This window comes from Ochotona curzoniae, unplaced genomic scaffold (genome assembly GCF_017591425.1).
Source record: "Ochotona curzoniae isolate NIBS_2020 unplaced genomic scaffold, NIBS_Ocur_1.0 contig_1274, whole genome shotgun sequence".
Lineage (NCBI taxonomy): Eukaryota > Metazoa > Chordata > Mammalia > Lagomorpha > Ochotonidae > Ochotona > Ochotona curzoniae.
The window spans coordinates 4,257,045-4,401,223 of record NW_024465023.1 but is presented as its reverse complement, the minus strand read 5'-3'; the positions used below and the strand labels follow the sequence as shown (position 1 = coordinate 4,401,223).

The 144,179-nt window shown below is 41.1% G+C and overlaps 5 protein-coding genes and 1 non-coding gene across 8 annotated transcripts; 4 read left to right on the top strand and 2 right to left on the bottom strand.

Annotated features, from left to right (window-relative positions):
* Nucleotides 1-22,271: 22,271 nt before the first annotated feature.
* On the bottom strand, nucleotides 22,272-23,212 carry LOC121170271 (spindlin-2). The gene has a single exon (XM_041001341.1). It carries the CDS (start codon nucleotides 23,208-23,210, stop codon nucleotides 22,437-22,439), a length of 774 nt encoding a protein of 257 aa, XP_040857275.1. The 5' UTR covers nucleotides 23,211-23,212; the 3' UTR covers nucleotides 22,272-22,436.
* A 6,384-nt stretch (nucleotides 23,213-29,596) lies between these two features.
* Nucleotides 29,597-89,946, top strand: FAAH2 (fatty acid amide hydrolase 2). 3 transcript variants are annotated; one of them, XM_040997806.1, is made up of 11 exons: nucleotides 29,597-29,843; nucleotides 41,310-41,392; nucleotides 49,050-49,186; nucleotides 57,500-57,709; nucleotides 66,199-66,318; nucleotides 73,330-73,465; nucleotides 76,309-76,426; nucleotides 81,274-81,393; nucleotides 84,272-84,383; nucleotides 87,185-87,379; nucleotides 88,861-89,946. In XM_040997806.1, the coding sequence occupies exons 1-11, from the start codon at nucleotides 29,652-29,654 to the stop codon at nucleotides 89,034-89,036; spliced, it is 1,599 nt and encodes a 532-aa protein (XP_040853740.1). In that variant the 5' UTR covers nucleotides 29,597-29,651; the 3' UTR covers nucleotides 89,037-89,946. The 3 variants fall into 3 exon arrangements, with proteins under 3 accessions (XP_040853740.1, XP_040853755.1, XP_040853747.1); XM_040997821.1 differs by lacking the exon at nucleotides 57,500-57,709; XM_040997813.1 differs by lacking the exon at nucleotides 81,274-81,393.
* Nucleotides 42,074-42,177, top strand: LOC121171837. Its single transcript, XR_005886167.1, has one exon. It is a non-coding gene; the product is annotated as a U6 spliceosomal RNA (small nuclear RNA).
* A 15,203-nt stretch (nucleotides 89,947-105,149) lies between the features above and the next one.
* On the top strand, nucleotides 105,150-106,911 carry LOC121171136 (germ cell-less protein-like 2). The gene has a single exon (XM_041002638.1). It carries the CDS (start codon nucleotides 105,150-105,152, stop codon nucleotides 106,587-106,589), a length of 1,440 nt encoding a protein of 479 aa, XP_040858572.1. The 3' UTR covers nucleotides 106,590-106,911.
* An 11,303-nt stretch (nucleotides 106,912-118,214) lies between these two features.
* On the top strand, nucleotides 118,215-121,130 carry LOC121168027 (zinc finger X-linked protein ZXDB-like). Its single transcript, XM_040997793.1, has one exon. The coding sequence runs from the start codon at nucleotides 118,230-118,232 to the stop codon at nucleotides 120,678-120,680; it is 2,451 nt and encodes an 816-aa protein (XP_040853727.1). The 5' UTR covers nucleotides 118,215-118,229; the 3' UTR covers nucleotides 120,681-121,130.
* A 16,868-nt stretch (nucleotides 121,131-137,998) lies between these two features.
* Nucleotides 137,999-141,362, bottom strand: LOC121168023 (zinc finger X-linked protein ZXDB-like). Its single transcript, XM_040997789.1, has one exon. It carries the CDS (start codon nucleotides 141,326-141,328, stop codon nucleotides 138,878-138,880), a length of 2,451 nt encoding a protein of 816 aa, XP_040853723.1. The 5' UTR covers nucleotides 141,329-141,362; the 3' UTR covers nucleotides 137,999-138,877.
* Between the last annotated feature and the right edge of the window lie 2,817 nt (nucleotides 141,363-144,179).

Genomic DNA, 144,179 nt, shown 5'->3' with positions numbered 1-144,179 from the left:
TGTGTGCTCAGTTTCTGTCCAACTCCCTTGTTGATGTAAGTGCTCATGGCCCTCTTTTGATTAGTTGGTGATATGTATTTTAGCGAATTTTTATGATGGTAAAGTGGACTCCACTCAGTCTGCAGGGTATATACAGGCAGTAGTTATAGTTTGCTGGAAAAGAATCCCCCAGGACAAGATGAACTTCAGGTGCCATCTCTAGGAAGGAATAATGACCTTGTGAGTGTAAAACAAACTGCACCTGTTCCTGAATTTGGTGAATTAATTTTAGTAAAATCAGGGCAAGAAAATTTTAAATTAAGAGAGGGAGGCTTGGAGACAGCAGGAAAATAGGACTCAGTCGCATATAACATCTACATGAAAGGCACTGTATTGGGGTTGGTTTACTAGAGGATGTGATGTGGTATCTCATTGTGGATTTAATCTGCATTTCTCTAATAATGAATGATGATGAGTTTCTTGTACTTATTGTACAACTGCATAATCACAGAAAAGTCTATTCATACCCTTTGTAATTTTTTAATGATTTGATGGATGTGTGTGTATGAGAGAGAGAAAGAGAGAGAGAGAGAATGTCTTCCCTCCACTGGTTCACTTGCCAAATGCCTACAAAAGCAAGGGTTTGGGTGAAGTCAAAGGCACAAGCCTGGAACTCTATCCAGGTCTACCACACGGGTGGCAGAAGTACTTTACCAGCCATCTGCTTGTCTCCCAGAAGACATGTCAAGTGGAAACTGGATTGTGGAAAGGGTAGCCAGGATTTGAACTTGACACTGTCACTGGCAATTGGGCACTCAGAGATTCTTGCCTTCAGTCAAGAAGGAATATCAGGTATGAGACATAGTGGTGGTAAACAGGGTAGCAGGGTTTAATGGGGTAGGACGTCTGTCAGAATGGGTGGGTAGCCTCTAGACACAGTGTTAGAGAGAGGAGTCATTCAGAAGGGTAAACAAGTTACATAACCTGAAGGAGAGTATACCTGACAGACCAAGCAGGTGTCTCAGGACAGACTGAACATGAACTCTACATCCATATTGGGGTTTATTAAGAGGTTGAGATTCAGCCCATCCACTATTTTTCCTTCCAATCATCATCATCATCATCATCTTCTTTATCTGAGATGATGAGTTTTCTGGATGTGTAGTGGGTAAAATCCCACCCAAGACCTCATTGGTCGATGTTATTAGGATAAATAACTCAGTTGGTATTGGGAGGAAAGGATTCTCTTGTGATTTTTTCCTTGCGTGGGGGAAACATGTTACATGTTACATATGAGGATATTTTTATATTTACATGTATACAATTGTTCTTGAAAAAGAGATATTAATTTTTATACAATGTATGATTTATGACAATTATAAAGAAAGGAAACAAGAATATATTCATATATAAATGATGTTAGTGAAGACAATACTTATAGCTATGTATATGCAAACAAACTCATTCACACATATTAATACTCTGTGTTAATTTCCACATATGATACAAAATGTGTGGTATTTGTATTTCTGTGTCTGGCTTATTTTGTTGCAAGGGTCAGGATTTCATATTTTTTGGCTGAGTAATATTCTTTCTGCAGTCACCAAATGATAGGCATTTAAGTTGATTCCATGTCTTTGCAGTTATGAAAAAGTGGGATAGTTGTTTCATAGTTCATTTATTGAAAACTTTTTATACTGTTTCCATAATGATTTTATTAATCTGCACTTTATTTAATTTTAAACTCTTATCTTTATTTACTATTTTCCATAAGTTTAACACTCTATTAGGCAATGATAACAGCACATGGCAAGTAGAAAATAATAACAAAGAACAGCAACAAAACCCTGAAACAAACAGAAAACCAAAAAGCCCTACTATTCCTCAGGTGTATAAATAAAGGTTGTACATAATAATCAAACACCAGAATGTCACTCTCGCATCTATATATATTTTGGGGGGCTCTGTGTATTAGTTATTACAGATAAGGGAAAACATATTTGTGTTTGAGGGGCTGGTTTATTTCACTACCCATTTATTTAGCAAGTCATCCATTGATGGACATCTGGGTTGATTTCATTTCTTATCCATTGTGGACTGAGCTTTTATAACACAGAGTATAGATAACTCTTTCATACGATGATTTAAATTTGTTTGGATAAATTCCAAACAGTGGGATTACTGGGTCATGTGGTAGATCTATTTTCAGATGTCTAAGGAATCTTCAGAGTGTCTTACATAATGTTTGCACCAATTTACATATCCACCAAGGGTGAATTAGTGTAACTTTCCCCCAACATCCTCATAAGCATCTATTATTTTTGAATTTTTGGATTTTAGCCATTCTTACTGGGATAAAGTAACCCTTCATTGTGTCTTTTATTTGTGCATACCTGATGACTAATAGACATGATCAACAGTTGTGAGCTGCTGCCAATCTCACCACTACAAGCAGGATGAAATCTCTCCAGAACCCACTGGTTGAAATAGCCCACCTTAGAGTCTCCATTTGCCCATATATGTTCACTGCCAACACATGGCTGGGGTAGATGATCAATTTGTTCTGTCTTCCATCTTCTGTTGTGGTACCAGGTATTCTCTGCAGGCACCAATGTACTGCCATGTCCCCCATGTGTATCTGGATATACTGCCCACTCACTCATCTAAGCCACTGAGGAGGCCCAATTTTGACTCATGCACTCTACGGCCTGACCATGGAATCTCTCCATGGTTGGGGTTCTGAGTCTAGCAATTCAATTAGGGGGGATTCCCAAAGAAAGTTCATCTGAGGTGATCCTAGACCTGATTCTTGGGTGTGCATGCCAATACAGGGTCTGGCACGGTCCATCACCCCAATCAGCTTATGTACATGCTGGTGGTTGCAGTTGCTGGGTCAGTTCTATCTTCAGCCCTATCTTCCACGCAAACCAATAGGTATTGCAGCCCAGCCAAATCCTGCTAACCACACACTCGGTCCTCACATACACCAGTAAGAGCTGAAGACTAGTCAGAGCAACTCTCAATAACCCCCACTAGGCCCACCCCTTGCACTGATTCCCATGCTTGCCAGTATGTACAGCAGACTTGTCCAGTCTGTCCCATATCCCATTCAGCTCTCATATACTTCAATGGGCTTTGAAACCTAGTTCAACCCAACCAGCCCCACTAACCAGCCCACACACATGCTAGTGGGTTCTACTCTCTGTCTAGTCATGCCTGCCCCAGTTGTGGTTCTCATGCTCACTAGTCAGAGTGGCAACCCAGGAGGAAGTGCTCACTGTTTCTCTAATGATCTCAATCCCACTCCTGGATCTTATACTCTCTAGGTGGTTTTGCAGTTTAACTTGACAGAAGTTGGCCCCTGTGCCAGTATCTGCCACCTGATGCTGCAGCAAAGTCCAACCAACCCATACCCACTCTGAGTTATGTATGCACTTATAGGAACAGTCAACTCAGCCTGGCTTTTCCTTGATCCAGCTCACATGAGGCCAAAAAGTATTGTAGCCCTGCCTGGCCTGGTCTGCCCCCATCTCAACTCACGTTCTTCAGTAGGAGTGGTGATCCAGCAGGGGAGCCACAGGCCGCCCCCTACAGGGTTTGCTATCTCCACCACTGGGTCTCATGTGTGCTGGTTGTATGCTGTGGCTCAGTCTGGCATTGCCCACCTCACTTCAGCATTTTCTAGTGGGTGCTGTAGCCTGGCTGGGCCAGGCCAACCCTCAATTCCATCTCATCCTGGTGGGGGCTACAGCCTAGCCAAGCCCAGCTGTCCCCAGTCCTGGCCCTCATGTGAACTATGTTGTGTTGCGGCCCAACCCGGCCTGACCCACCCTCCATTCTGGTGCTCAGATTCACCAGTGGGTGATGTGAACTGGCCCTGTCTGGTTCATCCCCGACCTGTGCCAAATGTATGCCGTGAGTACCATTACCTGGCCTGGTCTAGGCTGCTCCCTATTGTGGTTCTTGCACTCACCTGAAGAGACTGTGTCCCAACACAGGAGTTTCTCAAGCTCCTCCATCAGAACCTCTCCCAATGCCAGATCTTGCTCACACTGGTGGATCCATGGGCCAGCCCTACTTAGTCCACCTCCTGTCCTAGCAAGAACAGTGGGCATTTCTTAAAGGATTAAATTCAAATGGTCAAGGGATACATGAAAAATATTCAGGATCACTAGCCATCAGGAAAACGCAAATAAAAGCCACAGTGAGGTTTCACAGTGGCTAGCATTGAAACATCAAAAAAAAAAAAAACAATAAATCTTAGTGAAGTTATAGAGAAAAAGGTATGCTAAGCCACTCTTGGTGTGAGTATTAACTAGTAGAATCCTTATGTAGGACAGTATGGAGATACTCAGTATCTCAACATAGAGCTACCAAATGACCCAGCCATCCCACTCCTGGGAATTTATCCAAGGGTAATTAAATTAGCATATGAAAGAACTATTTGCTACCTCATGCTTATTGCAGCTCAAGTCACAACAGCTAAGACACAGAACAAATCCATATGTCTCAGTTTCCAACTGTAGCATCTTCAGTTGTTCAGTGCTCATGCATGTATGTGTCTGAAACAGTGTTACACACAGAAACATAGATCCAGCCATTCAGAGCCTACTAGTGAATGAAAGTTACACCTTCAGAGAGTGTAGCAAGCACCACTAGCCATTCCAAATGCTGTGGGACACAGAATGGATTGCCCCTGGTATCCACAGGCAGGCACTGTGACTCTGGGATTGCATCCTAGCCCATCAATACCCTGTGCAGAAGGGCGCTTCCTCAGATCTGCTTCTCTGGTCTTGTGTATCAGCTGCTACTTGTCCCAAGCCTCAAGAAGTTGAAGGGACCATCCCTGGATCATTCAGAGTAAGTGCTGCTTTAGAGATTGTGTTCAGAAATCCTATAACTCTGGAATGTAAGGTGGCCTGCTCTTTGCCCTTCATCTTGCGCTAAGCTTTGGCTCTCAGGGTGGTGAATGAACTGTTTTCTGTCTCCAAAGGAAAAATGGAGATTAGCAGTGACTACACATCAGAATCTCTAATACTGGGCTTTGGAGCAGTGGAAGGCAGTGTGGGTTCCTTTCATAGAGCAAAGTTGCTCAGATCCAAGTCAACTTTGTAGGCTGTATTACAAAGCCATTGAGGACTTCTCTAAATTCTCTTTTTTTTTTAAGTTTTTTTTTTGTTTGTTAATTTTTATTGGAAAGGCAGATATACAGAGAGGAGAGACAGAGAGGAAGATCTTCCGTCCTATGATTCACTCCCCAAGTGAGCACAACGCCGATACTATGCCGATCTGAAGCCAGGAGCCTCTTCCGGGTCTCCCACGTGGGTGCAGGGTCCCAAGGCTTTGGGCCGTCCTCGACTGCTTTCCCAGGCCACAGGCAGGGAGCTGGAAGGGAAGTGGGGCCGCCGGGATTAGAACCGGCGCCCATATGGGATCCCGGGCGTGCAAGGCAAGGACCTTAACCACTGCGCTACCGCGCTGGGCTCTCTAAATTCTCTTTGTAGTCTGGGCTTCTGGTCCTCAGTGATGGTGGGGCTCATGGAAATTTGCCACCACTATTTCCCACAAAAATGGAATCTTTTCTGGCCATGATGCCAGTGTAGGACCTGCAGTGTGCTATCTTCCTCGTTCTGCTGAATTTCAGAATCTGCACTGTTTAGAATTCCTGTTGCTTTTTTTTTTTTTTGATACAGTTTAGTTGGCACTGGGGTCTCCCTTCCCCCTCCCCCAAGTTCCCTCCCCTCCCCCCTCTTCTCCCCTCCAGTTTCACAGTGGGTGTCTTTCGTGAATTTTCCCAAATCCATCATGCTGCTGCTGGAGTGTCTCCAGCCATGTCAGAGACTGTCAGTCATTTCGTTGTGAGTTCATGCTTGTATCCAGGGCCCTAATGAAGATACAAGGAGGACTAGATCTTTGTTATTTATGGGCAGTAGCAATAACAGTGATAAAGGGGACATTGAAAAAATGATACAAAGGTTCATCTAGAAACACAAAAACCATGAGTAGCCGGAACTATCCTGAAGAATAAGAACCTACTGGGAGGGATCACAGTCCCAGATCTTTGGGCATATTATAGGGCAGTAGTTATCAAAGCAGCCTGGTACTGTTGCTTCCTTACTGATGTTTTGCTTCAGTCAGTCCCTTGGAAAGAGTCATTCCTTTGTTTTTCTGTTTCTTCTCTGTGGTGGAGGAGAGTACATGACGTTTGTACCCAGCTATCTTGTATTATACATCCTGTAAAACATTTTAAAGTCAGATAGTACAATGATTCTTTATTGCATTTTTCCCTCCTCAAGATATAATCTTGTAAAAATGTTATTTGGGTTCTGCATGATGGTTCAACGGCTAAATCCTTAACTTCGAAGGGCCAGGATCTCATATGAGCACTGGTTCACGTCCCAGATGCTATACCACCCATCTAGCACCCTGTCTATGGCCTGGGAAATCAGTAAAGGATGATACAAAGCCTTGGGAGCCTGCACCCAAGTAGGAGACCCAGAAGAAGCTCTTAGATCCTGGCTTCAGACTGGCTCCGCTTGGGCTATTATGGTCATTTGGGAAATGAACCAATGGAGGGGGAATCTTTTTCTCTGTCTCTCCTGCTCTCCGTGAATCTAATCTGCGTTTCCAATAAAAACAAATACATCTTTTAAAAAGTGTCATTTAAAGTTTGGTAAGAATTAGTTTTGATTTGTACATTGATATGAATATTGTATACATCTTAATAGGTTGATTATTCCAACCTATTAAAGTAAATGCCTTTATATTCTTTTTAAATTTTTTGTAATTATTTTATTTTGAAAATCTTTACATAGCTGATTAGGGCACAAAGGGTCAAGGGCTACAGGAAAGTGGGTAAGACCATTGTTTCCACATTATCTAGGGTATATTCTTTCTATCATCTTCAATTGTTTTTCCTCAATGGCTACAATTTTCATTGCAGGGAATTTTCCATCATTATATTGCATTTATTACTAGGTAATTTTTACTTTCATAGCATTTTATAGCACTGAAAATTGGATTGATTAATTTTTTCAGATGACTCATTCTTTTGTGTAAAAATGCTGCTGAATGAGGCCTGCCTTGGGATACATCAGGGTAATCTCACAGCTGCATGGCAGCACCCTGAGATACAGCTACTCTGCTTGTGGTCCAGTGCCCTGGTGTGACCGGGTTGGGAACAGAATAGAGGGGAGACCCAGTTGAGGTTTCTAGCTCCTGCTTCAGCCTGCCCCAGACCCGGCTGTGGTGGGTGGCCACTTGGGAAGACAACAAATAGTTGGAAAATACATCTGCTTCTCTCTCTCTGACACCTTGTCCCTCCTTTTCTGTCTCCGTGCCTTTCAAATCAATCAATCAACCACTCAATCAAATCAATCAATGTTTTAAAAGCACTGTTGAATGTCAATTTTGTATCTTCTGAGCTTATTAATTCTAAAAACTTATCACTGGTGTGCTTGAGAGTTTCTCTGCATACTCTCACATGATATGAGAACTTTCTTGAGTTAATTTTATTCTTTTTCCTGCCTAATTATTCTGACGAGGGCTTCCACTACTATATTTGAATGAAGTAGTGAATATCCCTGTCTGTTCTGCATTTTAATGACAAAGCCTTCAGGTTTTCCCTGTTCTGTATGATGTTAGCTGTTGTCTTGTTACATATAGCTAGCCCTTAGCCATCGGTGTAACAGGGTACTTGGATTTAGTTCTAGTTGTATGCTATAGTTGTAACCTCTCTATGTGTGCCTTTGTTGTCATCAGTAGCAGTGGTGGTAGGAGTCTGGGACACCCCTTGAGCCAAGGAGGCTTTTCTACTTTCCTGCTATAAAACCCTCCATCCAACCACTGACCTTTTGTACTGTATCCTTTATTATCTGTAGTTAAGAGCACCATGTGGACTGCTGTGCGGGAGTCATCGTTGTTCTCCTGGGTTGAATTGGGCTTACAAGGCTGCACTGTTTTCTGTCTTGTGATGGAATGTCTGTGCTATTACAGTGATAGAGATATAAAGTAGTTTCTATCCCCTATGAAAATATATACCGTAGCGCAATACTGAGTGACTAATTTTTCTATATTGTGCAACATTGCTACAGCCTGTGCTCTGTAGATTGGGTAGATGTAAGGTGAGTTCCTCTGCTGTGTCAAAACTACCATGACTTTTCAGGCAACTCACTTTTCTGGATTCCTAGTCTTCCATGAATAAGGGTTCTTCTGTAGCTAGATTGCTAGGCTACCAAGTTATTCAGAAGAGCTTTGCTGAGGCTCTCCTGTCTGTCCTTCTCCTGCCAAGGTGGTCTCTGCTCCCCGTCGTGCGAGTTGGGTGTCGGTTGTTAGATGACTTTGCTCTTCTCACTGCGTTTTTGTTGTCCACGTCCACATCCTACTGGGTTTTCATTGTTCCCTTCATGAGTTCCCGTGTTACTCAGGCAATCATCTCAAAAATACTTGTGTTTAGGCACATAATTAGGCAACCTCCTCCATCTCACATGCTGAAATATATGTTGTTCAGGCAATCTCTAGTTCAAAATATTAAAAAGTCTATTTTATTATTACTTTCATTGATTTGACAAATTGATGAGTCCAAACAGTGGAAAATATAAATATGAATCATTTAAACACCTTTCATTAGATTGTTTCCACTCAAAAATAAACATCTCAAAGTGGATTTTCTTCCTGAAACAGAAATTATCACCAAAATTAATATCCAAATTTTCTGTTTCTAAATACCTCATTCTGCTTTCAGCTGTGAATCACAGAACTTCCCTAAGGAAATTAAAGATTTTGAATAGTTATAATCAATAATGAACAGGTAATGTTCCACAAATAATTCTTAGGGAATGGAGGAAGCTGTTTTCTGTGGGTTTTTTTTAGTAAAAATATATAAAGTTGTCTTAAATGTATGCAATTTTGCGAAGTAGTACAAAGAATTCCTAAGTATCCTTCAGCCAGGTTATCAACTTGTATTGATTAGTCATGGATGATTTTAAACCACTATTATGAATGTGGGTCCAGCACGGTGGCATAGCTGCTCAACTCCTCGCCTCGCATGTGTCACGATCCCTTATGGGCACTGGTTCTAATCCCGGTGGCCCCACTTCCCATCCAGCTTCCTGCTTGTGGCCTGGGAAAGCAGTGGAGGACGGCCCAAAGCCTTGGGATGCTGCACCTGTGTGGGAGACCCGGAAGAGCTCCTGGCTTCCAGATTGCCTCGGCTCTGGCTGTTGTGCTCACTTGGGGAGTGAATCATCAGATGGAAGACCTTTCTCTCTGTTTCTCCTCCTCTCTGTATAACTGATTTTGCAATAAAAATAAAATAAATCTTTTAAAAACTGAACTTACTGAATGCCAATAGGAAGTGATGCACAAAACCAACTCTATCTTAAACAGGTGTAAACTAGGTTCAATCTACTAATAATGATTCACTCGGAGCATGAGATCTGAGAGTGCCCATTTCTAGGTTAGGGTTTTAAGTCCAAGGACATATGGACTGATTTTGAGATGCCTGTGGGCATGTGTCAATTTTCCTGGTGTTGCTACTTATTTTTTTACATTTACATCTTGTTTCTAATGATATACATTTGGTATAAATTCAGTGATAAGTCCATTTCTAGGGACAATTAGGGGTAAATATTAGCCATTTAAACTGAGCGGTTTATCTTTGAAACACTATATTACAAAGGAATTAGGAAATAACTATTATCTTGTATTTAGCAGTCTGAAAAGAGCCAGTGATTTTCTATCAGATAGATTGGGTTCAGTTTACACACTTATATAGAAATTCTCCTTCCCATTGAGTGATTTTTGTGATAAAAATATTACTTAATCTCCTATTTATTTCATTCTTTTTTAAAAGTTTTTTTATTTATTTTTATTGGAAAATCAATTATACAGAGAAGAGGAGGGACAGAGAGGAAGATCTTCTGTCCACTGATTCACTCATCAAGCGAACGCAACAGCTGGAGCTGAGCCCATATGAAACCAGGAGCCAGGAGCTTCTTCCAGGTCTCCCATGCGGTTGCAGAGTTCCAAGGCTTTGGGCCGTCCTCTACTGCTTTTCCAGGCCACAAGCAGGGAGCTGGATGGGAAGTGGGGCAGCTGGGATTAGAACCGGGGCCAATAAGGGATCCTGGCACATTCAAGGCGAGGACTTGAGCAGCTAGGCTACTGCGCAGGGCCCATCTTCTATTTCATTCTTAAAGTTGTTGTAAAATGTAAGGTACAGAAAAATGTTTTCTTTATACTAGAGTGCTATATTTAAATCAGATAGAAATTTCTAAAGTAAAAACATTTTTGTTTATGGGAAAAGCAGATATACAGAAAGAAGGAAAGGTAAGAGGAAGATCTCTGTCTGTTGATTCACTCCCCAAGTGACCTCAACAGCCAGAGCTGAGCTGATCTGAAGCCAGGAGCCAGGAGCTTCTTGCAGGTCTCCCACACAGGTGCAGGGTCCCACGGCTTTGGGCCGTCCTCGACTGCTTTCCCAGGCCACAAGCAGGGAGCTGGATGGGAAGTGGGTCCACCGAGGTCAGAACTGATGCCCATATGGGATTCTGGCACGTGCAAGATCGTGCCGCGCTCTAGAGTGAAAAATATTTTAATGAGTGTTTTAGGAAGGCCTCCAGAATGACCATTTAGTCCAAGAAATAGTTAATGTTCTTGGGAAAAACCCAGGTGTTGGTAAAGTAATTAAAAAATAAAATAATATAGTCAGGAATAAGAAAGTTATTTAAAAATTGCTGTGAATTTTCTAAGGACTAAATTATAGGATGACTACACACATCTTTAATTCAGTTTCTCCAAATCCCATACATATTGTCAAAGGTTCTCCAGATCATTACTCTTCTAAAAGTGAAACAGGGGCTGGTGTTGTGGGGCATTTGGTTAAAGCCACCGACCGTGCCTTCAGCGCCCTCTACTGGAGCAATGGTTCAAAGCCTGGATGCTGTGCTTTTGATGAGTCTGAGAAGGTAGCAGAGGATGGCCCAAGTAGCCAGAACTCTGTAACCCATGTGGAAACCTGGTTCAGTTTCGGTCTCTTGACTTCAGCCTAACCCAGCTCTGGCTGTTGAAGGTATTTTAGAAGTGAAGCAACAGACATAATCTCTCTGTGTGTCCTTCTCCTTTTTAAAACTAGCATAAAGTACGGCAATAAAATTTAAGTCACAATAGATGAAGCCATTATTTTCAAGTTTTAACTAAATTAAGTCAGAGAAAAAGAGAGAGGCAGAGAGAGAGAGTGAGAGAGAGAGAGCAAGCTCCCATTTGCTAGTTTGCTCTCCAAATGAATGAAACAGCCAGGTCTTGGGGGAGGTCAAAGAGAAAAGGCAGAAAGTTCATGAAACACTCCCATGTAGGTGGAAGGGCTCAAATTCTTGATCCAGCTTCAGTTGTCTTCCAAAAGCACCTTAGCAGGAAGCTGGATTAGAATCAGAGCAGCACGGACTCAAAACAACATCAGATGTGGAATGTTAGACTGCAGCGGTGGCTTAACCCATGGTACTACAAAGGTCCTGCAGCTACCATTGTGACTTTTTCCAGTGGCTTACTGCTTTGTCCTCCTTCAGTGGTAGCCAGTTTCCAGAATTCAATTATTTTCTGTTCAAGGTATGCATTATACTTTTAGTATATGTTTGTGTTTATAGAAAAAGAACACTCTTGAAAATCTTAAATTTTTATTGATGTTACTGTTGTGCTTTCAGGTGGAGAGCGCATCCTTTTGTTTCAGTTTCCAACAGTAGTATCTTCAGTTGCTCAGACTGAAAGAGGGTCTCAGCTCATTGTAACACAATTTCTGTTATAGATTATTATTTTGTGTGCAATGTAAAAGATGTTTGTTTATGAGAATCTGATATAATGGACTAAGCTGAATGCCCAAATGCTTCCAGTGTCCAAAAGGCCCAGTTCGGCCCTATGTGTCTTTGTGTTTGTGGAGTTGATGAAAAGATGACAATCTTCCCTCCGTTGCCTGAGGACCTTCACAACAGTGATACAAAATATTTAGAAGCAGAATTTTAAATCTTGTTGGGAAACTTTTGCGACTCTTTCTAGATGTGACAATGCTATAGCTAGGGCTGTTGGGAGACTGACTCTTCTGATTGTCTACATCAGGTTATTATTTACAAACAGAAAGTTGTGGAAATAAGAATGTAGAAGCATTTGTGCTAAATTACAGTCTTTTGATGTAGTGAGCTTTGCAGCAAACTCGCTGGACTCAACTCCAACCATGCTGAAAGTCCCAGGATCTGTGGTCTGACCGTGGAGTGCAAGTGTCGGAAGTGGGTCTCCACGCCTGCGCAGCGGACCGCATTTCCAGATGCTCACTGGGGACGTGACAGCCAGTTCATTGAGGCTTGCAGAGAATATCTAGTACCATGGAAGGCAGAACAAATCAGACAGCTCTCACAAACCAATATCTGGGCTAATGGAGGCACTGAGGTAGACTGTGTCAGTGGATGGACCTTGGAAGGATTTCCTCAACCTTGGAGCAACAAAACCAACAGCATCTCAGAAATATCAAAACAAGCAGCATCTCCGGAACATGCCCCTATCCCTGTGTACTGATGCAGTTGGGTTGTTGGCAGCGACCCTCCCCTCTTCTCTCCCAACCTTCCCCATATACAGGAAGAAAAAAAGAGGTTGGAGGCAATTGTCTCATCCATGTTCCTCCATTCCTCAACCCTCCCCACCCTAATTGGAGGTCCACATGGGCATGCGTCCCTCTCAACTATGTAAATATCACCAAAAATAAAGTTAATTTATCTGCTATTGTCCATGCCTATAATGTCAGGACACACGTAAATAGCAGAATGAGAATGATGGACTCATGGCTGATTGTGAAGCACTATACTATTGTAACAACATAGTTGAGATTAGTGGGGAGGGAGGAAGGGAAATACTGAAGCCTATGGAACTGTATCATAGAAAAATAAATGGAAAAAAAGCTAACACACACACACACACACACCCTTAGAGCACCATCTAGTGTTGAAATAGAGGGTGTATCCATAGGCTCAGAAAAAAGACTAGAATTTCTGTAAGGGTAGTATTATGCGTTTATCTCCCCAGAATTCATGTAGATGTTTACATTGATGTCTCAGTGCTAATAGTTGATGGATGGGTTAAGCGTGGAGAATTTGTTGTATGTTGATATTTGAGAATTACATCTTTAGGTCACTGGTGACTTATAGCTTCCCTGGTTTGCTGCCTTGCAGCTGCCTTTTTGTGGAGTGTCTTCATACCTGCACTACACGGTGAGTTTTTCTCTATTGTGATTTCCTTGTGCAGCAAGTACAGTACTTTCCAACTTATTCACACTTTCAGTTGTGATATTAGATATCAAGCTAATCTTTCATGTTTGCTTGCCATGCCCTCTTTGCACGCTGTTTTCCTGCACAGGAGAGGCGTAGAGAGGCTGTGGTGGTTCTGGTGGTTGGCACGCCAGCCAGAGGCTTTTCTGCATATCGTGTGATTCTGTCCCGTGCAAGTGCTGCTCCCCCATTTCTCGGTCTCCACCGACTGTCTCAGTTTTGAACGTGTATTGCAATGTCATTTGCTATGGCCTGTGCTGTCCGGCCCTCTTATTTGTTTTAGCCTCATGCTCCTTGCTGCAGTCGCCTCTGTTCCACAGCTTCTGCTGCTCCTCCATCTCCCCGATGTGCTACAACCACAAACTTGTTCTTTCTTTGGTCACCTTTGTATACCACCGCGATGTGACTGGGCCTTCACCTCTCCAAACCCCAGGCTGCAAATCATTCTCTTTAGTTTCCCTATTCTTCCATCTTTGCTCCCACTCGAATTTAGAGCCTGAAACACTCCAACCCCCGTCCCTCTGTGTTGCAATGTAGTAGCCACCTCCCCACCACCCTAGATCTCAGGTCTCATGTGCCCCAGTCGGACTGCTCACTGCTGCTCCCCTGGGAGCCCGTGCTGAAGGGGATTCGCAGGTGACCAGTCGAGTGAGTGGTTGCGAGAACTCAGAGGGGATGATCCGTACATGAGGAACTTGTGCAAGAAGGTGGCAGGGAAGGCAGAGGGCACAGTGGCAGTGTCCTTGGCGCTTCATTCTGTGTCCTCCGTCTTCCTTGCACCTACTAGAGGCCCCTCTGCCACACAGGGCTTCTACCAGCGGTTACAGCAGCTGCAGTCTCCTGCCTCTTCCTAGCGCGGCTTCCTGCTAGGAGCGAGGCCTGCCCTTCCCGCCCAACACTGCACTGCACGGCACCCCTCCCCCAGCAAGCCGCCAGTGCTGGGAGTGGGGCTGTGCTCCCGGCTCCAGGTGCCGCTTCTTTGGAATCCGGAGCCCCTCGTCGCATGATGCCATACAGGTCCTCCGAAACAAAGCTGTCGGGCTCCCCACCCCCACCAGTTTAATTCATTCAGTGCCCCTGCCCCATGTGCTTTCCATCTTCCAGGCGTTCGCTCTCTCCTTTGGCTCCATGCCGTTATGAGTTACTCCTTCTGTACAAAAACCTGCCTTTCTTCACACTAAAAGGGGTTTGGGTGAGAAAAATGCTCTAGTGCTCAGTGCTCAGCTTGCCAGCTTCACAATCTACTACTGATGGTAACTTTCTAATATTTCATTCTTTTAAGCAATACTGAATTTCTTTGTGTAGTTGTACCAAGGTTTCTATAGAGTACATCCTAGAGGCTGAATTGTAAGTCTAATCAGTTCATATATCATATAGATCACCAAATTGTAGTTCACTGTCTGGACACCCCCATGCTTCTGCTTTCTGGGCAGGGTGTCCAGAAGACTTCCTGTTCCAAAATGTATTGTTACCGCTGTTGTTGCAGGTCACTTGGCTGTACCTACACAGGCTGACGGCGGAGCTCTACTCCTTTGTCCCGTGTGTCTGTATTTCCAAAGCTGTGCAAACGGGCAGTGTGCGTCACTACAGGGTGTAATACCTCCTTGCTGCATTCATTTAGCTCAACATTGAATATTGATTTGGCTTTTATAAGTCGGTGGTTTCACATATACTTTTTAGTAGTTTCTTTTCTTATCTGTGAAAAATATCATTACTGTTCTTAAAATTCATTTATGTAAAGAGAACAAGTTTTTTGTAATTCATATATAGTTTTTGTTAAAGATTTATTTATTTTTATTGGAAAATCAGATTTACAGAGAGGAGAGACAGACAGATCTTCCACCTGCTGATTCACTCCCCATGTGGCCACAGCGGCAGGAGCTGAGCTGATCAAAAGCCAGGAGCCAGGAGTCTCCCACACAGGTGCAGGGTCCCAAAGCTTTGAGCCGTCCTCCACTGCTTTCCCAGGCCACACGCAAGGAGCTGGATGGGAAGTGGGGCTTCCGGGATTAGAACTGGTGCTGAGGAACGTCAGAATCCGGCTTGGCTAAGGAGTTATGTGACCGAGCTTGTAGGCCTAGCAGCCTGCATATGTGAAGTCCCGATGACAGAACATTTCTCAAAGAGAACAACTCTGATGTGCCTTTTAAATAAGACTTGCTCACTTAAACCGTGTCCCCATAGCCCTTCCGTCTATGCAAATGAGGGCGTGAAAAACCGCAATTCTGATTGGCTGGTCAACTGCAATTCTGATTGGCTGGTCAACTGCAATTCTGATTGGCTGGTCAACTGCAATTCTGATTGGCTCGTCAACTGCAACTCTGATTGGCTGGTCAACTCTAATTCTGATTGGCTGGTTAAATGTAATTCTGATTGGCTGGTTAACTATATATTAAAAACAAAGCCCTACACTGTTCTGTCTGTGGGCAACTGTTGCGGAGGTGCTGACTGGGTCTGCACGATTGTATGTTTGTATCCACATTCACCTGTTGGTGATTCGTTTGGGGAGCTCAGGACTGTAACGCTGCTGCCGTAATTGCTGTTACCCCAGCGCTGGTGGCTTGTCCGGGATCCCGTCATCAGAACTCGACTCGAAGAGCGTGTATGGTGAGTGTCACCTTACTTTAATTGTTTTTCTTTGCCGGCTAATTTTTTGGTCTCATTTTATCTTTGAATTGTTGCGTTGTCTGTGTTTGGCCAATTGTTGAGTACCAAATTGGGTTGCTGAATTCTGAACTGTAATGGACTGTGAGAGAGCTCCTTACCTAATTGGATTAACCTAAATTGGGACTGTGACACCACCAAATTAGCTTTTGGTTTCTTTACACCCAAGGAGTGGGTCTCTGCGTGGAGTTGGTCTCTGGTTCAGGTGTTTGAGCTCCAAAGTTTTAAAAAGGCCGAATACTAGGTCTAGGTGGACGCGTTTGTGCCCTTTGGCCTGGGGGTACTGAAAGAACATCCCAGGCCGCTATAAATATTTAGTAAGGAGAGGCCGTGCTTAGAAGGTGAGTGTTTGTGCCTGGTGGTTCCCCTTTAATCCGTACACCTAGGGGAGTGGGTGAATCCCCTCTGGTTCAGGTGTTTCTCTTCCTTATGGCTCCAGTTCAGGTGTTTCTGTTTGATAGGTTGTTAGCTTAATGTGGCACCGTTAACTATATTGCTGCTTTATTGCTGGTGCAGCGATGTGTGTACAGACGAGACTAAATGATTATGTCTCTCTGAGTGTTTAGTAATTGTTGTTGTTTAGTTTTTCAAAGTTTCTTGGTTTCTAGTGTTCTAGCTGTGATCCGATCTGGCCTACAGTGTTAGCATGCTCAGTTGAATGTACTTTTTGATCAACTTATTTGGACCTCTGAATTCTAAGTTCTAGTCCAAGTCTCCCGACTTTGGGACTTAGAGCAGGATCCCTGGGTCTCTCACAGAGTGAGACAAACTTGGATGATAGGATGGTCACTGGGGTAATTTAGATCATGTGGAGCAAACCCTGCATGCGAGCTCGTATGTGCTATGGAGGTAAGCTTTGTGTTCTTTGTCTCATTAAGTTCTTTGTTTAAAAGCAGCCAAAGTTGTAAACTCCCTGGAAGTACCTGAGTGATCACTGTTCAGCAATCAGTGATCCACCAGTCATTTTACGCCTGCTTGGCATCCTTAACAGCGTTTAACAGTCATGTGAAACTACAAAAGCTTCAAACGTGCTGATTTGATTTCCCATGTAGGCCTCATGGGAACGTCAGAGAACGCATCTCACTATGTAGAGATGACCACTGATTAGGCTATTCGGATTCTATTAAAAGGTATTGTCAAGATGTGAAGTGGCATAAACTTTGTTACAATGAAATGTTAACAAAACAGACTGCGACTGGTACAAATGTCAAACATCACTAAAGTCTAATGATTTTATTGCATATGAGTCACAATTGTTATCTTAATGAACAAGACCTAAGGCCTAAGCAGTACAAGTGTGTGTAAGGTCTTTGAATTGTTGCATTGTCTGTGTTTGTGGCCAAAACTATTAAATTAGGTTGCTATATTTTGAATCTTCCATCTGCTAGTTCACTTCCCCACGTGGTCACAATGGCCTGAGCTGAGTTGATCCAAAGCCAGGAGCTTTTTCCAGGTCTCCCAAACAGGTGCAGGGTCCCAAGGCTTTGAGCCATCATTGACTGCTGTCCCAGGCCACAAGCAGAGAGCTGCATGGGAAGCGGGGCTGCCCAGATTAGAATTGGCACCCATATGGGATCCCGGCACATGCAAGGCAAGGATTTTAGCCACTAGGCTGCTATGCCAGGCCCTACCCTTATTTTTTGTTCTCTGTAATTTTTGGTAATTTTTTTTGTAATCCACTAAATCTTTTATCTCCTCTGGAAAGAGGGCTTCCACTTTTTTTTTCTTTTTCCCTTAATATTCTTCTAAATTCAAAGATTCCTGTTATAAGGTGTTTTCTTTTTAATATTTCAAAGCACAACCTTAAATATTTTAACTTCATTCTGAAATTATTCCAGTCTCTTTATCTGTTAGAATAACAAATCATGGGCCCGGCATGGTAGCCTAGTGGCTAAAGTCCTCCCCTTGCATCCACTGGGATCCCATATCGGCTCCGGTTCTAATCCCAGCTGCTCCACTTCCCATGCAGCTCCCTGCTTGTGGCCTGGAAAGGCAATCAGGTCGGCCCAAATCCCTGGGACCCTGCACCCGTGTGGGAGATCCGGAAGAAGTTCCTGGTTCCTAATTTTGGATAGGCTCAGCTCCAGCCATTGCAGCTACTTGGGGAGTGAATCATTGGCTAGAAGATTTTTTTCTCTGTAAATCTGACTATCCAATAAAAAAATCTTTAAGAAAAAAAATTCATTTTATTTTTTCCAAATCTTGAATTTCCATAAAAGAACAATTTCAAATTTTGCATCTTATAATTTTCATTTTATTTCTTATGGCATCCTATTTTCAGTTCATAGTTCCCTGGAAATACTTGATTTTTTGTTTTCAACATTATATACACATTGGAGAAATGGGAGTTTTTTTCCTCCAGGCCTTGTCATGGCTTCCTCTCTCCCTCCCTCTCTCTCTCCCTCCCTCTTTCCCTTTTTTTCCTCTTTGTTCTTATGGATGCTTTGCAGATTAAAATGTTGCATGATCTCTGGAAGCTTCTACTACTTCAACATTAGATGGCACCCTTGTCTTCCATTTTTGAAATACTATAAGGTGAGTTGGCGTTCTTTACACTTTTAACAGTGGAGATTTTAGGCCCTGATATGTACTTTGCAAAAACTTTTTAATGATTATTCTTTTAAGATTTTCTATTTAGTATTTGTGGGTTATGTTTCTGTAAACTGATGAATCTCTTCTAAATTTCTTTTTTAAAAAGACTTTTGATTTTTGTTGGGAAGTCAGATACACAGCGAGGACAGGCAGATCTTGCATCTTATTCACTCCCCGTGGGCCACATCGGTCAGTGCTGCACCCATCTGAGCCAGGAGCCTCTTCTGGGTTTCCCACGCGGGTGCAGGGTCCCAAGGCTTTGGGCCGTCCTCGACTGCTTTCCCAGGCCACAGGCAGGGAGCTGGATGGAAGCAGGGCCGCTGGGATACGGACCAGCACCCATATGGGATTCCAGGCAAGGACTTTAGCTGCTAGGCTACTACATTGGACCCTCTTCTAAGTTTTTTTCAATTCAGAAGCATATGTTTTAGTGGCTGAGATGAATAGTAGTGGTCAAGATGCCATTAGGATTGCATCCCACATTGAATTGACTGTATTCAAATCTCAGGTCTGCTCCTAATTCCAGCTTCCTACTTATGCACATCTTAGGAAGCATCACAAGGTGGCTTTAAGTGGGTTCCAACCAGGACCCATATGGGATCCCGGCTCATGCAAGGTGAGGACTTTAGCCACTTAGGCTACTGTGCTGGGCCCCTCTCCTGTTTCTTGTTATAATTATTTCTTTAGTGCATGTAATTTTTACTTTAGAAATTTTCACATCCTTGACTGCACTGATGCAAAGGCATTTCATTATTGGTAGCAATTGTAATTAGAATTGTTCCTGTAAGTTGTTTCCAAGCTTCCAGTATACTGGTGCTTCTTTGTTAATTTAGTATCAAGCTAAATTTGTTGAATTTTCTTAACATGAATCAGGCATGGCTAAAATCCTACCCTTGCTCATGCTGGAATCCCATATGGGTGTTGGTTCGTGTCCCAGCTGCTCCACTGCCTATCTAGATATCTGCTTATGGTCTCGAAAGCAGTAGAGGACGGCCTAAGGCCTTGGGACTCCGCTTCTGTGTGGAAGACCTGGAAGAATTTCCTGGTGCTGGCTTCAAATCAACTCAGCTCCAACCATTGTAGCCATTTGTGGAATCCCTTCTCTGTAAATTTGCCTTTTCAATAAAAAAAAAATCTTTAAAAACAGTTAAGACTAAATTGTGGTTCCATCACATGTAAGATCATGTCATCCTCAAAAAATTTTCTTCCTTCTGTCCTACTTGTATTTTTTTTTTATTTTGCTTGCTTCCTTGCCTAGGACTATGGCTATATACTCCTAACTGTTGGAGGAGTGGTTAGAGCGGACATCCTTTGCTGGTGCCAGATATTGGCAGATTTTCCAAGTTATTCTCATATCGTGTTCTCTGTGGGCTTGAACACATAATCTGAGTTGGTTTCTTTCTTTCACACATGATTTGATGATCTTTACCATGAAAGGATGCTATCTTCTCTCATTTTTTTTTCACAGCATATACTAATTTTTTCAGACTTTTTACTGTCAAGCACTCTTTTATGCTGCAGTTAAGTATTACCTACTTGGCTATGCCACATCAGGTCTGCATCAGACTGCTCATTTAAGTTCCTCCTTCTAATCCAGCTTTCTACTAATGCAACAGTGGTGCAAGTACTTGTCTTCCTGCCACCAGTGTGAGCTGAATGTTGCAGACATTTGGAGAGTGAATCAGTCGATGGGAAGATCTGTCTCTTGCACTTTCTGTCACTCTTTCAAATAAGTGAAGCAGTTTTCTTAGCAGAATCAGGGAACAGTTAATTTTACTCCAAAGGTAGAAGTTAAATTTGCCTTTTTTTTTTTTTTACTGTGTCATCACTACCTTTGTAAGAGCATCTTACAAGTTGCTGTGAATACACAAAAGAAAGCCTGGTCAACAACTATAGTATAAAACTACATTCCATTGTAGAAACCACAGGCTTTAAGCTATCCGCTTCTCCTTCATCCCCAGCATCTCTCAGAAACGACCACCTGCTATTCTCTAGTTAATTCACCTCCAAAGAAGGCTCCTGACTATCCCTTGAACATTTCAGAACTTTTGGTGATACCTGAACTGTTACATGTAAAAAACTAAACCAAACCAAACCGTAATTCTGGCTATGGTGAAGAGCACTTGTCTTGTACAATAAACTTCTTTCATCTCTTGGATTTGCCACTCCTAGAAATTCCTGCCATTCCCCCACAGGGGCAGCAAGGATCTGCCAGCACTTCTTAGGATAAGGATTCGGTTTCTTGAAGGGTGAGGGTACAGAGAACGAGGAGAGAACTTTAGGGTGATTTCAGAAGTGCTGAGGAGTGTCAAGGAGAGGAGGCAGAGAAGAACACAGATCTGTGGATTGAACATCATAATTTTGAGGAACTTTATTAAGTTACCTCTTCACCCCCTCCCCACCATGTAGCACTGTACAGCCAAAAAAGTTATACAAAGTCACAACTCCCAGACTGACAGCCAAAGACATCTACCTCATGTGGAAACAGACAGCTGCACAAACGTCCATCACAGCTCCCCATGACTTTGGTGGACAAGACTGGCCAGAAGACACGTGTGACAGGCCAGTATCCATGGGTTTTGTGATCTAGCCAGAATGAGGCTTCCAGGGGCAGAGGACCTCACTGTGGTGGAGCATGGGTTGGAACCACCGGTGGTTTCAGGCAGCTGCCAAAAGAAGAATGGACAGTCAAGTACTCCACACATCCTGGAGAGACATAATGCTCAGGCCTCTTATGTGTCTCTTCTGTAAAATGGAATTCCAGCACGAGGAAGGACAGGGAAGGGACTGCTGATTCCCATGTTTCTGGTTAAAGCACATTTAACCAGAAGGTGGCAATGGATCTTAAGCTCTGAGAACCCCACTAATTCATTCTCCACATGTATCCTTTATCCAGTGTAGGGAAGATGAACCAATACCTTCAGGTCCAAGCTTTTTTATGGGATACTGTGTTAAGCGTGTTAAAGCTGAGTTTTGGGGTTCTGCTCAGTTGGGTAGCACAAAATCCCTGAAACAAGAAAAGTCTTACAATATAAACCTGGCTCCTACTTAAGTTGACTGGGTCTTTGTTGATAGTTGCCATTTCCTTTGTGCTGCTATCAAGAGAGGGCCAAGTGGATTCTCCCAGAAGTCCCAACATTTTCCTGAATAGTCCCATCCCTCTTGGCATCCACTCTCCATGTCTGTTTCCATCCTCACGTCCTGTCTTCTCAAAATTCCTTCTTCATCAACCCCTCCCACCTTGTAAAAATCCTCCTCTTGAATACCATGTACACCTCTGGTCCTTTCCAAACCTAGTTCTGCCATCTCCCCGCCAACCCCATCCTGGACTTCTCCTATGCCTTTTTTTGTGTCCTTTTCTAATCAGATCTTTCTGATGCCCTCTAAGCCTCAAGGTCTCACTCTGTCTCCTGCTACTTTTACGCTTTCTCAGTTGAATGTTTTCCCTTGATAGGACGCCCCTCCCCTCAGGGAGCCTCTCCTTTTTGGACCCTCTCCATTTCTTCCTAGCCAATCATGTCTCCCCTTCCTTTCCCCACAGACCATTTCTGGTTGCTCTCCCTCCCTTCTCCAGATCAGATTAGCAAAGTCTCCATTCCATTTTTACATGGCTGATTATGATACGAGCTGAACTTTATTCATAGTCTGAATTGACAGCTGTTCCTTCCTTTCATGTCCCCTCCTCCAGTCTTTTCAACAGGACACAGTGCTTACACACAGCATGTCAATTCCATACAAATTTGTGTTTTTTAGAACAAAACAAAAATTATGCTGGCAAAGATGCTGGGTTATCAGGGACCCATCAACTCTCAGTACATTGAAGAGGAACTTATTTTCTCGAAAGTATAAATTTTATGTTTGCATCCACAAATATGGTCAAGTGTGCCCCAACAGTTAGAACTTTTTAATCAAATCATAGACATAGATGTGGAAATCATCATCAAACTTGATGAAATACACAGAGGGCTTGGCTTCCACTTGGTGAATGACCGTGCCAATCCTTTTGGAGCCATCTTCTTTGGTGTACTCCACATGCTTCCCTATCAGCCCGTCTACAAGTCCTGGCTCCCAGTCTGCAGGAGGAGACTCATTGGACTCGGGCATGATCCGGAGGTCACCTTCTTTGTAATCATCTAGAAGCTGGTACATGTACAGGACAGGATCTTTCTCATAGGTGATATAAAACCAAGCTTTCATGATAGGGGCTTGGGCCAAGACCATCCCCCTCCATTCATCCTTAGTCCCATGCTCACCCTCAAACATATGTTCCACTGCTTTGCCTATGATTGTATTGGCAAGGTTGGCATCACTAACTTGGGATGATGCCACCCTGTCGGAAAGAATTTTGAGAGACAAAACTCTCTCGTCTCTGTGAAGTTCCAGCCCATAGACACAGTCAATTCCATCATATTTCACCAGATAAAGGGAAGGATTGATAGGCACCTGATCCAGAACGGTTCCTTTCCACTGGGTGATGGGCTCATCACCTTCCTTCCATCCGTGAGAAATTCTGCAGCCCACAATGTTTCTGCGCTGTTGTGACAAAGGTCTGCCCCTCTGCTTCTTTTGGGAAGCTTTTTTCTTGGTCATGTTTGCAGGCCCTGTGCCCCGTCCTGCAGCTGCACTGCTTGGTTGCCTGTCGGGCTCCTGTGCACAGGGGGTCTTCATGCCTGCAGCAGCTGGAGATAGGATAGAGAAAGAGCCAATATGCCATAAGCTGGACTTCTCACCATGGCGATGTCTTTTGCACTCTGCTGGTGCTAAATTTTCCCCATGGGGCCATCAGCAATGCTGGAAATCCTGGCTGTGTGCCTGCAGTGCTCTCCCTATTAAGCTCCTTTAGGCTGCAGGGAAGGACTCAGTGGTAGTGCTGGCTGGACTTAGGAATTCTGCAGAAGGGGGCGGGCCACCTCTTTCTTGCTCAGAGCTTACTGCTCCTCCCCCCGCCCCCCCCCGTGCCCCCTCCCGCCACCCCCTTGTCCTCCAGCCACTGGTGCCCCATGCTGATTCTCTGCAAGGTGCCTATCCCTCCACTACCAGAATCAGTAATGTTTGCCTTCCTGCCTTGAGCGTCGTCCACCTTGTTGTCCACATCCCTCTGCCTACACAGATCGCTTTCACAGCCTTTGGCTGCCTGTTCTCACTCTTCTGATCACTTAAACACCACCCAATTTTCCTGGTACCCACTGTACTCCTGCTCCCACCATTAAGGGACGACCTCTCCCCTTCCTCTCCCCTCCCCCGCATCTTCGGAAGGATTCCATCCCATCCCCCCTCTCCTTTCTGGCGCCCACTAATGCTTTTTCCTGCCTGGCATTTGATGCTGGGTATATCTGGCCTCACGTGCTCAAACCAGATACCGCGCTGCTGCCTCTGCTGTGATCCTGGTGGCGAGCGAGGATTGGCAGGCGACTAACCCAGTGAATGCTTGCCAGAGCTCGTAGCAGACGACTCGTAAGGGAGAAGCGGGTCTAGGAGGACATCCGAGCTGGCGAACCGGAGGGCTGCGTCCTGAGGGCTTGGCTAGTGTCACACCCGCCTACCCAGTGGCGGCAGAGGCCACTCAGCCTCATCAGCCGCAGTCTCCTCCCTCTTGCCGTAGCGCAGCTTCCTGCCAGGAGAGAGGCCTCCCCTTCCTGGCAACTACTGCGCCCCCCCCCCCCGCGCCCCCCTCACCCACCGCCCCCTCACCCACCGCCCCCTCCTCTCGCCCATTGTGGCCCTGCACCCTGGAGGAGCGATTATCTCAGGCTCCGCCTCCTCACTAATCCAGAGTCTGCATTGCTGCACGATGCTATTTGCAGTTCCTTCAGTTTCCCAGTTTGGGGCTGCCTCTTGATTTTTCCCTCTCAGTGTTCCTGCTCCATATGTTTTCCCGGGAATTCGATTTTTCTTTGTGTTGGAACCTTTATGGAGTTACTTTATACACAACTTCGCCTTTTCTGGTAGTTCAAATGATTTGGAGTTGGAGGAAAGAAATGTACTAGTGTCCAGTCTCTAATTCTTATAATCTGCTTTGTCCTGGTCATTTGGTCAAAACTTTTGTTTTACGCTGCCCTGCCTGTTTCTTTTTCCTTTATTGCAGTTACTCTGGGTTCAATGCATAAAACTCAAGAAATTGATAAAAAGGAATTAATTCCAATCCCACCTAACATTCTTATGGCCTCACACAAACCAGTAACTTTTTTTTTCAAGTTCAGTTGAGATTCTTTCATTGCAAGCAAATACCAAGCATAGAGTCCAACATCTTATTGCCCAGATAAGTTCAACGGCTTAAGGTAGAGCCAGCAGAGTACCATCCCGATCAATTAAAAGCCCCAACATAACATCAGCAACAATTTATAATGTTATGGAATTAATTGACATAGTATTGAGTAACCAGTATGTTAAAAAAAAATGCAAGTTCTTAACCACATCCTGTGACTTCTTCATTGACATTTCAATTTTAGTTTATATACAATCGGGTTCTACACGCCTTAAAATGGCTGTAGATTACTATTCAGCTTTCTCATGTCTATTTTCATTATAGTATTTAGCATTTTATAGCATTGAAGCATAATTTTGCTGAACCTGGCTTTTTTCAGGTAGTCTAGACTGGCTTATAACTCTAACAAGACATATGTCGACAGTTTAGGTGAACAGTTTTAGGAGGGGTGTGCAGAGAAATCTTCAATACCCTAGTGAGGAGTAACTAATCTTTGTGTCCCACCTAGTAAGGTATAAGTGAATCCACGCTGACCATTTCCTGTCTGATTCCAAGCTTTCCTTGTTCCTTGATTTGTTTGTTTGTTTGGTTGGTTATTTGTTTGTTTTGAGGGGTTTCCGGTGCAATCCTGATAGTCATTGCAGGAGAGGGTGGGGACCCAAAGTTGGAACCAGAGGCCCAGAGAAATCTCCCCTCCCTAGTCCCAAAGGAACTTCTGTTTCTGTGGACCGCTCAGGGCTCCTGGCTGTTGTTCTGATGCCCTTGGATTTGGACTGGGCACAGCTAGGGACTCCCCTCAGTATCCACCAGCAGGTACTGCAGCCTGGCTGGGCCTGTTTTGTCACCAGTTCCAGCAAATGCTGGTTGATGCTGCAGCAAAGCCCAGCCCAGCCAGCCCCCAGTCTTGGCCCTAATGTCAACTGGCTGGTATTGCAGCCTGACCTGGCCTGTCCTATTCCAGATCCTGGTTCTCGCATCTGCCACTTGGTGTTATGAACTTGCCCAGCCTGGCCTGCCGCTAGACTTGACCCACACATATGCTGGTGGGTACTATAATCTGGCCTGGTGTGAGCTGCTCCCAGCCTTGATTCTTGTACTCACTTGCAGAAACCACATCTGGACAGAGGAATTTCCCAGGCTTCTCTATCAGGTCTCCTCCGAGTGACAGATTTTTTTATCCACATTCAAAAGAAAGCTTGCCTGGGAACACTGCTGTCAGGATGATATTACACAAGACATAAGTAAACATGCTAAATTCCCTTACCATACTAAGAAATTGTAAATATTTTTAAAAATGAATAGAAAAATAGATGGTGGACACAACCAGGAAATTCACAATAAGGCAGATAAAATGATTCATTATCATACAAAATGGTGTTTATTTCCTTACATTAAGAAATATTAAATATTAATGTTTTAAAAAATTAATAGAATAGTGGATGTTGAACATAGACAAATAATTTACAATAAAACAAATGAAATAATATTTAAAATGGTGTTTATTATTACTTTAAATCAAATATGAATTTAGTCCACACAGAAAATCAATTTCCACCTATGAGAATTTTATTCAATTTCATGAAGGTACAAAAGTCAGTCCAAAAATATTTTCAAAGCAATTATGTGTCTAGTTTATAAGTACTTAAAGTAGTAGCATTTGGAATGAATGGGTTGCAGACACACTAAGGACATGAGATCCATAGGGTATATTAAGGTTTTGGAATGTGTAGGTGTAAAAAAATTATTCCTGAGTATGCTTTGATTTCTAGACGAATGACACAATGACATAGTAATCCTGTTTCTTTCTTTTTGAGACAGAAAATAATTGACTTAATCTTTTAAGTGCATACTCTTTCTTTTCCCAGTACAAATGATTTGGATTTATATATATATTATTTAATATTGATAATATCAGAGATATTCCACTGTAGAGATGAAAAATGTATTCAGAGATGAACATTTGTGTAAGTTATAAAGTGAAATAAATGAAGGGTCTAAGATTTGCATTCGGGTTTCTTGTGTCAGTATCTAATCCATGGACATTCTTTATATAACAGATACTTACGTTGGTCTTTTATAACTTAGATAAAGCAAAAGTTAGGCAATGAGAACGCGTTCACTTTTAAAGGGCTTTCTGATAGATTTGCTCAGATATGGATTTTGCTGACAACTATAATGGAACCTAGATTATAGTACATCCTATCAAGCATGTCCACTGGATCTGTCAGATGTGCCTGTCATGGTTAACCTGCATTCTGCTATGTGTTCCTTTTTTTAAAAAATTGTGTTTTTTTTTTAAGATTTATTTATTTATATTATAAAGTCAGAGAGGAGGAGAGACAGAGAGGAAGGTCTTCCATCCGATGATTCATTCCCCAAGTGAGCGCAACGGCTGATGCTATGCTGATCCGAAGCCAGGATCCAGGAACTTCCTCCAGGTCTCCCACGCGGGTGCAGGGTCTCAAGGCTTTGGGCTGTCCTTGACTGCTTTCCCAGGGCACAGGCAGGGAGCTGGATGGGAAGTGGAGTTACCAGGATATAAAACGGCACCCATATGGGATACCAGCATATGGGATCCCGGTGCATTCAAGGCGAGCACTTTAGCCACTAGGCCATGCTGCCGGGCCCCTACTATGTGTTCCTAATCAGGCAGAAATTCTGTGAAGATACCTTTCAGTAGACACTAGAGAATGGCGTATCAAAAGATAGTACTGGGGCAACTTTTCCATTGTATGTATTCAATGTCTTAAATGCCAGCTGTGTTTTAAAGTCTTATCTTTAAAAAGTCTTTAGCCGTCATCCTTTGATAAACTCATACCTTACACCTACAACCTACACTGTTGACTATGTCACAAATTACGTTGGGCCCTCATGGTAAAAATATGATTCAAGGAGTTTATAGCTACTTGGAAACGTATATACAAGAACCTTAAGTGTAAACTTAAGATTTTTAAATACTGTGATTTGGTTTATGTATAGGGCATAGTTATAAAAGTGTTGCATTAAATCTAGTTGAGAATTCTGGAGAGTTTATGCAGTAAGACATACTTGCTTTGAACCAAATGGAATAGTTGGGAAAGAATATTCATAAATATGTGAGGGAGAGACCTTTCAGCTGAGTTCAGGTAGCAAGAACTTAGGAAAGAGCTAACAACATGAGCAGGACTTCTCAGGCACGAGGCACACGGTTCCTGAGTGAACGAGTACATGAGAATTTAACCAGAGGAAAATGAGAGATTGTGGCAGAATCACTGGTAGGGAATAATGCACTCAATTTTGCTTATCTAAAAATAATGCTTCTTAAATACAGGCTGATTAGCTACATTATTTTTAGGAGTTCATGTAAATATCAGTGTGATCTCAGCGAGGCTGATATGGCAGAGGTCGTCATTGACTGGGCTTGGTGATATTCATGAGAATGAGAGAAGAAATTATTTTCAAATTTTTGACATACATAGCTGTGTAGGTGAAAATGCCACTTATGGGACGTGAAAGAAAGCAGGGTTGGGAAAAAAAAAAGGTTTTTGGAATGCTCAATTAGAAGCATATGTGAACCAATTGTAAGAAGATGTAAAAAAGGACATATTTCAAATATCTGGAGTTTGAGAGTTGCATGATGAAAATTGGGCATTCATGGGGCCCGGTGGCATGGCCTAGTGGCTAAAGTCCTCGCCTTGAATGCACCAGGATCCCATATGAGCGCCGGTTCTAATCCCAGCAGCTCCACTTCCCATCCAGGCCCCTGCTTGTGGACTGGGAAAGCAAGGGAGGATGGACCAAAGCCTTGGGACCCGGCGCCCTTGTGGGAAACCTGGAAGAGGTTCCTGGTTCCCGGCTTCAGCTCACCGGACGGAAGATCTTCCTCTCTGTCTCTCCCCTCTGTATATCTGACTTTGTAATAAAAATAAATAAATCTTAAGATCTTCCTCAAAAAAAAAAATTGGGCATTTGCCACCACCACCTTGTGATGTTTTAAATAATATGCATATGGATAAAATGTATACTCTTTTTATTTAGTTATTTGTCTAATGTATTGAAGTTTTACATGCAAACATAAACCTACAACACTTTTTTCACAGGCACAACTGAAACAAATTACAGTGACTACAGATTAAAAATTATTTCGGGGCCCAGCGTGGTAGTCTAGTGGCTAAAGTTCTTGCCTTAAAAAAAAAAGTCCTTGACTTGCACACTATTAGTGGCTAAAGTCCTCGCCTAGTATGCACTGCTGGGATCCCATATAGGCGTCAGTTTGTGTTCCAGCAGCCCCACTTCCCATCCAGCCCCCTGCTTGTGGCCTGGGAAAGCAGACAAGGATGACCCAAAGCCTTGGGACCCTGCACCTGTGTGGGAGACCTGGAGGAAGCTCTGTTTTGGCCGCTTGGGGAGTGACTCTTGGGAAGAACTTCCTCTCTGTCTCTCCTTCTCTTTATATATCTGACTTTCCAATAAAAATAAATGAATAAATATTTTAAAAATTATTTTCATAAGTTACACTGCTCTGATTTATTATGTGTGGTTTATCATGACTTTGTGATCGAGATGTGATTATTGCAGATTCTCATATGAACACAGAGTGTGAAATATTACATAACATGGAGACTACACAACAGCAGAGCTAGGCAATGCCAAAGCCAGTGTTCTTCCTTACATCTCTCTGGGTTGAGTTACAGCAGCACTAAGTCACTTCGCGTTCTCGCAGCTCCTGGGGAAGGCTTCAGCTCCGCCCCCATCTCTGGCTGATAGCACAGCAGGTGACGACATTAAGCTCCTCTGGAATTGTGGGTAAATTCCGGAATTGTAAATTCAAGGACTCCTAAGCACGTCTTTGCTTAATCTTTTTCCTCATTTGCTCAGGGTGAAGCAACACGCAAGCACTAGGACCTTGCGGAATCCAGCCGGCTATGGCGTCTCGGTTCACAGCCCGCGTTCGGATGCTGCTTCTGCAGGCTGTAGGTTTTCTCATCGGCCTAGTAGGCCGAGCAGCTCGAGCTCTAGGCAGTCCTAAGTTTGACTCAAGAACCACCCGTCCCGTGACTGAACCATTGCTACTTCTCTCGGGAGTGCAGTTGGCCAAGCTGATCAGACAGAGAAAGGTGAGCTTACAATGCGATCTGATTGAAAGGAAGCGGAGCGGGGTGCGGAGAGGCAGAGGTGGGGAGACCAGCTTCGGGTGCAAGTCTTTAGGCCAATTCCGGGATCACCATAATGATTGTTATGGTGGTAACATAATTAAATTCAGCGAAAATCAGTTACACCCTCTACCAAGACTAAACAGAAGAGGAGCTCACTGGGGATAAGAGGAGACTCCTGGGAATTGTAGTATGCTCGTTTAAAGCCTGGCCTTTTGCTGCGAGCACCTGGTGGGTTGTTCTGGCACCCTTCATAATCCTTCCTATACACTTTCTGTTCGTATGTATTATTGTGCAAGGATCTATCACATACAATTTTCGAAGCGATTCTCAGGCATGGAAAGTCTGTCACTCCGTCGGGCTCCTCCACACCTTTCCTCCTCCTCGCCACTCTGCTTGTCCGTTTCCCACTCCAGACCTACGTGCTTCTTTCTGTCCAAGAAATCTTTTTTTCAAGTTTATTTTTAAAATAGCACTAGATGGAACAGTAATAGCTACAGCGTTGATATGTCTAGTGCATAGTACTCATCAGATATTGAGCTGCCTACTTACACATCGTGTAATTCACTGACGCGGTCACATAGGAGATATTCATATTTTATGCATGAAGAAACAGGCAAAAGACTTGTGCAAATACAGAAAAATGGTGGACTTATTTTTTAAAGTTTTATTTATTTGAAAAATAAAGCAGGATAACAGGAGAGAGAGAGAGAGCTGCAGAACTGATTCACTACTGAAATGACTGCAGTAGCTGGGGCTGAGCCCAGAATCCTAGTCTGTGTGGGTTACAGAGACTTAAGGACTTGAGCCATATCCTACTGCCGCTGGGTCACAAACTAAGCAGTGATTCAGACCCAGGCGTTCTAACTTTGGAGCTGTCTTAACCAGCACGGCAAACACCTGTCCTTAATTCAAATATTTACAGTGCAATCATTCTTTTGTACAGAAAACACTATTTAGATTGTGGGCTATAGATCAATGTTCCTTTTAAAATTCCATTCTTTATCTGCTGTTTCATTTCATTTGTTTATTATGTTATTTCAACAATCATACTTCCTAAAAAAGAATAGCTATGCAGTAAGTACTTTTGAGTGTCTGACTATGCATTCCTATATGCATGAATGAATTATGCTTTTTTTTCTTGTGTTACTATTCACCTTTCAATGATACAACCTACCTTACCTCACCCCATCACTTTACCACACATGAATGCTTTTGATAACAATTACAGAGGCAGGCAGATGTTCTGAAGAGATTATAGATTTTGCCAAAGTCCAGCTCCAGCTGAGTTCAGAACTCGAGAAGGGTGCATGGATAAGGCACAAAGAGGAACAAAACACGGACCACTACAATCCCAGGATCATAATGGACAATGCAAGAGAGCTTTCCACTTATTTGTACAGAAGCAGTCACAAGCTCTGGCACAGACCTTTTGTATCATGGTCAAGTGGGTGTTTCCAAGGAGAATTCTGCCGTTTGTTTCACCTTGGGGCAGGATATCAGCCGTCCTAACCCTGAGGTCAGGAAGTTATATTAATCAGTAACATATTCCTACATTCTACAACTTGGTCTTGAATCAGTGAAGGGAGGAAATGCATCATAGAGGGAAGGACCTAAAGATCAAAGAACGAGGGAAAGAAGAGATTCCCACTACCCTAGGGACGGAGCACCCTTGATTAGCATATGGTCAGTGAGGGCAGCCAAGACAGCAGTAATAAAAGGCCCTTTTGCTAAAAGAGTGTCAGCAACATCAACTTCCAAGCTCACATTGGTAGTAAAGACCAACTCTGCAGAGGCAAATGATGCCAAATAGATTACAGAAATCTCAGTGGGCTTGTACGGTGTCCGTGCAGAGGGAAGTGGAAATGCCTTCAGGTGGATGCAGAGACATCCGCAGGGCCCTGCAGTGCAGCAGGAAATTCCTTGCGGCCCTGCCTGCAGTGGAATAATACTCTTCACACCTTCGTGTCCTCCACACCCACCACACGGACCCCAGCAAGATTTCAAATTTTGGTCTCTCCCTTCATAGCTTTGTGATCTTGGGCAACTACCACACATTTTGAGATAATACTTAACAAACATCTGGCAAATAATAGTTGATTATGTATTGATTACAAGGATGCACTATGGAGTGGCTATAGAGTATTGGGCTTCAGAAATCCTCTCATTTTCAGCTGTGAGATCTTGGAAACATTGCTTAACCTTTTGTGACTTCAATTTCCTATAAGAAATATTGCTTGATAATAGAATATAATTTACAGAGTTTATATAAGATGTTGAAACAGTGCCTGACTCAATATTCTTATGTAATTCTTAGCTATAATTACTGTCATCATATTTTTATAATTATAGCCATTATTAGTAGGTTTGTCCTTGCCCAAGAGAAGAGGTTATCCAGATATAGTTTGTATGAAAGTATTCTGAAAAGGACAAGATGAGAGAATACAAAATTTTTTTTATATCATTTTTCTTTAAATGTCTCTGAGGTTCTGCATTTCTTTTTTAACTTGTTAATTTTTAAAATGATTTTCCATGATACAGTTTTGTAGGTAGAGGGATCCCTTCCTTTCCCTCCCATTTCTTCTTGCCAATGATCTCCTCCTATCATTTCCCCCTACATTATTACAGGAGTATAGTCCTTCAGTGACAGTCACGGGTTTAATATTCTGCTATTTAGGTGCATTATGACATTGTAGGCATAGACAAAGATAGGTCTACCTTTCACAATGAACAATTGATTTTTACAATTTTTTTGTCTTTTACACTTATTTTCATTAGAGCACTAATTTTTTAATTTTTTAGTTTTATTTTAAATTTTGAATTTTATGGTATAATTCTGTAAGAGCACTAATTCTTAACTGGACGAAATTTCGGCTCCTAAGGAATATAAAAATGTCTAGGGACATTTTTGGTTGTCACAAATTAATATATATGCAATTTGCATCAAGCAGGTAGAAATGAGGGATGTTACTAAAAATGTTACAAGGTATGAGACAATTCTCCCCAAAACAAACAAAAATTACCCAGCCCCAAATGTCAAAAATTCCAAGATTAAGAAACCCTGCTCTAATGTGTCTGGGCATGGACCGGGTGAGTCTAAGCTGTAGTACCCAGGAGTAAGATCCGGAATGGGTGTGGGTCAGTTGGGCAGGGCCTCTGTTTCTGCCAGGACAGGAGGTAGACAAAGTCAGTCTGGGACAAGAACCCACTGCTGTGCATGAGATCTGCCACTGGGAGGAGACGTGGTAGAAGAGCTGGAGAACTCCTTTGTCAGGACAGTTTCTGCAGGTGAGCACAAGAAGCAAGGCTGGGAGCAGCCCAGACCAGGCCAGGTTACGGTACCCACAGGCATACACTGCCTCAGGTCTGCAGGCAGCCCAGTATCAGCTGCAAGTGCTGGGACTGTGGGGAAATCCTATTAAACTAGGCTGCAGAACCACCTGGAGAGTGCAAGATCTGGGTTTGGGATTGGGCCCAGTAGGGAAACTATGCACACCTCTGATGGGCTGAAACTCCCAGTGGTGCGTGAGAACCAGGGCTGCAGGTAGGACTGGCTGTACAAGCGGTTGCAGCAGCTGGCATGAGTGTGGGCTGGATAGTGGGCTCAGTTGGGTTGAACTAGGCTACAGCACCCATTGATGTGTGAGATCTGAATGGGATGTGGGAAGAACTGGACCAGTCTTCTGCACATACTGGCAATTACAGGAATCAGGGCAGTGGTAGGGAGTTGCGCCAACTAGGCTGCAGTTCCTGCTGGTGAACCTAAGGGTGGAGTGTGTGGTGGACAGGATTGGGTTGGGCCACAGCATTCATAGATTTGTGTAAGAGGTGGGGCTGGAAACAGAAATGACCCAGCAATTGGAACTACCAGCATGTGCAGATGTGGGTGATATACTTAGTTGTACCTCATACTGGGAGTCACGCACAAGTCGCAGCTGGGATCTCCTCAGGTTTCTTTGGGGACCCGCCCAAACTGAACCATTGGACTCAGAACTCCAGCTGTGGGGAGAATCGCAGGATCTGTGATTTGATTCTTGGAGTGCATGTGTTATAACTGGGCCTCCTCAGTGGTTTAGATGGAGCAGTGGACAACATACCCAGATGCACATGGGGGATCTGGCAGTTCTTTGGAGCCCACTGAGAATAGCTGGTGCCATGGCAGAGGAAGGAAGGCATGTGCCCAGATCCCATATTTGCACTGGTTTTTGTCCCAACTGCTCCACTTCCCTTCCAGCTCCCTGCTTGTGGCCTGGGAAGGCAGTAGAGGATGGCCCAAAGCCTTGGGACCCTGCAGCAGAATGGAAAACCAGAAACAAGCTCCAGGCTCCTAGCTTCAGCTCAGCTCCAGCTGCTGTGGCCACTTGAGGAGTAAACAAAAACAAAACAAAAAACAGAAGATCTTTTTCTGTGTCTCTTTCTTATAATCTGCCTCTCCAAGAAAAACAAGTTTTTAAAACAAAAAGGAGAAAAAAATAAGGGGCTGATGTTGTGGCTCAGCAGGCTAATCCTCTACCCTGTCATACTGGGTGCTGTCCACTCATGTGGACAACTGTTTTATATTCTGCCTGCTCCAGTTCAGATCCAGTTCCCTGCTTATAGCCTGGGAAAGTAGTGGAGGATGACCCTAGTGTTTGGGACTCTGCACCTATGTGAGACCCAGAAGCTCTAGACTACTAGCTTCAGATGAGCTGAGCCCTGGCCTTTGCCACCATTTGGGGAGGGAACTAGTGGATGGAAAGCCTCTCTCTGTAAAAACCTGCCTTTTAAATAAAAAGTGGTTAAAGAGTAAGAATGTGATGATACTTCACTCCTTGCCTTTCGTCTCCTTCCTTTCTCCTTTCTAAATGTCTGCATGTGCTTAGCTTTTTTTAAAAAAAGATTTATTTATTTTATTGGAAAGGCAGATGTGCAGAGAGGAGGAAAAACAGAGAGGAAGATCTTCCGTCCAATGATTCACTCCCCAAGTGAGCACAACTACCAATGCTATACTGATCCGAAGCCAGGAGCCAGGAACTTCTTCCAGGTCTCCCACGAGGGTGCAGGGTCCCAAGGCTTTGGGCCGTCCTCCACTGCTTTCCCAGGCCACAAGCAGGGAGCTGGGTGGGAAGTGGGGCTGCCAGGATTAGAACTGGAGCCCATATGGGATCCCGGGGCATTCAAGGCGAGGACTTTAGCTGCTAGGCCACGCTGCCGGGCCTAAATTGCCCTTTTCTTAATAATTTGTAATGGCTTTTTCTACCACTTAGACATTTTGTTTACATACAAAATTGTTTTTGAAATAGTTAAGCCTATTAAAAAATCGTATGTTTTATATGGAATTAAATGATGGACAGAGAGGGAAAGTCAGCCAAATAGAAATCTTCCATCTGCAATGGCCAGGGCTGGTTCAACTGGAGCCAGTCGCTCAGAATTCTGTCTATCCCATGTTAGTGGCAGGGTCTCACTAGGTCCATTATCTGGGAGCTGGATAACAAGTGGAGTACTCAGCTTGAATCTGTGCTCTAATCTGGAGCACCCCTGTGAAAAATAGTGGCTTCAACTATCACAGAGCAATGTCAGCCCCTGCTTTTTTTTTCCACAAGGAAATTTAATGTTTTTGACCACTAATTAGGGGGATAATTCTTCAGAAGTGATATGACATAATTGAATTATTCCATTTAAGATGTGTGGTTTATTATACTTATTGTGTCTTTATATTCTGTTTACAAGATTTATTCATTTATTTTATTTGAGAGAGTAAAAGTGAAGGAGTGTACCGGCCAGCTTGGCCAGTGGCATGGACACGGCAAGGGTCAGGGAATCAGACACCGACAGGAGACCAGTAGTGGTGGAAGAGGTCTCTCCGAACCTCCCTTTTTTCAGCCATATATACCTTTTCCCCAAGCCTCTAGCAGAACAATAGGATGCTAATGAGTCTGACAGACAAGGTGCCACTAGCCTCCAAGCCCATTTCCTGCAGGAGCCAAGCTTAACAAATGCTAATCAACTCCTCAGCCCACAACAGTATGGCCTTCTTTGTTTTAAAGCAGACTTGTCTGCGCCTGTCTTAGGTTGTGGACTCTAGGTTACCAGCCTTACCCGTCATTGGGAATCTCCGTAGCATGACGGAGCCCCTGTCTTAGGTTGGTCAGTGCCCGGTCCATCTTACCCGTCACTGGCTGCCATCCAACGCGTTGTCTGCTGCAGCTGCACAAACCATACTTGGGGAGGTTGGTTACCCTGTTCCATGGCTAGGAGTGATTTACCTCAGTAGCAACAAGCAGGCAGCAATTCTTGGGTTTGGGAAAACAAAGCACTACACAGGTGAAACATACATAGAGGCATAATGGGAGACAAGAGGCCCTGACCATAGAAACATCTTAGTTCGGTAGCAATGCGCAGACAGCAATTCCCGGGCCTGGAGAAACATACTGCACTACAGGGGAGTTCCACACAAAGAGGCATATGATGGAATACAGGAGGCCAAACCAAATCTCACAGCATCTGCTGTTCTATGCCAACAAATCAACCCACAGTTACAGCGTAAGCGTGCCCACCCCTCATGTTTATAGTAAAGTCCTGTTGTTCCATAACTCTGGCAGTCTGATCTGCGACTTCGATCACTGTCACCACGATAGCTGCTGGTGGCGGCTGCGGATGTACTGGCTACGATGGTCGCTGTTATGCCAAAGTCTCTTTTGAGCTTATCAGGCCAACAGAGGCATCTCCGTCAGTCCCAACAGGCACAGCAGGATTCAGGGCGGCTGCAGGATAACAGCAGAATCACAGTAGCCATTCTCACATGCTGTCAGGGTGCACTGGAACTCGGCGTCATTCACTTTAGAGGCCTTTTCTGTATTTAAGAGAGAAACATAAGGAAAATACAGGCAGACACAAGTTCAAAATTCAAGGAGTTGAGGTACATCCACGTGAGCGAGTCCTCAAGTCCAGAGGAGTGATGGAACTGATAAATTCCATAGGAATAACTGCATTCCTAAAGAAGGAATGATGGGGTGCGTGCCAGTGCATGTCCACACCCCACAAAACTGCCACATAGAAAAGGTGGGTATTTTCCCCGTGGTAATAACAGGGGAATGATAAGAAAAAGCACAGGCAGAAATTTAGCTAATATAAAGGTTGGGCCAGACCCCCAACAGCTGGGGTTGCACACCAGATAGTCTGAAGTCTGGTTAAAGGAGAAACTAACATGAAATCCATAAACAAAGAAAATTCCTGCTTTCCATGGCACTTTGCCTTGGGACAAAAGGCCACAAATGTGCCAGGCATAGGACATTCCAGGCCTAGGGCAGATGTGTATTACTTCTTCCTGCCCTCCTTTCAATGATAAAGAGATCGGCCTGAGGCCCTCCCACAATGGCTTCAGGTGGGGAATTTATATGTTAATAGCATCCTTGTCCCTTGGGAGAGATGTGCTCTGGTAAATCTAAGACATGGTGGGGGATTTTAAATTTTTTGAGAAAATGACTTGGGTACCCAATCTAACTCCTCTCGCAATAAGACAAAGAAAAGATAAAGAGAGGGGTGCTTACCAAATACTAATATACTTATATAAAGGTCTAATATACTTGCTTGTCCCGTCGATCTTCCGATTCAAATGCCATCATCTTGGCTAGTACCCGAGCTTTCACAAGACTCAGCAGCAGGAGCTTGCCGGACAAGCCTCTCAGGAATCCACTTTGGAGCATTTTCGTTTTCTGGGAAAACACAAACTGAACCTCGCCCCCATATGAGGACGGGATCTGGGCCTTGCCACTGACCAGTCAAGGCGTCCTTCCACATCACATAACCCTTCTCCTTATGAGACAGACTCAAATGATGATCTGCAGCAGACCGTCCTTCAGCATCCAATGTTAGGAAATTTAAGATAAATAATACAAGGTTCAAATGATCTCGGGCAGTGCTGTACTCCCCCTTTTTAGTTTTAGTAAGATAATCCTAAATAGTACGGTTGGCACTTTCCATAATATCTGTCCTTGAAGATTGTAAGCAAGGAAGGCTTAGATTTGAGCTACCAGGTTGCTTACTCTAATGGGGACAGTAGAGAGTGAAAACTGTCAACTAATAACTTTATTCAAAGTAAATGAGTTTGTAGCAAAGTTTTAAAATCATTTAGATACTTTCACAGTCCTATCAGAAAGCTCTGGGAGTATCTGTAGAATTCAGAGCTCAAGGCAACCTGCATTTACTATTGATATGCAAATTATGTGTCCTGGGTTTGCAGCTAAGGATCCAGATAGCTGATGAGACAGATGTGTAAATTTACCTGCTTTTTAAAATGTTTCCTACAGGAAGTTTAAACTTAATTCACAAAAAGAGAACATTTTCTGACTAATAAGGAGACAGTAATATATTATTACAATTCTAAACAACTTATACAGAAGACAAACTTAAGACACACATGTGCGCACGCACACACACACAGAGACACACACTTTTAGAGACTTGAAAAAAAAATTGTTCTCAATTAAACTTAGTGGTGGTAGTGTTCACCAGAAACTAGTAGCTGAAAAACCATCAAGTAAATAGCTTTGAACCACGATTTTGAGAAAGAAAAGTCACATTTAAGAAATTCTTTTATCATAATAAGAATGCGAATTTTAGTCTTTTCAGTAAAATAGCTATGCTAAGAATACATAGTGAATAACCAGATACAACTGCAGAGCTAAACCATTAAAAGTGTGTAAACTAGGATTTAAACTTTCACAACTCCATAGATGTATACAACATTTTGACACGACAAAATTTTATTCCATTTAGCAATAATCTTAATCCAATCAGCCTGATCAACTGTCTCCACAAAACGGGAGATAAATTTGTTGGCATTCTTGAGGCTTTATACGAATACCAAGGGAAACCCTAGAATTGGAAACTTGAATTCTTGGATGCCTCTTTAAGGATGGCTAAAAATATCTAAAAGAAGGTTTTTGTTGTTGTTAGTATAACGCATTATAGATTAGACTCCGTTATTGACACGAATCATCACTCAAATACCTTTAAAACAAATACAAAACCTTTACCAATTTAAAGCAGTGAGAAATTTGATAACCAGCCAAAAACACAAGACTTATTTAAAAGTATAAAAATGCTTTGTATACAATACCACATTAATCTAACTTATACCTTGAAATAATTTAGTACTGCGTTAGAGTTTACTTCTAAAACAAATTATTTGCGATAAAATTTCACATTTTTGAAAATATCACAAATGAAACTTAAGAGATTTGCCTTGCATTACTTGTATTTCTTTAGAATTCTAAAACCCCAAAAGTTGCCATGGGCCATGGATATGCAGATGAAGCTAGCTTGCCAAACATTTATCACAACAAAAGACCTACCAAAGTACAATTTGCAAGCCTACAGGACAAGTTCTGTAAAATCTTTTTTCTTGACTGTACCTATTTTCCTGATCATATTATAAAAATATGTAACAGGTGGACAACCAGGCAACAGAAAACTTAAGATTCAGGTATTAGAGGTCTGGATGAATCAAAAAGCAGACAGCAAAAGCATTCAGCCAAACCTCCAATGGGCGGGGGATCCTCGGAAGACTCACTTCCATCCTCTACCCCTTCCTCGTCCTCAGAAGAGGACTCTGAATCTACTTCGCACAATTGCTCTAGACTTTGTCTGTTCTGCGGTTTCTTTTCCTTATTTGCCTTGGTTTGGAATTCCTTCTGTCTACTTATTCTGGTTCGATGTTCCTTCTGTCTGCTATTCCTGCCTTGCAGCTCCTTCTTTGTTACCCTGGTTTGGAGTTCCTTCTGTCTACTTACTCTGGTTTGCGGCTCCCTCCCCCTTCCTACAGATAATTTTTGAAGGAAGGGATGCACCACCGCTTGACGGGATGACAAAGCAATATTTACCAAGTGCCAGAGGAAAAAGGTGGCTACAGGGAGAGCAAACCATGGGGATACGTCACAGATAGTTTCAACGAACTTCTGCGAGGCCTTAAGCTTACTGTCGGTGCCTTGTGAGTGGAGCAGATCTCGGACTCCCTTAATTACCTGCATTTTAGCGAATTATTGCTCCCTGATAAATTTACTTATGTTCCTGCGAAAATTTTTAAACCTGCCTCTACATTTCCGGGGTCCCTCAGATTGTCCCTCGTGCCCCTAAACAGGGAGAAGGTCTGGGGATTAAATCAATTATGCCCCTCCAAAGTTAAATCCTAAACTTGCCTCTGCATCTCCGGGGTCCCTCAGATTGTCCCTCGTGCCCCTAAATGGGGAGAAGGTCTGGGGATTAAACCAATAATGCCCCTCCAAAGTTCCAGGGGTCCCTCAGATTGTCCCTCGTGCCCCTAAATGGGGAGAGGGTCTGGGGATTAAATCAATAATGCCCCTGAAAAATTCTTTTTTTTTTTTTTTTTTTTTTTTTTTTTTTTTTGCAAAATTCTTAAATTCTAAACTTACCTTCGCAGGTCCAGGGGTCCCTCAGATGTTCATGCCGTGCCGTGCTGTGCCGTGTCGTGCCCCACGTTAGGCGCCACCTGTTCCGGCCAGCTTGGCCAGTGGCATGGACACGGCAAGGGTCAGGGAATCAGACACCGACAGGAGACCAGTAGTGGTGGAAGAGGTCTCTCCGAACCTCCCTTTTTTCAGCCATATATACCTTTTCCCCAAGCCTCTAGCAGAACAATAGGATGCTAATGAGTCTGACAGACAAGGTGCCACTAGCCTCCAAGCCCATTTCCTGCAGGAGCCAAGCTTAACAAATGCTAATCAACTCCTCAGCCCACAACAAAGGAAGAGGGGGAGAGAATACCAAGAATTCAATGTGGTGACCCATGTACATGGTAAGAAACCAGTTACTTTAATTATTACTTGTTGCCTACCATGGTGCATCTTAGCAAGAAACTAGAATCAAAAATAATGCTGAGGGGCCCGGCGGCATGGCCTAGCAGCTAAAGTCCTCACCTTGAACACACCGGGATCCCATATGGGCCCTGGTTCTAATCCTGGCAGCTCCACTTCCCATCCAGCTCCCTGCCTGTGGCCTGTGAAAGCAGTTGAGGATGGCCCAAAGCCTTGGGACCCTGCTCCTGTGTGGGAGACCCAGAAGGAGTTCCTGGCTCCTGGCTTTGGATCCACATAGCATCAGCCGTTGCGCTCACTTGGGGAGTGAATCATCAGACGGAAGATCTTCCTCTGTTTCTCCTCTCTCTGTATATCTGACTTTCCAATAAATAAATCTTTTTAAAAAAAAGTAATGCTGAAACTTGAACTCCCTCCTCCTTGTCTTGATTTAATTTTATGTTTGTCTCTCCTGTTGATTTGAGAGTTCTACTTTGTAATTTTCTAATGTTTACTGTGTTGTGTCTCAATTACTAAAACTGCAATTATATGTTAAAATTAAATAATAATCTTCAATAAATGTATATTAAATTGATTGTTCCATAACTAAATCCCACTAACTTACTGTTAATTTCAGGTGAAATGTATAGATGTCATTCAGGCTTATATCAAGAGAATCAAGGCTGTAAACCCAATGATCAATGGAATTGTCAAGTACAGGTGAGCATTTTCAGTGTCTGAGCAGTTTTCGATTTTTTTAAAAAGTGTACCTTGTTAGTACACAAGTTTATTGTATTTCCCAGTCTCCTGTCGCTCTGTCCTCCTTTCTGCGCTCACTGGGACATACCTTGACTTCTAATTAAGCACATTTGCCTCTTTTTAGCTTTCATACTTTTTTTCTGCCACTCTTCCATTCCCACCAAGATCCTTGAGAGAAAGTACTAAATTTCATGGGATTTGCAAATCTAACAAACAGGACAAGCCCCAAAATGTAGATATCATTAGCTCCTTACTGAATTAATGAATATTCATTCAGTGGTGACTCTAATGGGAACCCTCTGCAATCATACACACATACATTAAAACACAATGTGAATTTAGTATATTAAGGGTTTTTTTAACAGCACCAACACTCTATGTGGTTGCTAGCTCTAGTCACAGCTACTGCACATCTGATCCAGCTCTCTACTTATGCCCTGGGAAAGCAGCAGAGGATGGCTTGGGTCCTTGGTTCCCTTCACTCATGTGTGAGTCCTGAAGAAGCTCCTGGGTCCTGGCTTCGAATCGGCTCAGCTTTGGCCGTTTGGGAAATGAACCAGAGGGTGGAAGATCGCTCTAGTTTTTCTATGTAAAATTGTCTTTCAAATAAAAATAAATAAGCCTTTTAAAAATATGCATCCAGTGCTTGCTTCAATAGCACATATACTAAAATTGTAACAATACAGAGAAGACTAGCATGAGCCCTGTGCAAGGACATGCAAATTCATGAAGCATTCCGTATTTTTTAAAATATCCATCCTGTGTATGACTTCTGTTTTCAATAAGTCAACACAGATATTTTCTAGGCAGCAGTGAAATACTAGCAGTAACATTTTTGAATAATTTCTCTGCAACATCTGGTTCAATGGTTAGCACAGTTCTTAGCACAGTATGATATAGAGTATCGTTGTGAAGATCTCAGTCATTTACAGTCTGCTTTCAAAATTTTGGTCTTGTTTGCACATTAATTCTGTTATTAATGTGCATTAATGTGTTTAAAATAGCTGCATGTTTTATTTAAACCAATCATTTTAAATTAATTTGCTACTGCTGCAGGATTTTTGTAAAGATTTATTTTTATTGCAAAGTCAGATGTACAAAGAGGAAGATCTTCCATCCGATGTTTCACTCCCCAAGTGGCCGCAATGGCTGGTGCTGAGCCAAGCTGAAGCCAGGAGCCAGGAACTTCTTCCAGGTTTCCCATGTGGGTGCAGGGTCCCAAGGCCTTGTGCCATCCTCCACTGTTTTCCAAGACCAGAAACAGGGAGCAGGATGGGAAGTGGAGCTGCCAGGATTAGAACCATAGTCCATATGGGATCCCGGCATGTTCAAGGCGAGGACTTTAACCTCTAGGCTACCATGCCAGGCCCATTCATGGCACTGTTTACAAAAGTTAGTTGACCAGAACTTTGGCGTATAACTTAGGATTATGATGTATGACCTTATGATGTTTTGTTGCTTTCAGTTGTCTAATATTTTATTGAGATTTCCTGCATGTATGTTCATTAAGGGCATTGTAACTATAGTTTTCTTTTTCTGTTGTGTCTTTGCATGAACTTGGTATCAGAGTGAGCATGCCATCCTTGTCAGCATTTTCCAATAGTGTTGATTACTTTCTCTTTCATGATTTGTATTATTTTGTAGTAAAGCCTTCAGATCCTTAACTTTTCTTTGATGGGAGACTTTAAATTACCCCTTCAGTCGCATTTTTTTTTGTAAGTCTGTTTAGATTTTCTATACTACCTTGATTTAATCTTTCTAAGTTATAGATATTCAGGAATTTATCCATTTCTTTGAGTTTTTCCAATTTTAAGGTCTACTTCTTCAACATGTCTTCCTAAGATCCTTTATGTTTCTGAGGTATTCATTTTAGCGTTTCCTTTTTCATCTTTAATTTCTATTTATTTGAAATTTCTCTCCCTTTCTTAATTATTTTGGTTAAAAGTTCGTGCATTTTTTGTTATCTTCTTAAAAATGAAGCCACTTAGTGTTTCATTTCATTAATCTTTTGTACTTTTTTTAGTTTAAATTTCATCTATTTATGTACTGAACCTTCTTTCTCACTTCCTGCTAATTTTTGTTTGTTTTGTTCTTATTTACCTAAGTCCTTGAGATGAATCATTACATCATATATTGGAACTCTTTTTTAAAAATATGAACTTTTATTATTATAAATTTACTTATTTTAAAATTTATTAACTGATCTCTTAATACTGCTTTCAGTATATCCTCAAGTTTTGGGATGTTGTTTACATTTTCATTTGTTTTGAGAAAAACTGAAAAAAATTTCCTCTGTCATCTGTGGCATGACAAAGATTTCCTCATTCACCACTTTTGCAATATGTACTATTGGAAGTATTAGTAAGAGCAATTAAGGAGGATAAGGAAATAAAGGGCATTGAAACTGGAAAGGAAGAAATTAAAATATCCACCTTTGCAGAAGACCTGATGTACACTTCACCAAAAGGCTGCTAGTACTGATAAAACAATTCAGTAAAGTTTCAGATTACAAATCAAGATACAAAGAACAGGAGCTTCTTGTATACACCAATGATGAACTTGCTGCAAGAGAAATCAACGAATGAATCCCATTCACGATAGCCACAAGATTCAGATATCTAGAAATACTCTTAGCCAAAGAAGTGAACTATTGTCACAGTGCAAGTCATAAAGAGTTAAAGCAATAATCATGTACACAAAAAATGGAAATGCATTCCTTGTTATACTGAGGCAATCTACAAATATAATGCAAATCCTAACAAAATATCATTTTTTTGCGGAATTACAAAAACGAATTCTAAAATTTGTATGGAACGTGGACAGTTAAAGCCACTGCCTCCTAGCAAATGCCTGATTGAAACCCTAGATGTTATGTGCTTTTAATTCAATTAATGTATCTTCTAATTCAGTTGATCAGTTCAGCTGATGCACTTGGGATTCAGTGAGGTCTTTGGGCTACTGCCTCCTACGTGGGATTCCTGGGTGGAGTGCATGCTCTTGACTTTGGCCTACCCTGGCCATGGCTGTTGTGGGCATTTAGGTAGTGAACAAAATGGTGGAACATAATCTCTTTTTCTTTCCATGTCTATCTCCCTCTTGTCACTCTTCCTTTCAGATAAATAAATAATTTTAAAAGGGGTGTGTTTACCATCTTTGTCCACACTCCTGAAGAATACCATTTTTTTCCTACTTGCTATATGTCATTATCTTTGTACGTAATGTAGGGTTAAGCCAGTGATTGCAAAGTGAAGTGAAAACACATCCTTGTAAAAATTAGAAAAATTAAGAAGAGAATGAAGGAAGAGGGTAGGTGGGGAATGTGGGCAGGAGGGAGGGCAGGTGAGTTATCAATATGCTTCTAAATATGCATTGTGAAATAGATGAAATTTGTTCAATTTATGTAAATATATATTTTTAATCTTTCTGTATAAATATAGAGATGAATTTTCAGGGCAAAAATAAATTATCCTTGTTGAAAATGATGCAGTTGGATTGAGAGGGGAGACTCTAGAAGCTGCTTGTGACTGAATAGGTGAGCAGAGAAGGACAGTGGTTGTCCGAGATTTGGAGATTCAGAGAGAGAAGCAGTAGTAGCAGCTTCTCTGTCTGAGACATTAGCTAAAATAAAGGGATGTTCAGCAATCCCTGCAGAAGGTTTGTTAAGGCTACTCATGGCATGAGTGTTTTAACCCCCTTCTCTATAAAGGTATCACCCCACCTAATGGTCTTATTCTCCTCATAATTATGTTCTTACCTCACTTGAAAATTAAGATATTGCTATTGAAATGAAAGAATATATTTTTAAAAAGCTATCAGAGAACCTTTTACCAAACACTCAAAGTTAGCAATTCTCTTGTTATTTCAATTGTAGCTTAACTGGAGTACAGATATAAAAATACACATATTGACCAATTTTGTATGAAATTATTCTTCTATTAGTTGATATGTTGCTTTATGCATGTTCTGAGCTTCTCTGAGTCAACTTCATAAAATATAATATGGATACTCAAGGTTTACAATTTTGCAATGATGAATGTTTATGAAGTGTTATGACTTTTATTCATTTATACCACAAATGCTACTGATAACTATGAGAGATATGTGGGAAGTCTTTGTGGAAGAAGTTATGTAAAAACGGAACTCTGGGAAATCAATGTGAATTAACCAGATGGTAATACCATACAATGTTAGCAGGAAGGGGTTTGCATAGCTCCCCATCAGAAGTATGGTACTGGAGACCTGCTCTGGCTGACTTGAGCTTGGGAAGGATGCATGGATTTGTGAGATGATAAGGCAATAGGACAGAGAGGCAGAGGACGCATGGACCACTATGGCATGATGCTCAGAATGGACAACTCAGAAAAGTTGCCTTCTTTATTTATACACAAATCATTACAGGCTTTTGCACAATATCCAGTTGTTTCATTTCTACTTCATTATAAAAGTGATTACAAAGTCAGTCCTAAAAACATTATTATTTTATTTCAGAGAAAATATTTTCAGCAAGCTATTACTCATTCAAACCTGCAATGACCTGGCTGAAGCCAGGAACTCCTTGGTTGGCAGCACATGCGATTTACATAGTGACAAGTGATTTACTTATATTCAAAATCAATTTTCACTAAACACAAGCTAACTAATATTGCTTAAAATATCAAGAGTACAGAGTTAAAATATCATAAATGAAAGGAATTTATAAAAGCATATAACAGATTCTTTATTAAATCTTATAATCACTCATGCACTATTTGCCATCGCCTTCACCTGGTACTGATTCAGTTGTCTTTGTTCTTTTGTTAAAGGTCAGCGGAAGAGATCAGGGCAACTCAGCCATTCTACAGAGGGCTTTTACAAGAAACTTCTTTTTATCTTTATAAACTGTTTTCTTTCCCTAAATATAAGTGCCAATATAAAGTAGAAGTTTTTATAAGCTGTTTTCTTTCCCTAAATATAAGTGCCAATATAAGGTAGAAATTTTAAGCCATTTTTAGGGGGGTTCACATTTGTCTCCCTTTAGAAGATGCCCCATATACTTTCCGCTTTCCGTGGTGAGAAGCCAAAATGTGTCATATCATGTGTTGTAACAATTTGGGGTGCATGGTAAATGAACTCTTTGTACTGCCATGATTGCCATGTGTTCCAAGATATTATCAAGCCGTTTCTTAAGGAAAACATTACTTATACTAGGGCAGACTTCAGGACAAAAGTGGGCACATAACGAGATGTCTGGAAACATTGTGGGCTCAGTTGTACTATTGTGTACTTTTAGCTGTGTGTCATAGCCTTATGTTACTAAAGGTGTTTTTATCATAACATGATTGATCAATTTGAGGTGTCATACCAGTTACAGGAATCACTTCACATTAGCAGAAAAACAACAACAGCACCCTCAGAAGAATTCTATGAAACATCAGAGAGGTGATTGAGTTCCATACAATGGGGTGAGACAGCAATGAGGTGACCAGAGACATTCTGCTGGGCCTGCCATGCAGTCAGAAACTCCTTGCAGCCTTGCTAACCGAGGAGCGGTGCTCATCACACACCCATGCCATCTGACCCTACTGCACGGCCCCGCAGTATGGGAATAGAATGTTTCTCTCATTTTGTTTCCATACCCCACATTCTACTTAGATCACTTGATGAACAGGGGTAATGGATATATAAAATTTTAAAAAGGCTTCTCAGGCATGATTAAAGTGTTTTGTTTTCTATACATTGACAAGCCTAAGCTTCAGTCTGGGAATACAGTTAACATTAGGCCCCATCCTATTTGTGTCTCTACAGAGGCAAGGTTAAGAATTCTGCACAAAGTGCCTGGTTTTGTCATTGATATAACTACAGGGAGTTTTCTCTGTGGTGCCTCTTTGTGCCTGTGTCAGCTTTCTCTTACATCCCTCCGTTTTTAATGACTAAGTAAAAGGTCAAGTTTGTGCAGTGTTAATGAAGGAACTTTCAAAATCTTAGAGAAATATCCATAGTGAAGGCACCCAACCTTTGAGAAGAATAGGAGTGGGGACACTGACTGCACAGCTCTAATTGGGAAGCTCCAGGGGACCGAGTGCGCCAAGAACCTCATTTTAATGTCAGTAAATGGTGCTGATGGACGTCAGCACTAACTGCACATGTTGAAATAGTTGACATAGTTTTCTCATTGTTTCCTGATGCAGAAGCTTGTAGTCAATGTTGTAACAACACTACAGTTGCTCTAACTTTTATTCTTTGATTTTTTCCTGTTGGAGAATGTTGAGTTTCAGGAGAACCAGATAATGTTAGTAATGATAATCGTTATAACCACCATTTATTGAAAATCTCCTGTGTTTCGTTGGTACTGTTTTGTGCACTTAGACGACAAAGTGTTTAAATTCTGCTGATATCATGATTTTGTATTTCTTGAATCAGATTTAGAAGTTCCTCATTTTCAAAGTCACAATCTTCCCAGAACAATCTTACTAGAAACTGACCATTCTGGAACTCTGCCGTTTAGTTGGCCAAATGCTTTACTACCAGGGGCCACACTGCATTTTCTGATTAGTATATTGCTTTAAATTTCAGATTTACTGCCATTTTTCCAACGCAGCTAAGCTTCTTGAAAGTGCAGTCAGCATTTATTTCCTTTGGATTCTCACACCATCTCTCTTTGACACAGAAATCTAGATTCTGTTCCAATTATTAAATTAAAAATGATCTGTTAACTGTTAGTGTGGGTGCTTTTCACTGCAAATAATGGAAAATCTGATCCTCAGTTAACCAGAAATAATAGTGAAAAGTATATTGTCCCCCCAAACGTGCTATCTTTGCTAAGTCAGTTCCAGAATTGACTGACTCGGTAGATATAAAAACGTCATCATTAACTTAGTATTCAGTCTTTTAGATGCCTTATTTCTTCAGTTTTATTGTCAGATTAGTTCTGATTTTCATAAGATAGCTGTCATGTCCCCTATCTGCAGAACCAATTTTATTAAAATTAAATCGCATTACATTGTGTAAGTTTTTGTAGAAAAAAAAGATATTTTAATTCTTTTATCGGAAAAACAGATTCACATAGAGGAGAAACAGATCTTCCATCTGCTAGTTCACTTCTCGAGCGGCCACGATGGCTGGAGCTGAGTTGATCCAAAGCAAGGAGCCAAGAGCTTCTTTTGGGTCTACCAGGCAGGTACAGATTCCCAAGGCTTTACGCCATCCACTGCTGCTTTCCTAGGCCACAGGCAGGGAGCAGCCGGGACACAAATTGGCACCTGTATGGGATCCTTGCAGATGCAAGGAGAAGATTTAGCCACTAGGCTACCACACTGGGCCCTCATTGTATGAACTTCTGAAAGACAGTGGACTTTTAATCAAAATGACTTATTTTGGTAGTACAATTGCTTCTTGCATATATCTATTATGATTTATTTAGAGACAAGTTGCTTTCATGAGTTTTTTTCAAGACAAATAATTGTAAACCAAGCAGCCTCACATACTGATTTTAGAATGTATGTACATTGTAGCTCTTACAATGGATTCTAAAAGGGAATCAGTGGCTCAAATGATCAATTTGATGATTCTTGACATATACATAGATCTTATTATATCCCTTTAATGAAGTTACGTTTCCCACTGGTTCACTTCTTCCTAGGTTTGAGGCAGCTGAAGAGGAGGCTCATGCTGTAGATCAAAAACTAGCAGGTAAAGAGGAAGATGAAGCCACTCTGGAAAAGAAATGGCCATTTCTTGGGGTTCCTTTGACGGTAAAGGAAGCTTTCCAGCTACAAGGTATTGTTATTTGTATGTTTAAATGACATAGGCTTATCTCAAATGTCACCAACATTTTCCAAACTTATAAACTGAAAAGGAACTGATCTGAAGTTTGAACTGTGGGAAAACATTTGAAAATATTATTGGAGAAATGATGATGGTTGTTGTCTGCCAGCATCAGTGGCGTTTAGACGCTAAATTCATCTATTTACAGCAGATTTGCAAGAACAGTATTGTTATCTTATTTTTGTGATTAATAACTCCACGCAACTTATACTAGTTGGTCTGAAGCCAAATTGAGTTTATGACTTATTAGTCATTGCATTTTCTCTGTAATACAACTTTTATTGTTTAACCTTCTATTTCCCAGAAAATAAGTGAAAAATTAAAACTATTTGGAAATTAAACAGCATGCCTTTATCCATTATTCAAAGGGAAGATCACAAGGGAACTTTCAAGTTGAGAATAAAAATAAAATAAAGATTATGTGACACAGGTAAAGCAATAATATGAAGCAAATTTATTTCTCAGAAAATAAATATTTCAAATGTATCAGGTATGTTTCTGTCTTAAACTAGAACAAAATGGGACCAAGCTAAACTAAAAGGGAAGAAAACAGTGAACACCAACATGGAAATGAAAGAAATATGAAACACTAAATAAGTGAAAACAATAAAAAGATTAGCTATGATAGAATGAGAAAAAGAAACAAATTATTAGTAAAAAGGAAAGAAAGGTCATGATACAGTTCCTTAGCATATTTAAGAAAATTCAAGATTGTATCTTAAGAACTTATTCCAGTAAATCAGAGAAAAATACTCTTAGAAATGCAAATAAATAAGACTGATTCAAGAGGAAAGAGGAATGTAATTGGGCCCATTGAATTAATACTTAACATCTCTACAATTGAATCCATTTTGTTGTAATAGACATTTCATTCTTTTTTGAAGACTAAATAGTATTTCATAGTATACATATACAACCTGTTCTTTATCCTGTCATCCGTTGATTGACATTTGGGTTAACTATAAATCCTAGCTATCATGAATTGAGCTTCAATAAATATGGGAGTTCATAAACTCTTACATATGCTGTTTTCTTTTTGTTTATGTAAATTTCCTGGATGGAACAATATAGTCAATATGGCAGAACTATTTTCTGATTTCTAAATAATCTGTATATTGTGTTTCATATTTGTATTAGTTTACATTCTCATCAACATTAGGGTACTTTGTCATTGCATCCATGCCAATATTTATTGTTTTCTGATTTCTGAGATAATTTCTGGAGTGGAGTGAAACCTCATTGTGGTTTTCATTTCAATTTCCTAGATGTCTAGTGATTCTATGCATTTTTTCATGAATTTTTTGACCATCTGTAATTCATCCATCTCACTCATATACGTTACATTTTTCAGAGGAGTTAGGTATTTTAATTGTTTGTCTTGAAAAATTTGGTAGAAATTTTCAATAAAGCCAACTAGTCCTGGCTTGTCTTTAGTGGGAGGGTCTATATTACTGATTCAAGCTACATCTTATTATTGGAACATTTATGTTTTCCATGTCATCATAACTTAATTTAGATAAATTATGTGTGTCCAGAAATTCATCAGTTTCATTTAGATCCTCCAATTTGTTGACATATAATTGTTGCAATTCCTACTGATTCTTTAACATTTGTTGTTGCATTCCTTTTTTTTTTATGATTTTTTTATTGGTGTTGCTTGTTTTGGTTTTTTTCCCTCTTTTTGATTAGTTGGGCCAATATTTTACCAAGTATGTTTACTGTTTCAAAAATTCAAGTGTTCAGTTTACTGATCCTTCATATCATTTTGGTTTCCAATTCAGTGTATTTCTTCTCTAATTTTAGTTATTTCTTTTTTTTTTCTACTAAATTTGGGTTTGGTTTATTGTTTTCACATACCCTTGAGATGCCCTGACAGATAATTTATTTGATGCCTTTTCAGATTTCTGGATATAAGTACTAATTGCTCTAAAGTTCTTTCTAAACATTGCTTTTGGTGTACCTCAAACATTTTGATGTGTTATGCTGTCATTTTCATTTCCAGGAATGTTTTGATTTTTTTCTGTGACCAACTGCTCATTCTTAAGTATGTTGTTCTGTCTGTTTCTTTACATATTTATAGGGCTTAATGAGCTGTTGAATTCCAGCTCCCATTCCTGGTTGAAAGAAAAGATATATGGTACAATTTTTACTGTTTTTTTTTTTTTTTAATGATCTGAGGCTTGTTTTATTGCCAAGAATATAGTTTATTCTAGGGTAAGTCCCTTGAACTGATGAAATGAATGCGTGTTGTGCAACTGAGTGATGAAATGTTCTATGGGTATGAATTAGGTGCATTTGGCCCATAGTATAGATTAACTATGTTAATTCTTTTTTTTTATCTAGTTGATCTATCTACTGATGGATATGGGGTGTTGAAGCCAGCCATTATTCCTGTATTGGCATCTGTGTCTCCTTTAAATCCTTTAACCCTTGTTTTAATTTGTCAGTTACCCTGGCATTAGGTGCCTATGCATTTACTATACTCACTTCTTATTGATCTCTCAACCGTTATGTAATGCTGTGCTTCATCTCTTTTACCAGTTTTCTGTTAGTCTGTTTTTTTTTCTGATATTAGGAAGCCCACACCTATTCATTCCTTTCTGTTATCATGGAATATCTTTTTCTATCCTTTCAATTTTTAGTACGCATCTTTGTTGGTTCATTTGTTCTTGCAGACAAAAAATAAAAAGTCTTGCTTTTAATCTATTCAGCTAGTTTGTATGTTTTGATTGGAGGGTATATACCATTTCTGTTCTGGATTATGATTGAACGGTAACAACTTTGCCCTAGCATTTTCAATACATATTTTCATTGTTTCCTTTGGATTTTCTTTGTGCCTTTACTTGGGGATTTTCTATCTTCATTTTCTTTCTTTACTATAATTATAATTAGCAGATCCTTAAGAATCCTTTATAGGACTGGATGAGTGATGGTAAATTCCTTCAATTTCTCTTTGCTTTGAAAGGTTTTTATTTCATTATCACTTATAATAATTAACTGTGATGTAGAATGAATACTCCTTTAAATATCCAAATGTCCCTGTTAAAAACTGTCCCGTCCAGCAGGACAGTCAACGGGGGTCGCAACCACCTAGGAGAGATTGGGGGACAAGAGACACGAAGAATGGACAGCAAAACAGGATGTCTAATCAAGCTGTCAGTTTATTGATTTTAATTGAGGGTTTTTATATTCTTCAGTAATTAAGGCTCAGGGAGGAAAGGAGAAACTGGGACACAAGCCATGGTCTCAAGACCCATTGTTCTTGAGCAGCCACCATATCAACAATAGTAACCACCATATTAACAATAGCATAGGTAATCAGTAACAAGATGTCGGCAGGTACAGCATAAATCACATTCTAAGACAGTTGCTAGAAACAATTGAAGCTAAGCGTGTGATTAGTTTCATAACTTCTTTCCCGAGCATCTAGCCAGCCGGGGATTTTCCACTGGCCTATAGTTCTATATTCAAAATGGCTTCAGTGTGGCTATAGTACACGGCTCCTGACAAAAAACTACTTATAAGGATGTGGGAGAAAAGTATCAAAATTTACTGTTGGTTGGAATGTAAACTTGTAGAATTTTGGAGAGCAGCTTGAGGATCCGTCAGATGTACAATTAGATGTACCTTATGAACTAGCCATCCCACTCCTGGAAGTCAGTACATGATGAGTTATTTTTCTGCCTAGAATATTGCAGTTAAGTGCATAATAACTAAGGTATGGGATTGTCCCAGATGTCTACCAACAGATGCCTGAATAAAGAAAATTTGGTATATGTACACTATGGAATAGTATTCAGCCTTTAAAAAAATAATATCCTGTCTTTTGCAAAACAAGTATGCAACTGGAAACCATCGTTTTTAGTGAAATAAACTAGTCCCTGCAATACAAATGTATATTTCTCCCGATCTCTGGTAAGTAATTCACACAGAAAAAAGTAACATTTTAAAGTGAGATTAACATTTTGAGATTTGATGTTTTTGAAGCAGCCTTTGTCCCACACAAAGTGTTCTGTCTGGATCAGTCTATGCTTGCTCTCCAGCTTCTTCCCCTTGTGCCCAGAGTGCTCATCTTCGCCGAAGCAGCCCTCGTTGCCCCTCTAGTCTTGCATTCACTTGCAGGAGATGATCTCTGTGCCTTAAGTCGGCTGACACAATTGCGTTTGGGATTTAATTCTGGCTTGCCCGTTAGAATCCTCAAGGCTGATCCAGATCCAGTCTCTGCTCCCATAGCTTCCCATATCACCCTCTTGGGTGACCCTTGTATCTCTCATGGGGTTAAGGGAGCAGTCTCCCTGGGTCTGGAGAGGAGCCATTCACTGCTTTCATTTCCCAGGTCCCTCCCTCAGCTTGTTGGCTCCGTAATGGTTCACTTCCCAGTGGTGTGGCTGCACTGATTTCGGGGTTCTAGCTCAGCAGTCTGTATTAACTTTACTCAGCTTTTCATGTGTGTTGAGAGTTTTGTGTGCTTTTTCTACTTGTATGTCCATCTCTTTCTCCAAGTTAGGAAGAATTCTGCTATTACTTCACCAAATAGCTCAGTCTTGTAACCCATTTTATATTTCCGTACCTTCAAGAACTCCTACAACATGTGTGTCTCATCTTTTGAGGGCATCTCTTGTATGTCTCACAATGTTTTCAGTTTTTCTATGTGTGTGGCAGGGTGTTCTGAGGTATTTTAAAAGATCAGCTCTCTTGCTCGGATATTCATAATTCTGATTCATTCTTTTTTTAAAAAAAAAACTTCCTTTGTATTTTTTATTTAGAATATTGAATTCTTCATTTCTAATATTTCTCCCAGTATGATTTAATAAGGATTACTCAGATATTTGCTTCTCTGAGTTTTAAAGTAGTCTTGTTCGCATTTTCATTTTCTTTTCAGGTATATTATCTGTTCATTTTCACATCTAAATCTTGGAGTTGTATGTTCCATTTTGGGAGTCATTGTCTTTTTTACTCTGTTTATTTTAGGTGAATGCCTATTCCCCGCTGCTTCACTTACAGTCCAACTCCTTGAAAGGAATGAGATGTCCCAACCACTGGGACATCTGCCACCTACTTAGGAAATATAGGTGGAGTTCCAGGTTCCTGACTTCAGCTTGACTCAGCCCTGGCGTTTTACAGTCATTTGAGGACTGAACAAGTGGATGGAAGTTCTTTCTTTCTGTGTTCTCTCTTTCTCTGTCGAACTCTTCCTTTCAAATAAGTAGATATTTCAGAAAAACAATATGCACAACATTTTGCACAATTTTATGGCACATTTTTGTGAACAGATGCCTTCAATTATCTTGGGCATACATATTGCAGTATAATTATTACGCGATGTGGTAACACTATTTGAATCTGCCAAAGTGACTATACCACGTTTAATTTTCCATTGATGAAAAGTTGTGTCTGAATATTTCTGTATTTCTGCATCTTCATAAATATTTTCTTTTAAATTATAGATATCCTAGTGCTTTAAATTGTGTCTTATTGTGGTTTTAATTTACATTTTATAAGTTATTTTTCTTTTTAAATAAAGTAAAATTCTACAGAAAATATTTATATCACTTTTGTTACTAAGTACATGCTCCTTTTATACCATGACCATCCAACAGCAAAAAGTAAATATTACTTGGATTTTTTTAATTGTGTTAGTCTGCTTAATATCTTAGAATAACAAACATTATTTTGTATATTGTTTTACTAAACTCTATCTTAGTGGATATCCATTTTTTCACTAAGCTTTATCTTTGTGATTTTATTCATCTCCTACCTTGTTATGTCTGGTTTGCTTTTAAAAAAAAAGATTATTTGATTTGAGAGGCAAAATTACAGATGTGGAGAGCAGAGAAAAGGAAATAGATTTTCCGTTTGTTGTTTCACTGTTCAAATGGCCACAAATGCCAAAGTTGGGCCAGCCTGGAGCCAAGGGTCAGAAGTTCATCAAGGACTCCCACATGGGTGGCAGGGACCGCACTTAAATGGGTCATCTTTCACTGCTTTCCCAGTTGTAGTAACAGGGAATGGGATCAGAAATGAAACAGGTGGTATTTGTACCAGCACCCATAAAGGATGCATCAAAGGCTATGGCTTACCCCACTAAACCATAATAACAACCCCTAGTTCCTTCATTTTCAGTTCTGATCATCTTATCATCCTAAGAACATACAAAATCTTATTTTCCTTTCCACTGTCTTTAGGAGTTTCTTTTTTCCTTTATAAGAAATATATACATGTAAGAGAGTTTCTTTTGCAATTAATGGTGTTATTGTTTGTATGATATGAAATATCTCCTATTTCACTAAGTGTTGTGACATTGCTTACCATAGAACCTTATCAGTTTATATAGAATAAAAGCATATGACAACTTTGATTTTTCTGTTTTTCCAGTAATTGGTGGTGTTAGATCTTCACCTTTTGTCAATGAAATCATTGAAAATCATAATGTCTTAATTGTCTTAAGAATGTTCTTGATTACTTTAATATTAAATTGATTCTTAAGTTGATTTGATCTTCCATGATTCTTTGTCTATAACATTTTCATTAATTTTCTCCATCCATTTTTATATTGAATTATTTCAGTTCTTTATGTTTAAATCACCAATTCTTTAATGAATATGTAATAAATAACTTTTCTGTGTTTTCTGCTTTTATCATTTTTGAAATTTAATTTACAAAATAACAATCTAAAGCATATCATATTTCATAATTTTATGTTCCTTTCCTATTTCTCACTACCATAACTATGAAAATCTTTGCCTGCATCTTTTCTAATATTTTAAAAATTATTACCCATATTCTGTTTGTGGTGTGATGTAGGTGCATGTGCATGTATTTACACATAGAAAGTCAGTCTCCTTTAGCATCACTTCCGTATCATTCTTTCTTGAGTGACATGAAATATCATTTCCATTTTACACCAAGTTTCCTATACACCAGGTGTATTTTTTTAATTCTTCTTGGGCAAGTCTTTTCACTTTGTTAACTTACTGATTGCTAAATGATTTAACAAGGTTGCTAACCTCTTGTGTTGTTGGATGGTGAAATTTGTGATATTCCTTTTATGAATCCAGTATTTAGACGCATAAGTTTATTCTCTTATTTAATCCCCATGAAAACTGAGATTCAGGAATGGTAGTAGATGACAAGCCTACTATCTGAAGAGTTGGTTAGATACAGAGTTGGAGTTTGAATGCAGTTTATGACATTAAATGTATTGCATTTTCATTGAAAAATTATTTTACTTCAGTACTTTATAAGACATGGATGTTTACAGCCATCATCATTCACTGACCCCAACAGGTTTAAGCTAAAGCTACTGTGTGGTCATTTAAAACTATTTTCCCTTTCCCAATTTATTATAACACATTTTTCTACAAATCCATCATACATATTTTTAAATATATTACCAAAATTAAAGGATAGAAAAAATTCAGAAATAGTTCAGATGCTCATATTTAGAAATTGGTATTAGGTTAAGGATCATGTGACTTAAAATCAATACAACATCCTTTTCATTCTGTCTCCTTGTAGAGTAGGTTCTGGGCTGCTCTCCAACAATTTCCTTGGTTTTGTACCTGGTGTAACAGCATTTGGAAATTTTTTATTGGCTCTTTCTAGAAAAAAGGAGTCCTCTGGAACATCAAAATGACCTTCTGTAACCTTGGCTACTTTTGGGCTTGTGTGATGTAGTCAGACTTTCTTCCTTGAGGAGAACTTGCTTTTCTCAAACAGTGACACAGTAAGGGTAATCTTGTGGCTCTCCATGCAATTGAAGCGCAGTGGCTAGGTTGCCACCTGATGCTTGTTTCAGTCATAATGGTAACTGTGGCAGCATCCATAGCTCCATTACACTTTTCAACATTTCATTCCACATTTCAGTACTAAGAATATAACTAGATTGGTTTATTGTGTTAATCAATAGTAGCTAATTTTTAATTCTTTTTTAAAGGAAGATTTACAGAGAGGAGAGACAGAAAGACCTGGTTCAATTCTCAAATGGCCTCAATGGCCAGAATTGAGCCAACCTGAAACCAGGAGCCAGGAGCTTTTCTTGGATCTCCCATGTAGGTGCAGGGTCCCAAGGCATTGGGCCATCCTACACTACTTTCCCAGGACTTAAACAGGGAGATGGATAGGAATTGAGCAGCCAGGACATGAACCCACATCCATATGGGATGCCAGTGCTTAGAGGTGGAGGATTACTCAGTTGAGCCAAAACACTAGCACCAGTAGTTATTTTTAATTTAATAACATTTTAATTTTCTGTTTCCATTATAGGAATGCCCAATTCCTCTGGCCTTGTGAACCGCCGTGAAACCATTTCCAAAACAGATGCCACTGTGGTGGCATTACTGAGGGAAGCAGGTGCCATTCCCCTTGGAATGACCAATTGCAGTGAGTTGTGCATGTGGTATGAGTCTAGTAACAACATCTATGGTCGCTCCAACAACCCTTATGATTTGCGGCGTATTGTAGGTGGAAGTTCTGGTAAGTTGTGCATAGAGACACTACTGTACAAATCTTTGGGAAAACAGTGATTAGTTGTTTATGATAAAGGATAGAGCAAAAGTCATCACAGATGATTTTATAGCATTATATACAATGACTATCCATATTCTTGGATTGTATGTGTGTGTGTCTGTGGTTTATTAAGAAAGACAATCAGGATATGAGTTACTGAAGCTGGTGTAGTTTTGAATTCATTTCTTGAGACAAAGATTACAATCTAATATAAGAATATTGAAATTGAGAGCCTAAAAGAAATTTCCAATACAGGCATGTAACAGATATGATCAGAAAACGTACATATGAAATACAATATTAATGATGGAACCCAAAGGTTCAGAGAGAGCTGACCTGGGTACTCACTAGAAGTGGGAATAGATGGGGTAGAAAGCAATCAAGTTAGAAATGGAGAGACAGGACATGGATACTAACCTAATCAGAACAATTAGTATTTCTCCCTTTTTGATATTATCGTATGATTGGAACTGTGGAACTCCTCTCTTATATTTGTTCATAAAATAAATAGGTTATTCTTGGATGAAGCCAATCTGCTATGCTAGGCATCACTAAGAAGAACACTTCTGTGTAAGTGTGATGCCGTAGTCATTATTCAAAACCCACCCCTTCTAAACTTCTAGTAGTTAGTATTCTATGTTCAGATTTAGTTTCCTTAACTTCCACATATTAGGGAGAACATCCAGTATTTGTCAGTACTTATATTTCCATGTCTGGCTTATTTCACTTAATAAAACATCCCCCAATTTCTTTTTTTAAAAAATATTTCTTTATTTTTATTGGAAAGTCAGATTTACAGAGAGAAGAAGAGACAAAGATCTTCTGTCTGCTGCTTCAATCCCCAAGTGGCCAGTGTGAATGTTGCTGCCATAGATGTGGTGATCCAACTATCTCCTTGATACAATGATTTCTTGCCTTTCATAGGCTTGTTGTTTAAGATTGCTAAATCATATATCTGTTCTCTTTCTAGTTTTCTAAACATATCCACAATTAATTTATAGTCCCTGTAATTGACAACAATACTTAAGTTTTTCCCTTCCTAGACATAGTTGTCAGTATTTGTTACTTTTTGTCTGAGGAGATGAAATATCATTTGATCTGCACTTCTGTGATACTTGCCAAAGGCCATTAGTGTCCCCTGCCAGGATTCTCATCTCGGGCCCTGGGCCTAGGGCTGCGATGTACTAAAAGTGTGACCACATAGAACCTGTCAGACCCCTGGACTGCTGCTCCCATACCAGCATATGCCATGGGTTTGACCTGCGTAATAACTGTCAGGCCTCTGGTCTGCCGGAAAACAACACTATGCCCCAGCAGCCTCACCTCTTGGCTTCTGGCCTAGTACCATGGTGTACAGTGAAAGCAGCGCCCAGGAACCTGTCATGGGGCTCCAGGTGCGCCTGATCCCAGCCTGGATCCGTGTCCATGGTACGTGCAGCTGCTGGAAGCAGCCTACCTTAGGGTAGAAAGTCTGGATTTTTAGATTCTTTCCAGCAAGTGTTAATCTCTTATAGGTGTAAAGAACAGGTAGTGATACTGGCACACTGTTACGGTGAGTGTAGAGTTGACACAGAGCAGAGCCAGGATGCTAACTACATGTTGACTGTGTTTTTCTCCTAGCAGTGTAACACTTGCTACTATGATAAATCAGCATAATAAAAATAATAATAATAAACTTGTTTAAAATATTTTTATGTATAGCCCATCCTTTCAAAATGTGAAGGTTCTGGAATATTAACTGACATAATGTAATGTTTAGCCTGTGTGTAAAATGTATGAAGCATTCATTAGTTAATGAAATGAAATTGTGTGTAACTTTTCCTTTTAGAGTAAGGAACAATATTAAATGACATGTCAGAACTTGTCTGTTAACTAGGACTTGCTTATGATGTCATTAGAAGTATTCACTGCCAGGCCCAGTGTGATAGCCTAGTGGCTAAAGTCCTTGCCTTGCTTTGGTTGGGATCCCATATGGGTGCCAGTTCATAGCCGAGCTGCTCTGCTTCCCATCCAGCTCCCTGCCTGTGGCCTGGGAAAGCAGTCGAGGATGGCATAAAGCCTTGGGACCCTGCACCCACATGAGAGACCTGCAAGAGCTTTCTGGCTCTTGGCTTTGGATCCACTTAGCTACGACCATTATAGTCACTTGGGGAGTGAACCAGCTGATGGAAGATCTTTTTCTCTGTCTCTCCTTCTCTCTGTAAGTCTGACTTTCCAATAAAAATAAATAAATATTTTTTAAAGATTTATTTTTATTGGAAAGTCATATATAGAGAGGAGGAGAGAGAGAGGAAGATCTTCCATCTGATGGTTCACTTCCCAAGCGGCTGCAATGGCTGAAGCTGAGCGAATCTGAAGCCAGGAGCCTCTTCTGGGTCTCCCACGCAGGTGCAGGGTCCCAAGGCTTTGGGCTGTCCTCGACTGCCTCAAGCAGGGAGCTGGATGGGAAGTGGAGCAGCTGGGATTAGAACCAGGGCCCATATGGGATCCTGGCATGTTCAAGGCGAGGACTTTAACCATTACACTAATGAGGACCCTACCCCTGTCTAAAAACATGAGGGAATACTATTTGGGGGATTGTGAAATTTCAAACTTGAGGTAATGGATGCTTGGCAGGGCATTCCTTAGTTTCTACATGCTAGACTCAAGATAACTCTGAGGAATGTAAGACTAATAGTAATGGTCTCAGAGCTGCAGGTCATGGAGGTCAACTCTCCCAGGCCATAGATCCATAGATTAAAAAAAAAATTTTTTTTAAGTTTAATAAACTTATTGAAGGGTGAATCTAAATATATACACTATCAAAACACATTAAACAGCCTTTTTAAAGATAGGCAAAGAGAAAGGTTTCAAATTTGTAAAAATATCTTAGTACAAAGTGCCATCCGTAAGATTATAGTAAAGTCTTCAAAAGCCTTGCATGATATACTGGATGTACTGAAAAAATATCAAAATATCAAATATAGAGAAGATGGTGGAAAAGGGCACACTGCAGCTCCTATGTCATGCTTCTGGCCAGGAATGGCTCCATGTTTTTGGAAAAATTGTAGTTGGAAAGCCGCACAATACCCACCATTGCTACAGACCAGCATTCCTTACTTAAAGGAGAATTCCTCAGTTCTCTTTGGGTCTCAACCCAGTCTAGAAAATTGACTAAGGTTTGAGAAAAAGTTTGATCAACAAATGGAGCACAGTTTATTTTCCCCAGTTTTCAAAACCCATGACCTGAGCTGCCACATTACAGTGGTCTCCAGCCTTTTTTCTGCCTTTGGGGTTTGCCAACAGCCTTGTTATAACCAGATGTCCATAGAGCTGGGGCCAGGGTTCTGAACAAGAAAGACTGAGTAGGAATCCCTGCATCTGTATCAACTGTGAGATTGCTGGTCCAAATCCTGGAAGCACTTTTTTTTGCAGTCTGATTTCAGAACAGAAATTCATTGATAAATCAAAGCCAAAATAATAAAGGAAAAGATGTGTATCAGTATTATTATTATTATTGGTGATGCCAATTTGGAAAGTTCACTGCCGTTGGCATGCTGATGTATGAATGTAGTGAAAAATTTGGGAAGGTTGCTGCTGAGATACATAAAGCTTTTTTTTTTAAAAGATTTATTTATATTATAAAGTCAGATATACAGAGAGGAGGAGAGACAGAGAGGAAGATCTTCTGTCCACTGATTCACTCATCAAGCAAATGCAACGGCCGGTGCTGTGCTGATCCAAAGCCAGGAGCCAGAAACCTCTTCCAGGTCTCCCACGAGGGTGCAAGGTCCCAAGACTTTGGGCCATCCTCGACTGCTTCAGGCCACAAGCAGAAAGCTGGATGGGAAGTGGAGCCACTGAGATTAGAACCAGTGCCCATATGGGATCCTGGCACATACAAGGAGAGGACTTTAGCCACTAGGGCATGGCGCTGGGCCCACAAAAAGCTTTCTTTCTTTCTTTTTTTAAAAAAGATTCATTTTATTGTTATTGGAAAGGCAGATGCACAGAGAGGAGAGACAGAGAGGAAGATCTTCTGTCCGATGATTCACTCCCTAAGTGGCTGCAACGGCTGGAACTGAGCCAATCCAAAGCCAGGAGCCTCTTCCAGGACTCCCATGTGGGTGCAGGTTCCCAAAGCTTTGGGCCGTCCTCGACTGCTTTCCCGGGCCACAGGCAGGGAGCTGGATGGGAAGCGGGGCTGCCGGGATTAGAACCGGCGCCCATATGGGATCCCGGGCGTGCAAGGTGAGGACCTTAACCACTTGTGCCATCGTGCCGGGCCCAAAAAGCTGTTTCGAGTATGCCTGTGGCACACATTTGGCAAGCCAAGGTACACAATACAAGCAAGATTTGTGAGCAATAATTTATTGGCACAGTTTCATTTTACAGATAAAGAACTGGCATTACACAGCTTCGGGATCAAAAAAGAGGAAGAGTAGGCTTTAAAGAAGAGCAAATGTGTTAGGAAATGAGGACAGAGAAACAACAGCAATAGAAGGCTGGAGAGAAGAAAAGAGATAGAATTTTGCTTCACAGAGGAAGTATTGTAAAGGGATATGCTTTAAGAAATGGGAGCTTTGAAGGACTGTATTACTGTAAAGCATAGGGGACAATGGGGAATTGTGCAAGAAGCAGAAACAGCCCAGAGGTGATTGGAGAATTTGGTGCCTTTTGGTTGCATAAGGAGCTATTGTTACTCTAAAATCTCAGTGTGAAGAGTTTCTGTGGGAAAGAAATCTCAGAGAAAATAAAACTTAGTTGAAGGTATATTCTATTTTGAGTGGAAAGGAAAGGGGAGTGTTAATACATGAGTCTGGATAAACTGAAAGCAGAACATGAGCATGGTATCAAGAGCTCCCTGTAGAAATCTGATACTAGTGGGTATCACACGACTTACTGATGCTTCATTACTCGGGCAATTTATCATAAACACGGTTACAGGCGCATTTCAGGCTGGCTGTGCTCTCTTCATTGTTCTGCTTCATTCATCTGCTGCTCTTGGTGAATCTGCAGCTGGTTTCTCTAATCATAGCCATGAGCAATGCCTTTCTGGCTTTCATGGCTTGATGTAAAAAATTAATTGTTGTTGTTGACACATCCATTCCCCTGAGCCACCCCACAGTGAGAGAGATGCTGGGAAATAGTTAAAGTAAAAAAAAATGTACATTGTACAGTTAGTTACAACTCTGACATGGTACTGTATGTGCCACTTTATTGCTGGAACAGTGAAAACATGTTAGAGCCAAGTGTTAATGTGCTAATATGCCTTGGATAAAAGGATGAAAAATCATTGTAAAGATAGAAATGCCAGTAGAACCACACTGCTTGAAGTTCTGTATTGCATCATTTAACCAGCTTGCCTAGCTTACCCCTACAGGATGTCTACAAAATTGGTGGGGTTTTTTTTTTGTTTGTATTGTCCCAGTAGACCAATCGGAGTTTAGCATTCATAAATCTGACATAACATTAACCTTTTGCTTCAGTCAATATGAACTAATGTTTGTTAAAATGCACCACGAAGGGGCCCGGCGCGGTGGCACAAGTGGTTAAGGTCCTCACCTTGCACGCCCGGGATCCCATATGGGCGCCGGTTCTAATCCCGGCAGCCCCGCTTCCCTTCCAGCTCCCTGCCTGTGGCCTGGGAAAGCAGCCGAGGACAGCCCAAAGCTTTGGGAACCTGCACCCGTGTGGGAGACCCGGAAGAGGCTCCTGGCTTCGGATCGGCATAGTATCGGCCCGTTGCACTCACTTGGGGAGTGAATCATTGGACGGAAGATCTTCCTCTCTGTCTCTCCTCTCTGTATATCTGCCTTTCCAATAAAAAAAAATAATAAAAATAAATCTTTAAAAAAAATGCACCACGAAGGTTTGAGTGTCTCCCTGGGGGCAACTTGGGATTCAATGTCAAGAAAATGTCTGGTGACAATAAAAATGGCCCAGCTGCTTTCACTGCTCAGGTGATTATCCTGAACCACCAAGAACAAAGAAGCTGTGGCTACATCCCTCTACTGGCTCGTCACATAGCTCAAATTATTTGCAAGTTTGCTGAATTAAACAAAATGGTTGATTATCGTTCTGATATGAAACAGTAAGATGACTAACTTCAATTCTAATGATTTTGCCACTGTTGCTATGGTTCCTGGCAAGCCCATGTGTATTGAAAGCTTCTCTGAATATCCTCCTCTGGCTCATTCTGCTGTTTGCAATATGAGACAAATGCTCTGAGTGTAATCAAAGTGTTGGACAAGAAGGCTGTTGAAGCTGGCAGGGTCATCCAGTCTGCTCAGAAAGCTCAGGTGGCTAAACATATATTATCATTCATATTGTTACCTCAGTCTTTTAAAAATTATTTCTTTTACTTGCTAGGACATGAGAAAGAGAGAGAAGGAGGGATGGAGGAAGTGAGGGAAGGAAGGAGAGGGGTGGGGATGAGAGAATAAGAGAATGAGAGATGAGAGAATGAGAATGTCTTCTACGGACTTCCACAAGTAGCTGCAATGGCCAGAGCTGTTCAGGTCCAACACCAGGAGCCATTTCTTCCAGATCTCCCACTTAGATGCAGGGGCCCAAGCCATTGAGCCATAGCCTAATGCTTCCCAGGTGCATTAGCAAGGAGCTGAATCAGAAATGGAACAGATGGAACTTGAACTGGCACCTGTATGGGATGCTAGTACTACTGTCAGAGTCTTAGCCTGATGCACTGTAACACCGTACTGCGTTAAAACATATTAGTGGGGAAAAAATAGACTCAAAACTATGCTTGCTCATTTGTGTTATTCAAAAAAAGTTCTCTTATACTTCTTGGTTAGACTCAAGGAATAAACCCTAGTGATACATATCATACTTGACTGATTGTGGATTTCAGTATCATATTTATTTTATGAACAAATAGATCTCCGCACCACCAATCATAAAGCAATGGAAAACCAGGAGAAATGTTAATTATTATGACTTGATCCCTACACATTGTATTGAAATATCACATTATGCACCAAAAATATGTATAAATCATGTTAAAAATTTTTAAAGTACAAAATGCAGTCCCTCAATTTTGGATGAATGGATGCTAAAAAGTAAACCAATGCCATATAAATTTTTTTAAAATTCTAGTAAAGATAAATACATAAAGCTAGTATTGGTGCAACTTTTATTTGTAATCCAACTTTTATTTACCCAGAATTTAAAGTACAATTCACAACATTAGTTATAAACATGGGTGAATAGCACATAATGTATAATGATATAACATGTAACATCTATTACATATAATGATCGATTTAAGTTGTATAAACAGAAAATCTGAAGTCCAAGTTTATTGCATAAATTTGATTTTTTGCAAACATGATGACTTAAAAGTGCAAGAAATGAAATATGTGTTTTTATGCATATACACATCTACTACAATAAAAGCTAAAGTATGGGCCCAGCGCGGTGGCGCAGTGATTAAAGTCCTCGCCTTGCACGCCCGGTTCTATCCCGGCAGCCCCGCTTCTCTTCCAGCTCCCTGCCTGTGGCCCGGGAAAGCAGCCGAGGACGGCCCAAAGCTTTGGGACCCTGCACCCACGCGGGAGACCCGGAAGAGGCTCCTGGCTTCGGATTGGCATAGTATCGGCCCTTTGCGCTCACTTGGGGAGTGAATCATCGGATGGAAGATCTTCCTCTCTGTCTCTCCTCTCTGTATATCCGCCTTTCCAATAAAAAAATAATAAAAATAAATCTTTTAAAAAAAAAAAACTAAAGTATGAGCCCCATATTTGTCAGGCAGGCATTGTTGAAGTGCTATTTGCTCTACATTTTCTTTTTGTTGTTGTGTTTGTTTTTATTATTTTTTTCCTTAAATTTTCTTCATTAAAAAAGGCAGATATACAGAGAAGAAACATAAAAAGTTCCTCCATCCACTGGCCCACTCCCCAAATAGCCACAATGGCTGGTACTGAGCTGTTCCAAAGCCAGGAGCCAGGGGCTTCTTCCTAGACTCCCAGGCGGCTGGAGGGTTCCAAGGACTTGGGCAATCCACCACTGCATTCCCAGGCCACACGCAGGGAGCTGGAGTGGAGCAGCACCAACATTTACCTGTGCCTATATAGGATGCTAATGACTGGAGGTGGGGAATTAACTAGAGCCAGTGCACCGACCCTTTTTATTATTGTTTTTCATTATATGATTCCATAGGCATAAATTCAACTAAGCAGAAATGATGATAGTAATGGAGGAATTGGAGTACAAAGAAATTGTAAGCCAGACAAAGCAAATAACAAAATATTATTTATTCTTTTTCATAGTGTTAATAAAATGTGATGAATCTCCCCAGAATGTTTATATTGACATAATAGATTACAGTTATCATCCAAATAAATGCCCTAAGACTTAGTTTAAACCTACAAATACTGAATTAATGTACAATACATTCCATGGAAATAGTAATGTAGCTAATTTCTTTATTTAAAATGCATATTTTGCATTTTGTCTAGGTGGTGAGGGCTGTACCCTGGCTGCTGCGTGCTCAGTGATTGGTGTGGGCTCCGATATTGGTGGTAGCATTCGCATGCCAGCTTTCTTCAATGGAGTTTTTGGACACAAACCCTCCCCAGGTAATGTTAAAATGTTGGGAAGGGTAATTCCAGTTTTATGCTTCATAGCCAATAGACATTTTGCCCATAACATGCTGATCTTTCTTCTCTAAATAAATTGTTTTATTTCTATATAGTGAATAAATTTCGTGTATTTTACACTGCAAATTTAGGAGCATAGTGACGCTTCCCATGCTGCCCGCCCCCCTTCCTGCGTTTCTCATACACTCTCCTCTTTAATTTCTTTCTTTTTTTCACTTAATTCTTCCAATGACATACTTTCAGTTCACTTCCTAACCACGTATTCAACACTCCGTACGTAAAGAATTCAACAAATAGCAAGCTTGGAGTATGCATACATGCTGTAAACAATAATGAACTCTCACAGTGTACCCACGTAGACTGCTGTGGAATACCGTTTGTATTAACTGTCACAGATCAAGGAACGCGTGATACCTTTCTTCTTTGAGACCAGCTTATTTCACTAAGCGTCATGGTTTCCAGTTACGTCCGTTTAGTTGCCAAAGACAAGATTTCATTCTTTTTAGTTGTCACTACCAGCATGGTTTCTATATAAGAACGTCCTCCAAAAGCCAATGTGAATACACATTATGAGAAAAAAGTATTAAAATATATTAAATAGTCACTGTAACACCTTCAGGGAGATATTTATGTGTTAAAGATGGTGTATTCAAAGCTCAGTAAGCTTAAATAAACCTTCCCTAATTATGCAGTTAAGTAAAGATAGTTTCAGATTCAAATCCAGCCTTAATTACTAGAGGTTGTCCTCTATACCAGTTATAATCAGGGATTGACATATCAGTTGTGTTTTATTTCCCCATACTTAAAATGAAAGGAAAAATCACATAATTCCAGTATATGGTAAGTAAAAAAGAAAGGAAGTTCTGACACCTAAATGCTACAGTTATTAACATCAACTAGATTTCTGTTTTATTATAATTACAATATATATTAACTGTTGGCAATTTGTAAAATTTTTTTAAAATGAAAAAAATTCAGTCAGTTTTGTGTATTAAAAGTCATAGCTTCTGTGATAAATGTTGCAGTTTATTTGGAACATTTTATTTGCATACATGTGGTAATCTGTTTTTATGTTTAATATCTTCCTGTTACCCCACACACAAGCACAGGTTCAAAGAAATTAATGTCATCTGTCTCACAAACATATACGAACATGCTTAGGGATATACACACACTCACATGTGTACATACAACCCACATATGCTGAAATAGTTTTGTGTTTAAACTAGAGGCCGTTCTGTACACACTGATTTGTAACCTCTTTTACCACCCTCTGTGCTTTATGTCAGCAATGGTGTGTATTTACAAATACCATCTGAATCCTCCACAGTCTAGTCTGTTAATCCTTTATTTTTGGATGTTTAAATTGATTGTAAACTTTTATTATGCTAATGACTACCAATGACTTATTCTTAGCTCAATTACTTATTCTCTAGACCAGTGATTTATTCTTTAGACTCTGAAAATAATTAGTGGAAATTGTAGTTAACACTTATGAATGTTTTAAAAATTGTTTTTGTATTTCTTGTCATTTTTGTGATGCAACTTCTCAAACAGAATAATCGAAATTCCTTGAGGCATTTGTCCAGTTGTTACACACAAAGTTCAGACCGCTATATGCGTCTGTAGGCAATACATTTTTCAACTGCAGTCTCATTTACATGAGAAATTATCATCTGAAAAATCTTTCATATGCCAAGTGCCAATTTTAATAATTGAAAATTTACAGCCATTTAAAATCTATAACCAAGACTTCATTATTATTGTGTGTTCTTAATTTTAAGTACATAAAACTTAGTCACGGTTAAATAATAGATTTACTTATTTTTATTTTGGGGAGCAGACCGAACATCTAAGTGAGAACTCTGATCATCACGCCCACTCCCCACATGCGCACAAAGGCCAGGACTGGGCCAGGACCAGAGGCAGTGCTACGAGTCAGGCGTGCAATCCAGCTTTCCCATAGGGGTCAAAGAATCCTGTTACTTGAAAAATCATCACAGTTTGCAGCTTCTGTTTTGGTGGGAAGTTGAAATCAGTAGCCAGATCCAGGAATCTACCCAAGGCAGAACAGTGAGGAATATATGCTAAATACTTCCTCCCCAGGCTTCACTGTTTAACTTCTTGAGGTGTACTTGACATATAATAAGCAGTACATGTTTAAAGCTTAAAATTTGATAAGCTGTGATGTATAAGGCTGTGGAGTCTCTGAGGCAGATATCCCAGGAACAGTTTGCTTGCTCTTAAATCTCATTTTACTCCTCTGCTGAAATGCTTATTAAGTGGGGATTGGATTGCTTCACATATTTTCTCCGCTCCCCTCCCCACTCCCAGAGGGCTTAATACACTATCAAAACAGAAATAATCACTTTAATTTCTTGTGCTCAAATGATGTAGCCATGGTATAATATACGGCTGCTTCCAAATCGTGTGAATTTGTGAAAGCTTTGGAATTAGTATGAAAAGTGAGATTGTTCCATTGTAACAGTCCAACTTCAGATGAACACAGGACTCAGCATGCCACCTAGCTGTGGAAACCTGTATCAGTATCATCCGGTTACTGTCAGGCTGTGAGACTGTGGTGACATCTACACTGTGACAAATAGCACAAGATAAATTTTAGTGAGTTTTAAATATGATAGCTATCAAAATTTCAGAGCTGTAAAATCATGAGTGCCTACTTCACTGTAGATGATCTTGTCCTCATCTTTCAGAAACTATTTAAAAATTCTAAGTCCTTGGCTATTAAAAATAGAGCTTACTTATGAATCAGATTTTTCCTGATGGAATTAGGAACTTGTAATAATGGGCTTATCAAATAGTTCTCTTTTGTAATTGTGGGATTGTCCACTATTTTAGGCAGAGAATTCTACCAAATATCTTCTGCCATGTTAGTTCAGTTAAAGCATGAGTATCCTTAAATTGATCTGAGTATTGATTGTTGTTCAGCTTTGATTTTGTAAATAAAGTGAACAGCATCTGTTAGTTCTCTTTCATTCCTGCCCCAATGAAATTGACTAAAGAGACCAAGTGGAGACTCTGGCTAATCATGATTGAGAACATTCCATTGTTTTCAGGCCAAGTTGATATGGAATTCTTTGATGAGATTTTGAATTCTTGATGTATGATCCACTGTATACCATGTTTATGGTATTTGATAAACTGTCACGAAAGACCTCATGAAAGCATTTCAAAATTTTTATAGTCAAAATGCTGTTGTTCCCAAAGTGTGGTGAGTGATCCTAAGTACTTCCATAGGATGACAGTACTATTCATCAGTACATTAAATGAAGCCTGTGGTCAGGAAACAATCAGTAAATAAATGCAGCCCCTTTATTTAAAAATAAAAAGAGAACAAATAGCAAATTACCTTTTAATGTGGCCAAGCATTTGCTGGACCGAATATTTACTGGAACAATCTTGATACTAAACCTTTGCATGAGTAGTTGATAGTGCTAAAGCATAGGACATGGTGAAAACATGATGTCAGATATTTTGCACAGCAAGCTGTATGTGTCTTGCATTAGAATAACAACGAACAGGAAGGCCCTTACTCAATTTCTATCACAAATTTTTGGCTTATGTGTTACTTGAAATGCATGAATAAATAAATAAAAAGATTGATCTCATCTAAACAAATTGCAACAACTTATAAGAAATATAAATTCAGTGACTTGTTTCCTTCCAAAGATTAAGCAGAGAATTTATTTTTGCCTTTTCTTTTCTTAACTTGTTTTCCTTGTTGAGTTCATTGACAAACTGCTGGATGCAGTGCAAACATTTCATGATTGCCTCCTGGGAATCTGACTCCTGTATCCTCACCATTAATCAGACACTGACCACTTTATAATCCAGAATAAAGCCTGAATGATTTAGGTGCAGACATGATGTAAAATTCTTTCTTGATGTTATTTTTCTGGATTTATCATTGTGTTTTGCCATCATTCCAAAGTTAAACATTCATGGTTTATGGTTTAGAATAACTTCTTTAACAAACAGGCTGAGGTCTGAGGTCTGACTGTACTGAAAACTATGTTTTCCTGAATTGTTTCGTGTTAAAGGGGAGTGCAGAAGCTGTTTGTTTGTGTTTGCTCAGTTTGGACTGTAATGTCATTCAGAAACCAGATATATATATATATCTTTTCGCTTTTTTTTCTCTACTTCTGTTTTGACAAAAATAGAAAACCAGGTTTGACAAAATTATAACTGCACCAATGCTGATACACACAAGAAAATCTTTCAGTTTTTTAAAAATTTTATGGAGACACTTAGAGAACATACAACATCTGTTTGTTTATTTTTCTGTGTTTAGCTTATTTCATTAAACATCATGCCCTTCAGTTGCGTATGTTTTTGTGCAAGTGATAGAATTTCTTTCTTTTCACAGCAGAATAATATTTCATTCTCTCTCTTACCTCACACTTTCTTTTTTTTTTAAAGATTTATTTTTATCATTTTTTATTGGAAAGGCAGATATACAGAGAGGAGAGACAGAGAGGAAGATCTTCCATCCGATGATTCACTCCCCAAGTGAGCGCAACGGCCGATGCTATGCCAATCCGAAGCCAGGAGCCTCTTCGTGGTCTCCCACGCGGGTGCAGGGTCCCAAAGCTTTGGGCCGTCCTTGACTGCTTTCCCAGGCCACAGGCAGGGAGCTGGATGGGAAGTGGGGCTGCCGGGATTAGAACCGGTGCCCATATTGGATCCCAGGCGTGCAAGGTGAGGACCTTAACCACTTGTGCCACCGCGCCGGGTCCCCTCACACTTTCTTTATCCGTTAATCTGATGATGGACATCTTGGTTGATTCTTATTTTGATTATCGTGAAACAATGCTGATATAAACAAGGTGATACAAGTGTCTCTTTGATATATTGTGTTCATTACTAATTTGCTATATGCCCAGTAGTGATGTTGCTGGATCATGTTTTTAAAAATATGTCCGTAATGTTTTCCAAGGTGGCTGCACTAAAATTTACTTTCCCTTTCTCTATATCCTTCTCAGTATTTGTTGTTTAAGCATTCTGATAGGGGTGTGATGATATCTCATTATGGTTTTGATTTGCCTTTCGCTGATATTTAGTGATGTTGAATAATTTTTTGTTATTTTTGGATATTTGTATTTCTTCAGAAGCTGTCTATTGAGTTGCTTGCTCATTTCTTAACTGGATTGGCTGTTTTTGTTGTTGTTGAATTTTTAAAAAAAATTTCTCAGTGTATTGATCCATTGTCAGATAAGTAGCCTGACTCAGCATATGATCTTTTAGATTGATCCAGGTTGTACTACTTCCTTTTTTATTGCTGAATAGCATTTTGTTGGATAGCTATAACCCAGTTTGTTTATTCACTCTCCTGTTGTACATTTCAGTTATTTCCTCTTTTTCAACTATTACAAATAATATGGCTATGATAATTGATATGAAACACCTTTTTGTGGGAATATATTAACTTGTCCTGGGTAAATACCTACAAATGGAATGGTTAGATGATTTGGTAATTAAATTTTTAGCTTGAGAAACTGACAAAAGCTTTTGCAAAGAGGCTTTACCATTTTACATTCCCAACAATAACGTGTAAGAGCGGCAGGCCTTCTGCCTACTCATTGAACAATCATTTCCTCCTCTCTTTCCATAGAACCTGAAAACTAAGACTGTTTTTGGAATATATAGAAAGATCTATTCTGAATGTTTCAACAAAATGAAACCATATAGTATGTGGCATGTTCCAATGGATTCACTCACCTGCGATGCTTTCAGTGTTTACCCATGTTGTACCATGTATCGGGACTTCATTTGTGTTCATGGCTGGATAGCATTCCATTGTCTGAATATACTGCCTTTTTCTAATCACGTGTTAGTTAATATATATTTTGACTGTTTTTGCCTCCTGATTATTGTGGATATTGCTGCTTTAAATATCCTTCAGTGAATTATTTTTCTAAGACCTGTTTGTGTGTGTGTGTATGAATGTATATATGTGTATGTATACATATGTATATATTCTGGCTACATACCATAATTTAGCAAGCTCTGCTATGCTGATTTGACCCTCACTCGGGACTGGACTTCATCTGTCACTCCCTTGCTGACCCTTCTTTGCTAAAATGTGTATGTTCTTACTCTATTCAGCCATCTTGGATTAGCCCTGATTTTCTGTTAATGTGTCTATGTGTACTCTACATCATGTATAGGTCTAATGTCATTCTGTGTGTGATATTTGTAGTAATATCTGCCCTTTAATTACTAACACTATAATTTGTTTCTCCTTCATTTTTGGTAATATTTTTCAATATTTTTAAACTTTTTGGTCTTTCTGCAAACCGTATTTTATATGTGTTGATTTTCTGCATTATATTTGGAGCCAAATCAGGTAAACAGATAATTTGCATTACTTGCTGCTAGTGCCACAGTCCAATTTGGGGAATTCAAAAAAGATTCAAAAACTTCTATGAAGCTAAATTTTCAAAGTTGTATAGACAAATATCTGGTATATTATCTTTCCAAATGTATAATAAACATATGTCATGACATATCTAACCAATGCAGACATTGCAAAATGGCTTGGTATTTGGGGAAATCTGTAAATGCGTTGTTACAGTTGATATTGACGACCCAGATTATCGAGGGTATTTTTTAACTTTGTCCTTCAAGCTAGGAAATTTCCAATTGTATTTTATCTAAGACTTATCCATCTACCATTGAACAGATCTCACAGCCATCCTCCCCAACACCCTCAAATAAGTGGCTGAATTAGGAAGGATTCTGTTTAAATCTGATCAGATATGATCTCACCTGTTTTATTTTGGAGATTTTCATGAGAATTTTTTGAAATTAAGGACTTTTTAAAAAATATATAAACCTAGTAAAATTGTGGCAGCTACTAAAATAGGAAATCTCTAGAATAACATTTTAGGTGGATTAAACATGGTGAAATACAATATACAGGGATCATGTATTACTTTAAAAAACTAACATGAGTATCTAATCTTTCAGGTGTGGTTCCCAATAAGGGTCAATTTCCTGTGGCTAGGGGAGCACAGGAGAAGTTTCAGTGCACAGGTCCAATGTGCCGCTATGCGGAAGACCTGACCCCCATGCTGAGAGTCATGGCAGGACCTGGAATAAAAAAGTATGTTCAACTATTTTTTTCCTCCACTGCCTTTGCTTGTTAATGACATAGAGATAAATGTCTACTCTTCAAGTAAATAATTTTGAGATTTCTTCAAGAACTTTTATACAAGTGAACATCATGTTTCACAAATTGAGAAAATGTCTTGTAATGATATATTTTTTTTTCTTATTTTATAGCACATTCCATAGGCTCTGAGATTTCCCCTCCTCCTTCCAAGTCTTCTCCACATACTGGTTTCCCTGATATTATCACAGTAATATAGTCCTTCATAAGCAGTCAGTCCATGTCCATCATTCTGCTGTTTCAGTGTAACCTTATATTGTAGGAATGGACAGTGGCAAAGATTTCAGCATCCTCTTGTCAAGGCATATTTAACAGCTTCTTTGAGAGTTCATTTTTGGTTTGCAAGTAGAGATGCATACTGCATTGCATCTTCATGACTGATTATGACAATTTGTATTACACAGTTACTATACTTCCCCTTAAATGAAAAACCATGAACCAAACTCAAGAACAGGAATGGTAATAAAAAATTTACAAGAACATGAAGTTACATAGCATGCTGAGTGACCAATGTGTCGCTGAAAAAAATGAAAAGGAAAATAAAAACCTTGAAGAAAGTGATGCTACTGGTGTGACCTATGTGTCACTGAAGAAATTAGTAAAAAAAAAAAAAAACAAAAAAAAACCCTTTTTTAAATAAATGAAAATAAAAACAAAAATATCAACTCATGAGATGTAGCAAAAACAGTATTAAAAGGAGCATATTTAATTTCTCCTCTCGATGGTTCCCCCTGTGTTTTGTAGTAAAATAGTCTATCAGCGTAGTCTTGACTCCAACATGAGTCATGATGCTGTTGCCATAGGCAGTGGTAGAAAATTTAATATTCTGTTGTCTAGGTATATTTAAAAATTTCATTGGGGGTCTGCTTTTATCCAGTTGTAGAGATGTGTTCTGTCAAGTTTGTTTGAGATTGCAAGTGTATGCTTATTTGCCTTAGTTTTTGTTTTGCATTCTTTTTGGAGGTTTTAATATATTAGATTTGACATATCATATTTGTCCTTTTGGAATTGTTTCATTTCACTGAGCATAATGGTTTCCAATTGGGAACATTTGGTTGGAAATGATCATCAAATTTCATTCTTTTTAATAACTAAGTAGTATTCCAGAGAGCAGATGTAACACAGTTTCTTTATCCAGATCTCCTCCGATGGGCATATAGGTTGTTCTTCTATCTTTGTGATTGTTGATTGTGCAAAAGTAAATATAAGGGTTTAGGTTGCTTTCTCAAGGGTATGTATCAGTTCTTTTGTATATATTCCCAGGAGTGGGATTGCTGGGTAATATGGTAGGTGAATTTTCAGTTGCCTGAGTATTGTCCATACTGACTTCCAAAGTGGCTGTGCCAGTCTACAGTCCCACCAGTAGTATTTTCCCACATCCTTGCAGCAGGTGTTGTTGGTACTTGACTGTTTATATGCCATTCTCACTGGGGTTAAGTGGAACTGCAGTGCAGTTTTATTTGTATTTCCCTTATTGCTAGGGAGCTTGAGCATTTTTTCATATGTCTGTTAGCCAATTGAATTTGCTCCTTTCAAAAATATCTGCTCGTTTCCTTCACCCATTTCTTAACTGGGTTGTTTGTATCATTGTTATGTTTCTGGAGTTCTTTGTATATCCTGGATGTTAGCCCCCTCTCTGTTGTGTAATGTGCAAAGATATTTCTCTTTTTGTCTGCTGGTTGCTTTTTTATTTTGTTGATTGTTTCCTTTGCTGTGCAGAAGCTTCTTAGTTTAATGTGGTCCCATTTTTTATTTTGGTCTTAACTGCCTGAGCTTTTGATGATTTTTTCTAGGAAGTCTTTCCATACGCCTATATCTTGTAGTGTGTTTACTATGTTTTCTTCTAGTGGTTTCATGGTTTCTGTGCATACTGGTTTTTACCACTGAATTTTTTTCTTGCCAAGTTCCTGATTTTTCTTTTGATGATCATAATGGTTACTTTAAATTTCTATCATACATGACCATAATATAACTAATATCATAATAGCATTATTGATATATTTTCCTCTTTGATAAAGATTTTTTCCCTTGACTTTAATGATGCACACTTCTTAAATATAGCTTCTATATGTGTATTTTACATTTTATTGTATTTCTTGTTGGTTCTTCTTATATTCATGTTTTGTTTAATCTAGGATCCTGGCTTATTTTCTTCTCTTCAATTTATATTACTTCCCAGGATGACTAAACCTGCATGTGCCACTTGTTATTTCCCATATAGAGATGACTTGTTAATCTACATTTTCAGCTCACTGTTTTAATGTAGGCTACAGCATGTATTAACTTGCATACTGTGCATCTCAGATACATCTCAGTATTAAACTCATCTCTTGTTTTCTTTACTGATGCCCCATTTTGCCCCATATTGGACCACAACTAATTGAATCACTAAACCATGCTTTCCCACATTTCCCACTGCTTACAACTAATTAGAGCAGAGTCCTGTTAAAGTTACCTCCTAATTATTGCTTAGATCTTTACAGTTTTCTACCATTGTTAAAATGTCAGTTCTGGCATTACCATTTCTTTTCTGGATAACTATTGTTTTTTGTTTCTTCAGTCTACTTTCAATTTTAACCCATTCTAAAAGTGTCTTACTTGCAGCCAGAGAAGTATCCTTAAATACGAATATAAATTTGCAATAAGGTATATCAAAATTTTACAACAAAATTCTATATCATCAAAAAACTATGGTAGACATATAGGTTTCTTTCAGGGTCAAAATAGTAAGAATATAAATAATTTATTGATGCCGACTTCTGCTTAATACTCTGCAGGTTAAAACTAGATGCAAAGGTTAATTTAAAAGACTTGAAATTTTACTGGATGGAGCATGATGGAGGCTCATTTTTAATATCCAAGGTGGATCAAGACATCATTGAAGCAATGAAAAAGGTAATTTTGAATAAAATTTTAGTGGAATTCGTATTTTGCTAAATAGATGCCTGCTGTTTCTAGTATGGCTTTGACCACATTTGAACAGAATCACGTGTAGTGCCCAAAGCAAAGATGGAAACAAGTAGAAATATTTTAGAGCAGGAGCCAGAGGAATCTTCTCTCCATGAGAAAGAGGAACAAACTAGTGACTGTTTCAGTGGCTTTTATTTATTTGGGGAACTATGCTTCATGTGGATTTGATTAACCTGTGTGTCACTTGTTTGCTAACTATTCACTGGCCCAGCCGGGAGATCTTCAGGTGGATCACTGCATGCCAGGAAGGAAAAGGATATGTGTCTAGTTACACAAGTTTCTTGAACTCATTCATCGTAGGAATGGGTGCTGCCTGATGTTTTGGTTTAGCCAGGCACCCATAGATGTTGTTGATGTGGTATTACTCCTACAGCTTTCACTCCCAGACACCTGGCACTGGATTGTCTCGGTCCTTCTATGACTGTTGATGTGCAGGTTAAAACTAGTGATGCCCCCCTACATTTGAACTCATTATCTTAAGAACAATATCTGTATCCAAGGAGCTTCAGCATTTGGTGGATCACTACTTTATATACAGACTGGTCTAGAAGTGTTTGTTGACAAAACATTAAGTTTAGATTTGTCGCATTCCTTCACATTCCATTTCAAGCTGCATAGATCTTTTTTTTCCTCCTGTTTTTCATTTTTATTTTTTAAATATATTTTTATTTTGAATTTTGAATTATGTGGTACAATTTCATATAGGCTGGGATTACCCCCCAAACTCTCACCACCCGACAGATTTTCCACATTTTACTACAATAGTGTAGTCCTTCATAAAGAATCGTAATTCTATCAGTCTCTTATTTAAGTGTACCCCGACGTTGTTGGTACAGACAATGTCAGCCGGTCCAGCATGCCATTGTCTACACATGTCCAACGTTTTCTTTTGGAATCTGTCTTTTGTCTGAAAGCAGGGATGCATGTTCCATTATTCCCCCACATCTGTATATGAGAGATCCTAGTACTGCATTGCTATGAATTTCCATAATTGAGAAGCCATGAAACAAGGTCAACAACTGGTATGAATTAGAATAGCCACAACAACAACATCAACAACAAATTACAGCACCATGAAAAAAAAAATGTGCCACTGAATAATCAACACACGAATGACAAAAAGGAAACACAAGAAGTCTCTTGGGAAAAACAATGCCACCGTATAATCCATGAGCCAGTGATGAATTCAACAATAGAAAAAAAATTATTTGGAATAAACCAAGCTGAAATAAAGAACATCAAAACAGGGATAGAGCTAAAAAAAGCAACCATCCAACCAAGAAACAGTATGGATCGGATTACTGAAGTTAACACTTTCCATGCTGGTTTCCTTAAATAAGAGAGAATATATGGTATTTGTTCTTTTGTGATTGACTCATTTCACTGAGCATAATAGTCTCTAGTTGGGGCCACCTGGTTGTAAATAGAGTAATTTCATTGTTCTTAATAGCTGAATAATAGTCCTTGGAGTAGATGTACCACAGTTTCTTTAACAACTCTTCTTTGGACAGGCATCTGGATTGTTTCCATGTCTTTGCTATTGTAGATTGTGCTGCTGCAAGTATAGAATCACAGATCCCCTTCTCACATGCAGATTTTACTTCTATTGGGCATATTCCTGAGAGCGGGATAGCTGGGTCACATGGCAGGTTTGTTTGCAATTCTCCAAGCACTCTCCATACTGATTTCCACAGTGGTTGTACTAGCCTACACTCCCACCAGCAGTGAAGAAGGGAGCCTTTCTCCCCACATCCATGCCAGCAGGTGTTGTTAGCTGAGTTCTGAATGTAGGCCAGTCTCACTGGAGTTGGGTGATACCTCAACATAGTTTTTTAATTTTTTATTTTGTTTTATGACACAGTTTCATAGGCTCTGGGATTCCCCCAACCCCTCCAAAAAGCCTCCCCCCCATATTGAATTCCTCCATATTGTTGCAGTACTATAGTTCATATCCAGTCATGATTCCTTCATTGCGGGCAAGGACCATGCAGAGAGTCTGGCATCTTATTGTCCAGATAAATTCAACAGTTTCATTGGGAGACTATCCCTGGTCTGAAAGTAGAGCTGGCAGAATATCATCTCAACGTGCTTTTCATTTATATCTCTCTGATGGCTAGGGAGCCTGAGCATCTTTTCAGATGTCTGTTAGCCATTTGAATCTGTTCTTTTGAAAAATGTATGTTAATTTCCTTTGCCTATTTTGTTGCAGCGTTGTTTTTTGTTTGTTTGTTTTGGTTGCTGTCTTTGGATTTCTGAAGCTCTTTGTAAATCCTGGATATTAGTCCCCTATCACTTGTGTAGTATGCCAAAATTTTCTCCCATTCTGTTGGTTGCTTCTTCACTTTGTTGTTTCCTTTGCTGTACAGAAGCTTTTTAGTTTGATGTAGTCCCGTTTGTTCATTTTGGATTTGATTGCCTTTGCTTTTGGCATCTTTTGTAAGAAGTCTTTCCCCGTTCCTATATCTTGGAGTGTGCTTCCAGTGTTTTCCTTTAATAGTTTGATGGTTTCTGGGTGTAGATTTAGGTCCTTGATCTATTTAGAGCTAAGTTTTGTATAAAGCAACAGGTGTGTGTCTTGCTTGTTAATTCTGCATGCAGCTATCCGGTTGTCCCAACAGCATTTGTTGAATAGACCTGGATTTTTGCCTGGATTGTTTTCAGTTTTCTTGTTAAAGATTAGTTGACTATACATGTGTGGGCTCCTTTCTGGTGTTTCTATTCTGTTCCACTAATCATCTTCTCTGTTTCTGTACCAGAGTGCCAGACTGTTTTGATAACCACTGCTCTGTAGTATGTCTTGAGGGCTGGAATTGTGATTCCTCCAGCTTGATTTCTATTTTTCTTTTTTTTTTTTTTAAAGATTTATTTTTATTATTTTTTCATTGGAAAGGCGGATATACAGAGAGGAGAGACAGAGAGGAAGATCTTCCGTCCGATGATTCACTCCCCAAGTGAGCACAACGAGCCGATACTATGCCGATCCGAAGCCAGGAGCCTCTTCCGGGTCTCCCACGCGGGTGCAGGGTCCCAAAGCCTTGGGCCGTCCTCGACTGCTTTCCCAGGCCACAGGCAGGGAGCTGGAAGGGAAGCGGGGCTGCCGGGATTAGAACCGGCGCCCATATGGGATCCCGGGCGGGCAAGGTGAGGACCTTTAACCATTTGCGCCACCGCGCCGGGCCCATTGATTTCTATTTTTCAAGATAGCTTTAGCTATTCGTGGTCTTCTGTGATTCCAGATGAACTTTTGTATCATCTTTTCTGTTTCTGAGAATGTTGTTGGGATTTTGATTGGGATTGCGTTGAATCTGTATATTGCTTTTGGTAATATGGTCATTTTGATAATGTTGATCCTGCCAATCCAGGAACATGGTAATGTTCTCCATTTTTCAAAGTCTTCTTCTATTTCCTTTTTAGATGATTTACAGTTTTCATCATAGAAGTCTTTCACATATTTAGTTAGTTTAATTCCTAGGTATATAAGATTCTTCTCTATTTTAAAGGGGACTGTACTTACAATTTCTTTCTCATCCATGGAATTATTTGTGTACACTAGTGCCATCAATTTGTGTTCATTAGTTTTGTATCCTGCTACTCTGCCAAAGTCTCTTATGAGTTTCAATAGCCTCTTGACAGAGTCTTTTGGTTCTCCTATGTAGAGAATCATGTCATCTACGAATAGCGATAATTTCAATTCCTCATTTCCAATTTGTATTCCTTTAATTGCTGTTTCTTGCCTAATAGCTCTGGCAAGTATATTGAAAAGTATATTGAAAAAAAAAACTATATTGAAGAGTAGCGATGAGAGTGGACATTCCTGTCTAGTTCCAGATATTAGTGGGAAGGCTTCCAATCTTTCCCCATTTAGTATGATGCTGGCATTGGGTTTTTCGTAAATTGCTTTGATTGTGTTGTAGAATGTTCCTTGTATGCCTATCTTGTTTAGGGTTTTCAGCATGAAATGGTGTTGGAGTTTATCAAATACCTGCTCTGCATGAATAGGCATTTTCAAAGGATGAATACAAGTGGCAATGCATGAAAAGAGGTTCATGGAAATACATTGGAAATGTTTTTTGGAGATTATTGTGCTTCCTTGTGTGTCATGCTTTGTTTTCATCGTTTAGAGGCTTGCATGGGACTTAAGTCTAGTTATAAGTCTACAGGAAAAGACAGGTAGTGTGGTTTGTCCGAAATTTAATCAGCAACATCCTATTCCTGCTTATTCTCAGGATTTTTGTTACTGTGTTTATTTATCACTGTTATCAGTTTGCACCTCTGGCTGAAGCAGCCTTCAACTTAACATCTAAACTATGCCACCTAGATGCTGACAATTATTCTTGTCAGCATTCAAATTCAGACAAGGAATAAACAAGTCCTTCAGACTGCCTACAGTTAAGTTAATGATTTGTCACAAGCTCTATTCTTTTTCTATTCAACAACAGGGAGGAGTCTATAATCGACTAATTTTCTTTCAAGTATGCTGCTTTGTGTCAGACATGTGGTTGGGCTAGTATTAGTGAAAATGCCATGACATTTCTTATCATTTTGAGTGTAATTTTTGTTTATCAAGCATTTTCTGGATTAGTGTAGCTTCTTACATGGTTTGTATTATTCTCACAGAATTATTTTGGCTTATATATTGCAACGTTTTGGCATTTTCAAGCAAGTATGAGAGAGCCTGGGGTTCTCTAGTCTGACATGCTTGTAATGCACTCTCTGTTGCCTACTTTTTATGATCACACATTTGGCTATTTTTAATATGTCTGTTTTCAAAGGTTGTGGCTCACCTTGAAGATGTTCTAGGAGCCTCAGTTCAACATGTCAAATTGAAACAAATGAAGTATTCTTATCAGTTGTGGATCACAATGATGTCAGCAAAGGGACGTAATGGGGAGGTATGCTCTTTTTTTTTTTTTAATTTTCTTTCATGAACACCGAATTTCTATTGTCAATCATATATCGAGTTTCATATATGAAAAATTAGAAACCAGTGAAGTGTTTAAAAGAGTAAATTTGGTGACTGCTATACTGACATATACATACACGACTGTATTGTTGCAGAGGGTGTGCTCATCCCTGTGTGGATGCTGGTAACGTCGTCTTGGTGAGAATATAATGCCCCTTATACTTAGAAAAATCTAGACACTTTAACTATGTAGGTAATTGACTAAAAAGTGTTTCATGTGGGAGGAAAATATGTTATGGCCTTGTCATTAAGATATTCCAGTATATCATATGCTGACTACTCATAGAATTTATGTTTTCACAAAACTTATGAATTTATGCTTCAGTAAAGCTTATGGAGTAAAACTGTTGTTAAGATCTGAAGCTAATGTTTCTAGTAGATTTGATAAGGACATCATATAGTTATATGCATTTTTATGTACTTTACCATCAAATTAGCATCTGCTATAATTGCAAGGTCATGTGTATAATTGTGAAACATTTTTATTTATTATTTTCCACAATACAGTTTAATTGGCATAGGGATTCAACCCCTCTTACTTTCTCCCTGTGATTCCCTCTCACTGTCCCCAAGTTATCACCAGAACACTCAGTTCAACATTACAAAGCTTAACATTCCACTATATAAATGTATCATGACATAATAAGTTTAAAAAAAGGTAGAAAGCATAGTATCATAGTGTAAAGGTGTATATATGCATATATATGTGTAAATAATTGGGAATCCAACTATTCATCATGAGTAGAGATGCTTGCCATAATTATCTAACTTTTTCATACTGTCCTTTCCTTGGTTCACTTTGTATTAATATTAGATTAATAAGAAAAAATAATGTTTTATAAACCATGAACTCTAAAAGAAAGTGAGTTACACTTGGCATTCTGAAGTAACAGAATTTTTACTTTGCAGCCTTAACTTTTATGCACATATTGGGAAATAAGACTGTGTATGCTTTAGTGTGACAGACCCAAGTTCAAATAATAGGCCACTTCCTAGCTTGGTCATATTGAGTAAGACTTCCATGTAAAGTGAAGCTATGGTATCTATGTTTCAGGATTTCTTTGTGTTTAAAAATAGTAAAGTATAGGCTGGGCATTTGACCTGAAAGTTAAGGTAAGAGTTTATACTCCTGCATCATGTATTACAATTCCTGTGTGCAAGTCTCAGCTGCACTCCTCATTCTAGCTTCGTGGCAGGCAGTAGCTGACGGTTTAAATATGTATTCTGATACATCAGTGGCAGTCTGGATTGAATTTCTAGCTCCAGCTTTGGCCTGGCCCACCAAGCCAATGTGAATATTTGAAGAGTGAGGCAGCAAATCATGAGTTCTCTCTATCCCTCTTTTATCTGTAATGTCTCAGGAATGAATGAACAAAAATAAAATAGGAAGTGCCTAGCATGCCGTATCCCTTCAATAATGAGTAAAATCAAATGATGCTTTGCTGCTGCATTAAGTTAAATAAATTATCTATGATTATCCTTACTTATAATAAATAAAGAAGCAATTGCTTTTTAAAAACATCTTGGAATGTCCTCAGTGTAAATATGCAAGCTGATGATGTCTAAATTTATAATCAGTGTATTAGATCAAAACTAAAGCAACATAACAAGAACTTTATTGAGAAACTTTTGACATTTTTTGTTTTATTTTTAGTATTGTTTACATAGTTGAGAGGGATTCATGCCATGGGAGTCTCTTGTTAGGGTTGTGGAGAGTTGAGGTATGGAGGAAGGTGGGTGGGATGAATTTTTTTTAAGTTGGTCCTCAAATACAAATCTGAAAGGTGATAAAGGGGTTCTCACAATTGTTCTTTTTTAAAAAATATTTATTCACTTCTATTGGAAAGTCAGATCCACAGAAGGAAAGACAAAGAAAGATCTCCTATCTGTTGATTCAGTCCCCAAATGGCCGCAACAGCCAGAGCTGAGCCAATCCGAAATCAGGAGCCAGGAACTTCCCTCAGGGTCCCCGAAGCGAATGCGGGGTCCCAAGGCTTTGGGCTGTCCTCTACTTCTTTCCCAGGCCACAAGCATCGAGCTGGAAGGAAATGGAGCAGCCAGGATACGAGCCAGGATCCCAGCAAGTGCAAGGCGAGGCCTTTAGCCACTAGACTACCATGTCCCCTCCCCCAGTTGTTTCTTAACTTTGCATTATGACACATGATTCACAACCAATGATGATATCTACTTTTGTATATTTCATCTCTTAAGAGAAAATAGATTATAGGATCAGTACTTGAAATTTCTAATGCAAAAGTAGGATGTGTCCATTTTCTGAACCACACTTTTTTATGCTAACGTAGCTTCTTTTGTTTTTACAACAGACTTACACATACGATAAAATTTGTCTTTTCAAATTAATCAACTGAGTTTTTAGTTTATTGACAATCTTGCAAAATTCCCTTCCACTGATTATAGAGCATTTTTATTACTGCAGAAAGAAACCCCATACTTATTAGCAATCATTCCTCAATCTTCCAGTCCCCCTTTCCAAAGCTTTAAGTAACCACTAATTTTTTTATATTTCTATAAATTTTCTTATTATTGACACTTTATGCAGTTAACATAATGTATTTTGGTACTTTGTCATGATGTTTACCGATCACGATGTTTCTGGTTTGATTCATATTGAACCATTTAGGGCTTCAAATACTGTATTTTATCAATATAATTTATTTATACACTCATCAAATGGTGTAAATATGGTTGATATGAAAATTGTTGCCACAAAATTCTCCACACGTTTTTTCTAAAGTACAGAATCTGAGAAAATACTCCTATAGGTTGATTTTCGTCTTCTATCTCAGGAACCTATGAAATTTGTGGATCTGCTTAGTGACCATGGAAAGCCCATCAACCCTCTGTGGGAACTGGTCAAATGGTGCATGGGTCTGTCAGTTTACACTATCCCCTCCATTGGTAAGTAGATTGTTTCTCCCAGAATGCTTTCGTGTCTTTGGGGAGGATAGAGAATTCTATCCTAATAAGAATCCTGACAGGGACCTCTTACAGTGCTTTAAGAAATTCTGCAATATTGAAACAATGCAGTCAATTTCCAGTATATACCCACCTCCCGTAATGTAACACAAATTCTTGTGCCATTTTCCCACCTTTTGTTTTGTATTATTTCTTAGTCACATTATTCCAAAGATGCACAGGTCTGACTGCTACCTTTCCCCACAATCCCTGGATCCCGAATCCATGCTATCCATCTAGTTTATATGCTGCTGTCATTTGCTCTTGCCTTGATAACTCTAACTACATATAAATATATAGTGTACTCTAGAGAGGAAACTAATCATTTATGTGTATTTAATCTTGAAATGCTACAATAAAAAACATTACACAAAATTCTATGTAATTCAAAATGTGCCTTTCACAGTTTGTCAGGAATGACATAACTTTTTAAAATAACATAATTGATATATGATTACAGCTCAAATAGTATGTAGTTCATTAACAATGTACACACAATTCACTGTTTTTCATTTATGCATATATTTATAAGATATGTAATATTTGGACATTTTTAGCATTGGTATCATTTTGCATTGTATTTGTCCATGTTTTGTGTTGTTAAAACTTGTTCTGGGCCTGACACGATGGCTCAGTTGGCTAATCCTCCATCTTGCAAGTGCTGGGATCTCATATGAGCACCAGTTCTTGTCCCAGCTACTCCCCATACAGCTCCCTGCTTATAACCTGCAAGAGAAATAATCATAATCATAATCATAATAATGTGGAAACAATGGTCTTACCCACTTTCCTGTAGCCCTTAACCCTTTGTGCCCTAATCAACTATGTAAAGATTATCAAAATAAAATAATAAATAATTTTTAAAAAGATGCAAAGAATGACCCAAAGTCTTGGGATGCTGAACTGTGTGGGAGATCTAAAAGAAGCTCCTGGCTTCAGATTAGCTCAGCTCTGACTGCTATGGCCATTTGAGGAGTGAACTGCAGATGGAGGAGCTTTCTGTCCCTTTCTGATTCACTCTATAAAATCTGTGTTTCCAACAAAAATAAATCTTAAAAAAGTCTTATTTCCATACAATTTAAGTATTCCTTTAAAGTGAGAAAGAAGATATTTCTACAATAAGTAAACTTTACTTTAAACAGATGTGTGTGTGTATATGTGTGTATACATATACAATATTAGGTTCACAAAAGTTAGGTGTATTAATTATGAGATGAGAATTTGCTGTGGTGCATGAGATGCCACTTTTGACATCCACACACCTGTCAGATTGTTGTGCAGATTTCAGCTTTCTGCTAATGCGCAAGCTTCAAATCAGGAGATCATGGATCCAGTAATTGGGTCCATGCTACCATGTAGGAGCCCTAGATTGATTTCCTGACTCCTAGATTCATCCTAGCCCAGTTGGGCCATTGTGGGCATTTGGGTATGGAATTTCCAGATGGTAACTCTCCTTTTCTCTCTCACTGTACATGTCTTTGTCACTCTGCTTTTCAAATAATCAAAGTTTTTTTTTAAAGTGTATCAGTCATGTATGGCATATACTTTACCAATGCAAAAGATTGTATGTGTGTACTCACACACATACACACACAACACACACATACCCCCTTATGTTTTGTGAAATAAATAAATACTTGGAAATGTATTTCATGTCATCTTTGTGTTTAAAAAGGATATATTTGGGCCCGGCGTGGTGGCACAGTGGTTAAGGTCCTTGCCTTGTACGCCCGGGATCCCATATGGGCGCCGGTTCTATCCCGGCAGCCCCACTTCCCTTCCAGCTCCCTGCCTGTGGCCTGGGAAAGCAGTCAAGGACGGCCCAAAGCTTTGGGACCCTGCACCCGTGTGGGAGACCCGGAAGAGGCTCCTGGCTTTGGATCGGCATAGCATCGGCCATTGCGCTCACTTGGGGAGTGAATCATCGGGATGGAAGATCTTCCTCTCTGTATATCCGCCTTTCCAATAAAAAATAATGAAAATTTTTTAAAAAGGATATATTTATATTTATTTGAGAGGCATATTTTACAGAGAAAGATGTCTTCCATCTGTTGGTTCACTCTTCAGATGGGTGCAATGGATGGAACTGAGCTAATCTGAAGCCAGGAACCAGGAGCTTCTTTCTGAATCTCCCACACAGGTGCAGGGGTTCAGGGACATGGGACTTTCTTAGATGCCTTCCCAGGTAGTAAGCAGGGAGCTGGATTGTAAGTGGAGCAGCTGAGACTTGAATCAACTCTCATATAGGATGCCAGTGCTTAAAGCAAAGAATTAGATCTTTGTGCTACTACTCTGGCCCCAAATATAATCTAAAATTACAAATTTATTGCACAATTTCTCTAAGATTTTTGTGTATGAAGATTCTTACTGTAATATTTATGTTTAGGAAAATTGCCTATGTTCCCTCAGAACATTTATAGTTAAAGACAATGGAAACCTTAGAACATGTTTCTACACTTAAAGTATCATGCATTCACAATATGAGACTGCGTGGTTGATGTAAAAGATCTTCAAGATGCGTTATGATGTAGGAATCTGTATGCATAAGGTTTGCTAGTCATTTAAAAGAAGTTATCAACAAATGATCAGTGAAGCTCATGTGTGTTTGTAGGGTTTAAAACTTTTATCACTTTTTCTCAGTATTCTGTAATGTACACATATTAGCCATATAAGAAATGATAATGAACATTTAGATGTAAAATTAAAGTTATTGCCATAGCTTAATATATATCATTCTCTTTTAGGGTTGGCTTTGTTGGAGGAAAAACTGAAATATGACCATGAGAAATACATAAAATTTAAGGCATTGGAAGAAAGTCTGCATCAAGAGCTGGTGGGAATGCTAGGTGATGACGGTGTGTTTTTATACCCCTCACATCCCACAGCGGCTCCAAAGCACCATGTTCCTCTGACAAGACCTTTCAATTTTGCCTATACAGGTAATTTAATTTATTCTTGCCATTTTGTAAATCTTAAGGAAATTGAGATGTTCCCTAAGAAGAAAATAATTTTAGTTCGCTGGTGGAAATTCTTCGAACATGTACATAGAAAAGTGTGTGATTGAAAATTAATTGCAGTAAACAGCGGCTGATGCTGTGTTTGAAAGACATTTTGCTGGCACCTGGTCTCTCCACAAGAACCATGAGTATTCTGAAATGTGACACATGCTGATTGATATCACCTCCAGATCTGGTAAGGGCTTAAGAAGAGCATTGAGGCTTGGTGAGGTTGTAAAGGCCTAGATACTGACCTTCACATGAATTGTTGACCTACTCTTTCCTTTTAAACTTGGGGTACATAAGAATTCTGGGGCTGAATTGGTTCACTTCTTAGATGTCGAGATTCAGTGGGTACAGATGTTGTCCTATTCAGATATTCCAGGGCATGATTTCCTCCATGAGTGGCAAGGAGGTCACCACGTAGCCACTATATCAGTTCCAGGTGCTCCTCTCTGAATTGCCACTGGCATTCATTTGCCTCTTAACCAGGGAAGGCTTTAAAGACAGCGCTGGTGCTAGAAGAGTCAATGCTTTACCACGAGTGTTAGGCAGACAAGGTGATTTTAGGACTGGGATTTTCCTCCCACACTTAGGCTGAGTGAAGGAACTGGGACTTGGTGGGATTACCACTTGGCCATGAGCTTCAGATGTGGCCAGGTGCTTCCATCCACAGATAATTTCTGGAATTTCTACTTGCCTTCTGCCATGGATATGGCAGAAAAAATGTACCAGGACTTGATGGGATTCCTTTTTTGCTGCTTAGATTGCTGGAACCAACTGATTGCTGTCATAAATAACTGTTCATTTTGAGGATTATATAAATTTTACACTTTAATTGCACCTATGGTTGGACACATCTGTCACCTTATTAGCAATGACAGATTGAACATTAGAAAGAGAAATACCTTTATTTTATGTAAATTGTGCTATGATAAAGCTTTATAATACCTCAAATGAAGCAAATAATTATAACTTACAGCTATGGACTAGCCAAAATTGATGTTATACAATGTTTGTAACTGAGTAAAAGACATAACTTTGAGAATACAGGACTGAAAATGCAACTAAAGACAAGCTAGGCACAAAGTATTGGGAATGCACTCAGCTTCTCAATTTATATTTGGTGTTAAGATCCTGATTCTAGCTTTTAATCTCCAAGCAACTTTGGCAATATTATTTAACCAGTTTTTTTTTTACTTCAGTTATTTTTTAATTAAAATACGGATGATTTATAACTCCTATTATAAATTTATTCCTAAAATTCAAACATTTAATACACATAGAATCCCAGATGAGTCTTCTGTCAAACAGTAAACTGTAATTATATATTCATAACTGTTATCCACATTATTGGTGGAATGAGAGGAGATAACTTCTAACCTAGGCCTTGATTTCTGACATTTCTTGTTTTTCTGTTTCAGGTGTCTTCAACGCCTTGGGTTTGCCCGTGACTCAGTGCCCATTGGGTCTGAATGCCAAAGGCCTCCCTCTAGGCATCCAGATTGTAGCTGGACCATTTAACGATCACTTGACCCTGGCTGTGGCCCAGTACTTTGAGAAATGTTTTGGGGGGTGGGTCTGCCCTGGAAAGTTTTAGGACATTCCTTAAAAACAAGTTGTATGTATGTGCGCTTGTGTGAAATTACGCTCTAGCAGGCTGTAGATAAAAAGCAAGTGGGGAATTCATCCACACTTTCCAGTTATACTTTTGAATTTTTATTTTCTGCACTAATTACAGTTCTAACTAAAATGTGACTATCTGATTCCTGCCTTTACTTCACTGGAGAATACAGAATTGTAAATAGACAAATACAGTATAGTTTCTTATATGCTGTAATGATATCTATTTTGTATACAGGAGGGAGATCAGAGGAGGAAAGACTTACTGTTTTGAGAGATGTTAAGATACTTTTTAGAGTAGATGATGCTTAAAGCGGTGACAATCTTGCTTTCCAGGATGATCATGGTATAAAGGAACTTCAGTTAGAAGAAATAAAGTGATGAGTGATAAGGCAAAGTACAAGACTACACGCTGATTGTGCCACAAATTAGTATGACTAATTGGAAGTTGGGGGGTGGTAATTGAAGTAATACTATTACAAAAAAGAAAATCTCCTAATGTTAGAGAAAAAAATTTAAAGGTATTTTGATCTATCGGAGAGCCCAATCAAAATGATGAAACATAACACCCAAATTTTTACTTTCAAATACCATTTTACAATAAAAGGAACTGAAGTTTCTTTGAGAAAAAACTGGCTTCAGGATTGAGTAAAAAATTCATAAGCTTAGAATAGATATTATCCCTCAACTTAGGAAATGCAAGCAAACTAAGGATGCTAAGTGGGTGTTGGTGGTGCAGTGGTGAGCATAGCTGTCTTCCCTAATAAGGATGATATGTAAAAATCTCAGGACAAAATTTAAAAATGGAAAATTGAAGCAATTGTAATACTAAAGTAAAGTAGCCTACAGTTATTTATAATTTAAATTAAGAAAAGTATCAGGAGATAAATGGATCGTTGAAAGATTGAAATATGATGGCAAAATGAATACTTTCCTAATTTCATACATGTACGTGAATATATATATGTGTGTGTGTACATTGAGTCATCAGTGGATGCTAAAACAATTGAAGCTCTTTGAGAAGCAGCTTTACTTTAGACTCAAAATATTTTCTTACATATGATCTATCATTTACAAAAGAGTGGTTCTTTTAAAATGGAGACATACAGTAGGCAAAGTTTTGATAAAATTATCACAATTTAGATTAATAGAGTAAATGAATATCACATATCTTCTTTACATGTACTGAGAAGAATGTATTACTACTATTGTGGTGTTTTTTCCAAAAAATACCATCACTTGAATCTAATGATAAGAAGGCACTAGACAAATACATTTTAGAAGTATTTCACCAAATTAAAGGCTTATGACCTTCAAAATTGTCAGGGAATTAAAGATTGCAAAAGGACTTAGAGTAATAATTTCAACAAAATGGAAAGGTAGGCACTAGCAGGTTTCATATCCCTCCCCTCACGTGGAGAAGGCAAAATGGACAAGTCTCTAGTAAAAACATGTTGCCCCAAGTATCCTAGAACTTGAAATTTTAGCAGTTGTGCCAGAGAGCAAAAACTCCCAACAGACACAAAGAATTATTTATTGTGCTTTCCCCATTGTTGACATGGTGTTATATGTAGAAATATTGGGAGCAAGGTGTTATTGTAATCTTGACCTGTATTTATGGAATGTATAAAATCTATTATCTTTATATTAATAAAAGTTTTAAAATTATTTTAAAATTTTGTGAATCTGTTTTCTGTGCTGGAGAATTTTTATTTATTTATTTATTTTTATTGGAAATTCAGATATACAGAGAAGAGGAGAGACAGAGAGGAAGATCTGCCCACTGGTTCACTCCCTAAGTGGCTACAACAGCTGAAGCTGAGCTGATCTGAAGCCAGGAACCTGGAGTTTCTTCCTGGAGCTTCTTATTCCAGGTCTCCCATGCATGTGCAGGGTCCCAAGGCTTTGGGCTGTACTCAATTGCTTTTCCAGGCTACAAGCAGGGAGCTGGACAGGAAGTGGGGCCACTGGGATTAGAACTGGTATCCATATGAGATCCCAGCAGGTGCAGGCGAGGACTTTAGCCACCAGGCTACCATACCAGGCCCTGGAGAATTTCACAGGCAGAAATTTGGCTACCCTGCCATCCTGGGTCATTTATAAGAAACTTCTCCCACCCTCATCTTTGAAAAGGAAGCAGTGTGAATTCCCTGGGAAGGCTAAAACACCTGATATTGTTTAGAGGCAATAAGTGTCTTTCTGTACTTTGCATTCATGCTGTTGATGACAAAAAAAAAAAATGCTTTTTTTTTTCACAGCAGAGTAATGTTGCATTGCATTTATATACCACATTTTCTTTATCCATTCATTCCTGGATGAACACTTTTTTTTTTAAATTTTGTGACTAATGTGAAGAATGCTTCAGTAAACACGATCTTGAAGACATCTATTTAGCAAATGTATTTTTTCCCTTGAATGTATGTGAAGAAGTGGAATTCCTGGATTACCTATGTTTTTTCCACCATAGCTCTACTAATTTACCTAATGACAACACACAAGGGTTCCCTTTTGTCCACATCCTCATAAACACTTATCATTTCTCGTTTTCATAAAAGTCAGTTTTACAAAAGTGAGGTGGTATTTCACAGTGTTTTGGATTTGCATTTTGCAGATGATTGGTGATGTTGAGTATTTTTTCATGTTGATTATTTGCACTGTTTATTTAGAAATATCTCTTCAGATCATTGCCTGTGTTAAAAATTGTTTAAGCTCTTTCAAGTAACAACTCTTTGTTAAATATAGAGTACAAATATTTTCTTCCATTTTGTAGACTGTCCCTGTTGTGTTATTTCCTTTCAGATGCAGAAACTCTTATGTTTGATTACATTCTATTTTTCTACTTTTGTTTTTGCTTCCTGTGGTTTTGGTAGCTGATCTAGAAAATCTTGCCCATTCTGAAGTCCTGATATATCCCCCTTAGTTTTTCCAATAATTTTCAAGGGTATGTTCTCAGTTTTTTGTTGAATTTTGTAAATGTTGACCTATAGCAATCTGTTATCAAGTTCTGAATGTGTATGCAATTCATTTAAGAAGTTATGCCTTTTTCAGTGCATGTCCTTAGCATCTTGGCAAAGACTACTTGCCCTAATGGAAATAAATCTCCTTAGGACCTTTCCCCTAATGTTGCTGGCCAGGGTTCAGAAAAGATGGGCAGGAACCCCTCCTGGGAAATTGAATCTACTAAAAATAACCAATTATGTCTACTATCTCAGCTCTGCAGAGCTTGCAGTGCTAGGACTGTCATATGTTTATTTGTGGGATAGGTGAATAAAATTGGGCAGCTAAAATTTGGGACCGGGGGCAAGACGGAACAGGTCAGGCTGTAGCTTTTGATTGCAAAGGCCAAGACAGGAATGGGCTATGCCAAGCTGAGTCAGAGCAACCACTGGCATGTGCAAGAGCTGGTTGGTGAGCTAAGGGGACACTCTGGCTGGATTGTGGTTCCCACTGGTGAGTGCAAGAGCCAGAATGTGGATGGTGGAATGGGCTGGACATGACTACAGTGTCCCTTGGCAGGGTGTGGACTGCAGCTGGGATGTGCCAAAATGGGCTAGACCCCAGCACTTGCTGGTGCTTTTCAGAGCCAGGGTGGGTGTAAGATGGGCTGGCTAGGTCTCGGGAGCTGCTGAAACACACAAGAGCTGTGTGTAGGCATGGACCAGGTTTGGCTGGGCTGTAGCACCCAACAGTAAGAGTCTGAATGGGTATGGGACATTTGGGCAATGCCACTGTATCTACCAGGACAGGAAATAGACTAGGTCAGTCTGTGCCAAGGACCCACCAGTGTGCGTGAGATCTGCCACTGGGAGGAGACCTGATAAAGGAACTTGAGGAACTTCTCTATCGGGAAGCAGTCCCTGCAGATGATTGCAAGGACCAAGGCTCTGGGAGCAGCCCAGACCAGGCCAGGTTACAATCAGCACACATGTGGGTCTGTTCTCTGGCCAGGCAACGCTGGGCCACTTCATACAACCCACTGGCAGGAATGAGAACCTAGATGGGGTGCGGGGCAGGGCAGATCGGGCAGCAACACCGGTAACTGACATTAAGGCCAGAATGGAGAGTTGGCTAGGCTGGGCTATGTTGGAGCGGATAGCACGGGGCCAAGCTACAGCACATGTCAGAAAATGCTGAGGTAGGGCAGGCCATGCCAGACGGCCTCAGCACACAACAGAACATGTGAGACCCAGCAGATGTCCGGGTGTGTGTGCTGGGCCGGATCGTGGAGCTCTGTTCAGACCTTGATATGTTGCCCAAGTGTCATCCAATTTTGTTATGTTTGATCTTCTCTAACATTATCATGCCAGCAGGCGTATTCACCACCCAGCCCCTCTGTGCCAAGGTGGTCCAGTATGAGCACATATGCCAGGGCACTCTACTCACTGTGGCAACTGCACACTCCGTGGTGATCCTCCGCAGCGTTCAGCAGCTTCAAGCTTCTGTGTGTGCGCAGGTGCACCACTCCTCCAGTCCTTGCCCTCCACCCTCCCTGTCATGAAGGGCTCTCTTGCCAAAGAAACAGCTCTCCCAATGTGGGAGTCACTTGTGTGGCAGAGGTTGTGTGGGTGAGAGGAGAGCAGCATGCCCCACTGTAACAGAATCACGGAACAGCATTCTCTTCCCACAAACTCTCCAGGATGAACTAAAAGTCAGCAGAGGACGATTTATTTTTCCTTACGAGAAAATCCGTCCGTGGAGCAGACGTCACAGAAGCCTTCGTTCAGCTTATTCCGAGGGTAAGGCCTTTCCTGCAGCTCGCTGAGCGCTTTGGTCAGGGAGGGGAGGAAATTCATGTGTCCTTTCTTCTAGGAGTTAGGTGGCCACTCTGCCCTGCAAGATCTAGTAAAGAAGGACTCCGAGTTGGCGGGGACTGTGAGACTCTGTCAGGCAAGGTGCGGCGTGCGGGCTGTTGCACAATCTTCTCACGTTGGTCTTAGAAGGCGGAGCCTCGCGGCCGCGGGAGTTGTTGATGACATCCTCCTAGCTTTGGTATTTTTGTGCAGTCTCCATGCCATGCAGTCACTCTTTTTTCTATAGATTTTCAACCGGAAACTTCTCTCCAACTGTGCCTTGTGACCATGATCCCTCTGCTTTTCTTCTAGGATCTTCCCATGGTCAAACTCAGCTTCCCTTTTCTCTGTACAGCTGTGGCTTTGACGTGCATCCATGTTTAGTGAATGCTTTTGTCATTCAAGGTCTCCTGTGCTTCCATACCCATGTAAGTAGCTTTTAATTCTAGTTCTGTGAAAAATGTAATTAGTTTTTTTTTTAGATTTATTTTATTTTTGTTGGAAAGTCAGATATACAGAGAGGAGGAGAGAGAAAGATCTTCCATCCAATGATTCACTCCCCAAGTGGCCACAACAGCCGATGCTATGCCGATCCGAAGCCAGGAGCCTCTTCCGGGTCTCCCACGCGGGTGCAGGTTCCCAAAGCTTTGGGCCGTCCTCGACTGCTTTCCCAGGCCACAGGCAGGGAGCTGGATGGGAAGCGGGGCTGCCGGGATTAGAACCAGTGCCCATATGGGATCCTGGGCATGCAAGGCGAGGACCTTAACCACTGCACCACCGCGCCGGGCCCACCTGGCCTGTAATTAGGTTTTAAAGGGATTATGTTGAATTTGTAGTTGTTTTGTACAGTATATACTTTTTATACTTATAAACTTGATTTTCATTTGAAAACTTAATAATTTGCAGTAATTTCCAGATGTCTGAATAGGGGGGAAAAAACTTCTGATTTTGATCAGGGGAAGATAACAGAACAAACACGGAGGAAATGTATTCCTAGGGGAAAGTGGCAGAGAAGTTTACGGTGAAAAGTCTATAGAAACAAGAGAGATGAAGTGGAATTGCATGGAGAGCAAGCATGCAGCAGCAAGCCAAGACAGCACCTGGGACCTCACAGCTAGGGACTGAAGGAGATGACAACTTCTGAGAGTGAGGTGAGGGCCGGCTGAGCCAGCCCATGTCACTTTGGGTACCACCTGAGAGAAAATACTGCAGATGACATTTACTTTGAATTTGCCTTGAGGCCAGCAGGGGGCAGTATACTCCTGTAATCACGAGAAGAAAAACATTTCTTTTCCCCCAAGGCACCAGAAGGGCACCCAGTGACAAGCAGGAAGAAAGCAACAATTTATGACAGAAGAAGTTATGTTTGCTCTGTCACTCATGTGACCAAGGGTTTTATCAGAGGGACAAATCCACAGATGCCACCTACTCTGAGTCTGTCCTGGATGATTGGCAAGTAGATAGGCACCCCATAGGACTGCAAGGTGCTTGATCTCTCACTCTGATGGACCTGAAGGTTTAAATTACAAAGGTGAAGCAACACAAGCGGCTGGCTCTGGAGCATCACTGCTCTTCCCACGGGTGGGGGTGGGCGATTGTAGAGTGCTCTGTGCTCACACTGGGTACTGCACAGATCCACTGTGACACTCACGTGTGGCTAGGGATTATATCAACATTGGAATAACACCCATCATTGATCACCTCCAAAGAGACGAAGTAAGACCGTGAGTATGTAACTGTGCATGATGGCACCCCCGGTCCTGTGACAACAGAGATCTACTGTGTCACACCTCGGTGTCACCCTGTGTCTTTACCCCATGTTTGAACACTGAATAGAGCTGCCTGGACATGCCTCTTGATACATGCTGAAGTAGCAGATATGTCATTAGGCACAGAGGCATCGTTCAAACATAAAAGCTCTCAGAGGAGAAAATTGGCTCCAGTTTCAAGTAATGCCTAAATGTAAACAGAAATATGGACCCAGCGCAATAGCCTAGTGGCTAAAGTCCTCACATTACATGCACGTCCGGGATCCCATATGGGCGCCAGTTCTAGTCCTGGTTACCCCGCTTCCCATCCAGCTCCCTGCCTGTGGCCCGGGAAAGCAGTCGAGGACGGCCCAAAGCCTTGGGACCCTGCACCCACATGGGAGACTGGAAGAGGCTTCTGGCTCCTGGCTTTGGATTGGTTGTACTCGGGCCGTTGTGGCCGCTTGGGGAGTGAATCATTGGATGGAAGATCTTCCTCTCTGTCCAGAATGATAATAGGACTCCCCCAAAGGAGCACAGCAATATTTTCAGATCAGAATGTGAAGACAAAGAGAAAATGATGAAATACTTCAATCAGAACTCAGAAGAATGAATGTAAAATTACTCAGAAATGTAAAGCAACAAATTCATGAAATAAACACATATAGATGACATGAATGAAGAAAAATTGCCAACAAAGATATTGAAGAGAAACCAAACTAAAAATTAGGAATTAGTAAGTCAACATGCTCTCACTTCACTTTTACAGCTTTGTCCAACCAATGGATAAGAAAATTGTTCTACAGATCTAACCATGTGTTTTCAGCTTAAATGTAGTGTGTGGCTGAATCGTTATCTTTCCACTTGATTATTGCTTATCGCCCTTGCCTACAATACTGCTGAACTGTTGTCTCTTTATTGTTTACCTGTTAAACTTTTTATTTGGTGAACCAAGCTCTTGACTATAATGTAAATTTAGAATGTTATCTCAATTGGCTAGTTCCATTGGCTAGTTCATGTCCCAAATCGCGGCAGTGGCTGGGACTCTGTTCAAAGCCAAGATGCTGGAATCCTCGCAGAGCTGTCGCATGCGTAGTGGGGTGCCATGTCCTCGGGTGATCCTGCCCTGATTTCCAAGGCACATTAGTAAGCAGCTGAACTGGCAGCACAGCAACCACAGCTGGAACTAAGGCTCACGTGAGGTGGCGGCATCGCTAGGGCTGGCTTGCTCCTGTAGCCGGCAGCAGGATGCTAGCCACAAGGAAGCTTATTCTTTGCAAATGGAATCCAAAGGAAACTCACAATAATCATACTTCCGTCAAAGAGAAGGGCTTGAGTGCTGTAAAAGGAAATGATGTTTATGAATACATATGCATCCAATATTGCAGCATACAAACACATAATATAGATAATAACATCTAAAAGGAAATGTAGACTTCAATACAAAATTATCCAGAACTTTAATGCCACAGTTGTAGAAACATACAGACATAATATAGAAAATCAACAATCAAGTCGCAGGTTAAACTTACACTAGACCAATTGGACATAACATGTATCAGAACTTCCAATGGAAAGGCTGTAAAATTATAATCTAAGCCTACAATGGCACGGTACGCTCAAAGGGCAGAGTGATGGACTTATAACTGTTCATGAAGGACTGTACTATTGTAATAACATAGGGGAAAAAAGTGGGATGAGGGAATTTGGAGAAGGGAAATCCCAGAGTCTATGGAACTGTATTATAAAATAATAAAATTTAAAATTTAAAAATATGCATGCAAACTAAACAAAATATTCCTATGAAATAAATGAATTACAAAAATCATAGAGAAAACATTACAGTCTGCTAACTTCAGTGAAAACAAAACGTATCAAAGACCAGGGGACGGAGTATAGCATTGTTAGTGGGCAAGTTTCTAGAAATCACTGTCTGCATTAAAGCAGGGAAGGAGCGCATTGTGAGGCATCAGAGTAGGCCGCCACTTATTCAATTCAGCACTACCACTTCTTTTTAAAATTGTTTTATGCATATAGGGGAGTTTTATGTATTTCATACGTAGAGTTTTAGAGCATCACGAAGCTTCCAACTCTAACCTGCACTTTCTTCTTTATTCCCTCCCTCCCTCCTTCACCCTCTTATTTTCTTATTTTTTTTAGGTTTTATGATGACATAATTCCAATTTAATTTTACATAAGCTTAAATGAATAATTCAATCAATAAGTAGAGAAAAACCTGTTATGTAAGAACATCATAAAGGGCTATAAGAAATGGTTTAATTGGGCCTGGCACAATAGCCTAATAGCCTAAATCCATACAATAGCCTAAATCCACACCTTGCAACCGCCAGTGTCCCATGTGAGCACTTGTTCGTGTCCCAGCTGCTTCACTTCCATCCAGATCCCTGCTTGAGGCCTGGGAAAGCAATAGAGGATGGCCCAAGGGTTTGGGACCCTGATCCGCATGGGAGACCTGGAGGAAGCTCCTGGCTCCTGGCTTCGAATCAGCTCAGTTTGGCTGTTGTGGTCACTTGGGGAGTGAAGCAGCAGATGGAGGATCTTTCTCTCTGTCTTTCCTCTCTGTAAATCTGCCTTTCTGATTAAATTGTTTTTAAAAGAATCTTCAAAAAATAATCTAATCACAAAATGACAGTTTTTTTTTAACCATGTGCATGAGTTACCATAAATTAGATAAGTATCTTATTTGTCTTGGGAACTGACTTAGCTAAATGTAATGATCCCTAAGTGCATTCATTTAGATTTTTAGATTTCAAAGTCAAAATTCTATTTGAAGCCCGAGTAGTGTTCAATCCTGTATATACACTGCGTTTTTATTCAGTCATTAATTGATGGATGTCTGAGTTGTCATTCTTAATGACTGCGAGATGAGCTACCTTAAACATTGGATCACAGATAATTCTTTCATATGCCAGTTTCATTTTTAAAAATCTGATGCCTAGACATGGAATGATTGTATCTCATGATTGATCTCCATGCAGATCTGTGGGGAATCCCAACACTGTCTTCTATAATGACTGCATGAGTTTTACATTCCCACTAAGAGCGTGTTAGGATCATTTTTCTTGACATTCTCACCAATATTTATCATTTATTTTGGTTTTTGAGTGATAGCTTTTTGGAACTCCTCATAGACTGATATTAATATTAATATAAGCCCTTCATCAGACTTTGAACTTTCAAGTAATTTTCTCATTCTTGGTTGTTTGTTTCCTTTCCTTACTGAAGAATCTTTGCTTAATGTAGTCCCTTTTGTCTATTTTTGCCTTTACCCCTTGTGCTTCTCTGGTCTTACTCATGAATTCTTTGCCTATCTCAATGTTTTGAAGTATTTCCTTGTATTTTCCTTTAGTAATCTATTAGCTTCCAGTCTTAGACATAATCCCTGATTTATAATGAGTTAATGTTAGTATAGGTTGTAAGGAAGTCATCATTTTCTGTACTTGTGCATTCATACATCAAATCTTCCCAGGATAATTTTCTGAAGAGACTGTTCCTCCTCCAGGGAAATACATTAGCTCGTTTGGCAAAGATTCGTTAGCATATGTGTTTGGATTAATTTCTGAGGTTTCTATTCTTTTGGTACATATGTCAATTCTTGTACCAGGCTATTGTGATAATAACTGCGCTGTAATATGCCTGAAAATCCATTCTGATAACTTCCAGACTTACCTTTACTGTGATTTTGTTATAATAATCCAGTTTCTTGTTATTCCATAAAAAATGTAGGCAGTTTTTTTTTCAGATTCACCCAAGTCTTTGGTTTTTGATGGGATCACACAGAATCTGTAAATTGGTTTGAATTCTGTGGACATTTTGCAGACACCAATTATTTCAAACTATTAATGCTGAAGAATTTTTCATTTTTCTTACTTTTATTTTTTTCCTTGATGTTTGACAATTCTCCTTACAGAAAGCAGTTTTTCACATCCTTGATTAAATCTTTCCCTGTACATTTAAACGTGTTGTAACTACTGTTAACTGGAGTGAAATTACAAATTCTTTCACAGCTATGCCGCTATTCTGTATACAAGGCAATTGGGTTTTGTGTGCTCACTTTACAGTCTATAACTTTGTCTCTTTTGGCTACAGTCATCTCTAAGTGAGCCACTTGCTTTCCCTGTTGTAGAGGAGCATGCTATCTGCAAGCGATGCTCATCTGACAGCCTTCTTTCTCCCTCACGTTCTTTGTATTTATTTCTCCTTGTATACTGGCTTTGGCTAAAACGTGTAGAACTGCATTACGTACTCATGATGATAACATCCTCATCTGTTTTAGGATCTTAGCAGAATTGTTAAACAGATTTCAAAATTAGAGATCAAAAGTATTTTCGTATGTTCACTAATATATTTTTTAAATATTTTTGCTTTAACAAAGGATCAAATTAACATTGTATTCGATTTTATGTCATTGTATCTTTCATATTAATCTTAAATTTTTAGAAAATATTGCAAAGTTTTATCACACATAAATCTTACATGATTTATTTTTTATCTTGATTTACATTTTGAGAATTTTTTAAACTAATAATTTTGTAAATAACATACTGAATTTTAATATTAGTAACTTTTAAGCAGATCTGAATTGTTCTTACAGATGCACAAATTATGAAAACATTTGTTAACAAACTCAAATACAGAATGTACGCGGCTAAGAGTATTTCTGTTTACCTTTAGAAACATTTACTTTATTTAAGCCAAAACCTTGGACTTTGCCAAAACCCATGCTAAAAGATCTAGAACGATACATCTGATTCCATGCCCACTGATTTCAGAGGCAGAGCAATCTGTCAAACCAACTTGCACAACAAGTTCGGCAAGTTGGAACTCATTTTTCAGGCAGTGATTTAAATGCTCTACCTCCTAAACTCACTTCCCACTCCCACCACAGCCCACCTTGCATAGGAGTGTAGTAACAAAAAGAGAATTAAAAAGTTTAGAATGTGCTTTCAGAATACTGCAGCCACAAGAAGAGGATGTGGATGAACCGTTTGGACATGGGTTTATGGAAGCTACAAGGAGAGATCAGCTGGTAGAAAACCCAGCATTTACGCTTTCAGCCTATGTACCTGAGATGCCTTGACCCTTGCCAAGTGGGGTTTTTTTCACCTGCTTTCAATTAGTGCAAGAGTCCTGGTGGGACATAACGATGCGGGAATCGGGTGGGGTAATGAGGGGCCAGTGGAAGCTGGGGTGCCGAAGGAGACACAAGGGGGTCCTGGGGCCAGGGTCTAGGGGCCCAGTGTTGTTTACTTTTTAATGTTTTGTTTTTATTGTTGTTTTTCTTAAACAATTTGGTTGCAGTTACAGGGAGTCTAGGCCTCACTACCCACAGAGTCTGGGGGACATGCATTTTGGAGCCATTTAGGAGGTTTCAGGACAAGATTTAACCATCAGTCAATATATGGGAAATAATCTGGCTGGGCAAGAGGGTCAAGTGTGGCTACCTTTTTCTGAACATGATTGATGAGAGTCATGAGACCTTGCCAATGGCAAGTCAACCCCAGTGTTGGCCATTCTGATTTCCCCAAATTGCAGAGAGATTTAGGAGTGCTCTCGACTCCATAGTCTCCATTAAATCTTTGTTGTTGTTTTGAAATTTTAACATACTTTGAAGGTGAATACAAGGTGGAGACTTACTCTGTCACATATTTAAGCTCTGATGTGAAGACTAGAAATGGGATAAAACAGCAACGGGAACATCACAATGACATAGAGATAACATCACAAGGACATAGAGATAATAAATAACAGAGACTAAACCAGTAAGTTTGGGAAAAGTCAAGGGAAGCTTTCATATCCAAATGTGGTACCACTTGCCAGTAGGGGGGTCAGAAGACCCTCATTCAACCAAGGAAGAAGGGTCAAGGGCCCTCTCAACTAAACCAGTGTCCCCTGTCCCAAGGCCCTCACACTGAGGCAGAGAGGAGTCTGTGTCAGTGCCTTTTCAGGCCCCTAAATGCCCAGTGACTAGTCAAGCAAAAATTGGTTAGTGCAGTAGTTGAACTGGGACTCTCTGCTCACTGGTGCACAACACAAGGTCCTGGAATGTCTCAGTGGGCCCACCTGTGATCAGATCACCAAATCCAGAGAGCAACAACATGCGAACCCTCCAAGGGTGGGCTCATGACCTTGCTGATGCCTCCAGATGATGCACCCAAGTGAGCTGATACAGAGGAGCACCATGCACTGATAAAGACCTGAAAGTCCTTTATTGGTGCAGGTGCAGAGTGGGTTTAATGCCCAAAGATCTCTAAACCCCCAACTACAGAGCAGCAGGGTTTATAAAGGCAAAATCCACAGATGGGTGGGTTCAGGACACAGAGCTAAAAGGCCTTCCTTAGAACTAAAAAAAAAGAAAAAAGACTGGGAAACTTTGGTTGCTGAACCTTGTAAAACTCATTTTTCTGCTAGTCATGCTTGAGTAGCCTATCAGCGGTTTGAATGTTCTTTTCAAGTGGGATGTTTTTCTTGGCTGGGCTGCAGTCTCATGAGTGTGGGGGTATATTGCCTAAGGGGGAGTCCAGCTCAATATGGAGTCCTTTATATCAGGCCTTTTATTTTATGTATGTATGTACAAACACACACACATATGTAGTTAGGTTCAGATGCAATTGGAAGTGAGGGAAGCTTTTAGTTTAGGTAAAGTGTTTCATTAGGAGAGAGTCTGCCAGAATGCACCCTGTTTGGAGACAACGCAGGACCACTTTCACATGTCTGGGTGCCCACGGGAGGGAACTGGGTGCCTGCGGGAGGGAAATGGCTGCCCAGGGCATACAGCACTGGCCTTTTATACATCTTAGGTATGGCGGGGGTGGGGTGGGAGAAGGCAGCAACTCCTCAGTTTGCACATGTGAGTGACCTGGAGCAGGGACCTGTGGAGCAGGGCACTCATCATGGGGGGCTGAGGCAAGCTTTGGGGGATGGTTCCTGTAGGGCATTCCAGACATTCCTGCGAAGAAAAGACTTGGTTGATCCATTATGGACACACTCTCACTCTGCCTCAGGCCAACAACCTGCTCTGATCAACCTAATACGCACATATATGTGTATATGAACATATATGTTTTGCAAAATTGACGTTTTGCGACTTGATTGCTGTTTACAACTTGGTCTATGCTATGGAACAGTGGTTTTTCTATTGACTTCTTGTGGAAGTCTGTATTTATTGTAGGGTGAAGCTTCTGATTAAAATAAATGGAAAGTATGTTATAAAATTGCAAGAAAAATCAGAAACAAACAGGAAGCATGGGAATGAAGGAGGGAAAGAGTGGAGTGGGCAGTATCCATCTGTTCTTAAACAGTGCATGTGAGATACATGAAATCTGTCTTTGAATATAAATTTAGAAGGTAATTTAAATTTCAATTTAGTCTAAACTAAATGGAACTGCCACACTCACACTCTGGATAAACACACATAGGGCATGATGAACTCATTTTATGGAAGAGATCCGTCAGCTCCATCATGTGTATAGCAGCATTACTGATTCACTAATTTACAAAGTTTAGTTTTGCTTGAAAGGCAGAGTTGCAGGGGAAGAAGCAGACACAAAGAGGGTCTTCCATCTGCTGGTTCACTCCACAAATGGCTCCAATGGCCAAAGTTTGTCCAAAGCCAAGAGCCGGGAGAGTCCTTCAAGTCTCCCACACAGGTGCAGAGGCCCAAGGATTTGAGTCATCTCCCACTGTCTTCCCAGTTCATTAGCAGGGAACTGGATTAAAAGTGGATCCGCTGGGACTCGAGCAAGTGCCCATATGGAATGCTGGAGCCACAGGTGGAAGGTTAGCCTGACACCAGGACACGAGCCCTTTTAGCAATATTGGTTTAGAGTATCCATTAGAAACAACAAAGATGATCATCATGAAATGAGTAAAGAAAGTATTCTATAAATACACATGGCTTTTAATTCAATTATAAGTGTGAATTAAATCCTGTCATTTGCAGAAAAGTAGATAGAACTGGAGGACATCATATAGAGAAAATGAAAAAAATATATACCATATGTTCTACCATATATCTAGGAGATAAAACTAAAAAACAAAAAAATTGCACATAGAATTTTGATTTCTACAGGTTAAAAGGGGAGAGAGAATTGAGATTGGAAGAACTTGGGGGAAGTACGGTTGTTTTCTTTGAATTGTACCTATGGAATGCATGTAATCTATTCTATTTATATTAATACTTTTCGGGTTTCCCCATAAAAAATATGAGAAGCTCATTACAGTTCATTCGCTGTGATAAATATATGTTATTATTGGGGAAATGAGTTGTGGGGTGTATTGGAACTTTTAATATTGTCTAACAATTCTTTGCAAATTTGAAGTTAATGATGAAAATATTTATACATACAAATCAACGAGTATTTGGGCAAAATATATGTTTATCACTTCCACAAATATCTAAGGAACTCCCACCAGACACTTGCTGGAATTCCAAGATAATGAAATTTTAATTAAATCATTCAGCAAAAAAATTCTAGAAATTCGTTTTTCTTTGTTCTGCATGTTACTTTGAGAGTTTGGAGTTGGGAAGCATCGCACGACCTTGTGAGATTGTCAAAACCTTGCACTAGACAAGAAAAAGCAAGCTTCACACAAACTGCATTTAAGCAGGATCCCAAACATGCAGCCATCCCTCCCTGGGCTTTGTTCTGACACTGTGCGTAAGGCCAACATCTATGCATGACCCGCGGTCGATGGTGGATGCCGCATTCAGTATTATCTCGATATGCATGTGTCTTTTTCTGATGGTGTGTGTGATGCATGTGTTTTCTGTGATATTCTATTACTTCAAGATATGATCATTTCCAGGCACAATGCAATTTATTTTTTATATAAAATTTTGTGAAGGACATACCACTTGATATCCAGCTCCCTGCTTGTGGACTGGGAGAACAGTTGAGGACAGCCCAAAGCCTTGGGACCCTGCACCTGCATGGAAGACCCGGAAGAGGTTGGGATCCTGGCTTTGGATCGGCTCAGCTCTGGCTGTTGCAGCCACTTGCGGACTGTATCAGTGGACCGAAGATCTTCCTTTCTGTCTCTCCTCCTCTCTGTATATCTGACTTTGCAATGTAAATAAATAAATCTTGGGTTTTTTTAATAGTGGCATAATAATGTGATACTGTTTTCACATTTTGCATCTCTAAGAGCTCTTGGTAACGGATTAGATTCCGTACCCGTGACAGCTCATCCTTGCCAGTACCAGAATGCGGATGTGCACATTCCTTACCAGAGACCTAAAAGTCAGTGAGTAGGTCATTTCCCTTTAAGAAACGTAATTTGGAGGGAAATCCTGAAGGTTCCACGTGGCGGGAAAAGCAAGGGGCTCAGGGCACAGTGGGCAGTGGGCGGGGGTGCAGGGCAGGAGGGGCGAGGACACCAGGAACAACGTGGCCTTCCTCTGTGACGTTCGGCATTGCGTCAACGCGTCCAAAGAGTCTTGGGCCGAGGCAGTGGTGGCAGGCCACAGCGATGCTAGCGCCAGGAGTTCCCTGCGTGAATTCCTTCTGAGGGTGCCGGGAGCCCTGACCTATGGGACACTTGGGCAGTCGGCTTTTGCCATGGAGGGAAACAGAAACGGCAAATCCGGAACGGCACGATGAAGAGGCAGGCCCCAGCCAGGCGTCGGGCAGTCGGAAGCGCGCACAGAGCCCTGGCGTCTTCAGCCCCAGCTACGGGAAAAGAATGAAGGTCATATCCAAGTACGCTTACCATACTTTGTTTCTGAATGGGGAAGGCAGTGATATTAAAGTCCAGGCTCTGGGCAAAGTATGGTGCTTACACAAAACGTTCTTATGCCAGTCGGCTTATTTCGCTGGTATAATCGGAGGTCTTTCAGAAGACTCACACGATGGTATTATTGATTTGGAGATTTCTGACGACAACGTGGACGTGCACTCTTTGCACTTTGTGCTGGGCTCATTATACAGGCATGACGAGGTCTCCGTGGAGCCCCTTGACGTTCCAAGGGTTTTGGCAGCTGCAAAGCTGCTTCAGGTAGAGGATTCAATTCAGCAGTGTGCTAAGACAATGAGGGAAACGATTAATGTGAAAACTGTGTGTGGTTACTATGTGGCAGCTGAAAGGTACGGGCTAGATCTTGTGAAGAGTTGCTGCTTTGAATGGCTTCTTCACAATTTAATGGTACACCCAAGTGTGGAGCTCTACAAGGAAATCGATCTCGAGCTCATGAATTTGCTCATCTCTTCCTCGAATTTATTAGTAATGCAAAAGGAAATGGATGTATACACCACGCTGAAAGAATGGATGTTCCTTCGCTTCAACCTAGCTTGGAAAGGCTCAATGAGACAACTTTTAGTTAGTGCTAACATCTGGCTTTCCAGACACACGAAACAAGCGGGGAACATCACCTTTCTCGAAACAAATGAAGGCATGATATTTCAACCGGTGTTTAAGTCGTTGAGATTTCAGCATATCATCTGTGACCTGACTGCCACAGCAGTTATTGAGCAGGATAACGTGATACCTCCGGAGTGGTTATCATGTGTTTACAAACAGCAGTGGCTCACCCTGCTGCGGGCACAGCAATGCACAGCCATTTGGCCTCGGTGCATTAATGCAACAGAACTTGAACGATACAGCATGAGGTGTGGTAAAAGGATCATCAAGGCTGGAAGGTTCTCTTGGAAGTGGTCAGGTTACACCTTTGGCCTCCCGTTACACGTCATCTTTAGCAGTCACTACATACTTTTCAAGCAAAATACATTCGGTCAGAAATGTGAAGGTCCCGCCTGTACACAGTTTCTACGAAATATTGTGTGCCGGTTAACCTTGGTGTGTTTCGACTCTTGTGGGAAAATATGCTTCAGCAAGACGACTGGTTATAAAATCCTGACCTTTAAAAACGATGAAGAGCAAGTGATAATGAGGCTGGATGGTGTAGTTCTGAACTTCCCGTTATATATATTCTGCAACTTCCTGTTTCTGCCGCTGGAAAATACGGGCAACTGATCTCATCAGGTTGAATATACCAACATGCTGATGTGAAATGCTTATTTAATAATTTCATTTAATGGCAGAAATGGGAACACAATGCAAAGAACTGGTAACCTCACAACTATCTACTGTTCATGTGTTGGTGTGAAGACAAACTTTAATTGCAAGAAAATATCTGTCAAGCTGGACAGTGAATGAGGCTGGCAATTTGTTTTCATTTACCATCAACAGCAAGTTCTAAATTGAAATGGGACTGTACCTCTTAGGAGCTGAAAGTAAATTGCTAGATGAGTTCTACGAAAACTGACATTGAGACAAAATAAAGTTCTCTTCCTTGCAGAAACTGTGGTGTGAATGTGGTTTGGATTGTGACAATGTAACATGAGGGGCACGAGTCATCAAGTAAAACCCGAGGTTAACTATTCCGCTATAGACTTCACAACGCACGGCATTAAATATTCAAATCATGTCAGATTTGTAGATTATATACTATATGATTTAGTGGATTTTTAGTTTACTTCATGGTCTGTCTTCTCTGACATTTAGAATTTATTTTACTGTTTCTTTGCATGTGTTTGTGTACATATATATGTGGTTTTTTGTGGGTTTTGTTGTTGTTGTTTTGCAAATGGGACATGGATCAGAAGCAAAACATCTGGGACTCATACTGGTACTTTGATAAATTGGCCCCATTAGTCCAAGGATTTATTTTCTTTGTTAGAAAGGAGGAGAGCTTTAGAGATAGAGACAGAGAGAGAAAAAGAGACATATTTCTGAAGCTTCCTTTCCCAGCTTTCTAGTGAAATTAGTGCACTTATCATTTGACATCGCCTAATGATTGTGGTTAACATCTGCTGACAATAGAGGTCAATTCATGCAGAAAACAGAGAAAATGAAACATTAACTGGAGTGAACCATAACGAAGTGAATCGGCACCATTTGAAGGGTCAGCTACTCAAGTTAGTGAATTTTACCTAATTAGTCACAGGATTACTGATGTCTTAAGTTTGTGAGAAATTCTATGTGGAACAACAATCCAGTAAGTTCTGGAAAGTACGGAGTGTGAGCATCGTATTCTTCTATTGCTGCTGTCAACTCTTACTTCTCGGTGACACTGAGTAGGACACCTCAGAAAGATGGGGTAGCCATATCATTTGAACCATTGGGCATGTTTGCAGGGAATATCAAAGGTTATTAGAATGCCATAGTCAAAACTGTTTTATTCAGAGGATTTTTTTTTCATATTTCAACTCCTCATCTTTAAAATTTCTAAGATTTTAAAATTTGGAGTTCAGGATTGGTTAAAATTTTAAAACAGTAGAGCCCGGCGCAGTTGCCTGGTGACTAAAGCCCTCAACTTACAATGTGCTAGGATGTCATATGGGCACTGGTTCATATTCCAGCTGTTCCACTTCCCATCCGGCTCCCTGCTTGAGGCCTGGGAAAGCAGTAGAGGACGGCCCAAAGCCTTGGACCCTGCACCCATGCGGGAGACCTGGAAGAGGCACCTGGCTCCTGGTTTCAGACCAGCTGATTAAACAGTTGTCCCTGGGTTTTACAAAAACAAAGTCACAATCTCAGAGCTGTAAGATGCAGTGTTGTCTTTACTTAGGCCTCAAGTCAAGTGTAGGTTATGCTGGAGATTGTGAAGTGCCAGTCCCCATTCTAAAGAAGAAGAGTGAATGCAGGGCTCTCCATGTCACAACAGTTAATGTAAGTTACTCCAGGGGTTGCAGCACCAACAGCCACAGGCCCAGAGCTGCGTGACATACAAGGGAGCACTCTGTTTCACAAGGTCAGGAAGGGCAATATTGGGACAGTCTGCTGTTCAGTAGATCTTACTCCATGGTCACCCAGAACTTCACTAAGAATTAGTGATTCCGTTGGTATGGTTCTCTTTATTGCTTGCCACTAGCACTGTGCCCTGAGAGACTAACAATGGATTCTTCCTTGCTCTCATGAGCATGGAGGGGGTTTCTCTTTACCCTGTGAAGTGCCGTGGCTCAGACGCAGAGGACGTGTGGCACTGATAAGGCTGCTTGATATCCCCCAAGACACAATTGTGTTTAGCAGCAGGTGTACCCCATCAGTTCATGTCTGGGACTTTGGCGGTGCAGGAGGGCAATGTGGGTGGATGTTTCAAAGCAGTCACTCAGATCCTGGTAACCATTCCATTCTGGATTTAAAAGCAGTGAGTACTGTAAAAATTGTAGTGTGTGCTTAGGATTGTCAGTGTTCAAAGATCATGGGTTCCTGGACTGTCTCCTTCATGTTTCCCAGCAGCATGAGAGCCAGGATAAGATCTGTGGTATACTTTTCCCTCCCTCTCTGCCTTCTTTTAGAGGCTCCATGCTAGAGTTACCAATAATTCTTTTTTTTAAGATTTATTTTTATTTTATTGCCAAGCCAGATATACAGAGAGGAGGAGAGACAGAGAGGAAGATCTTCCGTCCGATGATTCACTTCCCAGGTGACCACAACAGTCAGAGCTGAACCGATCCAGTGCCAGGAGCCAGGAGCCTCTTCCGGGTCTCCCACACGGGTGCAGGGTTCCAAGGCTCTGGGCCGTCCTCAGCTGCTTTCCCAGGCCATAAGTAGGGAGTTGGATGGGAGGTGGGGCCACCAGGATCAGAAGCGGCACCCATATGGGATCCCAGCCCGTTGAAGGCAAGGACTTTAGCCACTAGCTCACCACGCTGGGCCCTCCCCATAGCTCTTTACTGAAGTTTTCCTAATGCCAATCTCCCAAAAATTGGGTCCTTCTTCTCTTCTGGCTTTTCATTGTGGCAGAGGCCTCTGAATTCAACTGTATTGGCTCTTCTTTACATTAATGAGAATAACTTTTAAAGCAAGAATTATTCTATACCAATGAGAATGCTTTATATATTTGAACTGTATAAATAAATGATAAAGGAATCATATTCTATCTAACACAGCCCAAAGAAGCTCACAAGTACACTAAACTGACAATGTATTTCACGTGTAAGGGAATGACTCAAGAAAATGTTTAGGGGTCAGATGCTTGTGCCAATGTTTAAGGCACCACTTGGTGTGTCTTCGTGTTATAACAGAGTGCCTGGAAGTAGATAGAATCGGAACCTGGGTTTTCTCCCAATTCCAGCTTTTTCTTAATACACACCCTGAAGAGGTAGCAGGTGTTAACTTCAGCAATTTGTTCTGTTCCCTTCATGTAGAGACCCAGACGGAGACCCAGCGCTGACTCTCGCAAGTATTTAAGGAGTCCTCCAGCTGCTCTGAGATCTCTGTGTATATGTATCTCTGCCTTTTAAATATTAAAAAAAGGAAATTTTTAAACATATTTTACCGTGTGTCTCTGTTGGGATATATTGTGAAGTGAGAAGTATTCTAAAAAAAAATAAGCAAAAATATTGTTACACATTGTAGCTATGTAAGTCAAATGTATTTTACATACACAAAAATTGATACACTTTATACCATCAATTTTAAATGAGATATGAATATGACATTGCTTATTTAAAATATATTTAAAACTTCTACGCAATAAAAAAGGAAAAAAATGAATGACAACAACATCATATTCTGGATGTTGTAGTTAAAGTATTTTCAGCAAACTAAGCCAATTTCTTTGGATTACTGATTGATTTTGTTCGTATGCTATGGGAACTAAAAATTGCATTTGAATCAGATTGTACTAGGCTGCTGAAAGACCAAGGCTCAGGGCCGTGCTGCGTGGCCTTGGATGTGAAGGCATTGGATTTCCCAGGGAGGGGAGTTTGGAGATATGTGTGTGTGTGTGTGTGTGTGTGTGTGTGTGTGTGTGTGTGTGTGTGTGGTGGGGGGTGGGGAATCTTGAGGGAGTAGTTTATAGGTGAGGAATGCCTTCTGAAGGACTACCATGGACCAGGCCACTGCAATCAGAGATAAAGATCCTGGAATGACATCAACTGGCTGACCACAGCCCCGGGTATTGATGTGGGTTGACTGCTGGCAGCAGCCCTCTCCCAGTTTCCCCTCTGCCTCCCTGATATAGGAGGGAAAACTGGAAGTATTTGTTCCACCCACTTTCTCCCATGACTCGACTTTCCCCATCCTAATTAGTGGTCTACATGGGCATATGCCCTTCTCAACTATGCAAACAATAAGAAAAGACTCATGCTAGGAATCAATGAAATACTCTACCAGGCACGCGATCAGGTAAAAGGCCACAGAGGTAGTCTTACAGCTTTTAATAAAGTTTAATGTAATTTTAAAACAAAAAAGAGTGCCTTGTTTGTGAGTGATTGGAAGAACATACACCCATAGTCTATAGCATTACCCAAATTCAAGAGAAAAAGTAAAATGGAATATATATATATTGTTTGGTGGTGGGTTTTTTATTTTTGTTTTTGTGAAAAAATTGATTTAGCTTTAATTTTTAAAATAGATTTGTTTTTAAAATTAGAGAGAGAAAGAGAGGCCTATGAACTGTTAATTTCTCTAGTGAGTCACTCCACAGTACCAGACCAACACCAGGAGCCGCAAGTTCCATCCGGTCTCTCACATGAGTAGTAGGGACCCTGAATTTTGCAGCATCTTCTGCTCAGGTCATTATAGGGAGCTGGATGGGATATGGAGCAGCCAGGACATGGACACGTGCGTATATGGGCTGATGACTTTGCAGGTGTAGCTTTTTGCACTATACAATGCTACCCCAGCTTTAATTTTTGACAGAATACTAACAGTTATTATATGGAAGGACTTACAAGATTAGAAAATCACTGTTGCACATTCTGCCCAACTTAGTAATGAATTCGGGAAAGGATCAGCAATAGAGGTCATTGAAGTACGAAGTCAACCTAGAGCAAATCACTAAAGTGAGATGATCTGCTCAAAGTAAATAACCCTTCTTCATCATGGATTAATGAAGAAATCAGCTGAAACAATGATCACACCAAACGTCAAGAACTAAGCAGCAATAATGATAATACCAATGGCACTAAAGACCTGGGCATTAATACTAATAACAGATGCCAATTGATATTTCAACATGAACTGCACAATATGACCAATACAGTGATCTTTACAGAATGATGAAAACTGGACTGAAGCAAGCCTCTATGTTTATAAGAAACAGCAAAAATGGAAAGAATGTGATAAGTGATTTCAGGTTAAAAGTAATACTTTTACATAGTTAGAACACAGAATGTTAAGGAGGCTTTTGATAGGTAAAGCAGAGTAAGAATGTATCTGTTCTAAACATCAAACCTATTATAATTTTCTTTAATAGCATTCAGTTTGTCACATGCAACATTCAAGGTTATTAAAACCAGAATTTTGATCAGTGTAATAAATCCAGCAGGCAAAGGAACCACATCTGTTCACTCCAAGATCCCAGATGAATGAAATCTCATGAACCATCAGCAAATACATCAGAAACCTGCTCGCCTTTCTACTTAGGTTTTTTTTTTTCTTTTTAAGATTTATTTATTTATTGGGAAGTCAGGTATACAGAGAGGAGGAGAGACAGAGAGGAAGATCTTCCATCCAATGTTTCACTCCCCAAGTGAGCGCAACGGCCGATGTTATGCACATCCGAAGCCAGGAGCCAGGAAATTCTTCTGGGTATCCCACACAGGTGCAGGGCCCCAAGGTTTTGGCCATCCTCGACTGCTTTCCCAGGCCACAAGCACGGAGCTCGATCGGAAGTGGAGCTGCCGGGATCAGAACCAGCGTCCATTTGTGATGCTGGCGCGTTCAAGGCGAGGACTTTGCCGCTAGGCCACACCGCTGGCCCATCTACTTAGGTTTTCAGCTGTTATAGGAAGTAGCCCAAGTACAACAAGATCTAATAGCATTTGCACATGTTCCAACCTGTCTCAAAATGGAAAGCTTAGTGCAATTGTATTGTACAGGGCAAACTAGATCATCATGATGAGGATGCCATGAAGGTTCTATAGGGCCAAGGTGGTGGGTTCTGCCTCGAACATTTGCAAGTCTCTCATGAGCAACCATAGGAGGCAATCAGTGTCTAGGTCATGTGACATATTCTGCATGCCTCTGCATGAGATAATGCAATCCATGGGGTAAGCATTGCCCCTGAAAAGAAAGCTTTTTCCGATTGGTGGTGCCGCTCTGTTGATCACAACACGGGATGAGAAACACAGATTGGCTGCTCCTGGTGTAGTACTGGAATGCATCGAACAGGATAGCTGGGATAGCAGAGGCCTGTGACATCCTGTTGAGAAGAGGCTCCAGGAGAGAGGAGGCAGCAGGCCTCTCACCCACCGTGCACTCCTGCCCCCAGTGAGTGCTTGGATGTGCTTTCGTGCTTGCCTTGATGACGGGTCAACATCTGTGCTCTGTCTATTCAGCTAACCAAGGACAGAGAGTACTCCTTATCTATTCCCTATTTCAATAGCGCTTTGACCAAGGCGCCTTGTTAGCCTCCTTGAGCTCTCTGCTCTCAGACATGATCTAATTCTGACTTGTGTCTCAACCATTGTTTTACTAAGTTTTCTTTTCGATCACATCTCCTCCCCAGGAATCTGCAAGTTAAACTTGCAGTGTAGGCTCCTGGAAGCTTAGTGCCCCTATCCCAAGATCGCATGTAGTGCTTTGGCTTCCCTAAATTACTGGCAGTGACCAGCGCTACTGCTTGGCCTGGTCAATAAGCCACTGTGGGAGACGGCAAAAGCATATCATGCAGTACAACAGTGAGCAACTGCCCCATGACTTGAGACTGTCCATCACCGATGGCAAATTGACTGTCCTACTGACTGAGTAGACAATGCCAACTTGACCTAGATCCAATCTTCCCCATCATCAATGTAGGGGAAAGGCAGGGGGAGGGGAGAGGATTCCAAAATTTTAGGGGTGATCAAAGAGAAGGGACCACAGGATGGCAGTAGCACCCAGTAAGCTTTATTTAGGGGCGTGCTTTGAAAGGTTGCTGGAGAGAGAGCTTCTCTCAGAATAGGAACTTCCAGCAAGGGTCTATCACCCAGAGGGGGGAAAGGAGAAGCAAATTCCTGAAGGGCAGGGATATAGGAGAGAAACTTAGTTGCTTGAGTGATGTGGGTCATGGGTAAGTGGAGCAATCTACTGGTGACTAAGCTCTGAAGACAAACAGTGACATAGGATCCTTTATTATTGTTTTTTTTTTTTTTTTAAATATAGCCTCTGGGTTTGCCATAACTGACTAGCAGATGTTGGATGCAGTCTTGTGAGGTATGAAAAGCAGGTAAACTCTAACAACCTATAAATATGCTTACTAGAGCTATATTTAGGACAGCTGCATGTGTGAAAAAAATAGAGTCTGATGCTAGCAGTGTGTGAGCTAATCACCCTAGCCTGCTGTGGAAAAGTTAGCAACATAAGGGCCAGTACACAGAGGCCATCTTTACCCTGCGGTTATAACAGTATGCCACCTAGTCAGCCACCCCGATCAATCTGACAGGGTCTCAGGTTGAATCCAGTCATTTTGTGTACTCAACAAGGCTCTGAGTTGCAAGGTAAGATCAATCTAACTTGAATGTAAAACATTAATATACAATAACCTATGTGTGAGTGCTCTTGAATTTTTATGAAAGCACAGGCACACAAAGTCTCATGAAGCCCCCCTTCCCATCCAGCTCCCTGCCTGGGGCCTGGGAAAGCAGTCGAGGACGGCCCAAAGCCGTGGGACCCTGCACACGTGTGGGAGACACGAAGGAGGCTCCGGGCTCCTGGCTTCGGACCAGCTCAGCTCCAGCCGTCGAGGCTGCTTGGGGACTGAAACATCGGACGGAGGATCCTCCTCTCTGTCTATCCTCCTCTCTGTGTATCTGCCTTTCCAAAAAAATAAATAATTCTTAAAAAAAAAAAAAAGCTCAATTGCTCTCTATTTGCCAGCAGCCTATATAGAAAATGACAATTTCAAATATAGCTTCTATAAAGTGTGAAGTACCTAGTATCAGAAAAGCATAGTATGGGCAAAAGATAAGATGTTATTGAGGCACATTAAAGAAATCCTTACTTAAAGAAAAGCCAGGCCACAGTCATGTTCAGTGTGGAAATGAACTCCAACCTAAAGCATCAGCACAATGATCATTTGAACCCCAAATAAAGTTTTAATCAAATATGTCTTGATGAATTTCTTATCTGAAAAGAATTGCAATGGGCCCCAAATCGCCAAGACACATCGAAAGCCCAAGGCAGGGCTGATTTGCCTTCCCCAAATACCAGGATTGACTCTAGCTCTGCAGTAGCAAAGACAGTGTGGTCCGTTGGACAGATACGTGGGCCACAGCCCTTAATAAAGAGCATGCAAGGGAGCCCACAGCGCTGTAGCCTCTTGAATGCTGGCACGCGGGGCACCCTAAATCACCTGGAAAAGGGCAGACTCCACATTCTGTGGTTCACTGTGGGCAGGGGAGTCACACACACGCGCGCTCACAAATGCATTCTTAATCAACACTACACACAAACAAGTACCAACTACAAGTGTGTTCAGACATGCCTGTGAAAGACAAGGCCGTACGAATGTCAAAAGACAGTGAAGAGGATATTTTTTAAAGATCTATTTATTTTGATTGCAAAGTCAGATACATAGAGAGGAGAGACAGAGAGGAAGATCTTCCATCCAATGATTCACTCCCCAAGTGAGCACAACGGCCGATGCTGAGCCAATCCAAAGCCAGAAGCCAGGAGCTCTTCTGGGTCTCCCACGCAGGTGCAGGGTCCAAAGGCCTTGCGCCATCCTTGACTGCCTTCCCAGGCCACAGGCAGGGAGCTGGATAGGAAGCGGGGGCCGCCGGGATTAGAACCATCTGGGATCCAGGCTCGTTCAAGGTGAGGACTTTAGCTGCTAGCCCACCACGCAGGCCCCTAGAGGATATTTTTGTGGTCCATGTTCCTTAAAAACAAACGAGGAAAATATTTCTGAAAGCAGAAAAACGTCACCCTTAAGGCCAAGAATGCTACGTGTGGCCATAACCAAGGTCTTCGGTACAAAAATGAAGCACAAGGCAAGTGAAAAATGCAAACAGCAGAGCAAGGGAAAGTTTTGGCCACCCATATGGAGCGCTATTTAAAATGCACAACCAAGCCAGCAAGTCTATACGCCACACAAGATGAAAAGTAGACGAGCAAAAGGAGTCACACCACCGAGTGAACATGGCTTTCACAGCAGAGGACAACCAGAAAGGCCCATGAACATGACATTGCAGCAAAGCTGAATAGCACCTTGGGTATCGCCCACCCACAGTGGATTGAAAAGAATATCTTGGCAGTACTTGTTGTAGGTGAATGTGTGGAAGAGATGAAAGTTCCTGTGCTCCTGGTGGTATTGGAAACTGGCACAACCACTACAGAAGACAGTTTGTCGCCGTCTATCACAGATGAAGCTGTGCATATCGTGTGGCCCAGTGATCCTATTCTTGGATCTGTACTCAAGGGAGACAGAGACTTGTACACATCTGCTTCAAGAGAAATGTGGCTAGGCAAACAGGAGAAATCACCCCTGTGTCCACACAGCATGGACCGGTCTGATCACACCGTGATCACTTTGCTGTAAGCATACACTGCGATGGTGCTACTCCACAATGGAGACAACGGACGTACCTGCGGCTACTACAGAGAACATGGATGCGTCTCTCAAATATTTTATATCGTGAAAGAAGTCACTGCAAAAGGAACCATGTAGCATGACTCCATTTATATAACTTTGCAAAAGTGGCATTGTTTAGGGACACATACCAAAGCTAGCACACCATACAGAAAGGCACCCAAATGATTATTGCAAAGTGCAGAAAATGACGCCAACTATGTGAGAAGGTGTGTTTTGTGACAGTATTCTGGAAGTCTGGCAATGATCTGTTTCTCAACCCTGGGCCCTGGGCAGGTGGGTGCTTGCTTTTCTATATCGTCTGAACTGTACAGGCATGTTTATGCACACTGCAGCAACTCAGAATTGGAAAACGTGGTGCCGGCATCATGATGTAGTAGGCTAAACCTCTCCCTGTGGCGCCAGCATCCCATCTGGGCACTGTTTTGTGTCCCGACTGCTGCACTTCTGATCCAGCTCCTTTCCTAAGGCCTGGAAAAGCAGCGAAGGATGGCTCAAGCTCTTGGGCCTCTGCCCACATGTGGGAGACCTGGAGGAAGCTCCTGGATTGGCATTGGCTCATCTCCAGCCATTGCGGCCCTTTGGGAAGTGACCTAGCAGATGAAGGATCTCTCTCTCTCTCTCTCTCTCTCTCCTTTTCTCTGAGACTGCTCCTTTCAAATTAAAACAAGCACATCTGTGTGTATGTATGTGTGTCTGTGTACATATAGCAAATGCTTTGTTCCCCCTCACCTCAACAATGTAGTAGTGAGAAAAGTGTGTTGAGTAGAAACTTTGTCTCCATAGGGAAGCTCTGGCTTTCCAAGAGAGGGACACATTTTTCATTACCATTTTTAAAAGTGTGGCGAGGAAAAGCATGGACTAGTTGAAGTGATAGGTGTGCTAGAATCCAGTCATCACCCCGAGTCTTTCTCTTACCAGACGTCGCGACCTGCATGTGTGTCACCTCCCAGTGTTACTGATGACAGACATATTGGAGGACTGCCACCAGCATCAGAGGATCAGCAGGCAGCGCAGGTCCAAGTCATCACAGGAAGTCTGGGCCTCCACACTTAAGGGCTGCAGGTGCACAGGGGCTTTGGAATAAGCTAGCCTCTGACTTTGACTCGCAAGAGTCCACCGTCGAGGCTTAGGGCTCAACCTTAACAGTGAACGGGAACTTCCTTCCAGAGACCTCCAAGATCATAAAGTATTCCAAGATCATGGAGTGAGCTAAGACGCATATCCTCATCACTGCTGGTGCTGTAGGCTCGCAACTGCACTTCAGCCCAGCGTGACCAGCAAAGAGTGGAGGGCAAAGAGTGCAACACTGTGTTGGGAGCTCCCAGGAACCTGCTGAGCTTTCCAGCTTTTTGCCCAGATGGGCTCTCATCCTCTAGGCTTCGCGTTCCCGGGCCCAAGAGAGCCCGTCTCAGCTCTCGCTGACTCTAACTGGCAACAGGAGGACAAGCACGTAGGTGCACACTTCCTTTGGGACCTTGGTCCAGAAGTCCGTGGACGGGAGGTTGTCCAAAGTTGTCCGGGGTGGGGAGGACGCTGGCTGTGGGAGTGGGGGCGGAGCGTTTTCAGGGTCTGGCAGTTGAATGTTGACATAGTGTATTCTCTCAGGGACTGTTTCTTCCCTCTCAGTCGTCAATCCGGACCGCCAGCCAGCCAGCCAGGAAACCATTTTTATCACGTGAAAAGCCATGGAGAGGCTGCAGTGTGTTCGGTTTGGTACAGGCAGCGAGACGCGGATTCAAGGCGCTTTCAGCGGAGAGATACCTACGTTTTGAAGCACCCCTAGCCAGTGAGCAGTGGTTTCCCCCTTGCCTCCCAAGCCCTCCTTAATTGTGGCCCAAGTATTAACTGTGGACCTCATTTCTGTACACCGGGCACTGCCCCTGGGCTTTCTGTCCTGCCCCAGAGAAGCAGCACCAACATATTTAAATCACCGTGGCGTTAAATACGTTTTAATATCTGATAGGGCCAGTTTCTGCGCATTGCACATTTTTTTTTTCCCTTTCAGGAACGTGTTCGGGCCCGCGGCAGGGGGCGTGGTCGCGCCTCCTCCGCAGCTCCGGTTCCAGCCCAGCCTCACGGACTCAGAGATGGAAATCCCGAGGCCGCTCCCAGCTCACGGGACGCCACAGGGCGGCGGCGGCTGCGGCGCCAGCTCCGCGGGCGGCGTCCGGGTCCACCGAAGCCCCGACCTGTCGGCCGCCCAGACCCCGGCGCGCCGCCTCCTGCTGCTCCGGGGCCCCCAAGATGGCGGGCCCGGGCGGCGGCGCGAAGAGGCCCGCACGGCCTCACGGGGCCTGGGCTCGAGCCTGTTGGCGCCGAGGCCCGATCACGTCGGCGGCGGCGGCGGCGGCGGCGGCGAGGACTTCTTCCTGGTTCTGCTCGACCCGGTGGGTGGCGACGTGGAGACCGCGGGCGCGGGTCAGGCCGCAGGGCCCGTGTGGAGGGAGGCGGCCGAGGTGGGCCCGGGGCCACAACGGGGCGAGAGCGGCGCGAGCCCTTCGGCCAGGCCCGTGCTGGGTGTCCGCTGCCTGTCGGCCGCCCCCGCCCGGCCCCCGACCCCCGCCGCCGGCTCGGGCCCCGCGGCGGCCTTCGCGGGCACCATCACTATCCACAACCAGGACCTGCTGCTGCGCTTCGAGAACGGCGTCCTCACTCTGGCCACGCCCCCGCTGCCGGCTTGGGAGCCGGGGGTCGCGCCCGCCCCGCAGCCCGGAGAGCTGACGGTCCCGCAGGCCGGGCTCCCGCACTCCACGCACCCCACGCACTCCACGCACTCCACGCAGCCTGGCGACTGCCCCGAGCTGCCGCCAGACCTGCTGCTGGCCGAGCCGGCCGAGCCTGCGCCTGCCCCGGCGCCCGAGGAGGAGGCCGAGAGCCAGGCCGCCGCGCAGAGCCCCCGCGGGACGCTGGGCCCGAGCCCGGGCATGGTGCTGTACCTGTGCCCCGAGGCACAGTGCGGACAGACTTTCGCCAAGAAGCACCAGCTGAAGGTGCACCTGCTGACGCACAGCAGCAGCCAGGGCCAGCGGCCCTTCAAGTGTCCCCTGGGTGGCTGCGGCTGGACCTTCACCACCTCCTACAAGCTCAAAAGGCACCTGCAGTCTCACGACAAACTGCGTCCCTTCGGCTGCCCCGCGGAGGGCTGTGGCAAGAGCTTCACCACCGTGTACAACCTCAAGGCGCACATGAAGGGCCACGAGCAGGAGAACTCTTTCAAATGCGAAGTGTGTGAGGAGAGCTTCCCCACCCAGGCCAAGCTCAGCGCCCATCAGCGCAGCCACTTCGAGCCGGAGAGGCCCTACCAGTGTGCCTTTTCCGGCTGCAAGAAGACCTTCATCACGGTGAGTGCCCTCTTCTCCCATAACCGCGCCCATTTCAGGGAGCAGGAACTCTTTTCCTGCTCTTTTCCCGGCTGCAGCAAACAGTACGACAAGGCCTGCAGGCTCAAGATTCACCTGCGCAGCCACACGGGCGAGAGGCCCTTCCTCTGCGACTTTGACGGCTGCGGCTGGAACTTCACCAGCATGTCCAAACTCTTAAGGCACAAAAGGAAGCACGACGATGACCGGAGGTTCACGTGCCCCGTGGAAGGCTGCGGGAAATCGTTCACCAGGGCCGAGCATCTGAAAGGCCACAGCATAACCCACCTGGGCACCAAGCCTTTCGTGTGCCCCGTGGAAGGCTGCTGTGCCCGGTTCTCTGCCCGAAGCAGCCTCTACATTCACTCCAAGAAACACCTGCAGGATGTGGACACCTGGAAGAGCCGCTGTCCGGTGTCCACCTGCAATAAGCTCTTCACCTCCAAGCACAGCATGAAGACACACATGGCCAAAAGGCATAACCTTGGCCAGGATCTCCTGGCTCAGCTGGAAGCCACAGATTCTCTTACGCCCAGCAGCGAGCTCGCCAGCCAGGGACAGAACGATCTCAGCGATGCGGAGATAGTGTCGCTCTTCTCCGACGCGCCTGGCAACAGTTCTGCCACGGTGCTGGACACGGCCTTAGTGAATTCCGGAATCCTGACCATCGATGTGGCCTCTGTGAGCTCCTCTCTGGCGGGGAGTCTGCCTGCCAGCAACAGTAATTCCTTAGGGCAGGCTGTGGACCCTCGTGCTCTGATGGCCACCAGTGACCTTCCTCAGAGTCTGGATACCTCTCTCTTTTTCGGAACAACGGCAGCCAGCTTTCAGCAGAGCTCCTTGGATACCGATGATGTTGTCTCGAGTGCTGCTGCCGGGCCCTTGGGATCCCTGGGCTCGTTGGCGATGAAAACCTGCAGCCCGGAGCCCCAGGCCTTGACACCCAGCAGTAAGCTAACAGTGGACACAGAAGCCCTCACTCCTTCCAGCACCCTCTGTGAGAACAGTGTCTCGGAACTGCTGGCACCAACCAAAGCGGATTGGAATGTACATCCTGACTCGGACTTCTTCGGACAGGAGGGACAAGCCCAATTTGGATTCTCCAACCCAGCAGGAAACCATGGTTCTCGGAAAGAAACAGATCTTGCCACGGTGACTGGAAGCTCATTTCTGGTATGAAACAAGTGTGGCTTGCATTTGTTACGCCCCGTTCTGAGGATGTTCTGGACTAATTGCTTAAATACTGTCCTTTTCTTTTGAATTTGCAGTTGAACACGGCCCTGGACTACTAGTTTGGGGACTTAAATTCTGACCGTGAGTCTGGAACCAACAAGTTGTGTGATCCTGAGCAAGCCACTTAACCTGTCTGATCCTTCAGTTACGTATTGAAATGTATTGTGGTTTGAATTGGCTGTATATTCTGTTCTTTGTTTTCATCAATCTGTGCTACTTCTGAAAAAACTTGAGCAATTGTTTTACAGTGATCTTTTATTTTAAGTACTTTTATTGTGATGATTAAGACGTCAATCCTTTGAGCATTAAATGTTGGTAGATCTAGAAACTGTTGTTTTATTAACTTTGAAATGTAATGGAATTAGTACACAGTGCCAAAATAGTTAATCTTGTGCTGGATGTTAATAGAGAAAAACTAAAGCATTTTTGATTCTTACCTTTTTTCATTTTTTCCTACTCTGGCATACTCACAAATTTATCTGTTTGTTTTTGTTTGTCTTTTGTTGTTGTTTTTTTTGGACAGCAGTTTGTTGTGGAAAAACTTCATGTGTTTGATGTCATGCAAACCCAGACTGAAATAATGGCTTTGAATTATTGAATATGTGGCCTTATTAAGTTATTTAATCTTATTATGTTTTGGTTTCATAGCTGTAGGATTGCGGTAATGTGTACATATTGGTGCATCTTATACTCATTTTCCAGCTCAATAGTTTGTGTGGAAGGAAAGATTTGTACTTTGGCATGATTTGGTGAATCTTCTTTATTTTTCTTCTCTGTTTTGCTCTTTAACGGGCAATAAATTATTATAATGTAATACCACTTTTGTGCAGGCGACAAAGGTTTATGAGGAGCAAGACACAGAGGTGGGGGATTTTCTTCCATGAATTGAGAATAATGTTTTTCTTCAAAGAATTTGTCAGACTACTGTGCTAGTGTCTGTCTGTGTATTCAAAGTCAACCCACGGAATGGACTCCTGTTCCAAGAAAATCTGGAATGGACTAAAAGGGTATTTTCTCCCTCAGTGTTTTGGAAATATCATTGCTGAGTCATGTCTGCATTTTGTGTAGATACCATCTATCATACATGAGTATAACATTTGGCAGTTATGTGTGACTTTCAGAAATTTTTATTTGATCCCCAAAATTCTGTGGAGTACATTGACAAATTCTGTACTATAACTCATATTATAATTTGTCTAAATGGGACTGGCATTGTCTCATAAAGGGTAAAGCCTTCTAGGTGCTGGTTGAGTTCCAGCTGCTCCATTTGTCATCTAGCTGACTTCTCATGTGCCTCGGAATGCAGGTGAAGATGGCTCATTGCTCAGGCCCCTGCACCCACAGGGGGGACTTGGAAGAAATACTGGACTCCTGGTTTAGGCTCAATCCAGCCTCAGTTATGGTGGATATTTGAGGAGTGAACCAGCTCAACTGTGTGTCCCTTTGTCTCTCTAATGCTACCTTTCAAATAAATAAATAAAATTTTAAAACAGCTATGTACTTCCTAGTGAAATGGAGTTTGCATAGTAACTTTTTTTTTCTGTTTATGTGGGTCTCACAAGGAAGAAATATTGCCATCCCTTGTATTCTTTTAATTTTCATGGTTATTTTGTTTAATACCTGTTCATCTGTCTTACTCTAATTGATATCTGTTACATCCTGCTTGATTTGTGCCCTCTCGTTACTGATTCCTTGTGTGTACCTTCCAGTATTCGGCATGCATCTCTTTTATTTATTTTCGTAAGTAACACTCTTTAATGGTCACCATCCTTCATTCATTCTCCTTATGTACAATTTTCCTTTTCTGTCTTTTTAAAAAATCTGTTTCATTATTTGAAAGGCAGAGTGACAGAAAAGGAGGGAGAGCAGAGAAAGAGATCTTTCATCCACAGGTTTACTCCCCAAATGGCCACAACAGCCAGGACTGTGGCAGGTGAAAGAAAGCATCCTGGAATTCCATCTGGGTCTCCCATACGGGTGGCAAGCGCTCAGGTGTTCAGGCCATGTTCTGCTGTTCTATCAGGCGCATTGGCAGGAGGCTGGATCACAAGTTTAGCAGCTGAAATAGAATAGTCCCTCTGATATGGGGTGCTCTGGTGTATGTGGCAGCTTGACCCTCTGTGCCACAATATAAGACCAAAGGCTAGTGTTTATTCATAGTATTTCTAGTAAATCTATTTGTGTACTGAGAAGTTACTTTGTGGATTCCGATGACTATGTTTACATATAAATCATATGATGATGAGGATATTTTATGTAAGATTTTAGTGAGAGTATTGCTTTTCTGAAGTTTCCATCATATAGCCCAGATAGCAAACACTACTAGTTAATTTGAAACATGTTTAAATCACAAATTTACATGTTTAATTTACATGTTTACATGTTTAAGTCACATATTTACATGTGGATGCTTGAGGAGGACTAGTAGAATATTTGGCAAGATATTTTATAATTTGACACTTTGAAGTTCATCTATTGTCTACAAAATGTTAAATTAGTTGTAATTATTGAAAAAGCAAATGCATATATAAACTTGTGATTCAAAGAAATAGGTTTTCATTGTGTTATAGCTTCCTCTCAATACTTGGAAAGCTTTTAGTCCCATTTGAGAGAGATGTGTTGTCATTTGGTAAGCCTCCTTCAATAGTTAATTCTACTATTCCTTTGGTGAAGTGTAGTGATCTCAACTCATCCTTCATGTCATTGGCCTTGACAAGAACTAGATTATAAATATATTTTAAAACTTCATTCTTTGTTTCTTTAATCCCTCATACCAATTTCCTTCCATTAAAAACTACCATGAGATATTGTTATAGTCTCTGGAATTTTTAAAAGATAAATATTGCTTTCATTGAAGATTTTAATAAAAGTATTTGGATTTAGAGATTTTTTTCCTTGATTTTTTAAAAAAAGATTTAATTTCCATATTTTTCTAGCTTAGTGATAGAATTCTAATGGAATCACAGTTGAAAGTTTAACTACAAACAAGGTTAATTTCTGTTAAATTCATGTTCAGCCTCTGTTGAATTATGAATTCGCTTTAAAAAAACTTTTTGCCTCATTTGACTTGTGCATATTTATCCCTTCATTTATTAAAATTTTACCAATTTTACCAAAACTTACATAATAAAAACTGACAGGAAGGCTTGATGCCAGGAGACACAATTGAGGATATTTAATACAAGTTAAAATATAAGAAAAAAAGATTGGTATTTTTATCAGTTATTTCAAAATCGTGTTAGGTAATTGGATGCTTTGAGTAGTAGAAGTGAAGCATGATGGAATATGAGAATTCTATCTTTCTGGGGATTATATACTTCATATTTGTATCCAGGAAAATGAAACAGCATATTTGTGACTTCCAGGAATCCAGATAAAATAGTGATTTAACTCTTACGAACTCTTTGTAAAAATATTCATACCCTCTATTCACTTACTGATATGAAATTAATAAAACCTAACTTAAATGCAGCATTCAAAATCTATAATAATTGAAATATTGAGCTAAACAGATTTATATTGCTTTTGAGAAAAGGTTTATTTAGGAATTTTTTTTTAGTTGTGATTAAGCAGAAATTTGCACATAAGAAACAAGCGTCTGAGGCCCTTATTGTGCTTTGGCTAGTAAATTCACTGCCTGCTATGTCAGCATATCATAGGGGCACTAGTTCCAATCCTTACTGCTCTGCTTCCCATCCAGCTCCCTGCTAATGGTCTGAGAAAAGAAGAGTGGAAGATACCTCAAGAGTTTGGTTCCTAGCCACCCACGTGGGAGACCTAGATGATCCTCCTAGCTCCTGGCTTCAGATTGGCTAAGTGCTGGCCACTACAACCATCTAGGGAGTGAGCCAGTGGAACAAGATTTGTCTGTCTCCCCATCTATAATTCTGACTTTCAAAATAAATAAATAAATATGTTTAAAAAGAAATGCAAACACCTCATTGAAATATTTAATGGACCATTAAGTCTGTGGTTCTAAAGTAAATTGAAGTTATCTTATAAAGCAAGCATTGTTAGATTTTATTTTTTAATAGATTTATTAAATTTAAATTGATGAGGCCTTCAGTAACAACTTTTAACTTTGGGACATTATTCTTTCGAGTTAATTTACTGACTATATGCAGAATGCAAGTTAGACATTAGAGATGTAGATAAGAAGAGCTATATTTTAATTTTGAAGAGGACATAAATCACATATAAAACATTTTACCACTGAAGAGTATAAGAAAACATGTTTCCAGATAAAATGAATGGCTCGGAGGAAAAGGAAGGGCAAGTGGTGAGGCCTAGTGTATCATTCAATTTATATACTTAAATGAGTGTTTTGACAAATTTCATCTAGGAGGAAAGACACGGGAACAGTTTGTAACAGATCAGAGAAAGACAGTATCAGCAAAATGTTCATTGGTTGGTACATGCCTGGTGTTAGAATTCTACTGTCAGCAGGAAATCAAATCTTGGAGTGCTATGAAAACCAGTGAGAATAAGTAGTACTTTGTTCTGGATACAGTTAAGATAGAAAATTAAAATATAAATGGTAAAAGGCATTTCAAAGTAAGTATAAATTTAAATACAATTAAAAGATAAGGAAATAAGTTTAGGAATATACAGTGCTAATTCCAGGGATATGGAAAAAGCTTGTACATGAGCAGTGGCAGAAAGGGACAGACACAGAATATACTTCTTACTGGGGAAATAAAAAATAAGACTCAGTAACTCATTGAATATAAAAAACATCCGTCAGAAGATCTAAAGTAACTTAGAATTGTTTGAGACTATAAAAATGTTATTTAATTAATATGAAAGATATATAGTGATATCTTTTCAGGAATATTTATAGAAATTATTAGTGCATGTTTAATTATGGGAAAGTGATAATGATACAGCTTTCTGTGACTAAACCATGTTTTTTGTGCATTATGCACAATATTAGACAATGTTGTCACTATCTTGTTTGACTTCCTCATATATTCTCATATTCACATTTAGTATTTTCATTCTTATTTCCACTTGAATAATTCAAAGACTTGTTCAACATTGTGCGATTCATTCTCAGACTGTTCATTCAAACTGTTACCTCTGGCTGACATTACTCTGTTATTACTATCCCCTCACATACTACCAACACTCAACAAATATTTTATGTCCTAAACAAGAATATATCAAATTAGTTCTCTGTAATGCTCCTTAGCCATTAATTTTAGCAGCGCCTCAGGACAAAATTTCTTAGATTGACTTTTACCTGTTTTTGTTTTAGATTGAATGTAAGGGACTAGGATTGTTGAAAATGTAATTTGATGTGACCCTTAGGCGCCTCACTCATACGCCTCTCCATCAGTAGTTAATATGGTATGTTAAGTATTGGAAAAGCTCAATCATAGAAATCATGTCACCAGCATATTAAGCAGCTAATAACTGTTGAGTTTATCTGTGTGAGGCAATATGAAGTATAACATACAGGATATTTCATTAAGTTAAATATTCGGGTGAACATTATCAAATTCTGATGCTTACTCATCTATTATGATATAGACAAGATAAAATCAGCAAATAAGGACAATAATATGTGATCAGAGAGAAAATGATACGTTCTAAAATAACGTAAATTTAGAAGTTATCATTTTTACTATATATGTTAAAACTTGTAATGAAAAATTTAATGTATCAATTTTTAAAGGTTATTTCACAAAATTCTGAGAATTAAAATTTATTTTGAGATACAGCAACTAAGATAAACTGTCCTAAGTGTAAATTTGAACAGAATTATAAGTGTTAGCTTTAACTAATTAGAACAAAACTATATAAATTACAAATTGCACTTTATTTTGATTTGTTCTAGATTAAAATCTTTGGGTATAAGATGATTCTTTAAAAATCACAGAAAAAGTGATTAAGAAAAATCCATGCAGAAATTTAAAAAATTTTCCTAGCAATAGAAACATTTTTATGAGTGAAATTTATCATTGAATTCCATTTCCTTTAACGTTTTTTAATTTTTATTTTTAATTTTGAATTTTATGTTACAATTCCATAGAGACTGGGATTTCCGCCCACACATACACACAAATTCCCACCCACCGACTGATTTTCCCCATACTGTTACAATAGTTATAGGCCTTCATAAGGCGTTATGAGTCCATCAGTCTGTTATTTATTGTATTTTTATACCTGAAAAGTTTTTTCCCTTAGAAATCAATGTTACTTTTAAATAAGAAAACCATAACATATAAATAAGCACTATAAAGGTGTGTTTGTCTAAATAAAAATTGCTTTCCTCATACAGGGCACAAATGCATGCTTAATTTCCTGACACAAAATACCAAAGTGCTTAGATTGCATTTTTTTTTTTCTTTCCAAGATGTGTATATAAACTTCATGTGATGTGTAGTAGGGTTCAGCATGGGGAATTCTGATCTCACCATCAGGCAGGCAAGGGACGCTGTGATCACTAAGCAAACATTTCAGATTCCAAATAAAATCAAATAACATAACACATTTGAGAAGACAAAGTCCATTTAACATTTGGAATTCTAGAGACAAAGAATACTGCTTGGTATATTTAGAACAATCACAACTGGTAGTAAAATTTGTAAATATTTCAAGTTTCAGGCATCTTTATTGTGGAATAAAGCCAAAAAATCACTGTTTTTTTTAAATCAGGATTCATTTCCTTCTCCTGTTTACACAAACAATGGAGGGATGTAACTGCAGTGTGAAACTACATAATGCTGAATGTGGAAGAAGGAAGCTTGTCTTGTGTCTATGGAGAAATAAACTGAAAGAAGCTAAAATGGGAATTCCCCAATGACTCAGTGAACAGAGCAACAGTTCATTCCAGGCTAGGTCCAACTTTAGCATATATGCTTCCAAATTACTAAAATAGTATTTTTTCCTCAAAATTCTGATTGACATTATGTAGTGGTAAGCTTGGCACTTGGCACTTTCAAGAAGATGCAGAAAATTTTTCCTTAATATCATGTGTTCTTGTGCCTTATGGAGCTGTTATTTTATTATCAACAATAATATTAATAGGGATTGCATAAGATGTCATCACAGCTATGAGAAAAAGGGAGAATCAGTATTATTTTGTATCACTTTTCAAAATGTTGTTAAATAAGACTTAGAAATATAATAAATATTTTTTTCTGTGAATATACACTTTCCCACCTGGGTATGGCATTGTCATTTATACACTTAGACTGCAATAGGTTTTGAGAAGATTGTTAAAATAAGGGTTTATCTTTAGAAATTTGGTTAACATGAAAATGGAGAGAGCTGCACTAGCTGTAATACATTCTTAGATACCAAGAAAAAAGGGCGAAAATTAGAAAAAAATTTAATTTTTATTATTAACTCACATCTTGTGTTTACCAGTTTCACTGGTTAATCTAAACCTTACTATCATTCAGCATATAATTTCCCATTTTAGAAGCTAATAATCATTGGGCCTTTAGATAAGATCTTTTTTAAAGGAAATTATTTTTTTAAGATTTATTTATTTTTATTGGAAAAGCAGATATACAGAGAGAAGAGAGACGAGAGAAAGAGAGACAAGAAAGGAAGGTCTTCCGTCCGATGATTCACTCCCCAAGGGGCTGCAATGGTGGAAGCTGCACAGATCTGAAGCCAAGAGTTGGAGCCTCCTCCAGGTCTCCCACATGGGTGCAGGGTCCCAAGGCTTTGGGCCATCCTCGACTGCCTTCCCTGCATGGTCTGACCCCTCAGACCCAATCCACATAACTAAAGACAAGTAGAGCACCCTTGGCCAGCTTGGTCAACATCTAGCACCTGACTCATGTGCTCAGTAGCGGGAACCACAGCCCACTAGGAGAGTTTAGCAGGCCCACTCTGAGATCCAGATTTTATGTGAGCCAGTGGATATTAGGCCATTAACCAGCATAGTTTGCCCTCAGTTTCGACCTTTGTGTGCACTGGTAGATGTTGCTGCCCAGCCTGCTCCATACTCCACACCCAGTTCTTGGGTGCACCTGCAGATACTGTAACCTAAATCATGCAGAGCTCTTTCCAACCCCCGTTCCCATAGTTGTCGGGGAGTTCCATGGTCTTGCATGGTTTGGCAGGTCACCCCTCCCAACTCTTGAGCAAAGCAGCAGATATTGCAATGCCACAGGAGTGAGCCCAAATATCACCCACAGAATATTCCCCCAGACCTAGTTCCCTCATGTGTTGGTTAGTGTCATGGCCCAATCTAACATGACCCATCCCTGTTCCTAAACTCACTGGTGGATACTGTTGTCTAGCCCTGCCATTATGTATGCCATTGGGTGGTGGTCAGTGTGGTCAATGCTAACTAACCCAGCTCATGTCTCTCAAGTGGGTGGGTACATTGGTCTGACCCAGAAAGGTCTTCCAATTTCCCTCTACAAAACTGCTTGGTCTCAGCCCCGTTGCTTACCTGCAAGTACAGAGGCCTTATTGATGGAAGTTCCCCAGAAGTCATTTCTTACTTGTAATATACACCCTCAGCAGTTCCTCCTTCCACACATCCCCAGATCCCTTTCCCTGAGCAATCCACATCTCCCAGGCCTATGTGCACTTGGGTTCCCAAGCCTGGTATTATGGTGAGGTGGCACGTTGGCCTGGAGTCCTGCCTGCCCACTCAGGAACCAAGTGTGTTTATGGGTCCTCAGACCTGGTTCACCAACATGCCATGCCAGCATGCTGGCTTGGGACCGAGGCACTTGCATGGGTCCCTGGCCCATGCTAACTTGCTGTCCTATGGTCCTACATACATGTCTGCCCAAGAACCAAGCACATGCATAAGTCCCAGGACTGCTCTGTTGGCCCTGGTGGAAGCCTAAATTTTGTTGCAAAAGTTGTCTTAGGTTAAATATTTACCATACGTAGTAGTGCTGGGTAGCATACCCTGTACCAGTTACCAATTCCAGGGAAAGAATTCAAATATTTCTGCCATTTTATCTTTTTTATCACAGTCATGAAAGAAAGCACAATGCAGCCAGAGAATGAAGCAACACCACACTTATCTAGAGAAGATCTAGAGCAAAATCAGCTGCACTAGTTTCAGTGGGTTTCCCATGGGTGAATGATTCCAGCAGCTCACGGCAAATTGCTTAAGGTACACCCTTTTCCTCCAGAAATTCTGGGGAGTACTCATCTCCCCAAGAAGAACCAGGAAAACAATGTGGTTGACAAGAATAAAAAGGGAAAGATATTCTTGTATAAGGCAATTAACCCATAACAGGCCCTGTGGATATTTTATCTCATTTTAAGAAAATAGCTGATTAAATGTCCATACTCAGGTGGCTGAGTGGGGGGTAAAATACTGCAGACATGAGACTGCTTTTCTCAAATAATAATGATGATGATGATGATGATGATAACAACAACAATGAAGGCAATCATTTAGTGTAGTGGCTAAGAGTTAGGTGAACAACATTATGGTAAATCAGGTTAAGCCACCATTTGCAGTGCTAGCGTGCCATATCAGAGTTCCGATTAGAGCCAAACTGCTTTTTCTCCTTTCCAACTCCCTGCTAATGCACCTTGGAAAACAGCACGTGGATGATTCCAATACTTGGCGCTCCTGTCACCCACGTGGGAGAAGTAGGTGGAATTCGTGGACTCTGGCTTTGACCTTGCCTGTCCTCAGCCATTGAAGCCATATGTGGTGCGAACCAGTGTATCAGTGCTGCTTCTGTTGCTCTACCTTTTGGAGAAATATAAATAAATATTTGAAAGGTACTATGTTAAATGCCTGCATCCCATAACGATATCTGGTTTTGAGTCCCAGTGAGATAGGGTAGAAACAGCACTTACAAAATCAAGCCCCTCCCAATCAAAGCACACCACCCAGTTCTAAATCAATCAAGGCACAAGGCATGTCTAGACCCTAACTGAAAAAGACTTCCTATTTCCACATTAGGTACTTAATCAACTTCCATGCATGCCCAGAATAGCTAAGTGTTATTGATATATGACTTTTCTTGGGATGTGGTAGTCATCAAAACTATCATTTTGAGCATAATTTGTGCAAAAGGAGACACAACAAAGCACAAAGCACCCATAAGTACCCATCTGGGTGAAATTCAAACAGCAATATGCTGAGAGGGCCAAGCCACAGACCAAATGGGCACAACTACACTCCCTCAGTTTGATTTAAAAAAAAAAAAAAAAAAGCCTTTTCAGTTCCTTTTGGAGATCCAGGTGGTAGAACTTCTATTTGTCGTGTTGTCTTCCTTTGCTGAAGTGTTACTCTCTAGACCTTGTTTTGTGTTCAGTGTTGATTTTTTGTCAAAGTCAGCTGCAAGTGAAAAAATTTAGGTTTGTATTATTGGTTATGCTCCTGATTTTATCATCCCATTTTCTGTGTCTTTCTGGTTTCTTGTCTCTCAAGTAGAAAATAATAATAAAGAGGAATTAATGATTCTAATAATTAATGATTCTAATAATCTGGATCAAATTCCCACTGTAAATAGAAAATAAAAACTTGTGTAAGGAGAATTTACCATGGAAACCATACATTATAAAGTGAAATAATAAATATGTAACTTGAAAATATTTTTAAAGTTCCTCTGCAGTTCCTAAATGAAAAAAATTTTTGTTTCCCTGTTTATTATGTATTCTGGGTGGTTTTTCTTTAGGTAGTATTATAAAGGAAATCATTAAACATAGAGAAAACATACTTGATTTTTAAACACTTTTGAATATAACTAGAAAATTTTCAAAAGGTGGTTTCCATATGTAGGTGAAATTGATAGGAAGATTTGGTAAAAAGCAAAAACCCTAGATATCTATTGTAAAAATGACTCTTCTTTTCTTCAGTCAGCCATAATTCATTCTTTTGTACATCTTTCAGAAGAACAATTTTTTTACTACTGCTTTATTATGAATATATGAAGGGAAAGTTAATATAATCTTAGCCTCAAATATATATGACCTTTGTGAAATAGTTTTGTCTTGGTTGCAGAAGCATGCACTATATAACAAAATCATTTTCTAAACAGAAATATTATAAAATATTATATTAATATGCTATAATATTTATATTTTGTATTTAGATTTCAAAGTTTAAGTGCAATGAAATGTATTTTGTAGAAATAGTGCACCAGCGGGGCAGGTGGGGACCCCAGAGTGGAGCAGGAGGACAGGAGGAGGCTTGAATCCCAACCCTGGAGACTCGCAGATCCTCACCTAGGACTATCAGCACGGGCACCAAGGACTACATCCCAACTGTCAAGGAGACTACTGGGAAATGGAATGCCCTTGTAGGCCAAGAACTCTGAGCTTATCCACTCCCTTTCAGAACTCGCACACAGGATGGAAGAAGCCCAGATCCTTCCTCACAGGATCTAATGTCATTGGAACAACAGCCGGGAGCCCTGAGCGATCCTCAGAAACAGAACAGTAAACTTCCTTTGGGACTCAGGAGAAGAGCTTTCTCTGGTCCTTATTTAGTTCCAACTTTGGATCCCCACCCTCTCTTGCAATGACCATCATGGTCACTCCGGAGGCACCCCCCCATAAAATAAAAATCAGATTAGATAGACAGAGACCAATAAGGAAAGCTTAGAACCAGACAAGAAACGTTCAGCTTGGACTCCCATATACCTTGCTAGGTGAGACACAAAGATTAGTTACACCTCACCAAAGTATTGAAGATTTCTCTGCACACCCCTCCTAAAACTGTTCTGCTCCCCAATCGTTAACATATGCCTTGTTAGAGATATAAGCCTGTTTGGATTATCCTAAATTCGCGAAGTTCAATAAAAATCATGCTTCAATACTATAAGCTGCTAAACACAAAAATTAAAATAGGCACGAGACAGCTAAATAATACCCTATAACCATTTTAAGATGTATAGCAGCCGGTTGTGTATAAACTAAACTTGAAATGTCAATGAAGTAGTCTCAGGATGAGGTTAAGAACTTGAATTTTCTAACATATTAGTCATTCAATATCATACCAATTAACTCCATAATGTTGTAAATTGTTGTTGATGTTGTGTTGTGAGTTTTCATTGGATTGATATTCTGCAAGCTCTATTTTCAGACCAGGGATAGTCTCCCAATGAAACTGTTGAATTTATCTGGACAATAAGATCCTGGACTCTCTGCATGGTCCATGCTCACAATGAGGGAATCATGACTGGATATGAACTGCACTAATGCAACAATGTGGAGGAATCCATCATGGGGGGAGGGCATAGGGAGGGGCTGGGGGAATCCCAGAGCCTATTAAACTGTGTCACAAAATGAAATTTTTTAAAAAAAATAGTGCACCAGTTAACTAATATTTTAAAGCATCAAATAATGACATTAATACATTATATGGAGTTTTTAAAAATAAGCATTTATACATTTATATAATATGCAAGATTTATTCAGAGGCAAACTTGAAAAACATAAATGATAAATTTGAAAAAGCAGGATAAAAATGTTTCCCTGCTAATTTGGTCTTTGCTAACAGATTGACTTCATGACACCCTCAGTTCTTGCTAAGAGCTCTGTCACTGATCTGCAATGATGAGGAAAGATGCCTATGTTGGTCCTTTTTCAAAATCGGCAACATTATAGTTACAATTGTAAATGTTTTTCCAAAATAAATATCAACATAGCTCCAAATTCCATTACTTCCAACACAGAAAGATGATTGAAATGTATAATAGCACTTCAGAATTTTCATTTTTTCCCACATTTTACATTATTATTATTATTATCATCATTTTATGATACAGTTCCATAGGCTCCTGGTATTTCCCTTATCCCAGCCCCAATTCCACCCCCCCCACCTAGTTTCTCTATATCATTACTAAAGTATTGTTCTTCATACACAGTCATATGTCCATCACTGCGGGCATGGACAATGGAGAGAGTCCAGAATCCTATTGTCAAGATATAGTAAACAGTTTCATTGTAAGTCCATCTTTGTCTGGAAGTAGAGATGCATACTACATTGTATCCTCACATCTGGAGATGTTAGTCTCCATTTCACAGCTACTGTACATCCCCACAAATGAAAAGTCATAATACAAAATCAACAATAGAAACAAAAATAGGAATTTACAATGCCATGAAGTTAAATAACATGTTACTAGATATGACAGTCTCCATTACACAGCTGTTACACATCCCCTTAAATGAAGAGCCACAAACAAAATCAACATCAGTGAGAAAAAAAAGTTAACAACACCATGAAGTTAAATAACATGCTGCTAAATGACTAACACATAGTTGAAGAAAAGAAAATCAAGAACCTTGTTGCAGAAAATGATGCTATTGTTTGATCTATGAGTCATTGAAGAATTTAATCAGAAAAAAGTGTTTTGAAGAGATGAACTAACAGAAAACATCAAAACCCATGCAGTACAGTTTCCGCTGATTTTTCTTGTGTGAAATGTGTCTCTCCTATATAACAAATAGATGTGTTTTGTTTTTAAATCCAGTCTACTAATCTATGATGTTTGATTGAGCTTAAGCCATTTCCGTTCAGGGTTAATATAAATGCGTGGTGGTTTGGTTCTGTATTTTAGCAAGGGTTTGTTCATTGGTTTAGTCTTCTGTTGTCATTTTACTGGGATGTTCTTCACATTTGCCTTTGGTTTTGTTTGATGCTATTCCTCTTCTCTGTCAAGAGAACATCTTGAAGTATCATTTTTAGGACAGGGTTGGAAGAGGCAAATTCTTTTAACCTTTCTTTACTGTGGAAGAATTTTAGATCATTTTCAAACACAAAGGAAAGCTTTGCTGGGTACGTTATCCTGGGCAGATAAATTTTTGCTTTTAGAATCTGGAATATGTCACTCCATTCTCTTCTTGCCTGTAGTTTCCTGTGAGAGGTCTCCTGTGAGTTTAATTGCCATTCCTTTATATGTCAATTGATTTTTTTCATGTGCACATTTAAGGATCTTTTCCTTCTGTTCAATTGAAGAGATCCTGATGATCATGTGTCGTGATGAAGATTGCTTTTGGTCAGCCCTGTTGGGAGTTCTGTGCCCCTCCTGGATGCTGTTTCCCTAATTCTTTCTCTAGATTAGGGAAATTTTCCTTTATTATTTCATTAAATATATTTGTTAAACCAGTTTCTCCTTCTGCACCTTCTGGGACTCCCATAACTCTTATATTAGGCCTCTTAATATTGTGTTTAACAAAAAAGCATTTCAAACTTTTGGTTTCAAAATTAAAAATTCACTAAACTGAATTAAATTAGGAAGTCAGTCTGTCAGTTGCACTAGTCACATTTCCAGTGTTGCTGGCTAGTAGCAACCACACCGGTGAACCAGACCTAGAGTATTCAGGACAAGTGGAACGGGCCTTTGATAACTCAAAAGACATTACGAGTATCTGAACTATGTGGGTAATTCTGAGAAGGACTAAAGGAACGAAAGCAGAAAAAATGGTTTCCTGCTGCCTTCTAGAAATTTAATAAATTGCAATGTGGTCAGTTTATGCAGTATGACTATACTTTAGCAACTTAATCTAAGTAAACACAGCATCTTTATACATTTATTTGTGAAAAATACTCTCCTTAGCTTCTTGTGATTGCTTGCAATACCCAAGAAAACTTTGGGTACCAATCCTGAATTTTCCTGCTGTGGCATTTATCTGTATGTATCCTTCCCCTAATAAGGGACTAAGTTATATTGCCTCCTTTTCAATATTCTGAGATATTTTCAGATATCTTCAGTGTTCTCTCCCTCTCATTCTCATTAACCTAATCTTCATGCTTCATCATATCATAGCTTGACTGCTATAAAAGCTTTCTAATCTTCCTATTCCATTCTTTCCCATCTAATCCACATTGTATCAGTCTACCACATTAACATTTGTAAAGCATTTTCAGAATGTTATAACACATGCACTGATTGTCATCTGTGTCGAGACTAAGTACATCATCCTTAGTTTTTAAAAACCCTCCAGTCACTTTTGCACCAAATTAAGACTTTTTTTCTGGTTTTGCTCTCAAATTGCTTATTTTTCAGTCTTCTGACATCAATGTGATCTCTTTTCTGTTAGGTTCATAGGCATGGATTTCAATTTTTTTGTACAAAATAAAAATATCTTTTGATCTGGAAGTATGTGATATTCTTCTGATAGAATTCCAGAATGTTATGCTATATTTTGAACAATCAAAAAAATGTTAATTTGAAATAAGTAGAGTTGAATCCCCAGGTTATAATTGCCTTCTTGACACATATTTACTGGAAAAATATATATCTAGATCCCAGAGAAAAATATGCATAACAGTGTACCCATGATCCATGCCTGCTAGTCAAGATCTTTGTTACTTTATACTAGTTAGTAAAAGCCACAACAGCCAATATATTTTGACTACCAACATAATCAAAAGAGCCCCTAGAAATATACCTGGAAAGTATTTTTAATAAACTAACACTTTCAGAGAAGCAGAATTGAAATACAAAGAAACTAAAATAAGTAACATTATTTGAAAGTTGATGATGACAAATTTTTGCTACCACCTATACAAACCAACTTCTTACTTTAAAGTATGAAGTTGCTTACCAACTTATTAGTCAGAAATACTTAAAAAAACACTTGAACAAATTTATTGAATGAAACTTTGTGAGTTCATTGATAAACAAAACTCTTATCTTTAAAAAAAGTAGCATCTATTCTTTGAAAATTTCAAAAATTAGTACGGAAAATACTGCATGAATTTTTATTTGGAGAAACTGGTTTAAGGAATTAGACAAATTAAATCACAGCATTAAATTCTCTTGTTTATCAATTTATTTGATTTTTATAATTCGTGTGCTCATCTCAAATCCTCAACATACTTATCTGCCAGACACAAAATGGCAGTGTATTTATGAGACAATAATGAATAAAATTTATGAAATATACTTTATAGGTACAAATAGTTCCAAAGCAACAAAGTAAAACTGTTGATACGTAGACACAATAAAACTACAATTATTTTATTTACAAAAGTATGTCTGCTTTTTCTTTTATACTAAATGAATACAATCACTTTTTTTGGCCAACTTCCAGACCCATATCTCACATGTGTCAGCGAGTGCTTGCAATCACTTTTAAAGCATGTGTAGGTGTGTGGGTGTATGTGTGTGGACCACCACACATAGAACACAGAAATATTTAATACAGAAAAAATTTAGTGTATCTCCAAAGCACGACATAAACTGTCATCCACAGGCATCCACAGGCATCCACATGCAAACAGTATTAGAATAGTACAATTGAGGCAATGCAAAAGTACCAGCAGAACTCCTTGGGCAAAAACAAAAGTAATGGAAATAATGAAACAGAAAACTGCTTCTTATCTGTACAGTATAGAAAATAATCTCCTTTATTATCAGAATTATATAAACACACATTATTATCTAAGCCCAAAAATATCTTTTTACTGTACACATAGAACAACACTGTATACTCAAAACTATAAGCATTGTGCCATGAAAATGTTTGAGGCATAGTGGCAAAAAAATGTCAAACCATAAAAAAAGCATTCCAAGGACAGGAATGCATGTGGCAAGGCAGTAGAGCAGAAAGGGAGTATGTCGTAGAGAATACAAAGTAAAGAGAACAACTAGTTGTGACAATAATGTTAGTCAGGAATGTGGATGGGTAAGAAGGAAGAGATGAAAAGAGTTCATCTTCTTCATTTCAAGCTATCTATAGAATTGTCAGTCATAGCCAAGAAAAATTGGAATGTTTAAGCTAAATTATCATGTTAAACACAACACAAAGTTTGCCAAAATGATTTCACAGTTATTCAAATACAAAGCAATTGTAAAGATGTTCTATCTACTCCCTACAAAATGCTACACTAATGTAACACAGTTTACACAATATTGAGAATAAATTTCTTTTCAACTATGGGAAACTGTAAACAGTAAACTCTGCAGACAAAACATGTAGAGGAATAAGTTTCTCTTTATCACTTTCACATTTTCATTGAACATTGTGCCCCACAGTCACAGAGAAGCCTAACTAAAAATAGAGCAGAACAGGTGACAAATGCATTACAGGGAGATACACAGACACATAGGGTTAAATATCACCACTCCTGATATTTTCCGTAGAGTCCTGAAGGAGACATTATTCAATAGAGGAAATAGAGATTTTTTTCCTGCTTTACCTTAAACCTCTATTATCTACACATCAATAGGATTAAATTATTTCAATTTCCACGATACAACAGATAGGAATGAGAAGGGCATCAACTGATGGGATTAATCAAAATGTGCAAAGCGATCCAGCAACCTCAGGACTCAAATTTGACCAAGGATCTGTTTCATATCACAGTCCTAACTGGCAATTCTACAATATAGCCTCTACTCAGTAAAAGAAGACAGGAAGATCATGTAAAGAAAACAGCTAACATTTTGCAAATTTTCTTGTTAAGTCATTTTTAAAATAATCCACCAGTGAATACAATCTGTTAAGATGTTAAAAATAATTTAAAGCTTTCTTCCTCCTCTAATTAACAAGTAGCTCCACAGAAAAACAGGTACCAGGTAGATGAATTTGCACATTGATCAGAAGCAGCTATTAACATCACAAAAAGAAAATAAGCACAGGCCACATGATGAAATAAAACACAATCTATCAAACATTGATGTCAGAACTACAATACAAACCAATTGAGTCTCCACATACAGCTATGGAATTAAGGGAAAAAGTAATTGCCACCAACGGAACAGAATCAGAACGATAGATCATGAAAACACATGTGTACAAGTTGTTTTTTCAATGAGTAAAACCGCCTAAAAAATGATAAATGCAACAATTGAGGTCAGGGGAAAATTCATGGATGATCACTACGACATGGCAATTTCCTTTTGGGGTTTGAGCAGCACATGCATGCTCGTCACTGCACAATGCAGTAATAATATTAAAGATAAGAAGCACTTTATAAAAAAATCACAGAATTGAAGCAACCTTACAAAAATCAAGTCAACCAAATAATTTTATAAATACGTAACTGAAGGATCAGACAGGTTAAGTGGCTTGCTCAGGATCACACAACTTGTTGGTTCCAGACTCACGGTCAGAATTTAAGTCCCCAAACTAGTAGTCCAGGGCCGTGTTCAACTGCAAATTCAAAAGAAAAGGACAGTATTTAAGCAATTAGTCCAGAACATCCTCAGAACGGGGCGTAACAAATGCAAGCCACACTTGTTTCATACCAGAAATGAGCTTCCAGTCACCGTGGCAAGATCTGTTTCTTTCCGAGAACCATGGTTTCCTGCTGGGTTGGAGAATCCAAATTGGGCTTGTCCCTCCTGTCCGAAGAAGTCCGAGTCAGGATGTACATTCCAATCCGCTTTGGTTGGTGCCAGCAGTTCCGAGACACTGTTCTCACAGAGGGTGCTGGAAGGAGTGAGGGCTTCTGTGTCCACTGTTAGCTTACTGCTGGGTGTCAAGGCCTGGGGCTCCGGGCTGCAGGTTTTCATCGCCAACGAGCCCAGGGATCCCAAGGGCCCGGCAGCAGCACTCGAGACAACATCATCGGTATCCAAGGAGCTCTGCTGAAAGCTGGCTGCCGTTGTTCCGAAAAAGAGAGAGGTATCCAGACTCTGAGGAAGGTCACTGGTGGCCATCAGAGCACGAGGGTCCACAGCCTGCCCTAAGGAATTACTGTTGCTGGCAGGCAGACTCCCCGCCAGAGAGGAGCTCACAGAGGCCACATCGATGGTCAGGATTCCGGAATTCACTAAGGCCGTGTCCAGCACCGTGGCAGAACTGTTGCCAGGCGCGTCGGAGAAGAGCGACACTATCTCCGCATCGCTGAGATCGTTCTGTCCCTGGCTGGCGAGCTCGCTGCTGGGCGTAAGAGAATCTGTGGCTTCCAGCTGAGCCAGGAGATCCTGGCCAAGGTTATGCCTTTTGGCCATGTGTGTCTTCATGCTGTGCTTGGAGGTGAAGAGCTTATTGCAGGTGGACACCGGACAGCGGCTCTTCCAGGTGTCCACATCCTGCAGGTGTTTCTTGGAGTGAATGTAGAGGCTGCTTCGGGCAGAGAACCGGGCACAGCAGCCTTCCACGGGGCACACGAAAGGCTTGGTGCCCAGGTGGGTTATGCTGTGGCCTTTCAGATGCTCGGCCCTGGTGAACGATTTCCCGCAGCCTTCCACGGGGCACGTGAACCTCCGGTCATCGTCGTGCTTCCTTTTGTGCCTTAAGAGTTTGGACATGCTGGTGAAGTTCCAGCCGCAGCCGTCAAAGTCGCAGAGGAAGGGCCTCTCGCCCGTGTGGCTGCGCAGGTGAATCTTGAGCCTGCAGGCCTTGTCGTACTGTTTGCTGCAGCCGGGAAAAGAGCAGGAAAAGAGTTCCTGCTCCCTGAAATGGGCGCGGTTATGGGAGAAGAGGGCACTCACCGTGATGAAGGTCTTCTTGCAGCCGGAAAAGGCACACTGGTAGGGCCTCTCCGGCTCGAAGTGGCTGCGCTGATGGGCGCTGAGCTTGGCCTGGGTGGGGAAGCTCTCCTCACACACTTCGCATTTGAAAGAGTTCTCCTGCTCGTGGCCCTTCATGTGCGCCTTGAGGTTGTACACGGTGGTGAAGCTCTTGCCACAGCCCTCCGCGGGGCAGCCGAAGGGACGCAGTTTGTCGTGAGACTGCAGGTGCCTTTTGAGCTTGTAGGAGGTGGTGAAGGTCCAGCCGCAGCCACCCAGGGGACACTTGAAGGGCCGCTGGCCCTGGCTGCTGCTGTGCGTCAGCAGGTGCACCTTCAGCTGGTGCTTCTTGGCGAAAGTCTGTCCGCACTGTGCCTCGGGGCACAGGTACAGCACCATGCCCGGGCTCGGGCCCAGCGTCCCGCGGGGGCTCTGCGCGGCGGCCTGGCTCTCGGCCTCCTCCTCGGGCGCCGGGGCAGGCGCAGGCTCGGCCGGCTCGGCCAGCAGCAGGTCTGGCGGCAGCTCGGGGCAGTCGCCAGGCTGCGTGGAGTGCGTGGAGTGCGTGGGGTGCGTGGAGTGCGGGAGCCCGGCCTGCGGGACCGTCAGCTCTCCGGGCTGCGGGGCGGGCGCGACCCCCGGCTCCCAAGCCGGCAGCGGGGGCGTGGCCAGAGTGAGGACGCCGTTCTCGAAGCGCAGCAGCAGGTCCTGGTTGTGGATAGTGATGGTGCCCGCGAAGGCCGCCGCGGGGCCCGAGCCGGCGGCGGGGGTCGGGGGCCGGGCGGGGGCGGCCGACAGGCAGCGGACACCCAGCACGGGCCTGGCCGAAGGGCTCGCGCCGCTCTCGCCCCGTTGTGGCCCCGGGCCCACCTCGGCCGCCTCCCTCCACACGGGCCCTGCGGCCTGACCCGCGCCCGCGGTCTCCACGTCGCCACCCACCGGGTCGAGCAGAACCAGGAAGAAGTCCTCGCCGCCGCCGCCGCCGCCGCCGCCGACGTGATCGGGCCTCGGCGCCAACAGGCTCGAGCCCAGGCCCCGTGAGGCCGTGCGGGCCTCTTCGCGCCGCCGCCCGGGCCCGCCATCTTGGGGGCCCCGGAGCAGCAGGAGGCGGCGCGCCGGGGTCTGGGCGGCCGACAGGTCGGGGCTTCGGTGGACCCGGACGCCGCCCGCGGAGCTGGCGCCGCAGCCGCCGCCGCCCTGTGGCGTCCCGTGAGCTGGGAGCGGCCTCGGGATTTCCATCTCTGAGTCCGTGAGGCTGGGCTGGAACCGGAGCTGCGGAGGAGGCGCGACCACGCCCCCTGCCGCGGGCCCGAACACGTTCCTGAAAGGGAAAAAAAAAATGTGCAATGCGCAGAAACTGGCCCTATCAGATATTAAAACGTATTTAACGCCACGGTGATTTAAATATGTTGGTGCTGCTTCTCTGGGGCAGGACAGAAAGCCCAGGGGCAGTGCCCGGTGTACAGAAATGAGGTCCACAGTTAATACTTGGGCCACAATTAAGGAGGGCTTGGGAGGCAAGGGGGAAACCACTGCTCACTGGCTAGGGGTGCTTCAAAACGTAGGTATCTCTCCGCTGAAAGCGCCTTGAATCCGCGTCTCGCTGCCTGTACCAAACCGAACACACTGCAGCCTCTCCATGGCTTTTCACGTGATAAAAATGGTTTCCTGGCTGGCTGGCTGGCGGTCCGGATTGACGACTGAGAGGGAAGAAACAGTCCCTGAGAGAATACACTATGTCAACATTCAACTGCCAGACCCTGAAAACGCTCCGCCCCCACTCCCACAGCCAGCGTCCTCCCCACCCCGGACAACTTTGGACAACCTCCCGTCCACGGACTTCTGGACCAAGGTCCCAAAGGAAGTGTGCACCTACGTGCTTGTCCTCCTGTTGCCAGTTAGAGTCAGCGAGAGCTGAGACGGGCTCTCTTGGGCCCGGGAACGCGAAGCCTAGAGGATGAGAGCCCATCTGGGCAAAAAGCTGGAAAGCTCAGCAGGTTCCTGGGAGCTCCCAACACAGTGTTGCACTCTTTGCCCTCCACTCTTTGCTGGTCACGCTGGGCTGAAGTGCAGTTGCGAGCCTACAGCACCAGCAGTGATGAGGATATGCGTCTTAGCTCACTCCATGATCTTGGAATACTTTATGATCTTGGAGGTCTCTGGAAGGAAGTTCCCGTTCACTGTTAAGGTTGAGCCCTAAGCCTCGACGGTGGACTCTTGCGAGTCAAAGTCAGAGGCTAGCTTATTCCAAAGCCCCTGTGCACCTGCAGCCCTTAAGTGTGGAGGCCCAGACTTCCTGTGATGACTTGGACCTGCGCTGCCTGCTGATCCTCTGATGCTGGTGGCAGTCCTCCAATATGTCTGTCATCAGTAACACTGGGAGGTGACACACATGCAGGTCGCGACGTCTGGTAAGAGAAAGACTCGGGGTGATGACTGGATTCTAGCACACCTATCACTTCAACTAGTCCATGCTTTTCCTCGCCACACTTTTAAAAATGGTAATGAAAAATGTGTCCCTCTCTTGGAAAGCCAGAGCTTCCCTATGGAGACAAAGTTTCTACTCAACACACTTTTCTCACTACTACATTGTTGAGGTGAGGGGGAACAAAGCATTTGCTATATGTACACAGACACACATACATACACACAGATGTGCTTGTTTTAATTTGAAAGGAGCAGTCTCAGAGAAAAGGAGAGAGAGAGAGAGAGAGAGAGAGATCCTTCATCTGCTAGGTCACTTCCCAAAGGGCCGCAATGGCTGGAGATGAGCCAATGCCAATCCAGGAGCTTCCTCCAGGTCTCCCACATGTGGGCAGAGGCCCAAGAGCTTGAGCCATCCTTCGCTGCTTTTCCAGGCCTTAGGAAAGGAGCTGGATCAGAAGTGCAGCAGTCGGGACACAAAACAGTGCCCAGATGGGATGCTGGCGCCACAGGGAGAGGTTTAGCCTACTACATCATGATGCCGGCACCACGTTTTCCAATTCTGAGTTGCTGCAGTGTGCATAAACATGCCTGTACAGTTCAGACGATATAGAAAAGCAAGCACCCACCTGCCCAGGGCCCAGGGTTGAGAAACAGATCATTGCCAGACTTCCAGAATACTGTCACAAAACACACCTTCTCACATAGTTGGCGTCATTTTCTGCACTTTGCAATAATCATTTGGGTGCCTTTCTGTATGGTGTGCTAGCTTTGGTATGTGTCCCTAAACAATGCCACTTTTGCAAAGTTATATAAATGGAGTCATGCTACATGGTTCCTTTTGCAGTGACTTCTTTCACGATATAAAATATTTGAGAGACGCATCCATGTTCTCTGTAGTAGCCGCAGGTGCGTCCGTTGTCTCCATTGTGGAGTAGCACCATCGCAGTGTATGCTTACAGCAAAGTGATCACGGTGTGATCAGACCGGTCCATGCTGTGTGGACACAGGGGTGATTTCTCCTGTTTGCCTAGCCACATTTCTCTTGAAGCAGATGTGTACAAGTCTCTGTCTCCCTTGAGTACAGATCCAAGAATAGGATCACTGGGCCACACGATATGCACAGCTTCATCTGTGATAGACGGCGACAAACTGTCTTCTGTAGTGGTTGTGCCAGTTTCCAATACCACCAGGAGCACAGGAACTTTCATCTCTTCCACACATTCACCTACAACAAGTACTGCCAAGATATTCTTTTCAATCCACTGTGGGTGGGCGATACCCAAGGTGCTATTCAGCTTTGCTGCAATGTCATGTTCATGGGCCTTTCTGGTTGTCCTCTGCTGTGAAAGCCATGTTCACTCGGTGGTGTGACTCCTTTTGCTCGTCTACTTTTCATCTTGTGTGGCGTATAGACTTGCTGGCTTGGTTGTGCATTTTAAATAGCGCTCCATATGGGTGGCCAAAACTTTCCCTTGCTCTGCTGTTTGCATTTTTCACTTGCCTTGTGCTTCATTTTTGTACCGAAGACCTTGGTTATGGCCACACGTAGCATTCTTGGCCTTAAGGGTGACGTTTTTCTGCTTTCAGAAATATTTTCCTCGTTTGTTTTTAAGGAACATGGACCACAAAAATATCCTCTAGGGGCCTGCGTGGTGGGCTAGCA

Coding starts and splice junctions, on each gene's coding strand:
- LOC121170271 (XM_041001341.1), bottom strand. CDS start 23,210: ATGAAGACCCCCTGTGCACAGGAGCCCGACAGGCAACCAAGCAGTGCA.
- FAAH2 (XM_040997806.1), top strand. CDS start 29,652: ATGGCGTCTCGGTTCACAGCCCGCGTTCGGATGCTGCTTCTGCAGGCT. Junction 66,319..73,329: donor TGGACACAAACCCTCCCCAG/GTAATGTTAAAA, acceptor CTAATCTTTCAG/GTGTGGTTCCCAATAAGGGT. Junction 81,394..84,271: donor CAAAGGGACGTAATGGGGAG/GTATGCTCTTTT, acceptor CTTCTATCTCAG/GAACCTATGAAATTTGTGGA.
- LOC121171136 (XM_041002638.1), top strand. CDS start 105,150: ATGGGACACTTGGGCAGTCGGCTTTTGCCATGGAGGGAAACAGAAACG.
- LOC121168027 (XM_040997793.1), top strand. CDS start 118,230: ATGGAAATCCCGAGGCCGCTCCCAGCTCACGGGACGCCACAGGGCGGC.
- LOC121168023 (XM_040997789.1), bottom strand. CDS start 141,328: ATGGAAATCCCGAGGCCGCTCCCAGCTCACGGGACGCCACAGGGCGGC.